Source organism: Schistocerca nitens, chromosome 4 (assembly GCF_023898315.1).
Source record: "Schistocerca nitens isolate TAMUIC-IGC-003100 chromosome 4, iqSchNite1.1, whole genome shotgun sequence".
In the NCBI taxonomy this organism is placed as follows: domain Eukaryota; kingdom Metazoa; phylum Arthropoda; class Insecta; order Orthoptera; family Acrididae; genus Schistocerca; species Schistocerca nitens.
In genome coordinates, this window is record NC_064617.1 from 469,730,537 (window position 1) to 469,874,715 (window position 144,179).

At 42.2% G+C, this 144,179-nt stretch overlaps 1 protein-coding gene and 2 non-coding genes across 3 annotated transcripts; all 3 read right to left on the reverse strand.

Annotated features, from left to right (window-relative positions):
• Nucleotides 1-20,713: 20,713 nt before the first annotated feature.
• On the reverse strand, nucleotides 20,714-120,135 carry LOC126252373 (protein glass-like). Its single transcript, XM_049953265.1, has 7 exons — nucleotides 119,987-120,135; nucleotides 91,040-91,147; nucleotides 77,947-78,223; nucleotides 59,383-59,571; nucleotides 36,031-36,225; nucleotides 21,028-21,460; nucleotides 20,714-20,946 (listed from the first exon to the last, which is right to left on the reverse strand). Exons 1-7 carry the CDS (start codon nucleotides 120,133-120,135, stop codon nucleotides 20,714-20,716), a joined length of 1,584 nt encoding a protein of 527 aa, XP_049809222.1.
• On the reverse strand, nucleotides 96,808-96,882 carry Trnap-cgg (transfer RNA proline (anticodon CGG)). Its single transcript has one exon. It is a non-coding gene; the product is annotated as a tRNA-Pro (tRNA).
• On the reverse strand, nucleotides 98,312-98,386 carry Trnap-cgg (transfer RNA proline (anticodon CGG)). Its single transcript has one exon. It is a non-coding gene; the product is annotated as a tRNA-Pro (tRNA).
• Nucleotides 120,136-144,179: the final 24,044 nt, after the last annotated feature.

A 144,179-nucleotide genomic window follows, 5' to 3' on the forward strand; every position in this document is an offset into this window, starting at 1 on the left:
TGCCTTTTCAAAGTCTACAAACAGCATGCAAAGTGGTGACTGGTATTCATATGAATGTTCTGTTATTATTCTCAAGGTGTTTATCTGGTCAATGCAAGAGCGACCTTCCATGAATCCTGCTTGTTCCCTTCTTATTTTCTTTCCTACATATGCTTTTATCCTATTTAGGATTATTCGTGAAAGGATCTTACTTGGGATTGACAGCAGGGTGATGCCTCTCCAGAGATCACAAACGGATAGGTCTCCTTTCTTGGGGAGTTTGATGAGCAAGCCGCTGTTCCAGTCATTTGGTCATTTGGTACTTGTTCATTCATCCATATGGCTGTCAGCAGTGGATGTAAAATTTCTGCTGTTATAGAGGGATCTGCTTTAAGTAACTCTGGGTTGATGTTGTCCAGGCCAGGAGCTTCTCCGTTTTTTATTTGTTGGGCAGCTTTGGCGATTAAGGTATATGATTTCAGGTAATTAGGAGGTAGATGATACTTATAGGAGAGTCAGAATGGATACAGCAGGAGAAGAGGAGTGAATGGTGTTCTAGAACAAGCAGTGGTAAAATTCTGAGGGTTCAGAGGTTCAGGCTACGTTGGCAAAGCTGTGGATGAATCACATAAAGCTTCTGTTGGTGAACGGATGTGATTTAGGATAGCGTCCTTAACTAGTAATCGAACGGTCGCAGACTCGATCCCATCTACTGCTTAATTTCTGAATATAGCTCATCAACAACGGTGGCAAAAGACCTCTACTCTAAGGAGTGACCCCCGTTCTACCAGCGGCCTTCTCAAAGAATACAGAGGAGCGAAGTTTGAAGCACCCTCTTCCTCTTACGATGGGAGCCGCCCCAAAAAGTCGGATGAGTCAGCAATGATCAACGGCGTGAGGATGCAGAATCCATGGAAATCACTTCATTAATGACATACTATGTGTATCCATAGGACACGTGGCCTGTAGTTGAAAAATTATAATAATTATCTCTCCATTGACAAACGATTTCGAATCAGTTCCTAATTCAGATCTCCAGGACTGCGGAAGGGGAGGTGACTACGCCAAAAAGATAGCGTAACTGACGAAACAGTAACTTTCTAGCAATCAGATGTAGGGAAGTAAGAAAATCTCAGAACGGAAATGTATATTTTTCAATCGTAAATTAATAGCCTCTCACTGAAAAAATGGCGCTGATTTTCTTCAGTCACCATTTTTTGCAATCAGGGACTATATATTCACAACTGGAAAACTGTCATACGGCTGCGTAACCACCATCCACTACGATGAAAAGTGGATATGTAAATAGTCTAGATACAGTGAGGGTCATTGAAGTGCAATAGAAGGAGGATAAGGATTTCTAGTGAGACGACTATAAGATACATTCAACAGAATCAGAACGTGGTGCAACAAGAGTAGGATTAGTTATGAATAGAAGAATAGGGAAGAGACCTTGAGAACAACTCGATGGCAGGATTATTCTCATAAGATTGGACAGTTAATCGACGCAAACAGCAATACTTCGCTGACGTCACAGACAGAAGATGAAGAGATAGGGAAAGGTTGAGGGCACTGAACCAATAATTCAGTATCTGGAAGCATGACTTACAAAAAATCAAGACACGTTCATAGGATTTGTCGACACAGAAAAAGTTTACGACAGTTTAAAATGGTGTGAGATTTTCCAAAATCTCAGGAAAGCAAGTGAACGTTATAAAAAAAGACATGTAATGTACAGCATGTACAAGAAAGAAGAGGAAATATGTCCTCCAGGGAGACAGATAACAAAGTTCTCGAATTGGAAACGGCATAAGACATTCAAGAAGCGATGACGGAAATGAAAGAAAGATTCAGCAGTAGGGTTAAAATTCAGGGTGGAATGGTATCAATGACATTCGCTGATGACATACCAACCCCCAGTGACTGTGAGCAGTAATTGCAGGACCAACTGAATGGAACGAAAAAATTTAACGAACACACGCTGTAGATTGCGAGTGAACCAAAGAAGACGAAAGTTATGAGCAGTAGCAGAAATGAGATGAACTATAAAAATTCAGTGCTGCGTAGTAGTCGACGTGAAGGATTTTGTTACTTTGGAAGCAAAATAACGCAGGATGGACGAAGTTAGGAGGACATAAAAATAAGCCCATAGGCAAAGAGGGTATTCCTGGCCAAGAAAATTCTACTAGCATCAGATGTAGGCCTTAATTTGACGAAGAAATTTCTGAGAACTACGTTGGGAGCACAGCATTGTGTGGAAGTGAATCATGGTCTGTGGGGACAGTGGAAAAGAAGAGAATCGAAGCGTGTGCTATAGATGGATGTTTAATATTATGTGGACTGATTAGAAATAAGACGGTCCTCTATAATCGGCGGGGACAGGACTATGTGAAGAACTGTGACAAGAAGAAGGGACAAAGTGATTATACATGTGACAAGACATCAAAGAATAACTTGAGGGAGCTGTAGAGAACCTATTAGGGAAGAAAGAGATTGTAATATAGCCAAGAAATAATAGAGGACGTTGGGTGCAAGTGCTAAGAAGAAATAGTCGTAGGAGATGAATTCGTGGCTGACCGCATCAAACAGGTCAGAAGAAGAAAAAGTAGAGGGAAGTGGAAACTTGCAACTCCTGTAACCATCATGTTAATAGTTTCAGTAATTATGTCTTTTATGGGTTTTTAGTTGATTGTTTAGCAAAGAAGAAAGCTAGTTTCACTGAAAGCTGAAGTATTAGGATAGATTAGATGTTTTCTAGAGTGGGAGGAAATGAATATATGATAGAGATCTCATGGATAGTATCGGTGGAGGTGTTGAAGTGCATGTTGGAAAGGAGCTTGGAGTTTTGCTACAGTCATAATATGAAAGGGTATGGGAGTATGAAAAGGTGAGGAAGGGGGGACTGGATACAAGGAAAAATGAGAAGGGGAACGATGAGGTGAGAAGTGGGATAGGTGACGTGGAAGTTCAGTTGGTAGGATGGTTAAATATTGCTACAGATCTCATTATCTGGAAGAGAGGTGCGATTCAAATGTCGTAAAAGAATGTGGAGTGTCTTAGGTGTAGGGTGGGTGGAATGGAAGCGCACCAGGATTGGATATTAGAGGTGAGACGATAAAACTGACAGAACCCAGTTCTCGGATCTTGTAGGTTTTTCAGAGATGTCAATTTGAATGAGAAGAAGTGGAAATTTTGATGAGATGATTATTTCGCGTTTTGAATCTAATCTCACTAGGTATTATAGTACTTTTTATTGATATAAACACATTTCTACCACAATGGTCGACCTATCTTTGTGAACAACTTTCCAGTCGCAGTTTCGAAGTTCATTGCCGTTAATATCTGGTTTCAGCCAGCTTTCTGTCCCTAGTATTATTACCGTTTGTAAGCGAGACTAGTTCTGGGACATTTCCATAGACGCTTCTACAGTTAGCTAGTACTACGATTGTATTAAATTTTCCCTCTATGATCTTCTATGACGACAGCTAATCTCGCTGAAGTAATAATGCATCTTATAGGGCCTTTGGAGGGATTTATATATCCAATAAAATCTATATGGGCACGCCACACTTATTGTGCTAACCTGGTAGCCGCTTCCTACGTGTAGAGTGCGTCTGACCTGTTAAGGCGGTCCTACCTTTCTCCACCCTATGGTGGTGTCCGAGAAATTTGCATCCGATAACGTGGCCCAATCATATGAGCCTCCGTTAGACCTTCCAATCTGCTCCAAACCAGGGGACCACAATTTGTGCAAAACGATAGCTCTACTCCCGCTACGTGGGCGAGGCTAGCTGCCACCAAATTTGTCAGATGGCTGGAGGAGCCGAGCATGACCTCTGAACCCAGGCGAGAGGCGTATTCGTGCCGACATGAGCCATGATTTACAGCCGTGTGCACACAGTGCACTCACTGATTGCAGTCAGAGCCTCATCTCGGACAAGACCCCCTGGCAAGCAAACAGATGGACACTGGCCTTCTTTCCCAACCTGCCCACTATTTCCCTGAGCTCTCAATGATAAGCCTTCCCACTCTGTGCGCTTGTCTAGACTTCTCAGGAACACAGGCGAGGTACCCTGTTCTGGCTCAGAGGTATTTCCAACACTGGGCAATAACTCAACTTGTTTTTGAGTCATAACAGGACATATGTGCCGCTGGTACCCACTTTCGACTCCCACTCATTCACTGTCGGGCGTATGTCGACTATCAGGGTTGGGCGAAGCAAGGCAATCATAGATGCAACACTTGCAGGTATGCATGATAGTGAAGGGGTGTAGTCCCAAATTTCTGCCTGTTAGTGATTTTAGTCTATTCTGGGCTTCTGTTGAATGCTCAGCACACGGTTTTCCATGTTAGTTTCCATTCGAGTGTTAGTTCCAAATATTTTAATGCTAACGCGGTACCAAGATCATAAATGGTAAGATAGAAGTCATTGGGGCAGAAACCGCAGGTGGTTCATTCTCGAGTTTTTGCCTGGGTTTGGAAGAATTTGTCTTGAAGAGGCATTTGCTACATGAGGATAAACTGATTAAAGTAGATTTGGAGGCACCTTCAGTATTTTTGGAATTTAGGGTGGAGGGCTAGGAAAGTGATGTCGTCAAGATATGAAGGAAGTGGACCAGTGGAGCTGATTTGGGCACATCAACAATGTAGAGGATATAAAGAAGAAGAAAGGTGATAGAGCCATAGGGATAGAAAATATGTAAATTCTTATTGTTAATAGTGACAAAGGATGAGCGATTAGATAAGAAGGATGCGATAAGGTGGACGCAGTTAATTGGAAGCGCATAAGTCTGGAGTTTGGAAAGGTGACCACAATGCTATTTACGATCGTACACTTCCTCCAGATCAAGGGATGAGATACAAAAATAACAGACTTCTGATTGCAGAGCTAGTGGGATAGTAGATGAGTTACAAGACTTGGTTGTTGGAAAAGAAACAATAGAAGCACACAGGTTAACATAAAGGAGTTGGAGTTGGGCCAGGTATTGATTGATGTACTAGGAGAAGATTGACTCAAAGACATAGCTAAAAACTGATCGGGGTGGTAAGAGAAAGTAAGAGGTTTGGTCGGTTTGACAAAAAGAAGGATTTCGAAATTTTTCCTTATTTAGGGCGGTAAATTGAGGAGAGGAACGCACTTGTGGTCTGGACGTTGCGTTTTTGATTAGTAATCAAAACGTCATTGGTTCTGGGTTCGAAACCCGCCATCGCTTAAATTTCTATTAACAACCAACATTAGCAGCCGAAGACTTCCGAGATAAGAGATCACCCTCTTTCTGCCAACGGCGGAGCAGCAGAAAGAGGTTCAGGGCACTCTCTTGTCATTGGTGTGGGAAACTGACCCTAAAGGAGGAAGAATAGGCAACGATCACCAGCATGAAGATGTAGAAGGAACTGGAATCACTGCATTAAAGACACATAACGTGTATTCACAGGACTTGTGGCCTGTAATTGAAGAAGTGTTATGATGATCTCTCCATTTGCAAAAGATTCCTGATTAGTCCTCCATTCGGATCTCCGGAAGGGGACTGCCAAGGGGAAGGTTACCACGAGAAAAAGATTGAATAATGAATGGAACGATAACGCTCTACGAGTCGAGGCATGTCACAAGCTTGAACGTGGTAGGGAAGCTAGAAACTCTACAAGGGAAATGCAAAGGCTCAATCTAGATATAGTAAGGGTCAGTGAAGTGAAACGGAAAGAAGACCAAAATGAGTATAGGATAATATCAACAGCAGCAGAAAATGGTATAATGGGAGTAGGATTCGTTATGAACAGGGAGGTAGGGCAGAAACTGAGTTAAGTGAACAGTTCACTGACAGGGTTGCTCTGATCAGAATGGGCAGCAAACCAACACCGACAACGATTGTACAGGTACACATGCCGACGTCACAAGCGGAAGATAAAGAGAGATACAGGATATTGAAAAGATAATACAGTACGTAAAAGGATATGAAAATCTACAAGCAATTGTCATGGGGTACTGGAACGCAGTCGTAGGAGTAGGAGTAGAAGAAAAGGTTACAGGAGGAGAATATGGCCTTGGGACAAAGAAAGAGAGAGGAGAAAGATAACTGAGTTCTGTAATAAATTTCAGGTAGTAATAGCGAATACTCTGTTCAAGAATCAGAAGAGGAGGAGGTATACTTGGAAACGGACAGGTGATACGAGTAGATTTCAGTTAGATTACATCAGGGTCAAGCAGAGATTCCGAAATCAGGTATTCGATTGTAAGGCGTACCCAGGAGCAGACAAAGACTCAGATCACAATTTAGTAGTGGTGAAGAGTAGGTTGAAGTTTAAGAGATTAGTCAGGAAGAATAATTTGCAACGAACTTGGATACAGAAGTACTAAGGAATGACAAGTCACGCTTGAAGTTCTCTAAGACTATAGATACAGCAATAAGGAATAGCTCCGTAAGGAGTACAGTTCATGAGAAATGGACATTTCTAAAAACGACAGAAAAACATTGGCACAAAGAAGGTAACTGGGAAGAAACTACGGGTAACAGAAGAAATACTTCAGTTGATCGATGAAAGAAGGAAGTACAAAAATGTTCAGGGAAATGCAGGAATACAGAATTACAAGTCACTGAGGAATGAAATGAACAGGAAGTGCAGGGAAGCTAAGACGCAATGGCTGTATGAAAAATGTGAAGAAATCGAAGAAGAAACGATTGCTGGAAGAACTGATTCAACATATAGGATATTCAAAACAACCTTTGGTGAAATTAAAACCAAGGGTGGTAACATTAAGACTACAACGGGAATTCCATTGTTAAATGTAAAGGAGAGATCGGATAGTTGGAAAGATACATTGAAGACCGCTATGAGGGGGAAGATTTCTCTGATTTGATAGAAGAAGTATGTAGAAAATATAGGGGATCCAGTATTAGAATCAGCATTTAAGAGAGTTTTGGATGGCTTCAGATCAAATAAGACAGAAGGGATAGATCACATTCCATCAGAATTTCTAAAATCAGTGGGGGAAGTGGCAACAAAACGAATATTCAAGTTTGTGTATAGAATGTATGAGTCTGGCGACATACCATCTGCCTTTCAGAAAAATATCATCCACCCAATTCCGAAGACTGTAAGAGCTGACAATCGCGAGGATTATCGCACCATCAGCTTAACAGCTCATGCATCCAAGTTGATGACAAGAATAATATACAGAAAAATGGAAAATAAAATTGAGGATATGTTAGACGACGATCACTTTGGCTTTAGGGAAGGTAAAGACTCCAGAGTGGCAATACTGACGTTGCGGTTGGTAACGGAAACAAGACTAAAGAAAAATCAAGACACGTTCATAGGTTTTGCTGACCAGGAGAAAGCTTTCGACAATGTAAAGTAGTGCACGATGTTCGAAATCCTAAGAAAAATAAACGTGAGCTATAGGGAGAGGCTGGTGATATACATTATGTTCAAGCGCCAAGAGAGAATAATAAGAATGGACACCAAGAACGAAGTGCTCGGGTTACAAAGAGTGCAAGACAAGGATGTAATCTTTCGCCCCTACTGTTCAGTCTCTATGTAGAAGAAGCAGTGACGGGAATAAAAGAAAGGTGCAGGAGTGGAATTTAAATCCGTGGTTGAGGGATATCAGTGACAAGATTCGCTAATGCTACCCTGAGTGAAAATGAAGAAGAATTACATGATCAGCTGAATGGAATGAATAGTCTAATGAGTACAGAGTATGGATTGAAAGCAAATCGAAGAAAGATGAAAGTAAGGAAAACTAGCAGAAATGAGAACACTGAGAAACTTAACATCAGGATTGATGGTCATGAAGTAGATGAAGTTAATGAATTTTTCCACGTAGGCAGCAAAATAACGCATGACGGACGAAGGGAGGAGAACATTAAAAGCAGACTAGCACTGGCAAAAAGGGTATTCCTGGCCAAGAGAAATCCACTAGTATCCAACATAGGCCTTAATTGAGGAAGAAATTTCTGAGAATGTACATTTTGAGCACAGCATTGTATGGTAGTGAAACATGAACTGTAGGAAAATCGGAACAGAAGAGAATCTAAGCATTTGAGATGTGGTGCTACAGACGACTGTTGAAAATTAGATGGATTGATAACGTAAGGAATGAGGAGGTTCTGCGCATAATCGGAGAGGGAAGGAATATGTGGAGAACACTGACATTGAGAAGGGACAGAATGATAGAACATCTGTTAAAACATCAGGGAATGACTTCCATGTCTAGAGGGAGCTGTAGAGGGTAAAAACTGTAGAGGAAGACAGAGAGTGAAGTACATCCAGCAAATAATTGAGGACGTAGGTTGGAAGTGCTACTCTGAGATGAAGAGGTTGACACAGGAGTGGAATTCGTGGTGGGTCGCATCAAACCAGACTGAAGACTGAAGACTCAAAAAAAAAAAAAAAGTTGTGGAGAGGTTTGTGTTGTAAAGTGAACGCATATTGTAGTGCCTTACATTTCTTTTTTTATTGCAAGAGACAGGTGTTACAGAGCTGTAGTTAGTTTATTCTCCGACGTAGACCCGCTCACTTAACCGAAAATGGTCAACTTAAGGTTGGATAATAAAATTAACTGGCTTCTTCGTAAGAGTGGTGAACGTCTGATGCAGTACTAGAAAAACCGAAAAGCACTGAAGTATCCCTTAGACTACGAGTTGACCCGTAGAATGCTGATGTCACTTAATGTCTAAACACCGGCCATGAAAACACGCAATTTGCGAAATTAACAGCCATATAAGTTTCCTGAACATTATACATCGGCTTCCATTCCATATAAGTTTAAGAGATTAAATAATCGTCTTGATCACTATATGATATCCGTAGTTCCGAGGAAGTCCTTATGCACACCATGGCGAGACGCAGTCTGGAAAGCTAGTAAGGATGCTGCAGGGGAGGCTATGCTGAGAAATATCTGTTAAGAATAAAAGCGACACGTTGTACCGTTTCCGAGTTATTTAGCATTGAAATTACCCAGTCAAGTTGTAAAGAGCACAAGTTCAATCAGCCTGCCAGAGACAGTGTTGCCAAACGTGTTCTTCTTTTGGTTTCCTCGTACCCAACAAACGTAGCTTTTGCTCACCTACCTTATATTCCGAATAAGGCACGTTTTAACAACTAAGGAGCGTCTGAAAAAGTGGTAACTCACGCACCCACAGATGTCTGTGCTTTACAACATTCTAGCGTGTGCAAGTGCTTCAATTTGCGCTGGCAACGATCTGATTGGCTAACTTCAATTCCAAATAACTCGGAATCAGCGCATCGTATCGGATTGTCTCCGTAACAATTATTTTCTCAGCACAGCCTTTTAACACTGTTTCCGAATACTCGGTATATTGTATACAACAGCTGATTGACTTCGGTCCTTATACTGGAGGAACGTTAGCACAGAAACGATGCCCAAAATGGTAGTGCAACTTGTTCGTTATCACATTACACTGGGGTAACAAAAGTCATGGGTTAGCGATACATACATATACAGATGTCGGTATTATCGCAGACACAAGGTATAAAAGGGCAGTGCATTGGCGGAGCTGTCATTTGTACTTATGTGATTCATATGAAAAGGCTCCCGACGTAATTGTTGTCGCACGACGAGAATTAACAGACTTTGAACACGGAATAGTAGTTTGAGCTACACGCAATAGATACTACATTTCGCGAATCATCAGGGAATTCCATGTTCCGAATCCACAGTGTTAAGAGTGTGCCGAGAATATCAAATTGATTGTAGACATCACCTCTCACCACGATCAAAGCAGTGACCGACGGCCTTGTTCAAAATGGCTCTGAGCACTATGGGACTTAACAGCTATGGTCATCAGTCCCCTAGAACTTAGAACTACTTAAACCTAACTAACCTAAGGACATCACACAACACCCAGCCATCACGAGGCAGAGAAAATCCCTGACCCCGCCGGGAATCGAACCCGGGAACCCGGGCGTGGGAAGCCAGAACGCTACCGCACGACCACGAGATGCGGGCGACGGCCTTGTCTTCAAATGTGTGTGAAATCTTATGGGACTTAACTGCTAAGGTCATCAGTCCCTAAGCTTACACTCTACTTAACCTAAATTATCCTAAGGACAAACACACACACCCATGCCCGAGGGAAGACTCGAACCTCCGCCGGGACCAGCCGCACACTCCGGGACTGCAGCGCCTGAGACCGCTCGGCTAATCCCGCGCGTCTACCGACGGCCTTCACTTAAAGGTCGAGAGCAGCAGTGCTTGCGTAGAGGTGTTAGTGTTAACAGACAAGAAACACTCACTCTTTGAAATAAATGCAGAAATCAATGTGCGACCTACAACGAACGTATCCGTTTTGACAATGACGGGAAATTTGGCGTGGATGGGCTATGTCAACAGAGGATTTACGCGAGTGCCTTTGCTAACAGCACGACGTCGCCTGCAGCGCCTCCCCTGGCTCTTGACCATATCGATTGGGCCCTAGAAGACTGGACAAACGTGGCGCAGTCAGAAGAGTCCTAATTTCCGTTGGTAAGAGCTGATGATATCGTTCGAATGTGGCGCAGACCCCACGATGCCATGGACCCAAGTTATCAACAAGCACTGTGCAAGCTGGTGATAGCTCCACAATGGTGTGGGCTGTGTTTACATGGAATGGCTGGGTCTTCTGGTCCAACTGAATCGATCAATGCCTGGAAATTATTACGTTCGGCTACTATGCAGCCATTCATGGATTTCATGTTCTCAAACATCGAAGGAATTTTTATGGATGACAATGCAACATGTCACTGGGCTACAATTGGCCGCAATAGATTTGAAGAACATTCTGGACATTTCTGAGCTAGTGATTTGGCTGTCCACATCACCCGTATGAATCCCATCGAACATTTGCAGGACATAATCGGGAGGTTAGTTCGTTCAAAGAATCTGGCGCTGCTAACACTTTCACAATTATGGCGGCTATAGAGACAGCATGCCTCAATATGTCTGCAGGGGATTCTAACGACTTCTTGAGTCCATGCCACGTCGACTTGCTGCACTACGCCAGCAAAAGGAGGTCGGGCACGTTATTAGGAGGTATCCTGTGACTTGTGTCACCTCAGTATGTATCGCGGAAACCACATTCCATAAATAAATATCAAAGTATGAACCTGTTTGGAGACTTTTTTGCAGGAAATTTTAGCACACCAAATTCCTGTAATACTTTGTTGTACTCTGACTGTTTTCTCCCCACAAGTACAGTTTCCCTCAAAACATTACCGAGAAAGATATTAGTGAATCAACATATGCAGTATTAACTAACTCATTATACTCGGAATGTAGTGATGTTTAGTTTGTGGGGTTCCCAATTTAGTTTATATCTAATTCCTGGGACCAAAAACATAGAGTGCAATTTGGTTTTCACTATCTGAATAATTTACGGATGTAGATTCTGGCTTCTATGACTAGTCAGCAACTATTATTGTCAAAATTCATGCTATTGCTCCACTCAGTACGACATGGTATTCTAACTATGTGTAGCTCGAAAATAATTCGTATCGCCTGACTGTGACGGCACCTGCTAAGCGTCGTTGATTTTCATCTGCGCTGGAGTTCGACGTTGCGCGATGCTCTGTGGATGTTTGAAACTAAGCTTCTCAACATTAATCTTGGTGCATCTATTAGAGTGTTGTCGAATTTGCAGGATGGGTTAAGTGATGAAGAGCTGCACTCCACTGAATTGCGTTTTGGACTGTTAACGGTGGTTACTGTCTGTTCTGTTCAAGTAACTTCTTGAATGGAGACTAGTTTTTCGACGTGTAACCACTTCTCAGATCTTTCTCTTGGATTTTTCTGAGTAATACTGAGTTTGTCTTCCATCTTTTCGCGTTGTTCTTAAAGATCTTTAGGTCGGTGCTAACAGGAGGTTACTGTGATTGCGAACGTAATTAACGATGCAATGAGATCACTTGTTTGAATCATCATTGTAGGTGTCGTCAGTGAATGGTACATTACTCCTTTGTAAGGTGGTGTATATTGAGCGAGAGCGAGAGCTAACTCTACTGACTGCTGTGCTAGCTGACTTAAAATTTGTGATCATAGAAGTGCACAGAATGTGTAATAAACTACTTCTAAGGAATTATCTTATGTACAGGGTGTACACACTTTCAATTGGCGGCCGGGATGGCCGAGCGGTTCTAGGCGCTACAGTCTGGAACCGAGCTGCTGCTACGGTCGCAGGTTCGAATCCTGCCTCGGGCATGAATGTGTTTGATGTCCTTAGGTTAGTTAGGTTTAAGTAGTTCTAAGTTCTAGGGGACTGATGACCACAGAAGTTAAGTCCCATAGTGCTCAGAGCCATTTGAACCATTTTTGAACCCTTTCAATTACTTATTGCATACGAACCAAACATTGTACCGATATCAGACATATGTCATTTTGAATAGAGACCCTGAAAGTTTTTTTTTCATGTATACCGCCACAGCGTTGTTTGGTAATTTGCCGATAGTCAGCGCTAGTCGCAAACATGGCGAGTGCAGGTGCGGAGCAAGCTTTTTGTGTTTTGGGGTTCGACAAAAACTTCGACATGTTGCAGCAATGGCTGATGGCTCGAATGCAATCGGACTCTCCGTTCATCTTTCAGCAGGAAGGGGCTCCACCCCATTTTCATCGTGAAGTTCGTGGGTATCTGAACACGGAGCTGCCGCATCGATGGATTGGCCGTGCTACAGAAGGGAACACCTGTTTCATGAAATAGCCTCCCCGATCACCAGATCTCACTCCGTGTCGCATTTTTCTGTGGGGACACATTAAAGATCTGGTGTATGTACCGCCTCTACCATGGAATGTAGCAGAGCTCAGGCAGAGAATACGGGAAGCGACTGCCACGATGCCATGCCGGACGGGTATGGCAAGAATTCCATTACCTTATTGACGTCTGCCGCGACAATCATAGTTCGCATATCGAATGTTTGTAAAAAAAAAAACTTTCAAAGTTTCACTTCAAAATGGAATATGTATGCAACCTGTACAATGTTTAGTTCTTGTACAATAAATAATTGAAAGTGTTCCCAGACTTTATGAACACCCTGTACTTACTTTATGTATTTACTTTAAGCATTTGTACTAAGCAATTTTCTGGCGTCAGTTAACTGATTGAAGTGTGGCTCACTCAGGGTTCGAAGGATTCTTATGTCATTCATATTAGTTATTTTACGAAGAGTATTTTAAGGTGTTTCACTGACACGTGTGTTAAGCTTTATCTCCAAGTTGGGAGTCACCTTTCAAACAATGTGTATATATACTCGTAATATGTCTGAGAGGTTTGTATGTTTGGGTTGGGACTGAAAGCTTATATCGTGGCGAAAGTCTAATGTAGCCTCTTTTTCAGATAAGCACAGAATCCATTGTGTATAATTTTTCAGTGGTTAATCAGCAAGGACCACATATATAGGCTACCTATAGACTGAGAAGCAACGTTCATGCCCAAAAAGTGAAAGGTTTGTGAGGTTTGTAGGTTTGACACTGAAAGCTTATATCGTGGGGGAAATCTAATGTAGCCTGTTTTTGAAATGAGCAGAGAGTCCATTGTGTATAATTTTTCAGTGGTTAGTCAGCAAGGACCATATATATAGGCTACCTACAAACTGGGAAGCTACGTTCATGCCCAAAAAGTGAATGTGACTGTTCACTGTTTTTGAAGCATCTGTCTATCATTATTATTGTTCTGGCATTAAAGTGTTAAAATTTTCATTCTCTGAAATTGTATTCTTTATTAATAAATGTTAATTAGTCATTCCGCATTTATTTACCCAGTAATCAATCGTTCCTACTACCAACCCTCAATATGATTTTCTGGTGGTACCTGTCTGCATAAAGGCGGAATTCGTTCTTAATCACTATACGCTGCCAGACTGTAACTCTTATTGACTCGTTGACGTAGCACCGTTCGATCATTTGCTGGTGATGAGAGCCGCATATGATGCGTCGCAATCGGCACTGTCTTGCTATGCTATCTCGTTGCAGTGGCAAAATTGAGGAGCTGATGTCCCCTCTGGTCTAGAGATGTTTGAAAACAAGGACGATCGCTGATCCAAAGCGTTACGGATACTCCTCGGTTCCTTCCTGCATCTACTTTGTGCACGTCTACCCTCTCGAGTTTAGCTAATCGTATCATAAGCGAGCATTCCTCTGAAATATATTCCACGACAGATGTATCAGATACAGATCTTTTGCAGCTGCTGAGTTTTTTAGTGGGTTTCCTTATATCATATTTGTAACAGAGGATGTTAGTGGCATAAGTACGGATATTACGATTATTGTACCTTAAAATGTACCCGCCTCGGCGTTTTAGTTGTTTTTTCTCTGAATCTAGCAGTCTTCTGCAAACACATCGCATAATTACATGATGTTTTCTGCACGAACGTAACTGTGCTGTGAAGTGGACTACGTACGCCTGTCGACATACACAATCCGTTTTGCGTCCAAGAGTCCACACTTCAGTATGTGACTTGCTCTACAGAGGATACAGAAACATTAATGGCTTGCTTGTGCCACGTGCACTTGGAGATAGCACCCAATCTAAAACAACTAATCGTAATCTCTATAACTATTAGTCTGCAAATGAAGTAAATAGCATTGTAACGTTTTGAAGTACACTGTCCTCGGCCATCAATAGAAATGTCTGCATTGATAAACATATCACACTGTATAACAACGTTTGTAATATCTTCTAGGATATGAGACTGTCGCAATTTAGTGACGGATTGTTTAAGCTCTGTAAAAATATTCTTATTTTCAGCACCACTTGTCAAAAGATATTATTCTCATTTCTGGGAACTATGCCTGTATCCTAAACGTTCAGAAATATTTTAACAATTATTTCTAGAGAATTCCATTTAAATTCCTGTCAGTAGTCAGTTCCAGTCGAGTTACCCAACTGTGTCTCAAAAAGTAAGTCGTTTCCTTGACTTATTTTAAAGCCTTAATGTCTAACATAGTCGGAGAACCATTATGGTTCAAAACACGTTGTCATTCTGTAGAGTATGAGAGTGATGCTAGAGTCAACACAAAATAACCTATTTTTCTAATAATCGTTACGTGATATTGTGCTAGTTTCTTTTGTATTTATCATATCAGATACGTTACTTCAATTACAATTTCTGAAAAATATTGCTGGTAGCAGACTTAGAACACGTTCGTCTTTTTTACTGCGAGTTAACAGTACAATTAACTTGAAGACATCTGAGCACCCACAGGGCTGCTGTGATGTAACATTTAGAAGGCACCAAATATACCTCTCCCTCAAAATACAAATGTGTAGATTATCGTCTTGGAGAGTGCCTCTGTTCCAACATACTATGCAACTATATTCTTCTTAAAACACTACTCATTCTCAGGTTACACGCTATCAATATCTCGTGTCGAAATGATTACGCTGTCTCTATTCCGCGATTATTCTGTAAAATCTGTACTTTTTTCTTTTCTGTCTCTCTTCCTTGAGCAATTCTAAATCGTCTTATAAATTCCACCTTTTAGATGAGCTATCTTACCGTAACACGATAGCATTGTGTTTGTTTGATTAGGTAGGTGTAGCACTGAAAATAAATGTCAATTGTACTATTGAAAATGCTTATAACACATGTAGGTAGTAAGGTATGGTATTAAATGAATTTTATATTTTTGTTTTACATTTGTATATTTTATAAAAGATCAAATTATACATATAAGAGATATGAGTATGACTAGATTATACACTGATGATACTGTTAATCGTATTTAATTACAACATTCTTTGGCAAGACTCAACCGTCTTTGGTTCGAATTAAGTACAATCGTTTGATAGTTGTAATGGACAACAACGAGAGTGTGTGTGACGTACATGAATTTTCCAGCAGGCTTGCATTGCCCTATAAAAATATATTCTAAATTTATATAATCGAATTATAGCTCAAAACTGTGAATTTCGATGTACATGCCAAACAACAACATACATGTAACGTTTCTAATGTCCATAATACGTGCACTATATCTGACACAAGCATCGTACAAAGATTTATTCTCAATGCGATGTAACAACAGGAATAACATCTATTTACCTTGAATACCTATGGCTTAATGTAATTAAACATTTATCAAAACTGCATATAATAAGATTCAAAATACAATTCGTAGCCTACAATAGAAACTGTTTATTTTCTGTTATCAACGTGCCTAAACAAGTCACACATTTTTTCACTTTGGTAATTTTCATTTGGTGTTGTTTGTCTTTCTTCATCCTTAGTCCACCCTCAAAAAATATAAAAAGAATTCTATATACAGCACAATCCTATATAGTAAGTCTTTGGAATAACTTAAAATTCAGATACTGAATTATACTTTACTGCCCTGGCATAATATCACATATTATTCGAGAATTTACATATTTGTACATGTGCAGATAGATATAACACACTATAATACTTCGCAGTCGCTACAAGGGATCTTAATTTCTAAATTTATAACGTTAATAACGTCAGCGTCTGTGATTCGATATCCAAATTAATAACATTAAAAATGTCATTGTCTGAGATTCGATGTTTATGTAAAGCGCCTTCTTGTACTCCTTTTGAGAATCTTTGATTTGCATATTAAATAACATGTGTATAATTCTTATTTACTTATGAACATTTACAGCTTGCCAATTTCGTTAGTATTCAATTAAGAAACCATTTCCACCTTCTTTGCTTGCTATAAATAATGTGAGGCGAAAGTGTAGTGTGCATTGTTAATTACGTACTTCTAAACATAATCTAGTGTCAAAACAATGTTGAAGAGCAGGGTGATTAAAAATTTCATTTAAGGTACAGTTGATAGTTCTCTGGAGTAAGTAGCTGAAGTTTATCTGGAAATGAAGATGACGTATTGAATCTCCTTTTGCTGCGAACTAACTCTGACTTTTCAAATCCTTACTAGGAATTGAGACGCAGTGCGGTTGTCATTATCCTTCCCACAACCGGAAAATGGTTATAGTTTGAACAGGCAGAAATTAGTTCTTAACAATTATATTTGCGATAAAACTTTGAACATAAAGTTGCCAAATTTATAGTTGACTGCATCCTGTATTAATATGTAGCTTCTATGGATTTAAACAGTCAGACAACAGGTTGTCTTTAGTAAAACCTGCTGCTTTAGGTTTCTGCAGTTATTTTTTTTCCCTTGTCAGACAGCGAAAGAGGCCCTAATTTGCTACAGGTATATTTTCAAGGGGCTACTGTAATAAAAGTACTTTTGGTGGGTACATGGAACAATTGATGGTGTGAGTAAAGCGGTTGAAGCAAACAGACTTGGCTTACTGATCCATAAAAAGAGAAGTAGCAATTGTTGACGAAGGCGTGACTGACACCACTTCAAAAGCAGCTGCTAGGCAATGGTTATGAAAAATTGTGGGTAATTATCTATTTCAGGAAGTGAATGGATAATAGAAACGTACGCGATATTACCAACTGATCCAATCTTCCAGCAATCAGACCTCCTCAGATCTACTCGCAGTGGATTTCACATCTAGTAGGAGACGCTTTGTGCACTTGTCACCTATTCATAATGAACATAATACACTTTAATTCCGTTGTGAATAGACGTAATGCTATATGCTCTGAAATGCAAATGGCTGTCAGTGTAAGTACTTCAGAGTTCCTTTTATTCTAAAGAGAAATTGGAAAGAGGGTGACAAATATATTACGTTATCAAGTTAAAATTTAAGATTTTTGATTTTGGCATTTTGTTCGATAATATGAATTCATTCTTCCTGCTATAAATATAGAAATAGCCTCTGATTATATCACGTTAGATTTACTAAGTGTAACCACCGAGTCATCACTCTAAGGTCGACATTTATCATAACTTTGCACCCCACAAGACTAAGACGCTTCAGAGACAACATGCCAGTAAACAGAGTGCAAATGAAGAAAATGCCGTTTTTATATTACCGATGCAGCTAATACTATGAAAAATAAATTCTCTTAGTATTTTATAACATGTACCACCGTTTCATATTTCTGCATTATTCCTGTTTCCAGATGATTCACACTCTGCTTGATTTTCCTGTAGCAGCAGCATTCGAACCACGAGAAGGCCTAGGAAATAAAATTCTACAAGATCCAATAACAGCCACAATTATGTTTAGAGCAGTGACAGATACTTGGTTAACTGGCATCAGAGAAAGACCTTTTAACAGTTACAGTGCATACAGAATTTAGCTAGGTCACTGAAGAAAAATATTATTAGAAAGCTGCTACATTATCTTAAGACCGCAATAGTTATTAATCATTTCGCGAGCACAACTGTTCATAATCATGTTCCGAGTTCTCAATATAAGATTAATGCACATCTTGGCGGATAGCAACAACATATCTGTGATATGAAGTATATAAATCAAAAGAGTTAGTTATTTTCAATTACATCAAGAACATCTGTATTATACCTTTACTTTTTCATTTGAATTAGACGCTTACAAAAAGGGTTTTCTTTCGGACCTGCTCAAACTATGCATAATCAAAGATAATTCCAATGAACTCACCGCAGTTCTTCAAAAGCGGCATATGTGCAAAATTCCGTTCACATTACTGAAAAACTGAATTTAATTCTTTAATTTATGAACTTCTTATATGTATGATCGAGAGAGGAATTAATCAAAAGATGAATACTGTCCTGAAAGCATTGGTGAAAGCTCAATCGACCTATCCGTTATCATTCCACGGCGACTTAGTTCATCAGATAAAGCATAATCATGTTGGGATTGTGTGAAAGGCGTATTTGTAGTTTCATTTCAGATGCCGAAGGTGCAAGCTGGACATCAGCGATGTTAGCATGTGTACGATAATGTGAACTTTAACTTCTGATGTTTGCTTGTTGTAACACACAGCGTATAAGCCATTTCTTTTCTTCTGTTGTTTGTCCTGTAGAGAAGCTCCGTTATTTATGGTGTTGTAGTGTATTTTACAGAATTTTGAATTTGAAGAATTCGAGTTTATAGTCCATTAGAGCCACGCTATTAAAGTCAATATGAAATCGCATACATCTAATGCAACATCTGTATGGTATTCACTAACATTGCATCGCAGATCGTGAGTTCTCCAGCAAAATTCAAGTACAGTCCGTTATCAGTTTCAGAATAATCTGTCGGTAAAGTTTACGCCTACCTTGTAAGTTTGGATAGGATCTCCAGGTAAATGCGACATTTTTAATGTGCAATTGTAGATTCTACCAGAATACATGCAATAAGATTAGATGGAAGAGGAACGAGGCTGTTCTGCTGCAAAAAAGAAATGGATTTTTGGTACCAACTAATTAAATTATTAAGTCAGCAATATTCAGATTAAATACTCCATACCCTTATTGGGACAGCACTTATTTGTTATGTGGTAACTAAGACATTAATTTTTGCGGTAATTTGAGATCTCTTTGGTTTGTTGGGAGATTGTATCAACAGTTTTTCACAAGTCATCAACGTTTGTAGTATTATGAAACACTTTAAAAATGGATTACAAACAGTGTCGACCGAAAAAACATTTATTTCGATGGTAACCGGGTGTGGTCAGTATTTGACCACCCTCAGACTCTCGTACCACGTTGGTTGACGGTGGCGGTGAATGGAGCGGGTGTTGGGATTGCACGAATGTCAACAGTTGAACAGTTGACGTTCGTGGAGTCACAACAACCCCTACATTGATCGTCACCACCTACCACCATGATATGAGGGTCTGAGGATGGTCAAATGCTGACCCAAACATGATACCATCGAATAAATGTTTTTGGAGTCGAAACTGTTGGAAACCCATTTTCAAAGTACTTTAAGCCAAATCGCTAATTGTTCAAGAGAAATGTTCTCAAATATTACTTATTGTGAGCCAGACGTGAAATCTGTGTGTGTGTGTGTGTGTGTGTATGTGTGTGTGTGTGTGTGTGTGTGTGAGAGAGAGAGAGAGAGAGAGATATGCTTTCCTTCTGTTTGTTGTAGTATCCGAGGTCGTAATGCGAAATATTGCAGTAGTTTGGCTTAAATTACTGTATGAACTATCACAATGAATCCCTGTATAGGTGACTATTCCATCACTCTTTGTCTCTGAATCGAGCGGTGAGGAACATCAAAAGGGAATCAGAATTTCACATATACTCCTCATCTATAGCTTATTGATGGTAGTTTTACATCAGTACAACCGATTTTAGCATATATGAACTTATTCTTTAGTGATCGCCTCACTAGTTTGGAAACTGCAGAAGTCGGAGTGTTTCATCATCAGGTGTTTCTCCTCCTGCCACTGTTAACTGGAGAAATCACATCAGATTGTGCCCAATCACGCTGTAGCAGCAATATGTGACCGCGTTATTTTGCTCCGGTTTCTTTACGGTGAAATAAATAATGAAGCAATTCCTGGTTCGTCGCAGGTTCCAAACTCCTCCTTGAGAAGGTAACTCGGCTATCACAGCTCTAATATTTGCTGGGTAAATCGCTGAACACACGATGGCCGCCCTGCATAAGGAAATCGCAGTTTTCGCTCACCAGGCCGCCTCTTTCCCTGCCACAGTCAACGCGCGGAGCTTGTCTCTTCCGCTACCCGCAACCCAGCACTGGCGCTCGTGAAGAGATGTGCAGTAAGTTGAAACCGGTAGAATAGTCGTCTTTAGTGTCGACCTTACTTTCTGATCAATAATTTTTTTTTTCTTTTCTTGTATAGGTGTTCTCTTCCTTTCATTAGAAGAGGTGCATATGGGTGGCAGTATAAGAGTACTTGAGGCTGTGTGTAGTGAATGCAGGTGAATTTACACATTTTCGTCCATAGACACTTCCACCAGGTATTCGGGCAACGCTGCACGGAATCGGTCGTCAGTGTCGTCGAAGAACTGGGAGCGTGGAGGAGGCGGCTGCGGCGTGTACAGCAGCTCCTCGTCGGCTCTGGAACACAGTACGCACTTGCAAGGACGGCGCAGCGTCGCGGGGGCGGCAGACGACATGGGGGCCGGAGGCGGGGGCGTGGCAGCGCCCAGGGCCAAGCCTCACCAGGAGGCCAACCGTCAGGCGGGCACGCCGCCCCCGCCGACGGCGGCCGCGATACCGCCCCCGCCGCCGGCCCCGCCGCCGCCGCCCCCGCCGTGGACCCTCATGTGGCGGTTGAGGTTGCCGGACTGCGAGAAGCGCAGCAGGCACAGCTTGCACTGGTAAGGCTTCTCCCCGGAGTGTATCCGCAGGTGCTTGGTGAGCGTGCTCGAGTCGGAGAAGGCCTTGCGGCACAGGCGGCAGCGGTACGGCCGCTCGCCAGAGTGCGTGCGCATGTGCGTGGTGACGGACGAAGACTGCGAGAAGCGGCGGTCGCAGATGGCGCAGCGGAACGGCTTCTCGCCCGAGTGCGTGCGCACGTGCGCCGTCAGGTTGGCCGCCTGGCTGAACGACTTGTGGCAGTCGCCGCAGCGGTACGGCTTCTCCCCGGAGTGCGTGCGCAGGTGCGTCTTCAGCGTGCTCGGCCGCGCGTACGTCTTGCCGCAGATACGGCACAGGTTCGGCCGCTGCGACTGAAAGCACGACAGAAAGCCACAAACGTGGCAGAATCAACACATTTGTCGGTAAAAAAGACCTAATTCCATTAATACAAGCAAGTTTCCGCAAAGGACATTCCACCGTGGACTCAGTATTTACAATTGCCAGCAATGCCACCCAGACATTAAATTTTGGACTTTGCGCACTGCCGTTAATGTTAGATATACACTACTGGCCATTAAAATTGCTACACCACGAAGAGGACGTGCTACAGACGCGAAATTTAACCGGCAAGAAGAAGATGCTGTGATATGCAAATGATTAGCTTTTCAGAGCATTCACACAAGGTTGGCGCCGGCGGCGACACCTACAACGTGCTGACATGAGGAAAGATTCCAACCCATTTCTCACACACAAACAGCAGTTGATCGGCGTTGCCTGGTGAAACGTTGTTGTGATGCCTCGTGAAGGAGGAGAAATGCGTACCACCACGTTTCCGACTTTGTTAAAGTCGGATTGTAGCCTATCGCGACTGCGGTTTATCGTATCGCGACATTGCTGCTCGCGTTGGTCGAGATCCAATGACTGTTAGCAGAATATTGAATCGGTGGGTTCAGGAGGGTAATACGGAACGCCGTGCTGGATCCCAACGGCCTCGTATCACTAGCAGTCGAGATGACAGGCATCTTATCCGCAGGGATGTAACGCATCGTGCAGCCACGTCTCGATCCCTGAGTCAACAGACGGGGACGTTTGCAAGACAACAACCATCTGCACGAACAGTTCGACGATGTTTGCAGCAGTGTGGACTATCAGCTCGGAGACCATGGCTGCGGTTACCCTTGACGCTGCATCACAGACAGGAGCGCCTGCGATGGTGTACTCAACGACGAACCTGGGTGCACGAATGGCAAAACTTCATTTTTTCGGATGAATCCAGGTTCTGTTTACAGCACCATGATGGTCGCATCCGTGTTTGGCGATATCGCGGATACCGCACGTTGGAAGCGTGTATTCGTCATCGCCATACTGGCGTATCACTCGGCGTGATGGTATTGGGTGCCATTGGTTACACGTCTCGGTCACCTCTTGTCCGCATTGACGGCACTTTGAACAGTGGACGTTACATTTCAGATGTGCTACGACCGTGGCTCTACCCTTCATTCGATCCCTGTGAAACCCTACATTTCAGCAGGATAATGCACGACCGCATGTTGCAGGTCCTGTACGGGCCTTTCTGGATACAGAAAATGTTCGACTGCTGCCCTGGCCAGCACATTCTCCAGATCTCTCACCAATTCAAAAGTCTGGAAAATGGTGGCCGAGCAACTGGCTCGTCACAATACGCCAGTCACTACTCTTGATGAACTGTGGTGTCGTGTTGAAGTTGCATGGGCTGCTGTACCTGTACACGCCATCCAAGCTCTGTTTGACTCAATGCCCGGGCGTATCAAGGCCGTTATTACGGCCAGAGGTGGTTGTACTGGGTACTGATTCCTCAGGATCTAAGTACCCAAATTGCGTGAAAATGTAATCACACGTCAGTTCTAGTATAATATATCTGTCCAATGAATACCCGTTTATCATCTGCATTTCTTCTTGGTGTAGCAATTTTAATGGCCAGTACTGTAGAATGCTCATTTGATAAATTGGTAAATATGGGCTTTCCAAGTAAACTACTCAAACTAATAGCAAACTGCTTAGGCGACAGGCCAACTATGGGTTACATACACTCAGGTGACAAGTAGGAGGATAGCGATATGAATATATACAGGTGGCGGTAGTACTGCGTACACAAAGTATAAGAGGGAACTGCATTGACGAAGCTGTTCTTTGTATTCAAGATGATTGTTGTGAAACTGTTTCCAACGTTATAATGTCTGCACGACGGGAATTAACCGACTCTGAATGCGGAATGATGGTTGGAGCTAGACGCATTGGACATTCCATTTCAGAAATCGTTAGAGAATTCAGTATTCTGAAATCCACAGTTTCAAGAGTGTGCCGACAATACCAGATCTGAAGCATTACATCTCACCACGGGCATCGCAGTGGCTGACGGCCTTCACTTAACGACCGAGAGCAGTGGCGATTGCCTAGAGTTGTCAATGCTGGCAAACAAGAGACACTCACAGCGTAAAATAACCGCAGAAATCAATGTGGTACATACGACGAACGTTTCCGTTATTACAATACGCGTAACGTGGCATTAGTAGGCTATGACAGCGGGCAACCGAAACGAATGCCTTTGCTAGCAGCACAACATCGCCTCCAGCATCTGTCCTTAACCGCGGTCGTATCGGCTGGATCCTAGGCGACTGGAAAACCATGGCCCGTTCAGATGAATATCAACTGGTAAAAGTTGATGGTACGGTTCTAGTGTGGCACAGACTCCACGAAGGCAAAGACCCCACGAAGCCATGCACCGAAGTTGTTAACAAGGCACTGTGCAAACTGACGGTGGCTCCATAGTGGTGTGGGCAATGATTAGACGGGCCGGCCGAAGTGGCCGTGCGGTTCTGGCGCTGCAGTCTGGAACCGCAAGACCGCTACGGTCGCAGGTTCGAATCCTGCCTCGGGCATGGATGTGTGTGATGTCCTTAGGTTAGTTAGGTTTAACTAGTTCTAAGTTCTAGGGGACTAATGACCTCAGCAGTTGAGTCCCATAGTGCTCAGAGCCATTTTTTGTTTCGACGGGGTCCAACTGAACCTATCATTGACTGTAAATGGTTATCTTCGGCAACTTGGAGACCACTTGCAGCCATTCATCGACTTCATGTTCCCGAACAATTTTTATTGATGACGATATGTCATGCCACAATTATGCGTGACTGGTTTGAAGGACATTCTAGACATTTCGAACGAATGGCTTGGCCACCCAGATAGCCCGACATGAATCCCATCGAACATTCATGGGACATAATCAAGAGGTCAGTTCGTGCACTAAATACTACGCCGGCAACACTTTTGGAATTATGGACGCCTATAGAGACAGTATGGCTCAACATGTCTGCAGAATCCGTGCCTTCAAAGTCCATGCCACGTCGAGTTGCTGCACTACGCTATTATATTAGGAGATATCCCATGACTTTTGCTACCTCAGTGTATACAGCAGATACATTACCAATAAAATGGAAGGAATATCTGGCTTTGTACGCAGATGACACTGCCTGCTGGTGTCATACACCCACGGCAGAAAGTCTACACCGACTTACCTCTCAGTATATTAAACTTAAGAAACCTTGTGTAGCTAAATGGAGAATACGTCCCAACTCTAAAAAAGCCAGTTTATAGTTTTCCATCACAAAAACTTAACTCAGTATAGGCCACAAAATACAAAGATATGGGGAAAGCAAATAGCATAAAAAAACTCCGTAATATGTCTTGGGCGACAGTTAAACAGAAAAGCCATTACTATATTATTTATGAAATCAATGAAAATATTAGGAATTTTAAAACTGATAAAATGATTATTTAATGGTGCAACGACCCAGCACTAATTTACCCCTACTGCAGTTTTATAAGACCAGCCCTGGAATATGTTGCACCAATATGGATGAAAAGGGCCATGCAACAAAAATTTTGAGCATGGGAAGAACAATGTTACGAATAGCTGTAAGAACTAGTCCAAGCACCAATAGAGAAGAACTGCATAATTTAGCCGGTATACGGCAATTGGAGGAAATACTGATACAATTGACAGCAAACTACGTAATATCTACATTAACAACACAATAAGATAACAACTCAGCTATAAAAACCAATGAAACTTAATTTTCCGAGACGTAAACCACCTTATCCACCAAATACTATTGCACGAGCGATACAAATAATATACCGGAGAGTACATAAGTTCAAGGGAATCCAGCAAGAAGAAGATATACTCCAGTATCTACAGTACCATAATAAACAAGAAGATTAATTGAGAATATAATTCAACAACAAATCTACTGAGCTACGAATGCAGTTTCAGTGTTCAAATATCCATCTACCAGCCGACAGGAAAAATAAATAAAAAGTGCCACCACAAAACAAATAACTACGCTTGACTCAAACGAATTGATCGTCTGCTCGAGCAAGAAAGTCGTAAACATCACACGATTTTTTTTCTGGTACAACTTACCTCCTATTCTACACTGTCAAGGAGTGCTTTCTGTCATGACTAGTTGAAAAAGCGTACTTTTTGCAGGCGGACGAGTACTTGCATTCCGTCAGAGAGATTTCACCGTAGTTACAAGCTACTGGATCCAAAGTTCGAGGATTTTTCTGATTCATCTACGTCCTTCAATCTTTTATCGTAAGGAAAATGTCATCAGTCAAAAGTACATACAGCCGACACTGTGGCACAGTACAAGTCAGAATGGGTCAGGGAGGATTCATCTCAAAATGAATTACAGCGACTGTTCTTCTTCATCTTATCAGCTGCCAACCAGCAATCGAATTCTCGGTTTCTTCCTTGACAAAACGAAAAAAGCAGCACGTTGAAGAGAAATTTCTAGATATAACAGTATACCTCACTTTTGAAACTTGCTAGTAAGATTAAACCTGTGTGCTGGACAAGGACTCGAACCTTCCCTTTCGCCGGAAACGGCCCTACCGAATTGTTTTTTCTTTAAACTTGAAGGTTAAAGTCTTCTGTGGAACTAAAAGTTCTTCCTTTCTTAAAACAGAGACATAATTTCTACTCGTAGAAAAGGCGTTCTTCTTGAAATTAAAATTTGTCTCGTATGAGCAAATAAATCCTGGCTCCTCTGCCATTGTGGATCTGCTATAGCAGGATAGCGAGGAAAACAGGTAATAAAAGCTTGTCAATACTTCTTTAAAAAAATGGAGACTTAACCAAAACCTCTGTTCAGTAGCATGGTTCATTATGGTAGTACAGCGGTCAAATGTCAGTCAAAGTTATCTTTGTTTTTCGTACAGTGTAGCAGATCGTTGTGCTCCGTTGTGTGGTAATAGGAGCAATCTTCAATACTCATTTCAGTTTCCTTGCTGATTAAGTACTAGCTATCACTGGTTAGCATCCAGATAAATTCATTGCGTTGCATTTTGGATAAAAGGACTTGTCCAGAAATAGAATGTTTTCTGAATTGTACGTGGATCGTGAAGTACGTATTATGTCAGTTTTTGTGTCGCCCCTTGCCATTTTTCAGCTTTCTGATAGCATATTAGGCGGTGAGGTATCTTATCCTCTAAGTTTCAGTGAGCACACATCGACGAGGCGCTAAGCCCTCTGCATTTTGCTGTTTGTGGAACTATTATGGTGGATACCCCTGTGCCAAAGAGATCGTGAATTTGATCAGTGGGTAATGAATATTTGACCACGTCTTTTCCAGACCTTGCAGTTATTCTCAGTTTTAAATTTTTCGTATATAGTGACTCTTGAAATTTTCAAGGCTTTAAGAGTATTTCGTGAAATTTCGAGATTGCAGCCGGATGACGTCGACTTATTGCCATGATATTTCGCTTGACAACTAGTCAGTCATGTTCAGCTGAGTGTTTAGCACTGGAAATTGCTAATCCACATCGGTAACTTTGTACCAAGAAAATGACGAGGAAACGCATACGCAAAGGCAGCCGCTACATGAACGACCTCTGTCGAAACTGACACCCTCTTCGAATATTGCTGGAACTATGGCGCGCAGATGAATGGGTAATGTTGGTATTACAAGAGTGCTCTCCGTCGGAATTTGGGCTTGCGGAGTTACAATTCAGATGTCAGAGTAGCAAAATTAACTGTCGCTAGATGTGTCACTAGTCATAGAGTTTCCTCTCCGTAGATATTAAAGAAATCACCGGGTCCCTCCGTTATCCGGCTGAAAGCCGCTATCACGATTAATAAGATCTTCCGACAAATGTATTTCCTCTGATTCAGTAATAACTGAACCCCAGAAGGATCTCGTCAAGGCCAAGTTTTCCGTGAATAATAAATTCCGCAGAATAATCCACGGAATGTCCTGTGGAGGTTCAAAGCTCAGCTATGGCTGACTTACTGGGCTGCTAAAGGCGAGTAGGGCGACCATGTCAGCAAACCTTTCACGCCCTGTGCGCGTTGTCTGACCAATGTGGGCTTTGCCACACTGGCAAGGTTTTTAGATTCCAGCTCTCCCCAACCCGAGATCGTCCTTTGCCGAAACGAGAAGAGCACAAGTCCTTGTAGGTGAGAAGATTGCTTTGACATGATGTTTCCTTAATATTACGCCTAATTTCGACGAAATATTGTCAGTATTTGGGAGGAACGCACTGGAGTTGTACCGTTCTTTCCCCTCTTGATTTTGTGGCTGCTCATGGTTCTTCCTCCTCAAAGTTGTGCAGATCTGATGTGGAGAACATCCATTCTCCTGAAGACAGATTGTAGGTGTTCCAGCTCCTTTGCAAGGCTGTTTGGATCAGATATAACATGTGCCTGGTGCGCCAATGTTCGAAGGACGCTCATAGTTCCTGATGCGTGGTTGCAGCTAGACGCCTGCGACTACAGATCTGTATGTGTGGGCTTCCAGTAAACGGAATGCCCCAATAATACATCCATCTTGCGACTGACCAAGACATCCAGAAACTGCAGACACTTGCCCTTCTCCACTTCCAGCGTAAAATTGATATTATCGTGGCTTAGTTCAGGTGCCGCAGAAAGCGGAACAGTTCTTCTTCGCCATGGGAACACACTACAAAATTATCATCTAAATATCGCCAGAAGACTTTTGGCTTACGTACTGCCGATTCACGTGTTTTGTTCTCAAACCTTCCAGAAAATGTTTAAGAAAACATCGTGTCAAAATAATCTTCCATTGACCTACAGAGACTTGTGCTCTTGAAGGTTCGGCAAACGACGATCTGGGGTCGTGGAGAGCTGGAATCTACGAACACCTCAGCAGTATGGCAAAGCCTACATTCGTCAAAGAACGCGCATATTGCTTTGAACATGATCTCCATTCTCGTCTTTCACAGCCACTAGGTGAGCCACAGCAGAGCACTGTAGCTCCATAGGACATCCCATGGGTTATCCTGCCACGCAGATCTTGTCCTCGGCGAGATCTTTCTGGGATTCAGTTATTAAGAAATCGGTGGAAATACATTTGGCGGAAAATATTAATCGTGATGGCGGCTGTCAACTGGATAAGGCAAGAGACCCCGTGATTTCTTTAATAGCTACAGAAAGGAATCATTTTATGACCAGTGACACGTTTTACGACAGTTAATTTTCTTAATTTGACATCTGGATTTTCAATCTGCAAGTCCACATTACGACAGAGTGCGCGGATGTTGTACCACCATTGCGCATGCGCCTGGGCGTCTTAGATGGAACAGTATTCAGAGAGGGTGCAAAAGTCCGCAAAGATCGTTCATGTGGCGAGACTGTCTTTCCGCGTGCATCTCCGCGGTGCGCGACAATTTTTTGGTATAAAGTTAGAGATATTGACCAGCCATTCCCAGCGCTAAAAACTAATCTGAAGAAGGCTGAATGACTGTTAGTCGAAATACCGAGCCTAGAAGTCGATGCCATCCGCCTGTAATCCCGAAACTTTATCGAACTGCTCGATTGTTGTTGGCATTTTTCCGACTTGTTGGATTGCCTGCAATTGATTGTTTTATATAACTTAACGGAAGCCGAGGGTAGACGTCTAAGACGGGGTCTGGCCACTAAGCTATCGACGTACGACTCATCTCTTGCTCTCAAGATCGATTTCTGGAGTACTTTCCAAAGTACACGGAAGTCCTGGTTCAAATGGTTCCAATGGCTCTGAGCGCTATGGGACGTAACTTATGAGGTCATCAGTCCCTTAGAATTTAGAACTACTTAAACCTAACTAACCTAAGGACATTACACACAGCCATGCCCGAGGCAGGATTCGAACCTGCGACCGTAGCGGTCGCGCGGTTCCAGACTATAGTGCGTAGAACCGCTCGGCCACTCCGGCCGGCAGGAAAGTTCTCCTGCATATCTTGTGACACTAGCATTCCTGGAAGAACATTTATAGCGGAAACAGGGTGTAGCGTAAACGTGGGTGTTGTTTCCAGAATGAAATGACTAAAATTTTTATCTGCCAAGAAATTTCAAATCAGTGCACACTCCGCTACAGAGTGAGAATTCACTCTCTGAATACCTCACTTTTCACTTTGCTAACAATCTGCATGAAAGGCTAGAGAGTTCTTCGAAACTAGAGTGTATTAAGTTAACATAAAAACTTTCTGAGTATGTAGACGAGTCCCATTGTAAAATAAGTATCACTGAACAAAACTGACGTTTCGCCCTCGGTTGCAGTGACCTCACAGAGGCTCTCGTACTTACATTACAATGCAGAAGACATTAGTCTGAGACATGACATAAATGACGGCACGGATCAGAAGCCTGTAGAACCATCAGATTACTGAGCCCTGGGAATGGTGGCACTAACTTTTTTCCCATATTTAAAGTATTTTTCTTTTTGTAACAGATGAAAGCTACAGTAGATTAAATTCAACGTAAAATTTGCGGTGCGTGAGCCTATATGGAAGTAAACAGCTGTTTTCTCCATGTGAAATCTCATAGAATTTATGAAATTTCTTCTTTAACTAACTGTGTTTTGTTGTTGTTTTTGACTTATGTTTCTCGCGTATCCATTAGACAATCATAATTTATCATCCAACGGAAATAGCTACAATTTACTTGCAATTGCCCAAGACCCAAAGTAGTTGAGGAGTAACCTCTAGGGGACTGCGTCTCCGTATCGGTTTGTTTTGAGAACAAAACTGGACTGAAGCAAGGTGATGCTTGATCCCAACTTATCTTCAACATTGTCATGGAAAACGTAGTAAGAGAAACAAAACGAGAAACGGATAAAAACGAAATATACTGGCCTATGCAGATGACATAGTTTCAATATAAAATAAGAGTGGTGAAATCTTAACACTGTTCAAGAAGTTAAATGAAACAACCATGAAATTAAGTTTAAAAATGAGAAAAAACAGAATATGTGATCATACTAAAGCAAAATAGGACTACAGGACGACGTGACGATCTTCAGGTAGAAAACTAAACTCTCAAGAATACACCTGACTTCAAATTAATATAAATGATTGCAATAGAAGAAAGTCGAATACCAAACAAGACTACAGAACGCAAACAAAGTTTACTTCAAAAACTTCTGTCCTCCTGAGCCATAGTGGCTTTCTCACAGTGTATCGATATCACTATTCTTATGATCTTTGACTAACATATTGCTGTTGGAGCGCAGCGCCCTCTGGTGTGGCGGCTCCGAGCTTGGTGGCCTGTTCGGTGGGCAGTATGAGCTGAGGAACGGAGCTGTAAGGAGATTTCCGTGGGGCTCTTCACCGTGGTGTTTGCCTTAGGCAAGTGAATGTATTGGGGTCATGTTATCCCGTGTAAGCTATTGGGTACCGACGTGGCTTGTGCTGTGGTTTATCAGAAGGGCACTGAGCTGTCAGGGAAGTGATCACTGTTATTTTGATCTGTCTTGCTTCTGTTTGTTGGATATGGACGCCCGTGTCTCCAAGGTATTTGAAGGACAATGAGATTCCAAGATCTGTTAGACGTTTCAGACTGAGTGATTCGTTGATATTATAATGTTTTATGTGTTGACCTTATGTAACCGTGGTGCTTGTGAACCTTTAGCCAGTGTAAACCGAAGTGTTCCAGAAGAAACCTTATTTGCAAAATTGGTGATGTGCATTAACGTATGCGTTACCTTGTCTGCCGCCAATTAATTCTCCTGATTTTTAAAGTAAACCATTGATTATGTAGTTTTCAATTGGAGGCGCAATGAAATGTTTCGTATTACCAACTATCACGGATGTTTAATTGTTCATGTCAGTATATTGGTTTTGGTATTTTACTGGCCTATTTATAATTTGCTTTTGTTGCTCTGGTTTCCTTGAAGCTAATGCTAAAGTTCTATGCTGTCTAAGATATTATACAGTGAATCTGTTCTATTTAAGTGGCTCAGATAAATTTGATCTCTCAGAACCGCTATGGACCAATGTGTATAAGTTTTGAATGTCAAGCGAGTGTCTTTGTGACAGCTCCAATGGCTTGCTAAGGACAAAATTCTGATATTACTATTTTATTGTTGAAATTATTTTTACAAATATTTCTAGCTGGTTCCTATAATCATGGTTTATGGTAGGAGCTCAGATTAATTAATTCTATTCTAAGAGTTATTTATTTGATGCACTGTCGTGTGTTGGAATTCTAATTAAAATTATTTGTGCTGCAAGATCGGGCCCCACTTACTCACGGCCCGTCGGCTTGCTTAGCTGGGTGTTTGTCTCATTTGACGCGCATACACTCGGAAGTTCTCCCCGCTGTCCGTCTTTCGAGCTGTTTCCTCCAACCACAGTCGCACTACTTAAAGTAACTGTTCAAGTTACTTTTGTACTTGGAATAATTCTGAACTGGTATCCGTTGGCGTGTGGCCTTCACCTTAAGCATATTTTGATATGTGTTGGGATCCCAACATGTACCTCAATATGCTGTAACTTAATTATTCTTGTGTTACTGGAAAAGTGTTAAATCTTCAACAGATGTATGTTTCTGGGGTCAAAATTATGTTTCTCAGATATTGGTGTTAAATTGCTTTTCATTGTTTTAATTTTTTTTATTAGTCAAGTTTAAATCATGTTTTATTTTTGCATTTGGTAATTAAGGCCCTTCTGATCTATTCTGGTAGTGTTGTTTAGATTTACGTTCGTCTTCATTACAACTTTACCCTTTATTTCTAGGGGTAAAAAATGTAAATGAGCGTATGGCATCTTTCGCCGGGAGGCTCCATCTGGGGAAATCGGCCGCCAAGTGCAAGTCTTATTTCTGTCGACGCCACTTTGGGCGACTTGACCGCTGGTGATGAGGACAACACAACACCCAGTCCCCGAGCGGTGAAAATCTCCAACCCGACCGGGAAACGAACCGCAGCCCGCTTGCATGGGAGATGAGCACGTTACTACCCAGCTAAGCAGGCAGACTATGCAAAGCTGTCTCGCCTTAATGAATATTAAGTCATACTGGCTTAACGTTAATTTTAAATTTTCTGTAAATTATTTAAATTGGGATTGATTTTTAAATGAGTCTCATTACGTGGGCGTTTAATTATTTTAGAAAAGGCTTAACTGGCTGTTAAGTGATTGAAACTGTGTAAAATAAGTTTGTGTTCTACCAGTGAATGAAGTGTGTAAAATCCCCACTGGTCCAACCATTTCCGGTTTTGCTATCTGTCTGAATTAAGAGGACGTAATTATTATATTTCACCTCTAAACTCTTACCCAGGAAACCAAGCCGAAGCTCTACAACACAGTCACCAGGCCATTACTGCTACACAGAGTCGAAGTGTGGAGCCTGACCACAAAGACCAGCACCCATCTCTGTCTTCGGAAGTATACAGAAAAGTATTTGGGAAAAAAATTGACCAACAAGTACAAACGTTGGCCTTGAAGATCGAACGAACGAAGAACTAGCAAAACTAACCGACCAACCCTCGGAAGTGAACATCGCCAAAGCGAGACTTTTTCAATGGGCAGGCCAATGTGTCATAATGGACCATGGGGAATAGCCCGTCAGATATATGAGAGGATAGAAAACTCAAGTCCCCCTGGAAGACCAAGAAGCAGATGGCAAGACTAGTTGACCTCAGACTGCAGAGTGCTGGATATCACTGGACGGGAGGTAGGCCTTGTTCCATTTAATCTTAATATTATCAATTGAATCTTAATTTGCATATGCAGTGAGTGGCCAGAAGTCTTGAGGAGGCACCGGATGTGACGTCAGTCGTCGGATCGTGACTGCTGTGCTAATCATTTTTCTCCGCACATCCCTGATTAAAAAAAACATCCCTGAGGCCGCACATTCAAGTCGGCGGCGATCTGAGTCACAATAATGGTCGTTCGGCCAGTGCGGTTTTGTGGAAAGGATGTGACGACCTTCTGTCTAACACTTTGCGACGTTTAACGAGTGTGGAAAAAATTTTATTTGTGGTATTGAAGACCTGCCCGAGACACTGTTGACCGCGGAAACTCGAGTTCTTGTGTAATCACCGGTCTGTTAATATTCATGTGTCTTGCATCGATAGTCCCAGTGCAACATCACTTAAATACCGACGTGCTGTCAGGTGCAATACACGATTGTCTGTAACAGAATGTTGAGATATCGCGCCACACGCCAGCATTCCAGCATCATACCAGGTACATCTTCAATGGGACAACCCACCTCACGACTTTTGCCCACTTAGTTTAGTAACAATAACCAAATTTAATTCAAATAGTTACCAAGAAAAAGGGTTGCGAGAGGACAAATTTCTCCATCACCTGACGGTACCAACTGAACCGAGAAGGCACGTCAGTTGTTGGAAAGGAACTGGGGGGAAGCGGAAATTCTGCAGGACTGCGCCTGCCCAATCATCGTGCAATCTCATACACCTCTGAAAAACTATACTTTTTCTCTTTGACGTGACTCTGGAGTACAGGGTGGGGATAGCCTGTTGGTGCGAAATTGGTGCTGACGCTGAGGACAATGAACTCGTGTTCATGTGTCGGAAACCAAACACCAGCGGGATTAACATTCAGAGTGAAAGGCTATCAGTGATAAGATTCGGTGATGAAATTGCTATTCTCAGTGAAAATGAGGAAGAGATGTACTGAGGGTAATTCGAATATAGGATGAAAGTAAGGAGTAGAGGAAATATGAGACTAGGGATAAACCTAATATCAAAATAGGCTCCAAGAAACAGACGAGGCAAAGCAGTTGTACTGCATAGCATGGAAGAGCAAGAAGAGAATAAAAAGCACGCTAGCACAGCTAAAGAGAGCATTCCTGGCCAAAAGAAGTCTACTAATAGGAAATATCGACATTAATAGGAATAAGTTTCTGAAAATATACGTTTGGAGCAGAACGTTTTGTGGGGGTTAATAACAGACTATGGGAATACCGGAGAAAATGAGAATCGAAGCATTTGGGATGTGGTTCTGTAGAAGGATGTTGAAGATTAGGTGGGCTGATAAAATGAGAAACGAGGAGATTCTCCGCAGAATTGGAGAGGAGAGGAACATGTGGAGGACACTGCAAAGAGGAAGGGACAGGGTGAGAGGACAAGCGATAGCTTCCATGATACTTTAGGTAAAAATCGTATGCAAAGACAGAGAATGGAGTATGTGAAAGAAATCATCGAGGACGATGGGCGCAAGTGTTTCTCCGAGATGAGGAGGTTGGCACAGGAGAGGAATTCATGGTGGGCCGCATCAAACCAGTCAGAAGACTGCTGACCAAAAGAAAAAAATATTTCTTTTTCAATTTCTATCTTTGATAAGCAGCGAATGTTAATGATCAATACTAGTCCCCTCTTTTCCCGCAATTTGAGTAAAAAATATTTGTACATTGAACAAAACGTAAATCCTTGGTGCACAATATATTTTTTCAATTATCGGTTCTCAATTTTAGCTCTTCCCGGTCCATCTGCTCATTTACATTCCCTTTATTAACCTCTAATCATCAATGTAAAAACTGGCTGTTTATTTTTCACTCCAGCTTGAGGATCTAGTACGTTGCTCTAGTTGCTTTACGTAACGGAAACTCTTCCGTTGTGAATTTGTTAGACGGGCTGCAGGTCAGGTTAAAAGTCAGCGTGCCAATAAGCTACTGCAGTGCAAATGCAATTGGCACATGACAATGTTACTTCAGTTTTTTATTGTTATTATAAGGTAGTGACGAACCATTCTTTCTCCACCACTATCGCCCTGGATATGTCTGAATCATTCACCATCTAGAGGTCTTAATGGACAAAAGAGTGCAGCGAGGCGATAGTAGGTTTCAGGACGCATATCAGTTATAGGTATTTCTAACCGGTGCAGCTTTGTAGTCGTTCGCAATGTTAATGAAAAGTGTATGGACGAGGGCATGGTGAAAAATAGTGCCTCCGAATTTTTTACGTGAAAATTCTAAGGACCCTTTAAATAAAACAAATGTTATTAACATTCTGCATTTTTATTATTCATGTCTACGTATTTATTTCTCAACATAGTCACCTTGGCGACAAACACATTTCTCCCAATAAGAGACCAGTTTGTTAACACAGTCACTGTAGAATGTTTGAGTTTGTTGACGGAGTCACAACCTCACCTCTGGTTGCACCGCTTCATCACTATCAAACTGCAGTCGTCAAAGTAATTTTCTAAGTTTTGGAACCAGATGAAATTGGATGGGGCGAAGTCGGAACTGTGTAGAAGATGATCGATGACAGTGAACTCAAGGTGTCAGATAGTTGTATATATCACAACGCTCGTGTGTTGTCTGGCATTTTCATGCTGAAGAAGAGGGTGCTCTATGTGTGGACGAACTCTTAGAATTCGAAAGTCGATTACAGGACGCTGTTTCTCAGGCACCTACACAGTTAAGTTACACACCACCATTTTCACGCTACAATACGGTGCGCTCTGGCGGCAGAGGGGTTCAATATGCAGACAAGAAAAATAAAGATGTAGAAAATAAAGATGTAAAACAAAGATGTAAAAAGGTTTACAAGTTTTAACATAAAAAATTCTGAGGCGATACTTTTCAGCACGACCTCACAATAGGCAGGTACATGCATGGCTTTGTATTCTCACTATAGGCTGCTTGCCCTCTTACCTCATCCAGAACGTGGGTCGGCGGAGCTGGCGGAGGGGATACAGAGGCGGACAGCGTCATGGTGGCGGCCATCTTGCCCGGCGGGGGCGGGAAGCGTCGAGGGGAGGCGCGCGCGGCCACGCCCACCGACGCCCGCGACGCCGGCGACGCCATGTCGGCCGTCAGCACCGGCAGCGTCGGCGCCGCTCCCACCACCTCGCAACACACGACGCCCTCACTGTAGCAGCTCTCTGGGTCAGATGTGACGTGACAACACACTCTAAGGACTTCCACCTTCTACGTGGAATACAGGCTGGCGCTAATATCACCGCACACTTGGAAAACAAAAATCACCGTTTTACAAGTGAGAAAGCCCATTGATTCTCCTACCATTTCAAACACAAATAATATCAGACAACACACCATTAGCTCTCTGAAGAACTCCGTATTATTGGCAACAGGGTGACGAAATCATCGCTTTACACTAAGCATGTGATAAACTTGAGATTTCGTATTTAAGAAAAGGAATTTATGTATTTTACAACGTTTCATTCTTTCTTTCCACGTCTACGAGTTACGATCGAAAAGTACCGGGACTTTTTTTCTTAATTCCGTGGGCTTTTTACATCCGATTTCCACTTCTTTTTATCTTGTTGGTACACATGCCCCTGGTGTATTTTTGCATTTTAAGCTGTTTTGAATATTTAGTTTATTGTTGACAGTCGAAAAGATTATACGTTTTTTCAAGTGCTCGATGAATTTTTACTTTCAAAATGATGGCTCAAAGAATTTGAGTTAAATATTGCTTTAAAAATGAAATGAAGTGTAGCACCGCATTCGAAATGTTGACCGTGGCCTTTGGTGAATCTACTATGAGCAAGACAAGAGCCGGCCGTTGTGGCCGAGCGGTTCTAGGTGCTTCAGTTCGGAACCACGCGCCCGCTACGGTCGCAGGTTCCAATCCCGCCTCGGGCTTGGATGTGTGTGATGTCCTTAGGTTAGTTAGGTTTAAGTAGTTTCTAAGTCTATGGGACTGATGACCTCAGATGTTAAGTCCCATAGTGCTTAGAGCCACTTGAAAGCAAGACAAGAGTTTACGAGTGGTATAAAAGTTAGGAAGAGGGTCGAGAAGACGTGAATACGACGACGGCCCTGGACGCCGTAGCACATCAGTTGCTGACGAGAAATATGGAAGAAGTAAGAAAACTGGTCTGGAAAATTGCCCCATCACCATCAGAAGGATACTGATGATGTCGGCAATTCCTGTGGCTCATGCTAATCAATTTTTCGCATGTTTTGGGCGTGAAACGTGTTGCAGCAAAGTTTGTTCCGAAATTGTTCAATGTCGACCAAAGACGACGTTGCATAGACATCGCTCAGGAATTGCTAAATGACGTCGACAACGGTCCACAACTTATAAAGATGGTTCTAACAATTGACGAAAACTAGGTACATGGGTGTGAGGTCGAAACCAGTGACCAGTAGTCCCAATTGAAACTGTCTGAAGAGCCGAGACGGAAAAAAATTGACAAGTTCGATTACATATGAAGGCTTTTCTTACTGTTTTCTTCGATTACAGTGAGACAGTGCATCATGAGTTCCTGTCTTATGGTCGTAAGGTCAGCGAGGAGGACTACCTGGAAGTTATGCGCCGTTTGCGTGAAACTATCTGGAGAAAACGACCAGCACTGTGACAAAACCATGCGTCAAAATTGCATCAAAATAATGATCCCACTCATGCCTCGATGCTTGTTCGTGATTTTTTGGCAAAAAACAAAACCGTTATGAAGCCTCAGCCAGCATATTTGCTGGACATGGCCCCCTGCGACTTCTTTCTATTCCCGAGGCTGAAGAAAACTATGAAAAGACGTCCGTTTTGGCCGGCCGCGGCGGTCTAGCGTTTCTAGGCGCTCAGTCCGGAACCGCGCGATTGCTACGGTCGCAGGTTCGAGTCCTGCCTCGGGCATGGATGTGTGTGATGTCCTTAGGTTAGTTAGGTTTAAGTAGTTCTAAGTTCTAGGGGACTGATGACCACAGATGTTAAGTCCCATAGTGCTCAGAGCCATTTGAACCATTTTGAACGTCCGTTTTGCCACTATTGATGAGATAAAAACAGAATTGCTTATGGCAATGAATACCACAACGAAATGTGTGTTGTCGTCAGTCTGGAACATTATTACACATATGAAGATACAGACCAGTTCTAGTATCAAAACTGGTGAAGACGTCCTTAGTGTGCGACTCTGTCTTTCGAAAACGTTGCGGGTTTTTTTGTTTCCCTTATTGAACAGGCCAAGCTCGTTGGAGTAATATGAAGTGAACTTACTGCTGATTTTATAGTGGTAAGATGTTGTTTAACTCCTTAGATGAAAACACCATCATGGTTTAATCTTCTATATACTTGCAATGGGATCACCAGCAATACAGAACGGCTTGTTTATACAGCAAGATGATGCTGCTTCCCAAACATAACTGTCTGTTTCACAAACTGCTTAACGCAACGCACTTTGTAGGTTTCGCAAGTGTCGTCAAATAGAGTTATGCAGATTTATCTGTGACGATAGTCTAAACATTACTTTATCCGTTTAGTAGATAATTTATGATGAGTTCTGAACTGATCTCGAACTTTGTATTTCAGCGTTATAATTTCTTATTTCGACTAACAAATGCAGACTGCGTAGTTTTACGTGGTCTTTGTGTACAATCCGTCGGATCCCGAAATACCGGAATATTTGCATTTTATTTCGATTCTGTACCACTGGGCAGCAAATAGATAACTTACTTTCTTTATTAGGTGCTGTCCTTGGTTGCCCAATATGCCCTACGTCGATAATAGTGAGAAGGTTGGAAACATTTGGTGCATTATGTAGTATTAGTTGATAAACAACAGTTAAAGAGAGTGACTTAGTACTCATCATCAGTGGCACACGTTTGTTGTCCTCTAGTAGAAAATTTTTGATAAGCTTTCCTTTTGCTGTGTTACTATCCATTACTGTATTGAAGTCTTCATATCTGTGTCAAAATTGCTGTCATCAGCTGAATGATATACAACGGACGAAACATTTCAAACCTTCTTGCTATAGAAGGTATCTCCTCCTCAACACCGTTAAGGTTTTCACGATAACTTCCAAAACTAGTTCTAATCTGTACTGCCAGCTTCACTTTTGTATTCACTTAACATGTAAAGCAACAGCCAGAGATTAGAATTATCTGCAAAATTATTTGAATGTGAATTATGAATCCAGTGCGTAACAGTAGTGGAAGGTTATTTCAAGCCTTAAACTGTTATTAAGATTTTAAACACGTTATCAATCGTTTTTTGTTTATAGTTTGTTCCATCTGCAACATATTTTAGCCCTTGCTCACGGCTGTTTCCCTTATGGAACTATTTATCGAGATCCTCGTGTTTTGTACGGTTGTAACGCTTAAGAATGTGACTTGGTGGATCAGTTGTAATGTTCCACGCTATGAACTCAGAAGTCTTGGTTTCGAAACCTGGGTAGTCGTTGAGCTTTTATTTGTCGCTTATCATTTATTTTACGTCTGAAATTGTTAATGTGGAAAATTCCGAGTTTCACCACGGATCGGAGATCGAAGGAAGTCAGCAGCCTAGTAAGGCATACTTGTGTTCAAACAAACCTTCGGGTTCCAGAATGAAATTTTCACTCTGCAGAGGTGTGTGAGCTCACGTCAAACTTCTGTATGCCGGACAGAGACTCGAACTCGGGACCTTTGCCTTTCGCTGGCAAGTGCTCTACCTATTGAGCTACCCACGCACTCAAGTGAACAGTCGGCACTCAGTCGGTAGAGCTCTTACCCGCGAAAGCCAAAGACCCCGAGTTCGAGTCTCGGTCCGGCACACAGTTTTATCTGCCAGGAAGTTTCATATCAGCGCACACTCCGCTGCAGAGTGAAAATCTCCTTCTGCAAATATCCCCCAGACTATGGCTAAGCCATGTCTCCGCAATATCGTTTCTAGTTTTCCAAGGTTCGCAGGAGAGCTTCTGTGAAATTTGTAAGGTAGGAGACGAGTTACTGACGGAAGTAAAGCTGTGACGATGGGTCGTGAGTCGTGCTTGGGTAGCTCAGTACAGTCTGCCTTCGGCGGTGCTACGGCACGGACGTCTGTTTACGTCCCTGCGGGAGACGTTCGCGCTCGCGCAGTTGTTTACCTCTTCGGCGTACTCGCGCGTTTAGACGACTCGATATAGAATGGCACATGCATACCGAAAGTCGACTCTCAACATTAGTTTTTCGAATAAATATGCGAGACCGAAAGCCTGCGAAATCGAAAGGTTCCTACGAGACGAAGTTAAACTTGACTACAACGAACTTATCGGAATACACCTCTCCATAGTGAGCAGTGTCGTTTACGTCAAGCTGATTAACGATGCAGTATATGACAGAATCATCCGAGATACTAAACATGGACTCAAATTTCGTCACTCTGATGGACATGTTGGAGAAGTAACTATTGATCACGCAGGACTGGGCTTACGAAACATACGTATTTTCGAACTTCCCTTCGAGATTCCGTCTGACTTGGTCATTGACGCCTTACGCCCATATGGAAGAGTGCTTAGCCACGTTGAGGAAAAATGGTCCAACTTCACGACTTGCCCCGTTCTCAATGGGGTGCGTCAAATCAGAATAAAACTGACACAACATGTACCCTCGTACTTGTTCATCGGCGGATGTAAAGCTATAGTCATCTACGATGGACAACCCAAAACATGCTCAGGCTGCGGGAAAGAGGGCCACGTCCGTTCCGAATGTATGCATCGGAGGATAGTGCAAGTTCCAACCGGCGAACCCGTGCCTCAGTCCACGTTGACGCCGCTGACACTAACGTATGCGGACGCATTTCGAACAGATCCCATCCCGAAAAATGATCAGCTACAGAATCCTGACAGTTTACGGCAACCGACTGCAGCAGAGACCGCCTCCAGTGACGAAACGACGCACACTTCTACCGCTCCGGAGACGACGACACACTTAACTGGACGGAAAGGATCGGTAGGAGGTATGGAAATTGATCCTGCGGTTGTGCCGATAGTTGCTTTCGTCCCTGAGCACCGGGAGTCATTTCCGCACTCGGATACGGAGGCGCACACGCGCAAACAACGATCGCCGAAGCGCCACAAGAAACGACGACTAGCGCCGTCGGATACCTGCTTACTGCAATCCACGTCAGACGGACTTGGGTGTAACGTCGATACAGTGCATCCGGATGCGCAACGAGAGGTTCTACCTCCCACACAGCAGTACGACGCGAAGCATGCTAGACAGGTGTTGAATACAGACACACCGGACGGAAAGCCGACGGAAGAAGTCGCTCCACCCACCGGAGCAACGCCACCGCCTTCGGTCAGCCACGCCGGAGAAACACGGCGGTAGCTGGACCACCAGCACAGGAACTGGGCCGACGAATCAGATACTGACGCACAGACCGAAGACGCACCCGCAATGGCGAGTGCTGCGTCCACCGGATGTTAACCACGCAGAAGATGCAGACTGCCGCACAGACAGCATGTCGCCGAGCAGCGGCACACAAATTAACATAAGCGTTCATGTGCGCTTTACGCACTGAGGAACAGCGGCAGGCATATCGAACTGCCTCTATCAATATTAACACGATCAGAACGCCTGTCAAATAGCAATTATTACGAGAAATGTTGCATGCGTCGGACGTCGACATCGTTCTTCTGCAGGAAGTATGTGTTGAGAGCTTCCCCGACCTATACGAGTACGATACATACATTACACCTACTACCGACGGCGGAAGCGGAACAGCGATACTTCTACGTAGCGGCATAGTAGCCGAGGACGTGGTGTACCTGCCGTCAGCGCGTGGACTGGCGCTCACAGTGCTGGGAGTACGGGTCGTTAACATTTACGCACCGTCGGGGTCCGACAGACGGCGCGATCGATCCCGATTTTACGCAGAGGAGATTGCAACACTATTTTTAGGTCGGTATGAACATGTCTTATTTGGAGACGACTTCAACTGCGTGCTCGCACCAAGAGATCAACACCCACGTTACACTTAATGCCCGGAGCTGCGGCAACTCATACAGGACATGAATCTCATTGATACATGGGAGACGATACATGGCGACAGACGTGGATACACCTACGTCACGAGTCACTCTGCAAGTCGTCTCGATCGCATTTACGTAACACGTCGTCTCGAACCTGCGACCCTCGATGCGGAATTGTGGCCTGTCGCCCTTTCAGATCACATAGCATATATATGCACGGTCTCCCTGACTCGTCAACAAGTGTGGAGGAGTCGCAGTGTTTGGAAACTGAATACAGCACACCTCAGGGAACCTGAGTGCAGACGCTTAATCGAAGACACTTGGCACGTGTGTGAACGACGCCTCCCGACATATCCGACGACATTGCAGTGGTGGCTGGAATGCGTTAAGCCTGCATTGCGCCGAGCGTTAATTGCATACGGAAGAGAGCAGATGATGTGGAGGCGACACACGACGGAATTTTATTTCACGATGCTCCGCGAACTTTCTGTATAAGCACCTTCACAGGAGCGTCGTGCCGGTATAAAACGAGCACAGGCCCAAATAATTTCCATAACGCGCCGCCGTCTGGAGGGTGTCGCAATCCGTGCAAGGGCCTTTGAACGAGTCCGCGGAGAATCACCGTCGATGTATCACATTATCAGAGAAAAACAACGTAGCCGCAGAACCTTAATACAGACGGTCGTACTGCCAGATGGTCGCCGTATGACAACGCAAAAAGACATTGCCAACGCTTTTGTGGAACACTACGGTCATCTCTATGACGAAGCGGAACACGATCAGGCAGCCTTTCATGAGGTCCGACGAACGCTCTCCGCGTGTCTCGACGAGACGGCCAACCTGGAGTTAACAGGAGAAGTCACAGTTGACGACGTAATTGAGTTTTATCGTACTCCGTTGGAGTTTTATCGTACATTTAAAGATCTCATGACTCCACGATGAACTGCCATGTACTGCGAATTAATGTCTCCCAACGTGCCTCTTCCACCCTCCTTCGTGGAAGAAATGATCATCCCCATCCACAAACCATCCAGCGGCACAGGGATACAGGCCTACCGGCCACTGACCCTTCTTAATTGTGACTACAAGATCTACACCAGGATACTTGCAGCACGCTCTAAACGCGTAATACGCCAAGTGATACCACTCGACCAAACCCAGCTAGGAGGAGATAACAATATACAAACGGCACTCAGCGACTACCGCGATGTTATCGCACTGGCAGCAACATGTCGTCTCCGGGGTGCATTGGTATCGATAGACTTCGATCGCGCATTTGACAGGCTGAGCCATGCTTATCTCACGGACGTGATGACGCAAATGAAGTTTCCGGGAAGTATTGTCACAGTCGTCATGAGACTACTCCACGGCGCCGCATCCAAAGTGCTCATCAGTGGACGCTTGGTGGGGCCCATCACCATCTCACGATCGGTCAGACAAGGATGTCCGCTGTCAACAATGTTATATGCCATCGCTGTCGAGCCGCTGCTCTGCGGGCTCCGGAATCGACTCCAAGGAATGACCATAAGGCACAACAAGTTTATATGCGGAACATTCGCGGATGATCTAGTGTTTTAGCACGGTCAGGCGACGAGGCAAGAGTGGCCTTGCATTGGATTAATTTGTATTGTATGGCTACGGGTAGCCGCCTGAACATGGCAAAGTCGGGAGCGATGAACATCGGGAGAGGACTCCCGACAGGAAGTGTAGCACCATTACAGCCGATCAACAAGATGAAATGCCTAGGAATTATCTTCACTACAGACGTGCGACGCACGGCGGCACTGAGCTACAGACATCTTCTGGAAACAATTCGTGCGAGTGTCCGAAGTCACAGGTTAAGGGCACTGGATATGATACAACGGGGCACCTTTACCAACACTTATCTAGCTTCTCGCATCCCCCACCTGGCACAAGTTCTTCCTATGCCGGTGGTGTTGGTCCGCCGAATCCTGGCGGCACTAGGATATTTTGTGAGCACAGGTCTGCTTTTTAAGGTCGGATACGAAACCCTCACGCTTCCTCGTAGTCGTGGAGGTCTTGGACTAGCCCACGTACGCGACCGAGCAGTGGCTATTTATGTAACCACAATGATAAAGATGTGGACACGACACCAGACAAGTCTGACGGACACCTTGATAGACGAACTCGCTCCATCTTCACGTTCGGCTCCAGTAGCGGTGTCTCACATCTCACCATCGCTTGCCCATATGCGAACCTTTTTTGTGGAACACAGTTATGTACATATGGAACTACCGACAACCAGGACGGCAACGGCACGTGATATATATCACACCTTGACTCGACGACGGCCGAATAATGCCGTAGAGCGCCGCCAACCAACAGTTACGTGGTCAGTGGTATGGCGTACAGTGCACCACCCACACCTTGATACTGGAACGCGCGCACTGCGGTATCAGGTTGTAAATGGGAAATACGTCACTCGTTCCAGGTTGCATACAATTCATATGGCGGACCATACAATTCATATGGCGGACGAGCCACTGTGTCCGCAGTGCAATGTTATAGACACAGAGGAGCATCGCCTGATATGCGGACCTTCGGCGGACGTATGGTGTTTGGTCAAAAAAATGATCGCCTTCCTCCTTCGGGTGGGGCCGCAAGCAATAGAACCACGGATACTACTTCTCCCAGATAGGACATATTATCCCCGAACAAATACAAATGCAGTGACCTGGATTCGAGGTTTGACTGTGCGTTATCTTTTCCGAGACGGCAGTAAGAATGTGCTCGACTTTTGGGCCTTACTACAAGTCATCACTCACAGCTTATGAGACATCCGAGATATCGAACATATTACGCAAATTTTTTAGGGAGTGCCTTGCTTGATCCCCCACCCAGTTGGGGTGTCCCGGGTAGGAGAATGTAATTATTGATTATAAGTATCAGAACACTGTTTAAATCTGCCAGGTAATTTCACTTTCAACACTTGGGAAATGGAAGATGAACGTTTTTCTTAAATGTTGTTGTGACGTCATATAATATTTAATGCTTTGCTTCCCCGTGTGCTAGAATTGTAAGATTCGTTAGTAAATTTGTATTTCGGAGGTTATACCGGTATGATTGACCTATGTTGCCCATGAAAGCTAAAAATTCCAGTTTCATACGTTAGCGACTGACATTTTCGTCTAGTTGGGTGCTGTGGCTGATGATCTTACGAAAGCTTGTTGCCTGTGTCAGAGTTGTTAGTGTTCTTGAAGTGACACACGTAGGAGTGCAATGTGGAAAGTACCGTACTTGGCACAGAGGTGGCGCTGAAGTATGAAGTGTCGGCTCGGTCAGTAAAATAGCTTGGTTGACATTGATTTTTAAAGCAGTCTTGCGTTATTAAACTGATGAAATCCGTCACGTCAAATAACTTTTTGCTCTAGCGAATTTGTCGCCAACAGAAGATAGTGAAGTACTGTAAGGAATGTGACTTCTCATTTTCAGTCTTGGTGATTGAATACAAATATGATCGAACTTCTCTTGAAAATTGCTCTCCTTATAGATATCCCTACACGGCAGACATTTTTTGCCGGTTCACAAATTAATGCTGTTCTTTTCTTGAAAAATATATCTCCTCTTATAGAAAAATAGATTTCTTTTTTTCGATTCTAGAGAATATGCACTAATGTTACCCTCGAGGAAAGTGTAAAAAAGTAAATTAATTTTACAATTAAGCACAAATTTTTGTGTAATATTTTACAGAAATTAAACGGGACCCTCTGAAGATGACACATTTGCGTCAAAGCACGTTTGGGTAAAGAACAGAAAAAAGAGATACACTGTGTTTTCCCAAAAGTGAATTTAAAAAAAAAGTAAATGCAATATGTAGAGTAGATCGTCGGTTAATGCTGTTTCAAACAATTGTTTCAAGAGGCACATAAGAGAAAGGAGTTCGGTACATTTTGTATGAAGAGTAGATATGAGAAATCTTTGTACAAGGTGGGTGTCGCAAGTATACAATGCCGATCAGTACTAAACGTTAAGACCAAACTCTTAACAATGATTGGTCTATTTTAAAATGAGGTCTACCACCAGTCTTTGCTTGTGTGCAAAAGGGACTCCTTAATTGCTTCAAAATGGTTCAAATGGCTCTAAGCACTATGGGACTTAACATCTTAGGTCATCAGTTCCCTAGACTTAGAACTACTTAAACCTAAATAACCTAAGAACATCACACACATCCATGCCCGAGGCAGGATTCGAACCTGCGACCGCAGCGGTCGCGCGGTTCCAGACTGAAGCGCCTAGAACCGCTCGGCCACATCGGCCAGGACTCCTTACTTAATTATCTTGCATAAAGTTAAACAATAAATGTCAAAAAGCACACAGAGCTCCTCAAATCTCCTGGACGGAGACGTTATAAGAAGTCTAGACTACGAAATAAACAATTACCGCCTTCATTAGGACAATGGAAGTTGCGATGGCATGGAGGAACTGAGCAGAATAATTAAAATAATTGTATCCTATAATCAAGATATGAATCTTGTGATTCCCAAATATTAACTTTCATTTTCACATAAAACATAGTTTTTCATGGAGGATTGGCAAACTTTTCTGTCTGACTTCAAGTCCATTACTTACGGGACTGGCGGTGACAACTAAATTATAGGAATTATTTTGTACAAAATATGTAATAATTAGTCCTTCTGTCAATACGAACCGTACCGTCTAGTAAGAACGATAAACAGAATCCCCTGAAAATGGACGCTTAACATCTGGAAAGCACTATACGTTAATACGGGACACTTTCCGTTGAAGATCAGTCCTTTATAGACAAGAGGCGATGGATAAGTAATGAAACACTTTTTCTTAAAGTAGGTTGGTTTTATTCATGGTTCCAATACACCATATTATTTCCCAATCTTCTGGCTACAAAACATTATTTTTCAACACAATCTCCGTTCAATGCGACGACCTTACGCGAGCTTATTTAGGGGGTCTGTATGTACCCGTGGTACCACTCTACTAGTCGAAGTACAACGTCGGGTAGATGAGTGTGTCAGCACAACCAACAGAGACGTTGGAGATCCAATAGATTTGCGCGACCTTGCTGCGATGGAGCCAGACGCCTCGTCCAACGAATCATCGTGCTTTTTCTCACTGCCAGGTCTCCGTATACCTTCTACAAGCACCTATGTATATCTACGATGCTCTGATTTTCGGTAAATTAAAACTCAGTGACCCCTCTCTGCTTGGAACGCACCTCTGTTGCAGACACCATTTTGAAGGCTACGTATCACGCCGCCACCAATCGGAACTTCATGAAACTTGGGGGGCTGAAGCAGGAATAGTTCGCGATGTCTCACAACAAATTCCGCATTTTTTCAACCGAAACTGGCCGAGAAAAAAAATCCAAATACCTAACTTGATAATATGACACAGATGCCATTTCAAGTAGAATGGAAGATATGGACTTACTAGATACCATATTTTCCTTTATGGGGTGAAAGAAGAGAAAAAGGGTTTTGCAAAAGGAAATTTTAACTGAGGAATGAGTTGTTTCTACGAACATGTGTATTCTTTTCGTAGCATTGTTTTAAAATTCTCTGCAATTTTATTGTTTTCTTTCTGGAAACAGTATATGGCAGCATCATACCAGACAGAAGACAGGTGACCTAAAATAAAATGTAGTACACTGTGAAACCAAGGTCTTTGAAGTATTATCTTGTAAGTTTCAGAAAGGATGGAAATCATAGCCAAAAAAATCAGTGACTGGGCTACTCAGAAAGACAATGCGAGTTGAAACTTCCTGGTAGATAAAAACTGTGTGTCGAACGCGGATGTTTCCGTCTAGCAGGAAACGTTCCGATTAAGCTGCCCATGGCCACCAGTCGAACAGACCACACGATTCCAGTTCTGCAAATAGCTCTCTATTCTTGAGTTACACCTGGATAGCTCAGTCGGAAAGAGCCTTTCCTGCGAAACGCATGCATCTGTTTTCCAGGCTCGGTAGAGCTCATAGGTTTTATGCTGCCAGGAAACTTAAAAGGTTCTGGAGTATGAGAGATTTGTGTACTGTCGACAACCAGATTGTTAGCGATTGAGCACAATATTAGTTAAAGATGAAGCAAGGACTCATTTGTTGGATATATTCCAATCTGCGAATCAAATGCTTCGATGCATACATTTTTACAATGTTTATGGATATATTTTTTTCGTGATCCGATTTTGATAAAATAAAGCCTATAAGATGCCCAAAGCTATGCTCAAGTTACCTACGACAACCCCGTGAAAATTCGTCTAGTAGTTTTGGAGATAAGCGTATTCAAACAGACAGGCAGAATAAAAAGTCTTAGTGAAATTTTAAATCACGATATCTTTTTTTCCGAGATGCAATTTTGATGAACTAAATCCCGTACGGTGATCCATACTGTGCTGATGTTACCTGCGGAAACCCCGTGAGTAAAAGTCGTCTAGCAGTTTTGGAGATTCGCGTGTTCAAAGACAAACAGACAGACACGACGGTCTTACAGATTTGTTATGAGTAAGACAGTTAATGATATACACGTAGTATTGTGATGTTCATCTTAAAAATAGAGGAAGCAGTAATTTTCTCACCATTGTGCACACGTTATAAACGTCGAATTTTTGAAATTACATGGTTGTTTTAAAGTCTCTGAAACAAAAAGAACTTGATTTACATTCGTAATACGCTCTGTCTCATCTTACCGTTTGGCAATAATCCACTCGCAACGCATCATTTTCCACATTTTACCGAAGATATCTGGTGACGTACACCGGAATATATTTTGATGCAATCTTCTCGGGATGTGATTTCTTCTCTCTCTCTCGATAACAGCAGTTTTGAAGCTTTTTCATCAAATTCTTTACCTGACGATAAATACAGACACCGCAGAATTACAGTAATTACCGAGGGCCCGCTCAAAGGTCAAAATGAAGCTAACGGAATACGAAGTCTTGCACACTTCGGTTGCAATCTCTTTTTGGAAGGTTGTTTGCGAAGTACTCGTGGTCGCTTAAAGTAAAAACTTTTTTTAAAATTTATTTTCAATCCCAAATTTACCTTAGCCTTTCCTTTTCATGCCTTTTATGAGAATATTAATAAATACAACATACTGAATATTATAGAGGTTTATTTGCAAGTAAGTAACATTTCTACACATGGACTTGACCCTATGATTTCCTGCACTCTTTCCGCTGCACCAATCACTGCCTGGAGACTGTGAACATAAGTGACTGGCGCCTCGTCCGGCTAGCACCAAAAATGCTATTTTTTCTAAGCTCTTGGTCATCTGAAACTGCCAGTTTCGTCACTTTCATTTTTGACCAAACTCTGCATATTCCATAAATTTAGGTGAAATCTGTGATGGCGAATAGGTGCACCCCAATTGTGAGTTGAAGCACCATGGAATGATATTGTGGTGTGCGTACTGTAAGACCTTCGGTACACACACCATCAGATTATTTGACTTGTCGCTCTAACGAAGTAGGCGAGTTTCAGCAATATGTCTCGTGCTCTTATCGTGGCGTGTTTATCTTCTGCCGTTAGGTCAGACGATAGAAATGCCACTTGGACGCTTAGAATAGCAGATTGACGGTGACCAAAATTGACAATCTGAAGTTCCTTTGGTCTTGGTACATTAATCTTATTCTCACATATCTCTGATACTTGACAAAGTGTGTATTTCTCTTCATGGCTATGTACAGGAATATAATCTTATTAGGCGCAAACTGAAACTTGATTACAGACAAATGCAGACTAATGCAGACTGACTAATCAGAGGTCTGTACACTCGTTTAATACCTCACGCATTCAGGTATCACTGCGCTAGTGTGATCCGCGAGGAGAAAAGGTTCTACGTTAGCAGCAATCTCATTGGCTGCGTTACATATTAATACGCGGATCGGCGGAAGCAGAATTTGGTCCGTCTCTAAGACAGCACCATCTCATAGTGCGGAGGCGGACGAGCGCTGCGCCTGCGCTGTTGTGTTTAGCGGGGCGCGCTCTAATGGGAAAGTTGTGTACGCGCTGACTACGCGGAACTACGTACACAACAGATATACCCATATCTATCATCGCAATTCGGTTTGACCCGATGTCCAGTCGAATGAGAACCATTGCTGCTGTCCGAGGTGGCAGTCCTATGTACTGTGTCTCGCATCCTGTATGCCACTAAAACATCTGAAAATTCAACCATGTATATTTCCATTGTACTGTTTAAGCACATTATGTAAATTAACGTAAAGTTCCATCCTTCCTGACGTTACAGTTTAACTGCTAGTGGCCTGTATATTCTATAACAGAATTTTTTTCTCTGTTTCATATAATTAAAACGTTGTTGAAGTCTTAGGCGATTTTATCCGCTGTGAGTAGTACATCCTGTTGGGGAAATGAAATAACAGCAAAGAGAAAAAAGAAGATACCGGAGCAGCAGCGTTAGTCTGTTTCTGTCATCAGTCTGTCATTCCCATGATATGTAGGAGCCATTCTCTCACTTGTTTCCCCCCTTCTAATTTGTTTGATGCGGCCCGCCACGAATTCCTCTCCGGTGCCAACATCTTCATCTCAAAGTAGCACTTACAACGTACATCATCAATTATTTGTTGAACGTATTCCAATTTCTGACTTCCTCTACAGTATTTACCCTCTATAGTTCCCTCTAGTACCATGGACGTTATTACGTGATGTTGTGATGTTTTAGCAGATGCCCTACCATCCTGTTTCTTCGTGTTACTGTTTCCCATATATTCCTTTACTCGCCGATTGTCCTGAGAACCTCCTCTTTTCTTATCTTACCAGTCCACCTAATTTTCAACATTCTTCTGTACCACAACATCTCAAACGTTTCGATTCTCTCCAGCTCCGGTTTTCCCGCAATCCATGTTTCACCACCGCACAATGCTGTGTTCCAAACATACATTCTCAGAAATTTCTTCGTCAGTTTAAGTCCTACGTTTGACACTAGTAGACTTCTCTTGGCCAGGAATGCCCTTTTTGCCAGTGATAGTCTGCTTTTTATAACCACCTTGCTCCATCCGTCATGGGTATTTCTGCTGCTTCTCATTACTTTCGTCTTTCTTTTATTTACTTCCAGTCCACATTCTGCACTCAGTAGACTATCCATTCCATTCAGCACATCCTGTAATTCTTCTTCATTTTCACTGAGGATAACAATGTCATCAGCGAATCTTACTTTTGATGTCCTTTTACCATGACTTTTAGTTACACTCTCTAAACTTTTTTTTATTTCCATCATTGCTTCTTAGATTTATAGATTGAGCAGTATCTCCGAAAGACTACATCCCTGTCTTATATCCTTTTTACTCCGAGCACTTCGTTTTTGGTCTTCCACACTTATTATCATTTTTAGTTCTTGTACATGTTGTATGTTGCCCGTCTTTCCTTATAGCTTATCCCTATTTTTCTCAGAATTTCCTACATCTTGCGCCATTTCACGCTGGCAAACGCTTTTTCCAGGTCGACAAATCCCATGAACGTGTCTCGATTTTTCTTTACTCGTGCTTGCATTATCAACCGCAACGTCAGAACTGCCTCTCTGGTGTCTTTACCTTTCCTAAAGCCAAACCGACCGTCATATAACCCATGCTCAATTTCCTTTTACATCCTTATGTATATTATTCTTGTCAGCATCTTGCATGAATGCGTTATTAAACTGATAATACGATAATTATTGCACTTGTCGGCTCTTGCAACCTTTGAAACTGTGTGGATGATGATTTTTCCGAAAGTCAGATGGTATACTGCACAACCTTATACATTCTACACACCCACGTGAATAGTCGGTTTGTTACCACTTTCTCCAGTGACCTTACAAGTTCTGATGGAATGTTACCTATCCCTTTTCCCATATTGAATCTTAAGTTTTCTAAAACACTCAGTCCCCTATCTCTTCAATAGCGACTCCTGTTTCTTCTTCCACCACGTCACCAGACAAGACTTCCCCCTCGTAGAGGCCTTCAATGTACACTTTCCACCTATCTGCTCTCTCCTCTGTATTCATTAGTGGAATTCCCCAATTCACTCTTGCTTTTATTTTCACCGAATGTTGTTTTGCCTTTCTACAGTATATGTTTTGTCTGTCCTTCCGATAATCATTTCTTTATCATTTCTTCACAGTTTTCATGCAGCCATTTCGCCTTAGCTTCCCTACACTTTCCTTTTATATCATTCTTAAGTGAATTTTCCTTAACATTTTTGTTCTTCCATCTTTCGTCGGTTAACTGTCCGCCTCCGGTAGCTGCGTGGTCAACGCTACAGAATGTCCATCCTAAGGACCCGGGTTCGATTCCCGGTTGGGTCGGAGATTTTCTCCGCTCAGGGACCGGGTGTTGTGTTGTCCTAATCATCATCATTTCATCCCCATCGACGCGCAAGTCGCCGAAGTGGCATCAAATCGAAAGACTTGCACCCGGCGAACTGTCTACCCGACGGGAGGCCCTAGTCACACGACATTTACATTTATTTTATCGGTTAACTGAAGTATATCATCTGTTGCCCTCAGTTTCTTTGCAGTTACTTTTTTTATACCTATGTTCTTCTTTCCAGTTTCTGTTATTGCCCTGTTTAGAGATTTGCATTTCTCTTCAACTGAACTGTCTAATTTGCTATTCCTTATCGCAGTATCTATAGCCTCAGAGAACTTCAAGCGTCTCTCGACATTCCTTACTACATCCATATTCCATTTCCCTCCGCACTGATTCTTCCTGATCAGTCCCTTGAACTTCAGCCTATCCTTCATCACTATTAAATTGTCATCTGAGTCTATATTTGCTCCTCCGTACGCCTTACAGTCCAGTATCTGATTTCGGAATCTCTACCTGTAATCTAATTGAAATATTTCCCTATCTCCCGGGCTTTTCCAAGTACTCTTCTTGAACAAAGTGTTCGCTATTACTAGCTACAATTGATTGCAGAACTCAATTAGTTTTTCTACTCTCTCTTTCCTACTAACAAGTCCATATTCAACCATGACCCTTTGGTGTGCTTCTCTCCCTACAGTCGCATTCTTATCCCTCATGTCTATTAGATTTTCATCTCCCTATACGTACAGTATTACCTGTTCAGTATCCTCATATACTTTCTCTATCTCCTCATCTTTGACTTGCGACGTCGGCATGCATACCTGAAATATCCTTGCCGATGTTGGTTTCCTGTCGATTCTGATGAGAACAACCCTATTACTGAACTCTGCATAGCAATTCACTCTCTACCCTACCTTGCTATTCATAACAAATTCTATTCCTGTTATACCTTTTCCTCCTGCTGTCCTGCTCTTGATATTATCTTATACTCACCAGACTAGAATACCTTGTCTTCTTTCCATTTCACTTCACTGACTCACACTATATTTAGATCGAGCCTTTGCTTATCCCTGTATAGATTTTCTAGCTCCCCACCACGTTCATACTTCTGACATTTCACGCGCCAACTCGAAGACCGTTATCTTCTGTTTATAATTCAGTTTATTTCTCATGGTCTCCTCTCCATTGGCAGTCCCCTCCCGGAGGCCCGAAAGTGGGATGGACTATAATCTTTTGCCAATGGAGAGATCATCATGGCACTTTTTGGATTGCAGACCACATTTCCTGTGTATACAAATTATGTGTCTTTACTTCAGTGGTTTCCTTTGCCTTCTGCATTCTCATGTTGTTGAGGGTTGCTACTTCTTCCGCCTTTAGGGGCAGTTTCCCACCCCAGGGGCAAGAGAATGCCCTGAACCTCTGTCCGTTCCTTCGCTCATTTTGACCATGCCATTGGCTGAATTACTGTGACTTCTTATGCCAGAAGTCTTCGGCCGCCGCTGCTGAAGGGCTTCATTCAAAATTTAAGCGGTGGTGGGGTTCGAACCCCGGAACGAGGACATTTTGATTACTAATCGTAGACGCTACCTCTTTTTTTCCCAACAGCATACGCAAATGTTTTATTGTCCTCCGAGCCGAATACTTTATTTACAATGTATAACAGGATTTTCCCCTTTTTCCTAAGTTCCTGGCTATACCTAAGAATGCAAAAAAAAGGAAAAGCTAATGCCACCGCCACGTTTCCCTAAATTTAATAATGAGGCGCAGCCCCCTCCCCCCTCCAAAAAAAATAATGCACCTCTTCAGGCGTTGGCCCCCATCAGTAAGATCCCAAGACGTCTACCAAAGACAGAAAATGACATAAGGAAGGTCTTTTTATTATTTTATATTTATTTTTTACTTATTTGTGTTAATCAGACTCCGCCGCACCAGCGCATCCTCGCAAAGACTAGCGATCGCCTTGAACAGCAGAGGGAGAAACCCTGCATGCTGACAACGCATCAATAGACCGTAGATGCACGGCTTGTATGAATAACCATTGAGGGGATCGAACCTGTAAAATGGAAGAAGGTACATATGTCAGCTGCTCCTAGCATGTATGATTCAGCTGCGAGATGAGTTGTGGAAAACACTCCTGAGAAAGTTCTTAAAGTATTGTTGATATTTATCGTTCTTGACAACTTCACAATGTCGGTCATTCAGATTTTGACAGAAATCGAGAACTGGTTTGTCACCAGCCCCGAACAGGTAGTGGACAGCATGCCCGCTAATCCAAGCCGCTGAGTGAGTCTTCGCCACCGGAAATAGTCCGTGTATAGGAAGAGAAGCATTTGTGCGATGACGTTGTCAGGAGTCGTGCCCATGATGAACGTTAGCATCTAACGGACCAAAGGTCAAACTTCGCTCGCCTCGCCGCAAATAAGTCTATGGCCATCATCGTCTTGCACGCCACGTGTGGCACATAATGGCGAAGCCGCCAGATCCATCCGGTAAAGATGCGACTAGCGTACCAGATTGCCACGTACCAGGTGGACGCAAGAGTAGGGACGAGGGGTTGTTTTCGTTTAACCACATTCGGCGGAAGCTGCGATTGCAGCTAGGCATACGCCATCTTGGACGTCCGTAGACGTCGTGCGAGAAGCATGGACCAGATGTAGCTGTGTTCAAGAAATAAATTGCTCAAGCAGAAAACGGGCGCTGAGACGTCTGTCAGCGACACTGGGGCCACGAGTGAAGCCAGTGAGACAAGTCGGAGAACGCCACATCTTGACAGGCGTACCTAGAAAGAGGGTTGTAGCTCGATGGTGGACATGGTGAAGATCGAGGCCTCCTTTGATCCTCGGGAGGGTGAAGGACTCATAGCTGAGTTTAAATAACATGACTGACAAAGGAACCCAATGCGGCTAATATGCATCTGGCTATTGACGGTGGGATGGGAAAATTCTGGGCCACTTGCGATATTCGCGACGCGACATAAACGTTTGCATACCATACCCTTTCCAGCATATCCAAGTTTCGGAGCCGATGGTCAAGGAGCTCCGCCCGGATTCGACGTAATAAGCGCCTACTGTTGTCACAGGTCACATCAAGTCACCGTAAAATTGACATCTTATCACATCGTAGACCCTCAGGGGAGCGGTGCATTCATCGGGCGGTCCACATCCTATAGGCAGCGCACGAGATTTGCGGATGTTAATGACGCTACCTGAAGCAGCGCCGTAAGACACCACTCACCCCGGGGGCCGTAAAGTAGCGGTCCCACGGAGAAAGCGTACAGAAACGCAAAAAGAAGGCATCCTTGCCGCACCGATCGTTTTATCAGGACAAGCGGCGTAACACGACCACTGTACAGGATCCACGATGTTGCGCCCAGTAGCAGGCGCATCATTACCTCCAGGAAGCTGTCTAGGAATAACGCATACCGCATCACTGCTGCCAGATAGGGGTGATCAATTCTATCGAAAGCCTAGCTAAGATCTAGAGAGGCCAAACTCCCGCCATGCGCTGTGTCCGCGTAAGAGCGATCGTGTCACGGTATTGACTCAAGGCAGTCCAGATGTAGTGATCGCCTCCTAAAGACGCCTGATCGTGGGAGACCACGAAACTGGCGACACTTCAGAAACGTGCCACCAAAAGCCGCGTAAAGATCTCCGAATCAGAGTTAATGAGCGGCAGGGAGCGACATTACTGTTGCAGGTTCCACCGTTTGGTTTATGAACAGGAACGAGCAGCCCTTCGACGAAGGTACCAGGAAACTGTACCGCAATGGATATTAGGTCACGTCATACGTCAGTCCAGGCCGGCTTCAGTAACTGGCAGTAGGTCCTGTAGAACTCGAACAGGATGCTGTTGGATCTTGGCGACCTGTGGGGCACGAAGGCAAGTATATCTGCAGTGATCTCCTCCTCCTCCATCAAGTCCTCAAATAATTCCATTTGCTCGTCCCGTGGTAATGTGCCATATGTAAGGCAAGACATCTCCTCTACCGTGTCCAGGGAATGATGGTGGTCTGCGAGCAGTTGACTGTAGTGCACCTGGAGAGCATATCCGATCTCACACTGTGTAGTGACGCAGCAGCCGTCGACCAAAGACTGTGGATCAGAGCCGGTCGCCGACGCCGGTGTTCAGAAAAAAAAAAAAAAAAAAAAGCTCCGTCTTTAGGCCACAAGTGGCCCTTCCGGGACCGTCCGGCCGCCGTGTCATCTTCCGAGGAGGATGCGGATAAGGAGGGGCGTGTGGTCAGCACACCGCACTCCCGACCGTTAGGACGGTATTCTTTGACCGAAGCCGCCACTAATCGGTCGAGTAGCTCCTCAATTGGCATCACGAGGCTGAGTGCACCCCGAAAAATGGCAACAGCACATGGCGGCAGGATGGTGACCCATCCAAGCGCCGGCCACGCCCGACAGCGCTTAACTTCGGTGATCTCACGGGAACCGGTGTAGCCACTGCGGCAAGGCCGTTGCCTGGAGTTCAGAAATGGACCCCTAAATCATGAGTGTATCTCCTCCAGAGTTCTTCAAGTATTTGCTATTGATTCTGGCTGGACTTGTTACTGTACTTTGTCGATGGCTTGTCTGTTCCTCAACTATCTTTTATCCTATCAGTGATTACGATGTGCTCTTTAGGCAGGACAATAAGTGTACTATTCATTCAAAGAGGTCTTCGTCGACTCCCGTGAGCAGCACTTCATCGGACTTGTGCCTGACTGAGCATGTGTGGAATATGTGTCGTAAAATTGAAATTTCGCGACACATTTGTATTCCCTCCCGCCGAGCTAATCGCTCCCAAGGAGGTGAAAATAAAAGAGAGATGGCGTTATATATGCTGCGCACATACATCAGTTGAAGCCTGTCCACCATGTTGGGGAGTTTTAGAAAACTGTTTCTCCATTAAAGCCCTATGTTAAACCAATCCCCTTAGAATTAATGAGTTGAACTGACAGTCAATCCTGAAACACAATATACTTTCGTGGATGAATACCCATTGTCAGACAGTTGGAAACCGAATATTTTATCTCCAGTTCTCACTCGTCGAGCATGGTTTACTTCGCAGCTAAGCAGCCGGACGCTTTATTTCTGTTTTAAGTGAGATCAAAGAGCAGCACTCCAATACAAACAGGAGGCAGCGCCACGCCGAGTCTCGCTGTGACAGCGTGACATGGAAACTGGCTGTCTTGTGGTACGACTTGAAAGCAGAAACAATTTCAAGGCAGCTCCGGATCCCATGGGCAGAAGTGGCGGACAAACTTTGCGTGCAGTACCGGGTCGTGCAGAGCGTGACGCAAGGTCCTGTTTACCTCCCGCACTCACTGGCTCTGAGAGCCACCAGGCAGGTCAATCTGGGCAGACGGCTGGAGTCGGCTGCGGGCAGTTGATAGCATTTGGACTTCGAGTCCGGTGCGGTGGCTCCGACGTCGGACTGTCATGGCGCATCGGCCGTGCTTGTCTTTGTTATCGCCATGGCTGGTGTTAGGTGGCTTGTTTCCTCTGAAACTGTCACCTAGCACATTTTTAGAATATTTTTAAACTCATTTACCGTGATCAAGTAGTCTATCACTGACGCTGAATCGTGATTAATTGCTTCCAGTGACTGTTCAGTGTTTTGGTACAGCGAAGGGACTGCACAGTTGGGAACTTAGGGGCTGGCTGTCAAATGATAAGAATCCTTTTAAGGGGATCTGGCTACCATAAAAAGTTCAGAATCCGAAGTGGAGTCGCATCCTCAGAGAGTGGTATTCAGTTCTCTCATGCCACGCTCTGCGGGCGGGATATGCGACAGCCTCTTTCTGTGGGAAAAGCACAGTACTGCTCGTAGAAACGTTTCGGCACGATAATAGCCGTCTATTCAGGTGTCGCCTCCCAGAGCTCAGCGTGTGAATCATCGTTGTCTCAGAAGCGACGTCACGAAATATCGTTTGGTTTAAATTTTCATAATCCAGCATCCCACCGGCCATAGGAGGCTCACATCTGAAGATGACTCTAACCCGAAACCGGTCATAATACACATATCACTGCGATCTAGGCAGTTATTTTAACCAAAAGGCCACAAGTTAAATACACCCGGCTGTGGCAGCGTCGACGTGAGACATAAAATGGAGAAAGTTGGCTGTCGACACTTGCACCTGATGAGTGAAACATGTAAATAAAGGAAACTTTTATGCGAGTTGTGGCTGACACACTACTTCTCTTAAATTTATATTCTTCTACGTTACTAAATTTCCCTCTTTCAAAACGCTTCCCCTGCTATTTTATACTCTCTCTACTTCGGCTATCGTCAGTTATCCCGCTGCCCCTGTAGCAAAACTCATTGACTACCTTTAGTGTACCATTTTACAATTTATATATATCAGTAATAGCTGTTTTAACTGTTTTAATTTTGTTATATTCCTCTTGTGATCTCTTTTTAAGACATTATCCACTCCATTCGAATGCTCTTGAAATCCCCTGATCATCCCTAACTGAATTACAATAATATCAACAAATTAATGGACCTAACATTGCACACTCCAAACCGAAAAACGCGTTTTGCTTTTCCAGATGGCAAAAACTTCTTGATTAGTTCCCTCCTGGATATCCAATTGACTATTTCCGCTTGGGATTAATTAATCCAAGAGAGTTCTATCGTCGTTAAGCCATACAGTGGAGCTGCATGTCCACAGGAAATATAACGGTTTTAGGTTCCCCTTCTTTTCAGCCGTTTGCAATACAGCATAGCAAGGTCGTGTTAGCTGATGTTACAGGGCCAGATCACTCAAAAGGCAACGATCCCTCTACAGGAACCACATGTTTATCTGGCGTCTTCACAGTTGCCCCACTAATGTGGTTGCAGTTACAGTACGACTGATGTGTCGTAAAGACACGTGAGCCTTCCTACCTCAACTGGATCCTCGTTCGTGGGGCCGCGAGATGTGGGGTGGGGGTATGCGGTCTGCTTACGTGAATGAGTCTGCTGCTGCAGGACGGTAGTTGCTAATGCCCCACTAGTAGCACGAAACTGGCAAGTGTGTGCCTGTACGAGGTACGTATGCGTGTGGTACCTGGTGCGTGGGCTGGGTGGGTGCAGCGGCGGGGACCTGCGGCTGCTGCTGCTGGGCCGGCGGTCGGAAGTCGGCCGTGAAGGAGTAGGTGGCGCCGCCGCCGTAGCCTTGCGGACTCAGCAGCGCCTGCGCTTGCGCGGTCTGCATCGGGTACACCGGCGACGCCGTCGGCCCGGGCGCCCACTGCATCTGCAACCCGCGCAGCAAACACACCTGCAGCTTCCGCCACAATCGAACGCACGCCACTCCAGCTAATAAATTAAGCCACTTGTTGATATTCGTCTCCCGAATAAAATTGTCCGCAATAACAACCCACCTGTTTACTATCCAGCAGTCAAATAAATCATTTGTCCTCATTCAATTACAGTTTTTTTTAAATTCCCCACAAATTTCCACAGATTATCTACGATTATAGGTCTACGCTAGAAAATAGTTGTTGCCATATCATGTGTTATCATTACTGCTTCAAGAATTTCAAGCGTCAGATGAAATATTTGTTGTAATTTTCTTCTTTTTTATGAACGTCACGTACTCGGTAGCACATTGAACTTACGCTATATTCCACAAAGTTATTTAAGTGAACTGGAATAGTAATAGTCCTATAACACTTCCTAGGAGAAGGCACGAAATTATTTTTGCGGCTAAATATTTCTCTGTGTTCTGTTTACCAGGGACTCTTTAATCCGATTACACAACTGGTCTGATATCCGGTACTCATATTTTGCTCATTAGGTGGCAATGTAGATCTGTATCGAATGCTGCTGGTAGTCAAGGAACACAGCATCAACCTGGGGCGATTTGAATTGGAACGACCACTAAAACCTAATCGGTGGTAAAGAACGTGTCAGAATGAGATTAATGTGAAGAATCCCGAAGAGCTGTGATCCAACCACAAAGGAGGTAGCCTACAAAAACCTCGTTGAACCACTACCCGAGTACCACTGTCAGTCTGGGATCGTTACCTGATAGGATTGACAGAGGAAATATAGAAAACATAAAGAAGAGCAGTACATTCCGCCCATTACAGCTTCATTTGGTAACACGTACTCAAGAAATTCGTGCAACAACAAGCGACGGGCTTCGCCGTTTCATAGATTCTCGTTTCCAGCCGCAGCGCGACAACAATGTACCCTTTGTCAAAACGACTTACATCAGTCGATTCGCTATAATGCCGGCCCATTCGCCTCTCTCCCGCTTCCATTCTTTCCTAACTGCGTCTCGCACCCGCAACACAGCCAAGAGGCATTCAGCCTCGTCGTGGACAGTGTTCATAATCTTTTGGATAATCAACCTATTTTTACTCCCGTTATTAATAAGGTAGCATTTATTAATATTACTTTTTCGTATTATTTATGTTACCGGCAAAACAAGAAGACAAACCGTTTTCTGTGAAACTGGAGCAGAACCCGGCCTCCTATCAGATGCGGAACAAGCAATGCTGTTTCCAGCAGTGACCAGGCGGGGTAATGAGCCCTGGCGGGGATCAACAGTGAAAGGCAGCTGTTTTTTTGTAAACAAAGGGTGCTTCAGCTAAAAACCTTAAAAGTTTAATACAATGATTAGAAAAATAATTGTAAGTCTTACTTAGGACCGATGTGTGTGATGGAGGACACCGGTGCACTCAGTAACTGTGATTGGACACTGGATCGTCTGTATTTTCCTCTAATTTGGGTTGGGTTTGATGTTTGTCCGTCGCACAGCTTACCACTACAATTACTCCAGTGTAGCCGAATGCGCCAGGAGTTATTATCGGTCACGACATATGGTTTATTACAAGTGCAGCTGAATAGCCGGCAGGAGTGGCCGAGCGGTTCTAGGCGCTACTGTCTGGAACCGCGCGACCGCTACGGTCGCAGGTTCTAATCCTGCCTCGGGCGTGGATGTGTGTGATGTCCTTAGTTTAGTTAGGCTTAAATAGTTCTAAGTTCTATGGGACTGATGACCTCAGCAGTTAAGTCCTATAGCGCTCAGAGCCATTTGAACTTTTTTTTTTTTTTTTTTTTTTTTTTTTTTTTTTTTTTTTTTTTTTTGCAGCTGAATAAGGCAATAGCCATGTACGTCATTGTACTTCGGAAGTGCACGCCCTGTAGAAACGGACTGTATTGTAATTCTTCGTTTTCTTGTTATTATCACATGTAAATAAATAGCGGTGTTCCTCGACATTTAGTAATGTGTGGACTCAATTATTTAGGTGAACTTTACCACTTCTTTAACATTTAATATTTTTCGACAGTAATACCTTCTAATGACAGAGTCGCTTGTTTCCTTCTAAAGAAAGCATTAACGAACATAAAAGTTGAGGGAGACAATCATAAACTGGGATGGTAGAAAGGACAAGCTAGATAAACATTTGCCACTGTGGCGAGCTGGGTGAATGCAGCGTACCGTAAAGGCTAGCGTCGGCAGCTGCCGTGCTGCGCGTCACCATTTCTGACCCGAACACCAGAAATTAATTGTTTTTTACTATTCATGAGTTTTGGGAATCTCTTATAAAACTTCTTCTGTTTGTGTATCCTGGAATATTCGATGTCTTTATGAGTACCAGCGTTCTGAAGTACTCCATGTTTGTATAAATACCTGCTCTCTAAGGTCTGGAGGTCAGTTCCGTTCTGGCTGTGTAAGTTGGTGTTTTCAGTGCTAAGTGTTATATTTCACTGACGAGCCTGCTTTCGGATTTGGACTAGATTCTGGTTATGACGCGACAATATTAATACACGGTAGGTGTAAACTTACATATCATTCAATCTTGGTTTAAGATGATTTGCTGTTTCTGACCCTTCTTTCTTTCTTCCTCAATTGTGTTTTACGTTGAAGACAATGTGAATCATTTCGTGCAATTAAGAAGATCCAAGGAAGATGCATATTGCTTAAATTTTCCACTGGGAAAAGTAAAATGCATCTGTGGCTGTGACAATGGTAGTTTCCTCACGTTAAATGATAGATTGTGCCCAAACTGTCTCAGAATCTGTTTTTAATACGCAGGTCCCAGTAGTGAGCATAGTCAGTTCTTAAACGCTACATGAAAACTGCCGACAATATTCACTTCTTCCTATGACTACATTGATAATTACTTCTTCTCCTTCGGTTCCCAGATGACGACATACGAAAATTGTGCAAATGCTTTGACAAAGAGGATCAGGTCATTATAGTAGGTGGAGCAGGAAATATCCAGGCTAAGAACAGTAAGTACGGCATTAGGGGTGAGCTGGATAAAATAAGAGTAGCAACTATACGCACATATGCGAGTTTCACGGAGGTCTTACAGCGCCATGATCCTGCTGTGAGCCGTTTTAACTCTGAGCCGAGCAGGTTACTGCTGACCGAAGTGAATTATCATATATTGCTACAATTGAGAGACGGGGTTATACTCGACATGGCCTGCACCTGAATAGGAAAGGGAAAGATAGGTTGGCTGAACTTCTTGCAGGAAATGTACTGGGTTCACCATCACACAATGCAAGATCCCTGTGGTTACTGGTGTCAGAGGGGCACCTTTTTTAGGTCCGAATCAAGTTTCAGGCACCCTGTTTTGAAAGAAGTCACTATAACAGAAGACCTCCAAATGAACGCACAGAAAAGTGAGGTTAGCTTATTTCACCAAACTGAGTAACAAGGTAGAAGAGCTTCTTGACTGCTTGCAAAATTCAGAGGGAAAGATAGATATCCTGTGTCTGTCTGAGCACCACATAACCACAGGGTTAAATAAGTTACATATAAAATATTACAGTCTAGCAGCTTACTCATGCAGAACTAATATTAAGACAGAACACAAATTTAAAACCATTGACACAAGTAGATTTTGTAGAGATCAGCACATAGAAGTGTGTGCATGTGAATTAATGCTGGAAAACAGATCACTTTTAATTGTAACTGTATATAGATCCGCACTAGGAAATTTCGAATTATTTATGAGGAACCTTATTGTGCTGTCTGTCACACATCAGCAAGCAGTTAGTAGTCTGTGGTGTAGATTTTCTAAAGGATTCTGGTAGGACAAATGATATGGAAACCTTATTTGGATCCTACAATTTGCTCTCAGTAGTTAACATTCCAACATGGGTGGATACAGATAATAGGTCCCTAACTGATAATGTTTTCTTTGATAAGGCACAAAGAAAGAAAATAACTGTTTACCCAGTAAAAAATGCTCTCTCTGATCAGTTAGTCAGGATAAATGACATAGTGCCTTACAGCGTGAATCATTAATGACTACAGGGCAAATGTTTTTAAGAGTAGTTTACAAGAAACAACCTAGAATGAAATTTATGAAGACCTAAATGCCAATATAAAATTTAATATATTCCATGATAAATTCACATCAGTATTTGAAAATAGTTTTCCGCATAATATAATCAGAAGGGCATTAATCAGCCATGTAAATAACTACAGGTCACTAAGGGAATTAAAGGATCTTGTGAAACGAAAAAGGAAATGCCTCTTTCGGGAGAACAAGTACAGACCCTGCAGTAGTTGTGCACTACAAAAACTGCTTACTATTACTAAGAAACGTTATTAAAAATCGTTAAACATTCACATAATGTCAGAAATCAGTACGCCTGACAACAGAGTTAATGCAATAAGGAATATAGTGAAGCAAGAGACAGGACAACCAACTGCAGAAGAGGATAACGTTTCTATTGAACTGAATGGGAGGGTTATAAATGACAGACACAGATAGCAAATGTGTTTAATAATCATTTCTTAAATACAGTAGAAAGCATATGGACCAATTGTTCAAGAGAAAGATCACATCAATAGGCTGAAGAAGTAACTCTCATAAAATTACATCATATGAATGTACCACCAACTTGTACTTTTGAAATTAAGAGTCATACATTTTCTCAAGAATACAAGAATAAAAGCTCATCTGTTTTGATGATGTTTCCAATAGAGTACTAAAGTTGTGTTACCATATAATAAGTCTGGTATTGTCTAAAATATGTGATGCATCACTAACTCAAGGCATTTTTCCAGACAGACTAAAATATGCCATTGTTAAACCCCTCTTTAAGAAAGGTGACAAGAGAGACGCCAGTATCTACCGACCTGTTTCACTGCTGACATCATTTTCCAAAAGTTTTAAGAAGGTGATGTATTCTAGAATAGTATCTTACCTTGGCAACAATAATATCCTTAGCAAATAACAGTTTGCGTTGAAGAAGGGTTGCTCTACTGAGAATGCCATTCACATGTTCACACGCCAGATATTACAAGCATTAAATAACAAAATAGCACCGGTAGGTAGTTTCTGTGACCCATCCAAGGCATTCGATTGTGTGAATCATAGTCTACTCCTAGATAAATTGAAGTGTTATAAGATTGATGGTATAGCCAACCAATGGATCATGTCATATCTAACCAAAAGAATGCAGAAAGTTTTACTTAGTAGTAAGTCAACCAACAGAATCCAGGCACTAATTCTGACTGGGGAGAAATCCTATATTGGGTTCCCCAAACCTCAATCTTAGGTCAACTACTGTTTCTCATATATGTAAATGATCTACCATCTAATGTACAACAATCAGAAATAGTTCTCTTTGCAGATGACATCAGTATTGTAATCACTCCCAGTATACAAACAGAAATAGAAAAAATGGTGAATGAAGTTCACAAAAGTATCATTGGCTCATTTCCTGTGAATGGTCTCACTCTGAATTTCAGAATGACATGTCATGTTTAGTTCTGCACGTTCAGGGGTACTGCACCAGTGATGAGTGTAACACATGGTGATAAAATAATAAATTGGGTGGAAAGTTCAAAATTCTTAGGTGTCCATATTGATGAGAATTTAAAGTGAAAAAAAAACACATTTTGGAACTCCTAAAACAAATTCATTCAGCCACATTTGCACTTTTAATCATAGCAAATTTTGGACAGAAAGAAATCAGTAAGTTGAAATATTTTGCTTATTTTCTTTCGGTAATGTCATACAGAATAATGTTCTGGGGAACTCATCTTTAAGAAAGAAGGTTTTCATTGCCCATATCCGTGCTTTAAGAATAATATGTGGTGCTCACCCGCAAGTATCTTGTAGACATACGTTTAAGAAGTTCAGTATTCTGACTACTGCTTCACAGCATATTTATTCCCTCATGAAGTTTTTTGTACATAATCCACTACAATTCAAAAGGAACAATGAGGTACATAATTACAATACTAGAAGAAATAATGACATTCATTCTTCAACATTAAGGTTGTCTTAAGCACAGAAAGTGGGTGCACAACGCAGCAACAAACATTTTTGAAAATAAATTGAAAAGGTTTCTCCTTGGCAACTGCTTCTGTTCTGTAGAAGAATTTCTGTGTTTATTATTTGTAAACGGTGGTGGGCAGGAATTGCTAACTCAATCTGTATATCTTGTCTTCGTTTCCGGAAATAATAATAATAAGAATAATAATAATATGGTGATTTTTAGAGTACAAATAGATGTACAAATTAATTTGCAATATGAATGTAAATTAAATCGTTCCACATCATGACGATTTATTGTGCAAAATGAAACATGGAACATGAAAGTAACTAACAAACTAACTAATGCAGTGTGGATGACCTGTTATTTCTGCAGCCTTTGGGGCTTTCTTTGGACGGCTCACCACAGGGAGTAAATTCTTGGTGCTGAAAGTTGCCTCTGAGCAGGTATAAAACAGGAAAAAGGCAGTCTCCCATGTCCACAGAGCAGGAGCATGCAAGAGGTTGGACCGCTTTCCGTAAAAACTGCATTGATCGAGACACTAAAAGAAATCCTTTTGGCTACGTATGATCTGAATACCAGGTGCAAACACAGATTTTCACACCATGGGACCAGCTGTAAGACGCTACTGTGCCACGTAGGAATATTTGTTCAGATATGAGCAGGAGTTTCTGTGATTGGACCAAAGTATTATTTCAGCGGAAGACGAGATTTCCCACACGTGCCTACATGGAAGGCTTTTGGCTGGCCATAGCTGGAAATCTGTCATGTAGGGGGACATATTTTCTGCTTTTTTCCCACGCCTTACCATTATTAGTTAACCACGACAAAATCCGTGAGAGTATGAAATTGTTAAACTGGTTTATTAAGTTATTATTGATCGGAACTGACAAGGTCTACTGCAATAGGCCTGTGAGATTCCGATGATGGCAGAATGAGCTGTTTCACAATGTCAGAACACACTTGAGGCAGGAAATCGAAGAGTACACTTGCTTCAGGGACGCTGAAGAATATACTTGCGGGAGCGAGATCATATCTCCTACTTAGAGAGATGTACGGAGGCCAAGCAGGACTCAAAATTTCCTGCATATGTCTTTCATACTCGCACTATATGTCATCGATGCTGCGACCGAGGTGAGAGGGACGTGAATCTAGTCAGTTTCCATCAGGGTTTTATTGCGCTGATTTAACATTCACAGACAGCTAGCTGCAATCATCATGCAATTCTGTGAAACTGTTGGTGTTCGCTTTTTCTTTTCCCGCGACCATTCTTTAAATCACTAGCCTTTCTTGTACTCATTGGCAATATCCACGATGTAGTTTCATATTACCCTTACGTGTCTATCCACCTTTGCCAAGGCTATAGTTGGCATTTGCAATCTCTTCTTCATTTATTAAATGTTTAAATGCTTGCTTCAATGGGAAAATCATATTATAACATGTCTCATGGGCGTAAACCAATTTGCTTTTCTGGTTTGCTGAGTGTCTTTACTAATTTATCTGTGCGAGGTGTAGTATCCGTATTTCCGTGTTTAATTGAATCACCTCAGTAATTTTCTTTTACTAAGGTGTTATCTCTTGCACAACATTGTTTCTCTTAATTTTGCATGTCACTGCAAGGAGCCTGCCTTCCCTGTAGGTCACCAAGGCTCTACATCTACATACTTGTAGATATCCGGCAAGCGACCGCGCGATGTGCTGTGGAGGCTACCACATACCACCTAGAGTCATTTACTTTCCCGTTCCACTTGCAAATAGAAGGAGGAAAGAACGACTGTCTAAAAGCAAACGAACCCAAATTTCTCACTTCTTATCTTCGTGGTCTTTACACAAAATGTACATTGGCGATAGTAGAATCGTTGCGCAGTCAGCCTCAAATGCCCTGTCTCGTGAAAAGAACATCTCCCCTCCAGAGATTCCCATTTAAGATCACGAAGCATCTTCATAACATTTTCATGCTCATCAAACCTACAGGTAACAAATCTAGAAGCACAGCTCTCAACTGCTTCGATGTCCTCCGTTAATCCGATCTGAAGGGGGCTACTGCTGTCTACAGTGATTCACCAAAGAAACTGGTATAGGCATGCGTATTCAAATACAGATATATGTAAACAGGCAGAACACGGCGCTGCAGTCGGCAACGCCTATATAAGACAACAAGTGTCTGGCACTGTTGTTAGCTCGGTTACTGCTGCTACAATGACAGGTTATCAAGATTCAAGTGAGTTTGAACGTGGTGTTTCAGTCGGCGCACGAGCGATGGAAAAAAGTTTTGGAAATTTGTGGTAAGGTGTAAGCTTTCACACCACTTAATCTAACTTAAACTAACTTACGCTAAGGACGACACACATCCATGCCCGAGGAAAGACTCGAATCTCCGACTGGGGAAGCCGCGCGGACCGTGACAAGACGCCTCAGACCACCCGGCTATCCCGCGCGGCATGAGCGATGGGACACAGCATCTCTGAGGTGGCGATGAAGTGGGAATTACCCCGTACGACCATTCCTCGAGTGTACCGTGAATATCAGGAATCCGGTAAAACATCAAATCTCCGACTGGAAGCAGGTCCTGCACGAACGTGACAAACGATAACTAAAAGGTATCTTTCAACGCGACGGAAGTGCAACCTTCCTCAAATTGCTGCAGATTTCAGTGTTGGGCCATCAACAAGTATCAGCGTGTGAATCATTCAACGAGATGGGCTTTCGAAGCTGTAGGTCCACTAGTGTACCCTTGACGACTGCTTTACGCTTCGCCTCACACATCAGCACCGACATAGGACTGTTGATGGCAGGAAACATGCTGCCTGGTCGGACGAGTCTCGTTTCAAATTGTATCGAGCGGATGGACGTGTACGGATATGGAGACAGCCTTATGAATCCATCCACTTTGCATGTCAGCAGGAGACGTTTGGTGAAGGCTGTGCAATGGTGTGGGGCGTTTGCATTTGGAGTGATATGAGATCCCTGATGCGTTTAGAGACGACTCTGACAGGTCACACATACGTAAGCATCCTGTCTGATCACCTGCATCCATTCACGTCCATTGTGCATCACGACGGACTTGGGCAATTCCAGCAGAACAATGCGACACCCAAAACGTACAGAATTGGCTCGAGGAACACTCTTTTGAGTTTAAACACTTCCGTTGTTTTGAGTTTAAACACTTCCGTTTCCCATATCTGGGGTGCCTTACAATGTGCTGTTCAGAAGAGACCTCCATCCCCTCGTACTCTTACGGATTTAAGGACAGCCCTGCAGGATTCATTGTGATAGTTCCCTCCAGCACTACTTCAGACTTTAGTCGAGTCCATGAGACGTCGAGCTGTGGCACTTCTGCGTGCCCGCGGGCGCCCTTTACGATATTAGGCAGGTGTACCAGTTCCTTTGGCTCTTCAGTGCAATTAAAGAGATGTAGATACCAGCTTCACTTTACCAAACGAAACGTAATTTCTGCTGCTAACATAGTGTTTTTAAATGACGAATTCAATGGCATTTCACTCTTTGAAATCCGATTACTACTTTAGATGTAGTTATAATACTTAAAATATCGGATGTGTTTATTTTGAACGAGTAATCGATTGCTGTCTCATGTGAAAAGTCGTGATTATAATGAAGGTAGTACATCACGTTTTGCTCTGTCGCGATACCAGCATAAAACAGGCACAGACGAAATGTAATAGAGAGGAAACGTAGCTTTTATTACATGTCGGTATCGAGTAGTTGGTTTGAAAAAATAAGTCTTCCCTAAACCAAGGTAGAGTTATAGGCCCTTGCTGTTTCTTATCTATATAAGCGATTTAGGAGACAATCTGAGCAGCCGTCTTAGGTTGTTTCCAGAGGTTGCTGCCGTTTATCGTGTAGTAAAGTCATAAGACTATCAAAACAAATTGCGAAAATTGGCAATCGACTTTAAATAATTCAAAGCGTGATGTCATCCACATGAGTGCCAAAAAGGAATCCATTAAACTACGGTTACGTGGTAAATCAATCAATTCTAAAGGCCGTAAATTTAACTAAGTACTCAGGAATTACAGTTACGAACAACAGACATTCGAAAGAACACACAAATTATTTGTGGGGAAGACTTCGTTTCATTGGCAGTACTGCTGCGGGATATGGGATCCTTAGCAGATAGGGTTGATGGAGTACATCGAGAAATGTCAAACAAGGGCAGTGCGTTTTGTATTATCGAGAAATAGGGGAGAGAGTATTACGGACATGATATAGGATTTGGGGTGGACATCATTCAAACAAAGGCGTTTCTCGTAGTGGTGGGATCTTCTCACGAACTGTCTCCCTCGAATTCGAAAATATTTTTTTGATACCCGCCTACATAGGGAGAAAAGACCATCATAATAAAATACGGCGAAATCAGAGCTCGCACGGAAAGATATAGGTCTTCGTTTCTTCCCCGATCTGTTCGAGAGTGGAAAAGTAGAGAATTGTTGTGAAGGTGGTACGGTGAACCCTCTGCCAGGCACTTAGGGTGATTTACAGAGTATCTATCTAGATGTAGATGCAGAGAGAAACAATTTTTTTTACTTCTTTATATAAAATAAGAAAAGAAACACAAAGAGAGCAGATGAGTTGTACGGACCTTTGTTGTGCAACGAGAATGACAGTTCAGCGAATTTGCATATGACTCTTGCTGGGAAGACAATATACTACGCAAACCTGCAAAGAGCGGAGCGAACGAAATTGCTCTTCTGACAGCCGAGCATATTTTACGCGCAGACAACTTCCATCCACGTCACGTGTCACTTCATCAGCATATTACCCAGCGGGACTGCAGAAGATGCTTTGAATTCCGTCGCCCGGTTGTCGTGCGACGTGAGAACAATAGGTTTTTTCCAAAGAATTCTCTTTACTGGTGAATCTACCTTTGCAAATCTTGAAAGCTGAATGCAAGAAGTTCGTTTTATTGAACGGCTGAGAATGCGCAGTGGCTGGGTCAGGTTGAACATCAGAGGCAATACAGACTGAACTTTCAGTGTGGGGCTATTGAAGACCACGACGTAGCGGAGAAGTGAGACACGTTTTCCCGAACTGAAGCTGTCATTTACATGGAAAAATATGAATAGTGGTCTCGTGATTTGAAGGGTATGACAGACAAGACAAGGAAACAGAAGAACAAAATAAAATAACTTTACTTCACAACTCCTACTAACCATTCACGTTTGCCTTAAATAAATGTAGTTCCTAGTTTTCTACATTAAGAATACATCAAAAGATGGAAGGTTGTAGATATCTGTTCAAGAGGGTGAGGTTCGTTTCTTAAAAGTAGGAGCGAAAATGAGGCAAGTTATCGATTCAACAAAGTTTTTAGAAACTTACGGAGCAGCAGACAGTGAAATTCTTTTGTCATTTACTGCTAAGACTCGCACTTTCAGTTCTCGTTTAATATTTGCTGGTACATCCCCTGGGTTTGTCTCTCGCGCTTATTTTCCAGTGTTTAATTTATATTTTCAAGGCACGATTTTATCTACCTTCCTTTCCACAATTTTATCCTATTTTTAACTGGCTTGAACTTTAATAATTGGAATCTTCGATATAACTTGAAACACCGGTTTCATTTTCACACTTCTTTCTACCACGGATACGGAGTCGTTATGAACGTTTGCGTCCGTTAAGTGAACGTGTATGCAATGTTTCATCAGATATTTGACATCTTTTACGAAGTTACCATGCAGATGGCGGCATTCTGTATGGGAAAGTTATAATAGTACCAGTGAGCGGTCTAGTTATATTTATTAAGTCTTTAGTCTTAGAGTTTTGTCTGACTCCCCGACATATTGTACCGGCGGCCATCTTGCAAACGTTGCTATGGCAGCAGCACACGTCACAAGCAGTGTAACTTCGTGAAAGCTGCTGTATTGATCACCCCAACAGTTTCCGACTAAGCCACCACTCGTAAATACCGTCGCGCGCCAATTCTTCGACTCATCTACGAAACATATCTACCTCTTTGTGCTACGTTCTTTGGGAATGATACGTGCCATTAATATAACAAGGTCAATTTAAAGAAAAATTGTTTCAGACTAACGGAATTCATTCCCACAGTGTCCTTTGAATGAAAATTCTCTCAAACTGGCAAAATCCATTCCTATTGTGGATTTTGTACGAAAATGAAATTCAACAATGCTAAACTTCGCTGGAATTCTTAGTCCGTTCAGCTGTCAAAGTGGAAGATTTCGACAATATCACCCAACACAAAAATTCGAATAACTTTAAATTTGAAACAAGAGTTTTCAGAATGTATGCACATTTTCGCTGGTGGTTCGAAGACCATAGCTCACGGGAAAATTGGACGTGCAGAATATAACCCTGCAGAAAATTTACAGTTGACCATTGTCTGCTTATGAACCAACAACGCGTTATGTGGAAGACATCACAACTAGAAAACCGCAGTTAAATATAACAAATCCAACACCGAACATTATGGTGAATTTAACCGATTCCATGAAGGTAGCGGAGAGTCTCAAAACCCCAAATGGCACTAAAACGCCTCGTCTGTAAATAAAGACATCATTACGAAAATTAAGTAAAAATAAAGAGGATTCCGGGAAACATCAGCATTTCTCATAGCGAAACATCAGCACATGCTCGTTTTAATTTCTGAAGCGAAAAACTGGAAGATGAAATAGAACTCTGCCATGAAAATAATTACAGCGGAGTGCTTTAAGAAATGTCGCCATTATTATCGTTTACTTTTTTGGGTATAATCAGGCAACAAATGACAACGATTAAGTCAATGCAATAAAATAGTGGTAAATTTTCAAGTCATCTGTTCTCCATAGGACTGAAGAAACAATAAATATGCCATTTTTGCAACGAGGGAAGAGATTTAACGTCTCAAATTCATGTACTTGTCACAATAGATCATTTTTTTTGTTTCCTTTGCATTTGTTTCCTCTTGTCACATTACTCATAGTCTGTCTATCGTCCTATGGCAAGTGACCCTCTGTTTCAGAATACTGTATTTTTATTTATTTATTATTCAATTCTCTTTCGTAGAGGTATCATTTGTTAATCATTTATCCCTATGTATATTTTTCGTAAATTGACTGCTTCGCGAGATACATATTAATAATAGTTGCCTGACAAATGCCAATGCTAATAAAAAATTGAAAAACTCATTTCTTCTCATTATTACATATACGATGGGTACTGGTAATTAATGTTGAGGCTCCTCCAATGAAACATGTATTCTTCTGGTATGGAGCTTAAGTAACAACATGAGGAATCCTTCAAAACAACCTCAGAATATACCTCTGCTCCTACATTCGAATATAATGTGAACAAATTATTTATTATATAGGTGTTAGTATATTATTAATTTTGCGTCATTAATGTGACGACTATAGATTAATAGAACGACTGAACAGTTTGAAAACCAAGCAGCATAAGATTACTTACGGAATATCACAGTCTGCTCCTCTGATGTCTTATTTTATACAGAACGTCTTTTAGTCGCCATAGCTGAAGTTCAGTCCCACGTTAAGTACACATTTAGTTTCATGGTATCATCAGACATTTATAAATAAGATCAGTGTGCTCTCTACGTTTATAAATAAGGCGCTAATAGCCCAAAACCATTGGGTCTGAGTACTAGTTTTTTATTCGAAAATGGTTACCGTTCGTGCAAACTGTCATCTGCAATAGTTAAAACTTTGACATTTACTTCATCGGTGTACACTGCGTCTGTAGACCAAATGTGCCCCCCCCCCCCATATATAATTTTATCATCTTAAAGAGCCCGCCACCAATAGCAGCAATAAATCCAGTCAGGGTACACTCTCTTTGCTTGCCACACAACCTGCAATTGAGCAACGCGTGGAAGCAATGGTAATCACAGACCTTTCCTCTTTTCTTCTTGATTTTTCCAATATCAGTCTAGACAACTAAAGGGGTGTTACATCGAGCCACACTACCAACAATTTATTTATACCTTCTCTGCTCTGTTAGACAAAATGTTAAATTGCGAAATGATATAGGGCATTCTTACGAACACAATTTTGATACTTATATTGTTTGAACACTCTTTTCATTTTTACAAAATTTGAGCTCCCCTTTATTTTAGTTTACTGCATATATTCAACTCACACAACTCACGATTTTCGCTGAGTAATTCTCTATTTATACTGAAATGATATTTTCACAAACGATTATTTTAATGTGGTCCCTATTAATTCGCAGTTTTGTCTACTGCAAACCGCACTAAATTTCTCGTCATTTTTACAACGGCTTTCTATAATGAAATTAAAATTAAATTTTTTATTTGTCACTAATAACTTGAGACAGGCTACTTTACTTATTAATGAATGAACGTTATTCGAGTAGCAAAGATATCTTGTAAGTTGAATGGTCAGAATCAGTTATGTGCATCGTGTTTACGGGTTCAAATGGTTCAAATGGCTCTGAGCACTATGGGACTTAACAGCTATGGTCATCAGTCCCCTAGAACTTAGAACTACTTAAACCTAACTAACCTAAGGACATCACACAACACCCAGTCATCACGAGGCAGAGAAAATCCCTGACCCCGCCGGGAATCGAAAACGGGAACCCAGGCGCGGGAAGCGAGAACGCTATCGCACGACCATGAGCTGCGGACCGTGTTTACGGGACATTGTGATATATTCTTGAATGGTTCTTGAGGAGAGAAAGCCGATTATCGAATAAAAAATACAGGATGATATTTATAAACAGAGTGCCACTGCTCACATCTTCGTAACAAAAGAACGTTTGTTTCATACGTATTTTCTTTTGATTGTGGACGGAAGGTTATTTCGGCTCGTCGTGATAATTTTTTTTTTCCTTTGTTGAATTTCAATTCCGCCCGAAGGGGGCGGGCTGGCAGCAGCTTAGTATGCCGCTCTTCAGCCTACAGACTTTGTTAGAAAGATGAAGAGAATAAATAATAAAAATAGGCGATAAAATCGGAGACCTAAAGAGTAACATGGCGAAAAGAAATCGTGGAACTTAAAACAAAGAACAGAGGGAGGATGACACTAAGAAAATACATACAAAGCAGACAGGTAAAACAATAGACAGACAATTAAAAAAAACACGGCGACAGTCTGGTTTCTGTTCGCAAAAGACATAAAATTCACACCCAGCGACAGCATGGTTTCTGTTCGCAACACGAGAAAGACGAACAACACTGAACAGTCACTGGAACACTGCACTAAAAAGTTGGCAAATGTGACATACCACAGCCGAGAGCAGGTGGGGGGGAAACTGGACAGATGATGGGAAAATAAAAAAGGGGGGGGGGACGTCGTGATAAATGGCATGCACGGTATACTACGTTAGAGGATTCTGTGGTACAGCGGGAAGATACCTTTTCATGTATATTTCATTTCGTTAACTTTGCCTAAGTGTCTGAAGATGACCGCCTAAAAAGCTTCGAAATCGATTCCAAATAAAGTACCCTACTCTATGTGAAAATTGCAACACCCAGGAGGAATGGTCTGAATCACTCCATAATCGAAGGATATGATGAACAGGGGAACCATAACAAGTGATTAAGACTGTAGAGAGATGGCGTGCAAGTAGGCGCAGCGGCGCTTTCTTTAGGTTTGTTTATAAATAAATAAATCTTCCGCTACCAGTCACGATTTTCTTTATTTTACTATTCACACGACGCGTTTCGAGAAATGATTCCCATTTTCAAGTGCCTTTTTATGATGTGTGTTAAGCCATTTCTTTTGATGTTGTCAGTGTGTGTGAGTCTGCTTCATTTTGTTGACTTTTACTGTAATACATAAGAAACGCGATTTTTAGTTGGGTATCAATTCTTTCTGTGAGGTTAGTGGCTAAAGTTTGAGAACAATTTGTACTTACAATTTTCTAATGGTCCATTTGTGTAGAGAGTCACACACACTTAACATCACACACAACTTGTACATTTTACACATCGAAAATATCTTATATAAACAAAACAGTTACAAAGATCTTCTTATAGGTAGTTCACAGAGATAACATTATAGGTCTTCCACAGATTATGATATGCTTTTGTACAGAGGTTAATTTATCTTTACAATTTGGCTCATGAATTACTTATACTGATTTTACAATTGTGCTTATTTCTATGTTTTACTATTTCTTCAGATGTTTCGATAATATACTTAAATAAGTATAGTAAAACATAGAAATAAGCGCAATTGTAAAATCAGTATAAGTAATTCATGAGCCAAATTGTAAAGATAAATTAACCTCTGTACAAAAGCATATCATAATCTGTGGAAGACCTATAATGTTATCTCTGTGAACTACCTATAAGAAGATCTTTGTAACTGTTTTGTTTATATAAGATATTTTCGATGTGTAAAATGTACAAGTTGTGTGTGATGTTAAGTGTGTGTGACTCTCTACACAAATGGACCATTAGAAAATTGTAAGTACAAATTGTTCTCAAACTTTAGCCACTAACCTCACAGAAAGAATTGATACCCAACTAAAAATCGCGTTTCTTATGTATTACAGTAAAAGTCAACAAAATGAAGCAGACTCACACACACTGACAACATCAAAAGAAATGGCTTAACACACATCATAAAAACGCACTTGAAAGTGGGAATCATTTCTCGAAACGCGTCGTGTGAATAGTAAAATAAAGAAAATCGTGACTGGTAGCGGAAGATTTATTTATTTATAAACAAACCTATTGTATCTACAGTCGCAGGCTTTCAAAAACCATTTATAATGGATCAAATCAGGCGCTTTCTTTTGTGTGACCAGCCAGGTCAGCGTTACGCCAAGCTCATTCGGTGTAGAGCCATCAAACCAAGTGAAAACGTCCAAGCATGTGCCGGAGTGCCTTCTACATCTACATCTACATCTACATGATTACTCTGCAATTCACATTTAAGTGCTTGGCAGAGGGTTCATCGAACCACAATCATACTATCTCTACCATTCCACTCCCGAACAGCGCGCTGGAAAAATGAACACCTAAACCTTTCTGTTCGAGCTCTGATTTCTCATATTTTATTTTGATGATCATTCCTACCTATGTAGGTTGAGCTCAACAAAATATTTTCGCATTCGGAAGAGAAAGTTGGTGACTGAATTTTCGTAAATACCAAAGGGTGCAGTATCTGCATGTGGTTGAGTTCGAACGAGGCAGAATGACTGGTCCCCGGGAAACGGGTTTTTCGTACCGTGACAGTGTTGTTCTAACGCGGCACGCTGGTGCAACCGTGACGCATGTGTGGAATCAGTGGTTAGGAAGAGGTGATAGACAGCGATGGGCAGGTACTGGACAACGTAACGTGATCACCGCGATGGATGACCGCCGCTTCGACCGCGCAATCGTAAACAACAAAACAGCTACGTCCAGAATATTAGCCTAACGTTGGCGCACTGAAACACGTATCGACATGTCTGCGTTGATGGTTCAACGCCGTATGTTGAGGCTGGTGTTGAGACAAACAAGCCACTGCGTCGGCTTCCAAAGAACAAAAACCGGTAACCCTTCAGGCGATCCTGGGCACGTCAATGCCATCGCTGGCGTGCTAAGTGTCAAACTGTATTGCTTTTGAACGAATACTCTTCAACTTATCTTACATTGGTAACTACATACTTACTAGACGCTGCCGTGGAGAACACAGTCGGACAGGCTGCTTTTTGAGCGGCATAGCGGACACAAGCCAAGTTGATGGTTTCGGATTCCTTTGGCTAAAACACGCGAACTCTCCTCCTCTGTATTGAGGACAATCTGAACAGCATCTGCTACATTGGGGACGTTTTAAAGGCCGAGACACTACTCCTCCACACGGCATATTCCAGCAGGACAATGTCTGGCCGCATAACTCAAGGAATGTGCAAACCTTCTTAGAAAAACGACTGGTACAGCTACTTCCCTGGGCTGCGCGTTCGCCTGACATGTCGCCCATCAAACATGTGTGCAGTATGATTGATCAGTAATCTCTTCGTTTTAGTCCTCCTACAAACACTGCCGTTGGAACGTGGATGGACCTACAAACTGCGTGCCAGTGCGTTCCTCAGCAGCACATCCAGCCATTCTTTGATTCCGTGCCACGATCTCTAGCGGCTCTGACTGCATTATGTGCCGACTTCATTCCATACCGAATTGTCATCCTAAAGTGCACGTATAGTTCTGCAATTCTGATCATTTGTGCATTCACAAGTACGTGATCTGTGAAATAAATTCTATTTTAATCATTGTCTCCTTCTTGGTGTTCCAGTTTTCACCAGCAGTGATGTGAACGACCAACACAACTGAACTAAATGAAAACATGCCGTGTGCTCCTAAATAAATGTAATTTCACTGTATACCCCCTTCATTAGCTGTCATGTAAGCAACACAGCTAGGTAGTGTTTGCACACGAGGCTGCGGTCTCACCTGTGAACAGCCCATGTTGTCGGGCGGCGGGTAGCCGTGCATGGTCATGTTCATGGAGACGTTGACGCTCATGCTGGGGAACATGTTGTGCTGCTGCGGCGCCGGCGTGGCCTGGCAGAAGCCGTTCTGCTCGCAGAACTGAGAGCCGCCGTAGCCGCCGCCGGGCGACAGCATCTGGCGGCAGGAAAAGCTTGCATCGGACGGTGAAAACAGGCAGCACCTGTCAAACGCTTCCTGAGGACAGAGCACACGGCGCGCGCCTCTCGTTACTGTCTCGCTGCAACAACAGGAAGAACTCACATCTAGCACTCACTGATTCACACATTAAAATTTTAAAAATAGGTGACGCTCGTAATGAGGTCGGGGTCATCTTATTACGAGCAGCTTAGAAACAAACTTTTCACTACTGACAGAAAATACTTAACCACCAAAGGCAGCTACGGTGACTCAAACATAACTGCTGAGTTATCCTTCTCGTGCGTGATGGTAATTCAAATCAGCTGCGTCAGTTAACTAATATACATTAATGTGCCTGTTTATGGTACAAGCAGGCTTTCAATAACTACGGGAGAGTGTTGTACCTAGTAGATAGAGTATATAAGAAAACACGATGTTTTTTGGTCGATATATCAGTCTAGTGACTAATTTTAGAACCACAAGAAAGAAAGCGCACATGGGACCACCATAAGAGGTTTCCACATTTTGTTAAACATGAGATTGTTCGTTGTGCAGAATTTCTAAAATTTAGCTTTCTACACATTTAATTGCTGTACAATATAGTAAGTGGACTAGTACGTGAATAAGTGTAAAAAAATCGAATTTTTAATTTTTGTCTTAAGAAATTCTCTAGTTTTCTGAACAAAAAATAGTTTATTCCGAGGAGACTGTACTGAAGAAAGCCCCAAAATTAAAGGAATTTAAAAGTTTTTGCACCCTACGACAGCCCCATGTCGCGCTGACTGCTCTGCTACAAAAAAAATTTTGTTCTCACTTGCTTGTTTTTTACGACTTTTTAGTCTCTAATGTCTTAGTGACACAAGATTATTCAAGAAGTAATTACACGGTAGGACTCAAAAGCCAAATGAGAACACCGAGCGAGGTGGCGCAGTGGTTAGCACACTGGACTCGCATTCGAGAGGACGACGGTTCAATCCCGCGTCAGGCCATCCTGATTAAAGTTTTCCGTGATTTCCCTAAATCGCTTGGCCGACTCCCCCCCCCCCCCCCCCCCCCCCCGCTTCCCTAATCCGATGAGACCGATGACCTCGCCGTTTCGTCACTTCCCCCAAATCAACTCAACCCAAATCAGAACTCGGATAACTGTTTATGGGAACGCACACATAAAACTGTTCTGGTAGGACTAAGTAATTTGGAAGTAGATGAGCTGGATGCTCTGCTATGTTTCAGTGATGATCAGTGTCAACGTTTAAGGTTATGGAACTGATGGGAGTGCTTGGTGGACTAAATATGCAAGGAACTTCAATTGCCATTGACCGCTGAAGACTCTTAAAAGCAGAGAAATTAGAGTTGGAAGCCATCGGAGAAGCAAGAATAAGAAGAACATCAGTAACAAGATGAATATAGACCCCGAGTGCGTTATTGTTGTGTTGAAAAGGCAGAGAAACAAGCTCTAACTTGTATTCCTGGAAGTTCACTTTTTCTATGTACTCGTAAACAATGGTGAAAAACTACTAAAGAGTGAGGGCTGAAATTTTGTATACTGTTTTAAAACACTTAACTAAAAGCAGACTATTCTTATGACTTAAACTTGAAGATTAAAGACTATGAGCTAATTACTGAAATTTTGGTAATCATCATTAAAAATTTGTTTGAACCATAATGTATGACAGCAACATATTTTTAAAAGTCTGTTTTAAACATAATAGTGTAAACAACTTACAGAAAAAAGTCGAGCTTCTACTTAGTTTTTATTCCTAGATTTCTGCGTCTGTGCTGTACATAAATAATTAACATGTTTTATTTCACTTGCAGCATAAAATACACTCCTGGAAATTGAAATAAGAACACCGTGAATTCATTGTCCCAGGAAGGGGAAACTTTATTGACACATTCCTGGGGTCAGATACATCACATGATCACACTGACAGAACCACAGGCACATAGACACAGGCAACAGAGCATGCACAATGTCGGCACTAGTACAGTGTATATCCACCTTTCGCAGCAATGCAGGCTGCTATTCTCCCATGGAGACGATCGTAGAGATGCTGGATGTAGTCCTGTGGAACGGCTTGCCATGCCATTTCCACCTGGCGCCTCAGTTGGACCAGCGTTCGTGCTGGACGTGCAGACCGCGTGAGACGACGCTTCATCCAGTCCCAAACATGCTCAATGGGGGACAGATCCGGAGATCTTGCTGGCCAGGGTAGTTGACGTACACCTTCTTGAGCACGTTGGGTGGCACGGGATACATGCGGACGTGCATTGTCCTGTTGGAACAGCAAGTTCCCTTGCCGGTCTAGGAATGGTAGAACGATGGGTTCGATGACGGTTTGGATGTACCGTGCACTATTCAGTGTCCCCTCGACGATCACCTGTGGTGTACGGCCAGTGTAGGAGGTCGCTCCCCACACCATGATGCCGGGTGTTGGCCCTGTGTGCCTCGGTCGTATGCAGTCCTGATTGTGGCGCTCACCTGCACGGCGCCAAACACGCATACGACCATCATTGGCACCAAGGCAGAAGCGACTCTCATCGCTGAAGACGACACATCTCCATTCGTCCCTCCATTCACGCCTGTCGCGACACCACTGGAGGCGGGCTGCACGATGTTGGGGCGTGAGCGGAAGACGGCCTAACGGTGTGCGGGACCGTAGCCCAGCTTCATGGAGACGGTTGCGAATGGTCCTCGCCGGGAAGTGGCGGTGCGGTCCCCTACGGCACTGCGTAGGATCCTACGGTCTTGGCGTGCATCCGTGCGTCGCTGCGGTCCGGTCCCATGTCGACGGGCACGTGCACCTTCCACCGACCACTGGCGACAACATCGATGTACTGTGGAGACCTCACGCCCCACGTGTTGAGCAATTCGGCGGTACGTCCACCCGGCCTCCCGCATGCCCACTATACGCCCTCGCTCAAAGTCCGTCAACTGCACATACGGTTCACGTCCACGCTGTCGCGGCATGCTACCAGTGTTAAAGACTGCGATGGAGCTCCGTATGCCACGGCAAACTGGCTGACACTGACGGCGGCGATGCACAAATGCTGCGCAGCTAGCGCCATTCGACGGCCAACACCGCGGTTCCTGGTGTGTCCGCTGTGCCGTGCGTGTGATCGTTGCTTGTACAGCCCTCTCGCAGTGTCCGGAGCAAGTATGGTGGGTCTGACACACCGGTGTCAATGTGTTCTTTTTTCCATTTCCAGGAGTGTATAATTCAGAAAAATGTGTGGGACCAAAAGCTGTGGGTCATACATCAAATTGTTCACAAAAGGTCTCTTAAAAGACGGTAAGCATTACACAGGCTTACGAATCTTATTCTTTGAACTACATTATCCGTGAAACTGACAAATTTTTCAAGAACCAGTCCCCTTAAAGCTACTTGGAATACATTCATAACTCTTCAGGTACAAAATTTTATGTTGACTAAGCTGCTGTAAGTTATTAGAAGTAATTACTTAACACATGGACAGTTACGCCATACTTTGTGTCTAGCAACCCTTGTGCCTGCGGACAGAAAAAAGTCTTTTACCACGGAACATGTGAAGCTTGCAAAAGTAGTGCGTTTCTTTAATGTCTCAACAATTTCATCTTTTTTAAAATGTAAATTTTATGTCAGTTTACCATAGTTTCCATTTCAAAAAGTACTAAAATTCTGACTGATAATTGGTGTGTAGTAGAGCAGCAATGTAACACATAGACTACAAAACCTAGTACTGACTATATTTTCTCGATTACAACGCTTTTAAATTTCAATCGAATGTTCGTCCCTGGGTACATAACCATTTTGTACTTCGGTAAATGTTTTCCCATTAAAATAAAAGACATGAATTTTCCGGAGTAATATTTGTTATCCCCGAGTACGACTGCAGAACAAAAGGGAATGCCACCATTAGAAAATACATTAAACTTCTGTTATAAGGCCGGCTAGAGGCGAAAGTCTGAAAAGTGTATCTTCAAGCTGTGGGACACGACGTACTAAAACTATGTCATTAATAACTCCAGAAAATTTGTATGTTACTTCGCAAGAGCAATTAATGCAAGAAAATATGGATATACCTCTATGGATTGGAAAGTAAACAAATGCACAATAACGTGCATTTCAACGAAAATACTTGCTTAAATTTTTATGCTATTTGTGAATATTTGTAACAATAGAAAAAGGATATTGACAGTAAGATTTATATAACAAACGCACAAATAAATTATACCAGTGTTCCAATTAATCACAGATATCATAACAACCGCAAAACCGAAGTTGCAAGTTAAGCCATGCTGCTCCTAGTGCTTCCCAGTATTGTTAAAAACTGAGTAGTATGTGAGTCACACAGTGAACAAGGTTATCGATGTTCTGTATCGAACTGTTACGGTAGCATCGGGCCTTTTGCTTCCTCGAGCTATTACACAGATCATTTTCCCGTCAGTTACCATCTGAAGAGACTTTAGCGTATGGCAGCAATTGAATGGGACCTTTTGGTATTCTACAGCTACATCTGTATTTAAATACACACTCGAAAACTACCGTGTAGTGTATGGCGGGAGTACCATGCGTAACTGCTAGTCATTTTCTTTCCTATTCCATTCGAAAATGGCACGATGGAAATTGTCTGTATGCCTCCGTACGACCCCTAATTCCTCTTATCTTGCCTTCGAGTTCTTACGCGAAATGTGCGCTGCAGCCAGCAGAATCATTCTTCAGTCAGCTGCAAATGCCTGTTCTCAAAATTTTCTCAACAGTTGTTCAAGAACGTATTCTTGCAACTTGGCTATTCACATCAATAAAATCTTTCTGGCAGAAGACGGAAGCAGTTCCATATTCTCCTGGGTTCTGCCGAACAGAGCAAAACAATCTAAGAACACCAAGAAACAATTTTCTGTTGGCCACGACAAGAAAGACGCTGGGCAGGCAAAAGGCTGACTGGACGCGGCGGAAGGACCATACAAAGCATTGCGAACGCCTCACCAGACAAACATTCTGTAAGCTTTTAATTTGCAGGAAACTGCATGAACCCTCTATTGTGGTCCATTTTCTCAAATTTAATATAAATTCTATTTGCGCAGTAGAATTTACCACTGTGCACTTCATTTTATTTGCTCCGTGTGTTTTACGCTTTTTGTTATTATAATACGCACATCTGACGACGAATAAAAGTATAATATCATAATACTATCTTGTAATTCTTTAAATCTTATGTTCTATATGCAAAAATAAAAATGTCGGAGTCATGCCAAGAGTTCACCGAAGTTGCAGCTTCAAAAATACAGGGATCTCAAAATAAAAGTGATTCGAAAAGTATTTTCCGCATGTCGTAGCAAAAAAAACACGGAAATCTACATCATCTACATGACTACTCTGCAATTCACATTTAAGTGCTTGGCAGAGGGTTCGTCGAACCACAATCATACTATCTCTCTACCATTCCACTCCCGAACAGCGCGCGGGAAAAACGAACACCTAAACCTTTCTGTTGGAGCTCTGATTTCTCTTATTTTATTTTGATGATCATTCCTACCTATGTAGGTTGGGCTCAACAAAATATTTTCGCATTCGGAAGAGAAAGTTGGTGACTGAAATTTCGTAAATAGATCTCGCCGCGACCAAAAACGTCTTTGCTGTAATGACTTCCATCCCAATTCGCGTATCATATATGCCACACTCTCTCCCTTACTACAATACAAAACGAGCTGCCCTTTTTTGCACCCTTTCGATGTCCTCCGTCAATCCCACCTGGTAAGGATCCCACACCGCGCAGCAATATTCTAACAGAGGACGAACGAGTGTAGTGTAAGCTGTCTCTTTAGTGGACTTGTTGCATCTTCTAAGTGTACTGCCAATGAAACGCAACCTTTGGCTCGCCTTCCCCACAATATTATCTATGTGGTCTTTCCAACTGAAGTTGTTCGTAATTTTAACACCCAGGTACTTAGTTGAATTGACAGCCTTGAGAATTGTACTGTTTATCGAGTAATCGAATTCCAACGGATTTCTTTCGGAACTCATGTGGGTCACCTCACACTTTTCGTTATTTAGTGTCAACTTCCACCTGCCACACCATACAGAAATCTTTTCTAAATCACTTTGCAACTGATACTGGTCTTCGGATGACCTTACTAGACGGTAAATTACAGCATCATCTGCGAACAACCTAAGAGAACTGCTCAGATTGTCACCCAGGTCATTTATATAGATCAGGAACAGTAGAGGTCCCAGGACGCTTCCCTGGGGAAGAAATCGAGATAACCATTGCTTAGAATCACAACACCTCGGACACCACATGTAGGGGATACTTATTTCTCAACAAAACCGTAAAAATCTTCCGGGGCGGCTCCATTTAGCAAACCTTACTAGTACACCCGTAATGCAATCATTCGCTACGTCAGTTCGCCATATTTTCTTCCAACATGTTTCTATCGACTAATGCCGACACCATTCATGTAATTTGCCATTAATTACTGAAAAGCCCGATGCCGAGCATATCGTTTATCATTATTTCGTAAGATGTCATGGGGTGATCTGAATTTTTCCTTCCTGCTGGTGGTCTGTGATTAATTTTTATTTAATGTTACGTTATTTATAACATCATGTGCAGTACCACACTCCCATGGAATTCCTTCCCTTAGGAGGATTAAGAAGTAAATGAGTACGTCCTACCTCAGAAGTGGCCTCCAATAGAAATGTTTCGAGAGTCCAAATTCTTCATTTCACGCTCGGGAATATCATCGCTTCTATTGTCGTTTTTACATACTTATTTCACTACACCTCTTGTTTAAAAGAGCTTAAATAGGTCAGCCATGGGCTAGGGTTGGCGTCTTTCACTACTAATCAGAACGTCCCGGCTTCCCAACTCCCCGCTGATTAAATTGTAAATCAAAATCATCAGCAATGGTGGCCGAAGATTTCCAGCGTAAAGAGTCACCATCGTTCTGAAAATGGCCTTGACAATGAGGACGGAGCAGCGGACAGAGATTCAGTGCACTGTATTGCCCTTGACGTGGGAATCTGCCCCTAAAAGAAGGAAGAATCACCAATGACCAATGGAATGAGGATGTAGAGCGCAATTGCAACCACTGAATTAAAGGCACATAATGTGTATACACAGGACACGTGCCTGTAATTGAAAAAGTGTCATGATGATCTATTCATCCGCAAAAGATTCCTGACTAGTCCTCCGTTCGGATCTCCGGGAGTGGACTGCCAAAGGGGAGGTGACCATGAGAGAAGGACAAAATAAGCAACGAAAGCATAACGTTCTACGAGTCGGGGCATGGAATGTCAGAAAGAAATCTCAAAAGGGAAATGCTAAGACTCAGTGTAGATACGGTAGGGTCACTGAAGTGAAATTAAATGGAGACAAGGATTTCTAGTCAGATGAATATAGGCTAATATCAACAGCAGCGAAAAATTGTGTAACGGGAGTAGTTATGAATGAGAACGAAGGCCAAAGAGTTACTGTGAACAATTCAATGATATGTTTGTTCCCATCATAACTGACAGCAAACCATCACCGGCAACAATAGCTCAGGTATACATGCCACCGTCGCAAGCAGACGGTGAAGAGATAGAGAATGTATATGAGTCTATTGAACGGGAAATTAAGTGCGTAACGGGAGATAAAAATCTAATAGTTATGGAGAACTGGAAAGAGGTTTCAAGGGAAGGATTAAAAGCAATGGTTACGGAAGAAAATAGACTTGATAGTAGGAACGAGAAAAGAAAGAGACTAAATCAGTTCCATAACAAATACTTCGTTACTTAATCGCAAGAGGAAGAGATATATCTGGAAAAGGCCGAAATATAAGGGAAAATTTCAGTTAGGATACATCGCGGTCAGAGATTTCGGAATCAGATGTATTGTGAGGGGTACCCAGGTGCAAATATAGACTCACATCACAATTTAGTAATTATGAAGAGTAGGCTTAAGTTTAAGAACTACTCAGCAAGAATAAATGTTCAGGGAAATTCAGGAATACAGAACTACGAGCCGCTTAGGACTGAAATACATAGGAATTGTAGGGAAGCTAAGGCTAAGCGCCTGCATTAAAGATGTGAAGAAATCGCAAATGAATGCTTGTTGGAAGGACTGACTCAGCACATAGAAAAGTCAAAACAAACCTCGGTGAAATTAAAAGCAAAGATAGTAACCCAAGGAGCACAACGGGAATTCCAGTGTCAAATGCAGAAGAGAGAGCGGGAAGGTGGGAAGAGTAAACTGAAGACCTCTATGAGCGAAAGAACTTGACTTATGACGAGACAGAAGGAATAACAGGAGTCGACAGCGAGGAGATAGGTGATCCAGTATTAAAACCAGAATTTTACAGTGCTTTGACTGACTTAAGACCAAATAAGGCAGAATGGATGGATAACACCCGATCGGAATTTCTAAAGTCACTGGGAGCAGTGGCAACAAAACGACTGTTCACGTTGGTGTGCAGACTGTAAGAGACTGGAGATCTACCAACAGGCTTTCAGAAAAACATAATCCACACAATTTCGAAGCTCGCAAAAGGCAAAAAGTGCGAAAATTATCGCACTATAAACCTAACAGCTCATGCATCAAAGTTTATGACAAGAATAATATACAGAAGAATCGATGTGTCATATGACAATCAGTTTGTTTTTAAGGAAGTTAAAGGCACCAGAGAGGCATTACTTACATTGCGGTTGATAATGGAAGCAAGACTAAAGAAAACTCAAGACACGTTCATAGGATTTGTCGACCTGGAAAAAGCGTTCGACAGCCTAAAATGGTGTAAGATGTTCTAAATTATGAGAAAAATAGAGGTAAGCTATATGGGAAGAAGGGCAATATGCAATATGTATAAGAGCCAAGAGGGAACAATACGACTGGATGACCAAGAATAAAGTGCTCGGATTAAAAAGGGCGTAGGACAGGCATGTAGTCTACCGCTCTTACTGCTCGAAGAAACAATGACGGAAATAAAAGAAAGGTCCAAGAGTAGAATTGAAATTCAAGGTGAACGGATATCAGTGATCAGATTTGCCGATGACGTCGCTATCCCCAATGAAAGTGAAGAAAAATTGCAGGTTCCTCTGAAGGAATGAACAATCTAACAAATACAAAATACGGATTGAGAGTAAATCGAAGAAAGGCGAAAGTACTGAGAAGTAGCAGAAATGAGAACAATGAGAAAAATCAAGCCTGGTGATCACGAAGTAGACGAAGTTACCTATGCAGCAAAATAACCCACGACTGACCGAGCAAGGAGGAAATAAAAAGCAGACTAGCAAGGGCGAAGAGGGTATTCCTGGCCAAGAGATGTCTACTAATATCAAACATAGGCCTTAATCTGAGGAAAAAATTTCTGAGAATGCACGTTTCGAGCACAGCATCGTAAGGTTGTGAAACACGGACTGTGAAAAAACCGGAACAGAAGAGAATCGAAGCATTTGAGATGTGACGCTACAGAAGAACGTTGAAAATTAGGTGGACTGTCAAGGTAAGGAATGAAGAGGTTCTCCGCCCAATCGGCGAGGGAAGCGAATACATGCAAAACACTGAAGTAAAGGAGGCACAGGATGATAAAGTTAAGACGTCAGAGAATAACTTCCATAGCACTAGAGGGAGCTGTAGAGGATAAAAACTGTAGAGGAAGACAGATACTGGAATACATACAGAAAATATTGCAAGGGTTGGAAGTGCTACTCTCAGATGAAGAGGTTGGCACATGAGAGGAATTCGTGATGGGCAGCATCAGTCCAGTCAGGAAACTGATGACCCAAAAAGAAGGTTACACAGAAGTGTTTATCAAAGACTGCGACAGCCGGCCGGGGTGGCCAGGCGGTTCTACGCGCTACAGTCTGGAACCGCGTGATCGCTGCGGTCGCAGGTTCGAATCCTGTCTCGGGCATGGATGTTTGTGATGTTCTTAGGTTAGTTAGGTTTAAGTAGTTCTAAGTTCTAGGGGACTGATGACCTCAGAAGTTAAGTCCCATAGTGCTCAGAGCCATTTGAACCAAAGACTGCGACAGTTGTCACGACTGCACTCTCAGTTTTTGGAACGTCTAGTTGTTGTTGATAGTTGTAGAGCCTCTTCAGGTAAGAATATGTCGAATTGTAGAATGGAAAATCAATGCACATTCTTCGTGGCAGTTATTTTTATCTCAGGCCGGTAAGGGAATAAAAATGTCGATTGCATGGAAGAAACGCAAGGAGTCTCCATCCTTAAGGTGCCAAGGGATAATTTTGGTTAAGCTCTTGAATCACTTGAATCATTTCTGATTCTATAACACAAGTCACAAAACGACACAGTCTGGATTCAGCAACGAGCAATGAATTAGTTTCATCAATGCATATCACATACCGTATATGTCATTGGGAGCCTGAAAACATTTCGTGCGGGGTGGTTGTGAGAATAAAAGAAGTTCCAGTTCATTTTGTAGCTGGCAATCCACTGCATTCCAAGCACCACAGCTGGCCCAACCAGACCTCGGCGCTGTGTCCCACGTTGCCCTTGGCGAAAACCTAGTAATAACACCGTTTTGAAATTTGACTAGATCACGACCCTTAGCCATGGCAGACGTAAGTGGAATGCGGGATGACCTTCGTGTAGCTTCCCTCGGATACGTCTTTGGCCAATGTCTTCAATTGAAGTTTACCATAAGCCAATTTCTGTTGTCAATATCTATACGCTTTGCGATGTGGTTCCGCAAGTGAGCGTAATTACTCCCCTGAGTGTGAAAATACATTTTCTGAGGGTTAAAAATAAATTATTTAAAAATTTCCTAATAACCTAATACTTTGCAAGATCATAAATAACAACTTCTAGTCTACTGTAGGATAAATGCCTGCTTTAGACTTTACCACTTAAAAGTGTCTATGTCGCCTCTCCCTGTTTTCTATAGCAACGTCACTGTCCCTCAGGACGTCATCTCGCTCGTTTCATATGTCTTGCAATTCATCAACGACATTCCTTGGTCCATGTTCGCTCTATTGGTCTGGCTACATGTATCAGATTCGTCCATTTCATTACCTATGAGATCATAAGTATGTCTTCGACTGCAGTCAGTTCCCAAGACATTTGTTTTTAATAGTAACTTCGAAAATGAATCTCACCATTTTTTACTGAGAACGAATATTTTTGTGTGGTTTTCGCCTTAAACGTTCATGTCTTACTGTCACCAGTCAAAACTACTGATACATACTGATAGTAAACCTTTTCGGGTACACTGGAAGTTCGGTTTCCAAAATCCTGTGCACTTTGCTAAAAGTGTTCCAGTACATTTTTATTATTAATTTTTGTCTATCCATACAATCATAATATTGAATACACAATGTTGTAACTGCTGTAGTTATTGTGGTCTTCAGTCCAAAGGCATAACTGATGCAGCTAATGAAAGATTTTTGGCACACTGTAATAATGAAAATATGAGCGAGGAAATGAATGAACCTGGAGTATGACTTACGATATGTATCGGGCGCTTGTTGTGGACCACGAAAGAGAATATGGAAAGACGATTTACAACTTGCATAGAAACCAGACCGCAGTTATAGGATTCGTAGGGCACTAATGGCAAACAGCAGTGGAAGAGGGAGTAAGATAAGGTTGTACCCCACCCCTCACGTCATTCAATCTGTACACAGAGCAAGCAATAAAGGAAACCAGTTAGAAATTCTGAAAGTAAAATGAATTTTAGAGTGAAGAAATTAAAACTTGGAAGTTTACCGATGACACTGTAATTGGGTCAGAGTCGCCAAAGGACCAGGGAGACGAACTGAAGCGAATTTATTGTGTCTTGAAGTATCAAGTAAAACAAGGGTAATGGAAAGCAAGCGAAATAAATCAGGTGATGCGGAGGGAATTAGATTAGGACAAGAGACACTAAAAGTAATAGATGATTTTTGTTATTTGGGCAGTAAATTATCTGATGGATGAAGTTAGCTGGCCGGGGTAGCCGATCGGCTCTAGGCGCTACAGTCTGGAACCGCGCGGCCGCTACGGTCGCAGGTTCGAATACTGCCTCTGACATGGATGTGTGTGATGTCTTTAGGTTAGATAGGTTTAAGTAGTTCTAAGTTCTAGGGGACTGATGACCTTAGAAGTTAAGTCACATAGTGCTCAGAGCCATTTGAACCATTTGATGAAGTTGGTAGGACATAAAATACAGATTAACAATAGCGAAAAATGCGTTTCTGAAAGTGGTATAATTGTTGACATCCAATATGAAATCAAGTGCTACTAAATCTTTTCTGAAAGTATATGTCTGGTGTACAGCATTGTACGGACTTGAAACGTGGACGATAAGCATTCCCGAATGGAATAGCTTGTAGACTGTTGTATTACGGAAGAATTATGAAGATTAGATGACTAGGTAGGATAAGTAATGGCATACAGAATCGAAAAGATATTTCTGGCACTACCTCATTAAAAAGCGGATCGGTTGATAGGACACATCTCGAGGCGTAAGGAAATCGTTTTATTTGATAGTGGAAGTAAAAATTTCAGACAGAAACCAAAACTTGACTATAGTAAAGGTTTCATGTGGATGTAGGTCACACACGTTACGCAGAGATGAAGAAGCTAGCACAGATATAATGCCTCATACAAGTCTCTGGACTGAAGAGTACATCAATAACAACAGGCAGAATTAATGAGGACCTGTAATAATATTTCTAGAAAACTGTAAGTGTTTTCGTCACATTAAATTTAGGTGTTTTTCTTTCTTAATTCGTTTGGGGACATTGGTTGAAATGTGACCACTTTCAGGGGAATCGCTCTCAGAATTGTTGGGGGTACCACAGATCAAAGAGGCGCTAATAGTAGTGAGACTAGCCAGTGTACTTGAGCAATAGATCACACAGGCGACTTACCTGGTGTGGGTGTACGGTGTAGGAGAGACTGGCGCCCTGGTAGGCGGCGGCGGCGGCGGCGGCGGAGGCGGTGGAGGTGGGCGGCGCGGGCAGCCCCGGCGACAGCGGGCCGCCGCCCACCTGGCCCGGGTGCACCACGGCGTGCTTCAGCGACAGCAGCACGTCCGCCATGTCGTGCGGCTGCTTTTCCGTCCTGCGGAACCACAACGCTCTCAGTAGGGGTCGCGAGTATTCCTCCTACATCTATATTAGCATCTATATAACCCGAAAGCAGCCTTACAGTGTGTGGTGGAGGATACACCTTGAACGACTAATCTCATTGGACAAGAAATTAGTCACCCTCAAGTAACCTCATCCTAGTACCGTGTATCTCCGTCTCTATCCTTGATAACGGCCTCAACCAGCGACGAAATGTACTGTTCGTCTTGTATCTTTTCAATGACTTATATCTCGCTAGATGTGGTGGAAAATCCGGAAAGCGTTCTGCATTTGGTATGACTTCCTAGACTGGGTATTTACTGAAATAAGAAGTAATTAAACAGCATCGTAATTTTCAGTTTTAAACCGCAAACTTTTTCTGATGTTAACACCAAAAACATAAATATATCTTCAAATAGTAAATAATTAACTAAGAAAATTGACTTTAAAATTCATATTTGGAGGAGGAGATGCCAAATTCACAATCTAGTCAAATTACTTCTTTTTTACCAACAAAAATAGCAAAAACGTATTTCTGTCGAAGATTGTGCAGCGTACTACACAGCGTAAAGATTTGTCTACCAATTAATAAATAGAGACATTTCAAAATTTACCGAGCCTACGATCTTATTTGCGACGCACCTAAGGGAATTAAACTTTTCTACGTAAATTCGATGACCTAGGAACAAACAACGCAACTTTTCACCTAGGAACAAACTCCACAACTTTTCACCTTTGAAGAAAACAACGCAACTAAAAATAAGCATTAATATTTCAGTTTGGCCCCACTCAGCTACCTTGGAGTAATAGAGTTGGTAATTCCAGTAAGATTGGGCTCTAGACATCTGTTTCGCGTGATACAAATTAAGTGCTCTTCTAATAATATTTTTCGTTTCAGTGTTGCATTTTGTTACATTAGTGAACAGTGTTCGCTACCGTGAACATTTAGCCGAAATTATGAAAGTAGTATCAGTCAAACATTTTGAGATGGGTTATCTATGAGTGTCTTTAGTAGACATTAAACAGGAATCTGTGAATGAAGATGAGGTTGAAGCATATCAAGCAACATCAGAAACTGTTGCACTTGATCACTCATGTGTAGAGCAAGTACTGTTACGCCAGGATGGATCAGAACAAGCAAAAAAGGTCAAATTGAGGGTACTAGGGAACTAAGTTTTCAAGACGTATTGGAGCAAACGTGTAAATAAATTATATGGTTTCAGGCTCGAGTGGCTCATTTCCAAATAACTTAGCAAAATTAATAGCGAACTTTCAATAATAGACAAAAAGAGTTCTCAAACACACAAATTTCGGAAGTCCAGAAAGAGTTAGTTGACGAAGTAGCTGTGATTAATAACCAGGTAGAAAATCTCAATAAGACAGTGGAAAATTTAGAGAAGAGGGTATCTGCAACAGAATCGAAATTGGTTAAAATGAAAGTGACTGAAGTAGAAAACTATAAAAGGGAGTACTCACTGTAGAAATTAAATGTAGGGGTGACACTGAAACTGTTTGTAATCAAATTTGAACGGTAAAACAGAAGAGGTAAACAAAGATGTAACTGAGAAAGATCAACACTGAAACTCTAATGAATCCATATTAAGAGAGAATGTTTCTAATGTTCAAAACCAAGTATAATTGTTACAAGAGTGTGCTTATTCAAAAACTTACTCCAGTTCTTACAGCAAACAATGACAACATCTGAAGTCAGTGAGGCACTGTTTAACTACTGTTTTCTTATGATTCTTAATCTCATCGAACATTCTGGTAATGATTCGTTATGTAAAATAAATGCACTCGTGAATCGGAGAGAGAAATCTCTTTACATCATTAGCCAAGGTGGTAATGTAACTCAAGAAAAATTCCTAGAAGCGAATTGTGTATACTTAGAAGAAATAATTAATAACTTGTCCTGTGCAAATGAAAGAGATCACATAAGCAAGAACTATAAGTAGAGAAGAAGTGAAGCTGAAAATTTCAAGAAATTAATTGAGAAGAAGGTGTCTCTAGCTAATGGACTAGATGAAGTACAAAGAAAAACTTTGAAATCATTAATATGGAAGAATTGGCATGTATTTAGCAATGCTCCTTGTATCATGAAAAATTCTGAGTGTGTGCTAAAATTAAGGCCTCATAAACCATTATTCCTTAGACCATACAGAATACCTATTGCAAAAAGACCTGCTGTTGCCATAGAATTGAGAAAACTTAAGAGCTTTGGCATTATAGAAGCAAGTAACAGTGAATACAACAATCCAGTAGTTGCAGCTACTAAGTGTGATGATGGAGTCACACTGATGTTAGACCCCAGACATCTAAATAAGAGTATCCAATTATAAAATGGTCCTCATGAAAACATCAATGAATTACTTAATAAATTTTGGTGTATAAAATTAATGACTGTAGGGTTTTACCGAATACCTTTAGCCCCTAAGTTAAGAAAGGACACAGTTTTCATACACAATGTAAAATGTTACCAGTATCAAGCTGTTCGACATGGGCTGACTGTTTCACTAGACAGGTTTACTACAGTCTAGGATTATGTGTCAGGACAAGAGTTGTCTAAATTAACCATTTACCTAGATGATATCCTTGCATGTAGTCAGAACTGGGAAGACTATTACTGGCTCATAAAAGAGATCTTTCATAGACTTAAACAAGGAGGAACTTTGAGCTAGAAAAGTGTAACATGAAATTTCTGGAACAGTATATACCTCTGGAAGATATTCTACCTGATTCAAAAGAAGGTAACGTTATTTCTGAATTTTCTGCTCCTAGAAACTGAAAACAGTTAAAGTCCTTTTTCGGATTAAGTGGTTTCTACCTAACAAACGTAAACGGACAATATAGGAATGTTCCATGTTTAAGAAATGTTTCAAGAAGGAACGACATCTGGAAGTGGGATTGGAATTGTGAAGAATCTTCTGACAAAATAAAACAAACTTTAAATAATTGTGATTTTCTGTCAAGACATAGCTTTGTTTACCTTTCTGTTTATGTTGCTACTTGTCCGATAACGGACTGGGGGCCAGTCTATTCCAGTTAAGTGTAGAGAATGGAGGACCACAACATTACTCTATCATCTTTTCCAGTATAATGTTACTGAAACACGAGAGAATGTACACATTGATGGAAAAGGAATTACTTGCTGTACTGGGGGCCAGTCTATTCCAGTTAAGTGTAGAGAATGGAGGACCACAACATTATTCTATCATCTTTTCCAGTATAATGTTACTGAAACACGAGAGAATGTACACATTCATGGAAAAGGAATTACTTGCTGTACACTGGATCTTTAGTAAGTTGAAAAGCTATTTGATATGGCATAAGGTGACAGTCTATTCTGACCACAAGGCAACAAGTTATATACAAGAATGCAGACTATATAATAATTGCTTAACGAGGTGAGCCATGTTCCTCCAACAGTTCGATTATGATACAAAATATGTTAAAGGTTCTGAAAACAAGGTAGCCAATGCCCTCTCAGAATCACCTGTAAGAGCAGATCAGAGTTTACTTGAGACTGAAGATGAAAAGGAATTTATGTGTATGTATAAGACACGTGTAAGCACGTGTAAGAGACAAAAAATCCAGTAAAGCAATCTGTAATTGCACTCACAGAAACTAAAATCATGACACTAACAGCAGGTGAAGACAAAGTAGTTCGTTTTATAAAATTCACAAAATATCTTCTTTAGAAGAACTCACCTAGACTGACTCTTGGAAGCTTTGTTTGCCAGGGTAGTTAACCGAAAACAGTTTTTAATCTACACCCATGAAAGTTTTGGTCATTGTGTCATAAGAAAGTGTTTATGAAAGCTGCAAGAGAATGTGTACTTTTGGAGCATTATCAAATAGATAACAAAGTACATTGATAATGTTATAAATGTCAGAGAGTCAAAGTGAGGAACCAAACTTGTCAGTGGCTAATGTAAAATATAATTCCTGTCAAACACACGAGCCTCGTCGTCTTACATCTATATGACCCATTCCAGAGTTCAAAAGGTGAATTCAGTTTCATCCTATTTATAGCAGATGTGTTCTCAAAATTTATTAAAACTTATTCCATAAGGAAAGCGACCAGCTAAGCCATTGTGTCAAAAAGTGAAGTACATTACACAGATAGCAAAACAAAAGATTTTCCTATCTGACAATGGCTCACCATTTATCTACAAGACTTGTAAATTCTTCACTGACAGGATATCCTCATCTCAGTCTACAACACTATATTGTAATCCAGCAGAGAAGTACATGAGAGAAATAGAGAAGTTGCGTGAAATCTACTGTAACAGAAACATCCATCTTGAACTGAACATGTTTGAGACTTTGAAGATGTGATAGAAAATCTAGAACATTCTTCTATAGATTCCTGTCCATTAGAGATAATGTGTCACAGGAACTCTAAAATATTTTAATGAACTTATTATTTTTATGTTTGTACATCTATGTTTGCCTAAAAAAGGAAGAAATAGCCAAAAATATTATGAAGGTTAGAAGGAAAAGACTAGAGAATTAAGTAAAGATGAGTCACGTAAAGGTTGATGATCACATAAGGGATCAAAGGCAGTTACAATTAAAGAAATTCTTTCATATATATACCGGACCTTTTGAAGCTATAGAAAACCCTAATCAAAATGCTTGTTGTTGTCCTATCGAACATCCGAAAACTGCTTGTTTTGAGAAATACTGTAGCATTGAAACCCTACCTAAAAAAATCTGAAGATTGTTCTCTGAAATTTTATACTTGACAAGTGGAATAAGAAAAATCTTTCAACAGACATATTAACTCGGGGCAGGATGGGGGGAGGGTCACTTATCGGTGGGGATACCACGTGCCTGGCAATGGACCCTAACTGCACAATGTAGTTCATCTATTGTTATTATCAGACACGGTACCGAAATTTTGACATTTGAATTTAAAGCGTCTTGTACTTACAATATTGTGAACAGAAACTTCAAATTTACCATTTTATTCGTACTCTGTTCAGTAAATGAAAAGCTTAATGTTGAGAATAATTATTGTTTCTGAAGGTAACTTGTTACTCAACAAACGTAAGTTTCTTACACCGCTGTGGTTTACATATACTATGCTTGAAAAAATGTCATTAGCAAAATCGGTGCCGAGGCAAGTGTGATGCAGCACCTTGCCATTGATGACAGGGGTAAACTATGCCCACAGGGATGTGTACGTGCAAGTAGATGTGCAAATGTTGAGTAACTGACCGCTCAAATGAACCAAGGGGTACCAACTGCGTTTCCTCAAAGACCATCCACCGAATACTGATGCGTATGGACGCCTCCGCAGGAGGTGCTTGGTTCATGCACCTATGCTGAGTGTTGTTTAGCGGTGATGAAAACTGGAATTTCCACGGCAATATCGCAACTCGACTTCCACTGAGTGGGGACAGGTGGCCTTTCCAGATAAATCACATTTTATGTTCCTTTCGACAGATGACTGTTGGCAAGTAATGCGTGAAGCGTCTGAAAGCAAACACATTTCAACACTTACAACATTCTTTGGAAGAGCCTGGGTCTGAGGAGGAGGTAACTTTATGCTCAGGGCAATGGTCTGAGGCAGTGCCTGGGTGATCTCGTCATTCTGGAAGGCACAGTGGATCAACACAAGTATGAAACTTCCTGGCAGATTAAAACTGTGTGCCCGACCGAGACTCGAACTCGGGACCTTTGCCTTCCGCGGGCAAGTGCTCTACCAACTGAGCTACCGAAGCACGACTCACGCCCGGTACTCACAGCTTTACTTCTGCCAGTACCTCGTCTCCTACCTTCCAAACTTTACAGAAGCTCTCCTGCGAACCATGCAGAACTAGCACTCCTGAAAGAAAGGATATTGCGGAGACATGGCTTAGCCACAGCCTGGGGGTTGTTTCCAGAATGAGATTTTCACTCTGCAGCGGAGTGTGCGCTGATATGAAACTTCCTGGCAGATTAAAACTGTGTGCCCGACCGAGACTCGAACTCGGGACCTTTGCCTTTCGCGGGCAAGTGCTCTACCAACTGAGCTACCGAACCACGACTCACGCCCGGTACTCACAGCTTTACTTCTGCCAGTACCTCGTCTCCTACCTTCCAAACTTTACAGAAGCTCTCCTGCGAACCATGCAGAACTAGCACTCCTGAAAGAAAGGATATTGCGGAGACATGGCTTAGCCACAGCCTGGGGGTTGTTTCCAGAATGAGATTTTCACTCTGCAGCGGAGTGTGCGCTGATATGAAACTTCCTGGCAGATTAAAACTGTGTGCCCGACCGAGACTCGAACTCGGGACCTTTGCCTTTCGCGGGCAAGTGCTCTACCAACTGAGCTACCGAAGCACGACTCACGCCCGGTACTCACAGCTTTACTTCTGCCAGTACCTCGTCTCCTACCTTCCAAACTTTACAGAAGCTCTCCTGCGAACCATGCAGAACTAGCACTCCTGAAAGAAAGGATATTGCGGAGACATGGCTTAGCCACAGCCTGGGGGTTGTTTCCAGAATGAGATTTTCACTCTGCAGCGGAGTGTGCGCTGATATGAAACTTCCTGGCAGATTAAAACTGTGTGCCCGACCGAGACTAGAACTCGGGACCTTTGCCTTCCGCGGGCAAGTGCTCTACCAACTGAGCTACCGAACCACGACTCACGCCCGGTACTCACAGCTTTACTTCTGCCAGTACCTCGTCTCCTACCTTCCAAACTTTACAGAAGCTCTCCTGCGAACCATGCAGAACTGGCACTCCTGAAAGAAAGGATATTGCGGAGACATGGCTTAGCCACAGCCTGGGGGTTGTTTCCAGAATGAGATATTCACTCTGCAGCGGAGTGTGCGCTGATATGAAACTTCCTGGCACATTAAAACTGTGTGCCCGACCGAGACTCGAACTCGGGACCTTTGCCTTTCGCGGGCAAGTGCTCTACCAACTGAGCTACCGAACCACGACTCACGCCCGGTACTCACAGCTTTACTTCTGCCAGTACCTCGTCTCCTACCTTCCAAACTTTACAGAAGCTCTCCTGCGAACCATGCAGAACTAGCACTCCTGAAAGAAAGGATATTGCGGAGACATGGCTTAGCCACAGCCTGGGGGTTGTTTCCAGAATGAGATTTTCACTCTGCAGCGGAGTGTGCGCTGATATGAAACTTCCTGGCAGATTAAAACTGTGTGCCCGACCGAGACTCGAACTCGGGACCTTTGCCTTCCGCGGGCAAGTGCTCTACCAACTGAGCTACCGAACCACGACTCACGCCCGGTACTCACAGCTTTACTTCTGCCAGTACCTCGTCTCCTACCTTCCAAACTTTACAGAAGCTCTCCTGCGAACCATGCAGAACTAGCACTCCTGAAAGAAAGGATATTGCGGAGACATGGCTTAGCCACAGCCTGGGGGTTGTTTCCAGAATGAGATTTTCACTCTGCAGCGGAGTGTGCGCTGATATGAAACTTCCTGGCAGATTAAAACTGTGTGCCCGACCGAGACTCGAACTCGGGATCTTTGCCTTTCGCGGGCAAGTGCTCTACCAACTGAGCTACCGAAGCACGACTCACGCCCGGTACTCACAGCTTTACTTCTGCCAGTACCTCGTCTCCTACCTTCCAAACTTTACAGAAGCTCTCCTGCGAACCATGCAGAACTAGCACTCCTGAAAGAAAGGATATTGTGGAGACATGGCTTAGCCACAGCCTGGGGGTTGTTTCCAGAATGAGATTTTCACTCTGCAGCGGAGTGTGCGCTGATATGAAACTTCCTGGCAGATTAAAACTGTGTGCCCGACCGAGACTCGAACTCGGGACCTTTGCCTTTCGCGGGCAAGTGCTCTACCAACTGAGCTACCGAACCACGACTCACGCCCGGTACTCACAGCTTTACTTCTGCCAGTACCTCGTCTCCTACCTTCCAAACTTTACAGAAGCTCTCCTGCGAACCATGCAGAACTAGCACTCCTGAAAGAAAGGATATTGCGGAGACATGGCTTAGCCACAGCCTGGGGGTTGTTTCCAGAATGAGATTTTCACTCTGCAGCGGAGTGTGCGCTGATATGAAACTTCCTGGCAGATTAAAACTGTGTGCCCGACCGAGACTCGAACTCGGGACCTTTGCCTTTCGCGGGCAAGTGCTCTACCAACTGAGCTACCGAACCACGACTCACGCCCGGTACTCACAGCTTTACTTCTGCCAGTACCTCGTCTCCTACCTTCCAAACTTTACAGAAGCTCTCCTGCGAACCAAGCAGAACTAGCACTCCTGAAAGAAAGGATATTGCGGAGACATGGCTTAGCCACAGCCTGGGGGTTGTTTCCAGAATGAGATTTTCACTCTGCAGCGGAGTGTGCGCTGATATGAAACTTCCTGGCAGATTAAAACTGTGTGCCCGACCGAGACTCGAACTCGGGACCTTTGCCTTCCGCGGGCAAGTGCTCTACCAACTGAGCTGCCGAAGCACGACTCACGCCCGGTACTCACAGCTTTACTTCTGCCAGTACCTCGTCTCCTACCTTCCAAACTTTACAGAAGCTCTCCTGCGAACCATGCAGAACTAGCACTCCTGAAAGAAAGGATATTGCGGAGACATGGCTTAGCCACAGCCTGGGGGTTGTTTCCAGAATGAGATTTTCACTCTGCAGCGGAGTGTGCGCTGATATGAAACTTCCTGGCAGATTAAAACTGTGTGCCCGACCGAGACTCGAACTCGGGACCTTTGCTTTTCGCGGGCAAGTGCTCTACCAACTGAGCTACCGAACCACGACTCACGCCCGGTACTCACAGCTTTACTTCTGCCAGTACCTCGTCTACTACCTTCCAAACTTTACAGAAGCTCTCCTGCGAACCATGCAGAAGTATGGTTCAAATGGCTCTGAGCACTATGGGACTCAACTGCTGTGGTCATCAGTCCCCTACAACTTAGAACTACTTAAACCTAACCAACCTAAGGACATCACACACATTCATGCCCGAGGCAGGATTCGAACCTGCGACCGTAGCAGTCGCACGGTTCCGGACTGCGCGCCTAGAACCGCGAGACCATCGCGGCCGGTAACACAAGTATGTCTCTGTACCTTGGTGACTACGTCCATCCCTACACGCAGTTTGTTTTTCCCTCCCACGATGATATCAGCAGGACAATGCAAAACGTCACACAGTTCGCACAGTGTGTGTGTGTGTGTGTGTGTGTGTGTTTCTAAGAGCACCAGGACGAGTTTAAAGTAATCCTCCGGCCACCAAACTCCCCGAATTTAAACACAATAGAGAAACTGTGGATCCACACATCTCGCAGCGGTCTGCACCGCAAAGGTAGCTATTCAGGCTTTTGACGTTAATGTGACTGGAGAGCGTATTTCCCTTATGGTGTCAGGTGCCTGCAATGACTGCAGACAGCATTCAGTCTTGCGACAGGTATTTATTACGACTTTTTGGATCAGCTTATGTCGTGAAACAATTACTTGGACTACGAGTATCCTTTCCTATGACAGCCACGTATCAGTTGACGCTACAAGATGTGCTCCATTAGATTAAAATTATCACCCATTCTTATACAAGTCTCGGATCTCCTTCTCAACTAAGCATGAACTCCTACACACAAACCTGGCATCCCTATGATTTGATCACATACAAGTATACAATGACGATGCTAGTCAAATAGAGCAATTTCTTCGAAAGTTCCAATAACCAGAAATCTGAGGAAAATGGGGTGAACGAAGAGTCATGTAAAGGCCATGGACTGCCTCAACCAAACCATCGCTCCTTAACCGTTTGTTTGGATACTATTGCACGAGGTGTAGTAAATGGGATGGTGCCCCAGCCTGCGTAAACCATATCTGTTGTTTTCCTGTAAGAATATTGTTTCTCAATAGCTCAGGTAATTTGTTGCGCAGGAAACGATGGATAAATACAACCAGTCTGATACATAATGTGGCTATATGAGTCACCTACAATTCTTGCCCATGCATGGACGCTGAAGTGTACCTGGTGCCTGGCTTCCACGTGGACTTGCATCTGTCCATACTTGTTCATTGCAGTAATTAATTACATCCCGAGTCATTCTTAGATCAAGTACAAGCTGTGAAGTGCAGATCTTCAGTGTTCCAGCTTATAATCAACTGAGAGAACTAACCTGGTTTGGTGGTTTTGTTGCCCGAGAATCTGAATACGGCTTGAGCAATGTGGATGAGGTAATGCACGTGCAGAACTGGCAACGCAACAGCGTAAGTTATGCATTCAGCTATTATAGTTCTTTGTATACTTGTTTTGGTATCGCCTTCTAATCTCCGGCATCGTGGTGTGAACTGTATAAGGTACTCCGCTAAGCCATCTCATTGTTGCCTATGTTCCCTTGTCTCCAAATTGCTGAAACAACAACCTGCTGAATATATTTTCAGATTGAAAACGGCGTTAGGGATGCTGTACGCCGCACTTGAAGCAAAATTCCTGTGGATTAACGGAGGTCGCTAAATCATAGAATAATAACATATTTGCAGTTTCTCTGTGTAACAACAAAACTCCACTTCACTGCTTATATTGATCTCACTCCATGCCATCGCTAACATTGTTCTGATGCTAACCCTACCTCAGACTGAAGAAAAATATAATAGCCAACATTGTATTCAATATTATTTATTCATGGTGATCGGTTTTAACAGTTAAAACGTGTTCTGTAACGCAATTCGACATCTAACAAGCATCAGTGGAATGCTAAGTGCACTATGTAATCAAAGGTATCCGGGCACCCCAAAAACATACGTTTTCATATTAGGTGATTTGTGCTGCCAACTACCGCCAGGTACTCCATACGGGCGACCTCAGTAGCCATTAGACATCGTGAGAGAGCAGAATGGGACGATTCGCAGAACTCACGGACTTCGAACGTAGTCAGGTGATTAGGTGTCACTTTTGTGTCATACGTCTGTACGCGAGATTTCCACACTCCTAAACTTCCCTTGCTCCACTGTTTCCGATGTGATAATGAAGTGGAAACGTGAATGAACACACACAGCACAAAAGCGTACAGGCCGACCTCGTCTGTTGACTGACAGAGACCGCCGACAGTTGAAGAGGGTCGTAGAGTGTAATAGGAAGACATCTATCTAGACCATCACACAGCAATTCCAAACTGCATCAGGATCCACTGCAAGTACTATGACAGGCGGGAGGTGAGAAAACTTGGATTTCATGGTCGAGTGGCTGCTCATAAGCCACAAATTAGAATTCTATGGTGTCACGGGCAGTGCTGCAAAATGGTTCAAGTCATACCTCACTAACAGGAAACAAAGGGTGTCAGTGCAAGGGACTAGTGAATTAAGTCATCAGTCATCATCAGAATGGGAAGAAATTACATGTGGTGTCCCACAAGGATCCATCTTAGGGCCATTGCTTTTTCTTGTGTACATTAATGATCTCTCATCAGTTACACTGCCAGAAGCAGAGTTCGTTTTGTTTGCACATGACACAAGTATTGCAATAAATAGTATGTCAAGTGTAGTTCTAGAAAGATCTGCTAATGATATTTTCATGGATATTAATAAATGGTTTAAAGCCAACTTACTGACATTAAACTTCGAAAAGACTCACTATATGCAATTCAGAACCTGTAAGAGGTTTCCACCCAGCATATGCATAAAATACGAAGAAGAGCAGATAGAAGAGGTTGACAGTCTTAAATTCCTGGGATTACAACTTGATAATAAATTCAGTTGGGAAGAGCACACCACAGAACTGCAGACACGCCTTAACAAATCTGTATTTGCAATTCGAGTGTTAGCAGACATGGGCGACATAAAAATGAAAAAGCTTGCATACTTTGCCTACTTTCATTCCATAATGTCATATGGTATAATATTTTGGGGTAACTCTTCAAGTCAAACAAAAGTTTTCAGAGTCCAAAAGCATGTAATACGTATTATTTGTGGAGTAAATTCACGGACATCCTGTAGAAACCTCTTCAAAGAACTGGGTATACTAACTACTGCCTCTCAGTATATTTACTCATTAATGAAATTTGTCCTAAATAATATATCTCTTTTTCCAACAAACAGCTCAGTTCATACATACAATACCAGGAACAAAAATGATCTGCACAAGGACTTAAAAGCACTTACTTTAGTTCAAAAAGGGGTCCACTACTCAGGAACACCCATCTTCAATAATTTGCCAGTAAACATAAAAAATTTAGTTACAAATAAAGATCAGTCTAAAAGGAGCCTGAAAGACTTACTAGTGGCCAACTCCTTCTACTCCATTGACGAATTTTTTAATAGAAACAAATGACGTATTGTATATATTCGTACTATTAGTATTGTTATTTCAGCTTTAAAAAAAAATTGACATGTTCCACATCCACGAGGATCTCCTCAGCACGTATCTATAGAACGGAAACTAATCTAATCTAAAAAAACATCACTCCGCTAAATGCCAGACTACGCCTCGCTTGGTGTAAGGAGCTTTGAACAGTTGAAAAATGTTGTGTGGAATGATAAATCACGTTCTTGCTTGATGCAGCACCTTTTTGCTTCCCACTGTTGAAGAGCAATTCGAGGATGGCGATTGCATCTTTCAACACCATCGAGCACCTGTTTATAATACACGGCCAGTGGCGGAGTGGTTACACAACAATAATATTCCTGTAATGGACTGGCCTGCCCAGAGTCCTAGCCTGAATCCTATAAAACACCTCTGGGATGTTTCGGAACGCGGACTTCGTGCCAGGCCTCACCGACCGACATCGATACCTCTCCTCGGTGCAGCACTCCATGAAGAATGGGGTGCCATTCCCCGAAAAACCTTCCAGCACTTGATTGAGCGTGTGCCTGCGAGAGTGGAAGCTGTCGTCAAGGCTAACGGTGGGCCAACACTATACTGAATTCCATCGTTACCGATGGAGGAAGCCACGAAAGTCATTTTCGACCAGGTGTCCGCATACGTTTGATCATATAGTGTATGTGGATATCCGTAGTTACAAAAGATACTTTCCAACTGTACGTATTGTTGTTATTCGCGACAAACCTGTTTTTACGCTTATTTTTAACGTATGTGGAATGTGCTAAATACGTATCCACTATTATGTCAACATGGCATGTGTGACACAGTTGTAATGGAACAGGACGTATAACAAAACATTTTTTGAAAGCAGAAGATAACAGACTTAACTGTTGAAAATAAATGAATTGGTCTTTTTTAAAAGGGCATGTCGAGATACGCAAATTTGTGCGAAACTGAAGAAAACTATTTTAGAAGCAAATTGTCTGAAAATATATCATACTGAATATTATAACTGATAGATTTAGTGAAGATTTACTGATTTTGTGGTACCTTCTTTCTGTACATAATACCCAATAGTAGTTTTAAAAATGGAAAAATTCACCCTTTTAAAACACATGGACTTAAGGACATGCAGAGGCATAATGGAAGATTGATAATTAACAATATTACAACATTCTGTTACAGAGTAAATCATTCAAAATCACACACAAAGAAGAAAACTTTAATGAAAGTGCAAAATATTCCAGTGTGTTAGAAAAAGCACGCAATTTTATTGGAATTTACTATTTTTCAATCACTGTTAACAGCATTATTAGCTGTATGTCTTACGTTCAGGTGCAATATGCTTCACCTTCTTCAAGCCTTGCATTTTTTTTTTCCTTTTTGCTGCAGTTGGAACCGATATTTCTAAGCTGGTATGAAGAATTTGTGGTTTACAAATCCGTTTATCTTACTGGACCCTTTGATATACCACATCTATCGTGCGAGTAAACAAGTTGGAACTGTGTGCTGATTGCCTAGTTAATTCTCTCAGTTCTACACTTGCTCACTGTTTCTTCAAAGATGTGGTTTCCTTATAGTGTTTCGTCTACAAGTTCGAGAATTTGAGATAGTTGGACTTCTCCTATTACGAACGTGCCTACTTTGTCAGCACTATGAACAATGCGTTCTATAATCGGAGGGATAGGGAAAATTCCGTCGTACCGACGAAGCCGTTTTGAGATAATCCAAAAATCTCTGTCACAAGTAAGAAAGCTGTGACGTCGCACAGGATAATATTGCTGTATTTTTTGGAAACGGCCAGAATCTGTAAGTGATGATAAGAATCGGCACAAGACTGATTCTTGTTCTGTCCAAAACATTTATCACAGAACAGCCTAAGCTCTATGATGCTTTTAGGTGCAGACTTTAGACAATCGGACAGAAAGGAACAGACTTCATTAGGGCCCTTTTTATCATCTCCTTCATGGTAAACGTAATATGAGCTAGACCCTTTTTTATATCACGAATGCAAAAAACATTAAGATTCCTTAAAAAATAGTTGTTGTATTGGCACTTTCGACAGCCTGATAAGGACAACAAATTCATCTCTTTATTTGCCTCCTCCGATTCTTCATACTCGAGAGTGGAGTAAAATTTCCTACTTCTATGATGCTGTACCATCAATTCTGCAACTGCTGTTCTAGTTCTAAGTTTCAATTTCAGGTCTTCACAGGCAAAGCAGGTATATCCACCTGTGGTAGCCCAAATCGATAACTGAAATTGTTCCCATAGAAGTTCCAGTAAAAGTCATAAGTTACGGTACGCTCTGGCTACTTCTCTAAGAATAATTTCTGCATCGTTTACACATTTATATGTAGTAAGATAATATTCTTTTCTGGCAGTGTAATAACTTTCCCCTAAGGGGAATGACTGAAGAGATTCGCGTGCTGCCTCATGAACACAGATTCGAGGCTATGTGTAACTCCACTACCACTCCTGTCTACTGAGGGTCTCCCAGACGGCTTAAGCTTTCTTATTCTTCGTACTACTTTCTCACTGATGTCTAAAACTGAGAGGAAAGCTTTGGTGCAAACCTCTTCACGTCTTCCACAAACCAGGGCAAAAAAACTAGCACAATGCATCACCACAGGATTATCCTTTCTTTTCGATCGCCTCTGCTTGACCTTTTGAGAATCTATTAATCCTTGAAGAAATAGGTCTTGCTCGTTCTTGTTAGGAATGTTGTAAAAATTTATAAAAATATCTAAGCAGTTTTCCTCTGCAATTGCTTCCGAACAGTTCTTCTTACATCTGAAGCAAAAAAATAAAATAAAAAATAAAAAATGAAATAAAATTTCAGAATTATGAAAGATTTTTAATCACAGATGTTTTATTTTTTATTTTATTTTTTGTTGATGATATTCGAAGTTATGTTCGTGATAAACAGAAAATGTTAGGCTGTTTATTTTTTGTTAATTTTTGGGACAATAATTTCAATATGAAAGGAACATAACAGATATGTGCTAAATACACTGCAAGCTTACCCTCAACAGAATTCAGGTTTTTTAGCTATAGTTGGGTTCCCCCTATGATTAACATAGGCTTCACCCTTTAATCGAACTGCTTTTATTTATTTATTTTTTTCAAGGAACACACCGACATTTGACACTTAACAGGTTGACCTACAATATATGTTAAAATCGTAAAACCCAATACTTGAAAATGGTATAAAAATCTGAAACCTGGATTGTACTTAAATAAACAATGAAACAGTCAAATGGCGGTGTGTTCCTTTAAAAACTATTGTATGACTATTGCTCAGCAACATCAAACTGGTTGCCTTTAATTTGTTATTTTTGTAACTAGAAGGGGTTCTTCGTCTCTTTCTTTATCTACTTTCAGCTTCAGATAACTTGTAGAACTTCCATCACCCGATATTCAGGTAGTAAAATTTTATAAATGAACAAGAAATAATTACACTTCCTCCATAAAATAACAAATTCTATTCGCTCTTCAGCTGTTTCCATGCTCAGCTGTTTATTTTTAAAATGGCATATGTGAGTGGCAACAGTTTCTTAAAAGGTAAGTATGAAATTCGTTTTCTTGTTATAAGCCGATCAATAGCTTTACTGGCGTCCTTGTAAACACAAACGATAGACCTACTTCTGTATTAGGTAAGACACGAGAATCATTGAAAGGTAAAACTGATGACTTACACCTTTTTGAAAAAGATCGTTTCTAAATAGTGTAGAATGTGATCCTGGCTATGAAACTTTTCTCCAAATTAAATACAGTCAATCCTTCCTTACTCTAGCTAAGAGAAATTTCAATCTCAAACTAATGCCTACAGGATGGCTAATATTGAAGGCAACTATACGTGCTGTAACTGGCATAACTGAGAACAGCCTCCCAGCCAGACGACTATGTGCAGAGATAAATACGACCAGTAAGAAACGAGCAATGAGTACTGAATGTCTACAGGAAGTCAGCCTGCACCACCGAGGGAAAGATTTCTCGGCAGAAATAAAATGGCCCAAACCTAAAGAAGCATTAATTTCTTGAGTTTGTAGGATTTCTTCTAGTTTTTTCCATTAACATCTCGTGCAAGAAAATTGCAGAGGTCCAAGCTGAGACCTCTACAAGTGTCAGGATAACGGAGTGTAGAGTGTGATGGAGCTGAGCTGGCGCTTAGGGCACAACATTAGTGAAATAAGAAATTACTCATTAATGTTTACGATGGTAATTTTCTCCTCTTTGTAGGTGCCCAGTTCGGCGTGAATGCAGCGTTACGGTCCCGGAATTTGCTGATGCTGTCGCATCGAACTCTGGCTGGCGTCAACCTCTGCGTGTGGGTCACGGAATCAAGGCGTCGTGCAGGTAGCAGACGTAAGAGGCAAACGGCATAGTCCGTTACGACAGCCGAAGCTGACCAGGACAGAGACTGCGAATTATCAGAGCACTGTCCGCTCCGACAGCTGAGTGGTCAGCACGGCAGAATGCCCTGCAAAAGGGACCGGGTTCGATTTCCGGCTGGCTCGAAGATTTTCTCCGCTCAGGGACTGCGTGTTGTGTTCTCCTCATCGTCATCTCACGCCTATCGACACGCAAGTAGCCGAAGTGGCGTCAACTAAAAAGACTTGCACAAGGCGACCGGTCTACCCGGGGGGGAGGCCCTAGCCACACATTTCATTTCATCAGAGCACTCTCGTTGACGTCGAGGGGCTTGAGCCCAGGTAATATCTCAAAAGCTATGCATGGCGTGAAGGTGATCCACAGCATAGCCCTTGTTCCACGGAAGCCTGGGGATGTCGATAACTACTTACAGGTACCAGTCTGGGACAACAGGAGTTTCCATGCTTCTTGATCGCTGTAACAAGTTTACAGTGCGTCAAGCACCATCAGTTCGTCTCAGAAAGCCGGAGGTAAAAGCCTTCAAGTCTTCTCATCAGTGTTTTCGAGGTTGGAAGCCCACGGTGACAGTGTATAGTAGACTAGACGGATAACAGTCAGTGAGGTTGAAGTCACATTGGTGAACGGTGGCAGCGCGTCACAGTTTCGCTCTCAGAGCTGGTGACTGAACACAAAGGCTTGGAAGTCTGGGTATTTGTTACTAATGGTCTGAGGCAGTGATGTTACGTCCGACTGGTGACGAACGAATGTGGCCTACTTTTCCGGGCTCATCAGTAGTCTTCATCACTCTTTATTTCATAAGAATGGCTGTCAGAGCTTCAGATTGTTGTCAAACTTTTCCTCACTCTTACAAAATCAAGCTGACCTGTTATAATGCGTGATGTCTTCTGCTCGATTTGGTCGTGTTGCTGTATTCGAAGTCGAGCTTCTCGCTCGGGAGAAATGAGAATTCTTGTAGGTTTCTTCCGGTTTCCGCAACGTCAGCTTTGTGCCTGTTTGTCATTTTGACTGCATTGACCAGGTCTGCTCTGGCTTGGTGCTGGCTGGAGATTCTTAGAGAAAATTTTACATTTGTCTATAACAATTTTTTGCAGTGTAACAATATGTATACAGGGTGAACTCCACCGACATACTTTCAGAGGTTGTCTAGGGATAATTCTGAGTATGCTGGAATAAGAGACACACGGCTCGTTATAGAGTAATAACGTAATTGTGATTTATTCGTCTTGTTACTTCAGTCACCCTTGTTTCTGTGAAAACATGTTCACAACAGTTAAGTGCAGTAACCAAAATTTACAACACAGAGCAATGCAACAATCCTCAGACGCAACACGTACACTGCGACGTTGTTGACGTCTACGCCCGCCCAACTCAGCATAGTAGCGCTGTGCTAATCTTCCACTGCATTCAGTGAACCCATACACAATGTGTATATCGGCCAGCCTTTCATCAATAAACTTACCTACCGCACTCTTGTGTCTCGCTGTCAACGAACAACTAACACAACCGGGAAACAAAAGCCAACACAGAATCGAGCAGTACTGAATGCGGTCGTGAATCAACAAAATTAGGAAGTCATTACTATTGTCAGCAGCAGGTTTTGTCAGCGAATTTGTAATCCAGACAGACAGCGACAGCGTCGACATTTGCACCGCTAGCCGCTATTTTCAGTGCATTAAAGGTACAAAGCTTATTGGGTAATAAAACAACGAAAATAAATCTTTAATGAGCCTGTGAAGACTGTGGTTCCCGTCATCTGCATCTACATCCACGAGATTACTCTGCTATTCACAATAAAGTACCTGACAGAGGGTTCAATGAACCACCTTCAAGTGTCTCTCTATCGTTCCACTCTCGAACGGCGAGCGGGAATAAACGAGCACTTAAAGTTTTCTGTGTGAGCCATGATTTCTCTTATTTTATCGTGATGATCATTTCTCCCTATGTAAGTGGGTGCCAACAGAATGTTTTCGAAATCGGAGGAGAGATCTGGTGATTAAAATTTCATTTACACCAAAATACGTAGAAGGTATCAATGAACAACAACTTACAGACTATCGGCGGAATTCTGGGTCATCCGGTACATAAGGTGGACTCTGTAAAACGAAAACCGCTGAAAGGATCGTTATCTCGTTACCTACGAAAGTGGTGTTAATGATATGTAAGGGCCCTGCAACGAACTTGTGACTTCACACTAGTCGGCTTGTCCTACACACTTCGCGAACGCTCGGCTCGGTGTAGGGCCCATAGGAAATCAATATTTAATTGAAAATGTACCCACTAAAGGTCATAATTTTGTCGTGTGCTTTCGAGAACTTGCATCTTTTAAACACGCAGTCCAGAAATATGAAACCCGTCTGAAATAGTTACTGGCCCCCCGCCGGAAAGGGCTGCTGGCTCTCGTAAGACCTGCAGTGTCACGTGCTGTGACGTACGTGCCACGGCATATCTTTCCCGTGGGCCTCGTTACGAAAGGAGGTACGGTCACTTTGTCAACAATGAGGCCCCAGACCTGTCGCTAGAGGCACGCGGGCGCACACCTAGTGATGACAGAGCGAGCATGCTCACTCATCGACGGTATTCTGCACTCATCGCGCTGAAAACGGTGAATTATTATTTGATGAATTTCCTCTCCCCCACTTCAGGAAACGCACTGCATGCTTTTGCACTTCTTTTGAAGCCTCCACTCTGTTCTCAGTACGACTGAGAGCAAAGTACGGACGACGCGTGGGCGAGCTAGCGCGTAGGTGTGCACCCGTGTCCTTCTAGCGGCGAGTTTTGGACCTCAGAGCTCTTATAAACGACCTCACCACATTTCGGCGGTTTATTGTTGGCCTCCGGCTCGTTTAATTTTTGAATGCACGTTATATATGAAAGGGCTTTCTGAAAAGTAATGCCTCCAGATTTTTTTATGTGAAAGCTTTTTAAATAAAACAAGCGTTTTTAACATTCTACACACTTGTTCTTCATGTCTACATATCTATTTCTAAACATAGTCACAATGGTGACGAACATATTTCTCCCAATGAGAGACCAGTTAGCGTCACTGTAGAATGTTTGACTTTGTTGACGGAACCACAACCACACCTCCGCTTGTACTGCTTTATTACTATCGGACTGAAGTTAAGTTTCGGAAACAGATAAAAATCAGATGGGGCCAAGTCGGAACTGTAAGGAAGATAATCGATGACAGTGAATTAAATGCGTCCGAGTTTTCCAAATGTCGCACCGCTTGTGTGTGGTGTGGCATTGACATGCTGAAAGAGACTGTGCTCCATTTGTGTGGATGAACTCTTCAAACTCGTTCTTCTAGTTTTCTGAGGGTTTCTCACGCATCGCCATTGTTGCTTTACACACCGCCGTGTTACACGCTGAAATTCGGAGCTCCCTAGCCGCAGAGAATTGCAACTTGCGTCAGCGAAGCGAGTAAGTCGAGTAAGTACTATGCATAACGTGTAATACCTCAACCGATTATGAGAACAAAATAAAAATTTCTGAGGTGTTACTTTTCAGCACGCTTCGTATATCTACAGTCAGAAATCTGGAAACCCAATTGCCATATTGGCAACTAATGTATCATAAGAAGTCTTTCATGAAGTTACTGACATCGCACATGGACGTTCTAACCAATACCAAGAGTCATTTTGTCAAATAACGTATTTCAATAAAATGGTATTAAACACTTCTTCCTCAATAATTACAATAATTCGCAGAATCAGCCGATAGCACTACATCCTAATGCCGATGTCCTGCCCAGATTTCACATTTAATCCTGAAAAACAGTGTGCTCTCAAGTAGACAGCGCTTTCTGAAACCACCTACAGGAGTTCCCTCTCACTGCATCCGTAATTGAGATAGCTGCGGACCTTATTCTAAAACACGTTGCTAAATACATTCACCAAGGTTGGCCGGAACGTCTCGCTTCCCACTCGCCTCCAGGCCTCTAAAAATACAGAATCCAGACGGTACAGGGAGAAATGATTCTGCTGTGTGATCATCCGGCCGACATGACGTCAGCGTGTCATGAACCTCCTGCACACTGGTAACAATGGACGACACTCGTGAAGCCGCTGTCAAGGTGCACGCTTACTGGCGCACCAACACGCAGGACATCAGGAACATCTGCGCGTCGATTTAGTGAGCACTCTGGCAACGTTTCCATGCCTGACCAACGGCGCAGCGTCCATGCGAGTGCATCCTTGTGGACTTCTGCGGCCTCTTCCTCATATCGATGCGGCTCATTGTAATAGATTCCATTCCTATGTTTCCTTATGTACTTTGCAGTCAAATGTCACAGGAAGATAGACAACAAGCACCTTGCAGGAAAAAATCACAAGCAAAGGGCACTAGAAACAATCGTCTCTGTCAGTGTCCTTCATTTGACGTTTCAGGGTATCTGCTTTCTGAGTGGCATAACGCACCTGACAACGGCACGGTTCGTGCGCGACTTTGAGCTGTAGATTTGAAGATGCTACCAGCCAAACCCAACATCGATGCCCTGTCCCATTACCTGGGCCACTACAGGAGTATGTCTATTACACGGGCGCACTCTGTTTAGCTTCTCCATGGCCACCCACGGTACAGACACCCCCCCCCCCCCTGTGATCTCCCGAATCTTATGACTACGCCAGCCTAACCGTCGTCCCCAGTACGCACTGAGCACACAGGTTTGAGCTCTGACGAGTATAATGGTCCTAGTATGAAGCCATCTGTGAATGATAAATCTCAACAGTGAACGCCAGTGGTGACATGCTGGTATAACAAGCTGACTAATTTTGCCTAATTTTATTAGTTTGCACTTAGAGACTACCACCGCCTTCTCCAGACTTATCCGTGTTCAGCACTATCGGCGCTGGCCCAATAGAATAAGAACCTTCTCCACCTCAAGCACCACTGACTTCCAGAGTAGATTCGGAATCTGGAACACCCGCTCCATCCGACTTTAGCATCAGCACCATGCCTCCACCCAAAGCAGAGGACACAGTGACACCAAATGTCAAAATGGACAGTGGATCTGTAACTGGCTTGCCCATCGACACCTCCACACTACTAGCACAACGATCGTGACATGACACTGACAATTACAGCATTATGTGTATATGAATGGGGTGATACGCAATATCTCTGACTTCAAGCCGGAAATAAAACCCGACCGCAACGCGTATTCAAGACACTTCGAAGTATGTGTGTTAAAGTCTCTGCCTCACTTACAGTGTAATTACGTGACCTGGCTGTTCACAAGATTTCAGTTGGGCTATGTTTTGGATTTACGGTCACCGATTACTGACAGGTTTTCTCGACCCTGGGTAATCTAAATTATTCTTTTGATGTGTTCGACAATTTACGACGATCCAGTACGGACTGGAACTGTGATCAAATCGTTACAGTACACCCATATCTTCCGTGTAATAAAGAGGTATTGCACCGTAGCAGGTGTAATAGTTTGTGATGTGTGTGTGTGTGTGTGTGTGTGTGTGTGTGTGTGTGTGTGTGTGTGTGTGTGGGTGGGTGGGTGTGGGTGTGGGTGTGTCTTTGTTGGTGGTAGAAGTAGTCTACGAATATCTAGATCAGACCAATCTCATTGTAGCTTTGCTGCAAGTGCTGTCGCGTCTTTTATCCATCGCGATAGCGCATGAGATATAAAGAGACTAAGAACCCTTGAAAAAGCTGTAAGATGTGCTGACGAGGGAATTATTAAAAGAAACAGACCAAAAACGCCATACTATAACGTAAAATGTGAGATGAACAAAGAAACCACATAGTGAAGGAATATAAAACGAAAAGAACGACATGGCAAAATAAATATCTGTGGTGTAGAAGAACAGTGGTAGAAGAATTCCAAGTATTACAAGATATGGAAAAAGAAGAGTTAATAGCAGAGCATGATAATAAAACAGTAGTTGATAGCGAAACTAACAAAGAATTATTGTTTTTTTACGATTGATCAGTTAGTACGCAAACGTTTGCGTGTGAGTGGTCGTAATAGGAATTTTGCAATCTCATTATCTTCACAATCCAGAAACGTAAAATAGCAATAAGTCTCTAAGATCTACACCTATCTACAGCTTCATCCTACTCCGCAAGGTGGAGTATACTTCCAGTACCACTAACTGATCCCCCCTTCTCTGTTCCACTTGGAAATGGTAAGTGGGAAGAACGATTATCGGCAAGCCTCTGTATTAGTTCTAATTCCTCGAATTTTCTCGTAGTGGTCATTTAGTGAGATATATGTTGGAGGAAGTAAATTGTTGAGCGACTCTTCCTGGAACGTTCAAATGTGTGTGAAATCATATGGGACTTAACTGCTAAGGTCATAAGTCCCTAAGCTTACACACTACTTAACCTAAATCATCCTAAGGACAAACACACACATCCATGTTCGAGGGAGGACTCGAACCTCCGCCGGGACCAGCCGCACAGTCCATGACTGCAGCGCCTTAGACCGCTCGGCTTCCCGGAAAGTGCTCTCTCTTAAATTTTAATGGTAAACTTCTCCATGAAGAGAAACGCCTCTCTTGTAACGTCTGCTTGTGGGGTTATTTGAGACCTCTATAACGTTCTTGTGCCGACTAAACAATCCTGCGACGAAACGCGCCACTCTTTGTTGAATCTTCTATCTAGTAAGGGTCGCAGAATGACGAACAATACTCAAGGATCGGTCGAACAAGCGTCTTGTAAACCACTTCCTTCGTGGATGCGTTATATTTCCTTCAGAATCTTCCTACGAATCTCAGTTTGGCGTCTGCTCTTCCTACTATTTGTTGTATGTGGTCATTCCATTTAAGTTCACTCTGAATAGTTAATCCTAGATATTTTACGGTGGATACTGTTTCCATTAATTTGGCATCAATAGTGTACTTGTACAGTAGTCTATTTCTTTTCCTACATCTGCGCAATACATCACATTTGTCTGTGTTCAGGGTTAATTGCCAGTACCTGCATCATTCATTATTCCTCTATAGGTCATTCTGCTAATGGTTAATGTCTTCTGGCGTTGCTACTTTCTTAAAGACAACCGCATAATCTGTGAATAGTCTTAGAGTTTCCAATACTTTCTACTAGATCATTTACATGCATACATACATTGTGCACAGTAACGGTCGTATCACACGTTCTTGAGGTACTCCCGAAATTACCTGTACATAAACTCGATTTTGTTCCGTTAACAGCGACGTGTTGAGTTCTTTCTGTAGGGAATTTATTCGTAAATCTGGTCCAGTACTCGGTAAGCTCGTATTTCTTTCATTAAATGGTAGTCAGGGAAGGAATCAAATGCATTCCTGAAGTCAAGAAACACGGAATCAATCTGAGCGCCGTTGTCTACGGCGCTACGAATTTCATGGAGGAACAGAGCGAACTGAATTTCGCAACATCTCTGTTCGCGTTATCCATGTTGGTTTTTACAGAGCAGATTTGCGTTCCAAAATAAGTCGTAATTCTTGAGTGTAAGACATGTTCCATAATTGAACATTATAGGCCTACAATTACGTGTATCTGTCCTACAACCCTTCTTGAAACTGGAAATGAACTGCGATTTTCCCAGCCGCTAGATACCTTCGTACCCCAAGCGGTCTACGATTAACTTCTGATAGAAGAGAAGTATGTTGTTTCGCATAATCTTTGTAGAATCTTACAGATATCTCATCCGAACCTGATGCCTTTCCACTGCTAAGCGACTTTTGTTGCTTTTCTAGATAGAAGAATAAATATCTGTTTGATTAATTTTTAACGGTAGTTGTTGAAATTCTAAAACCGAAAAGATTACAGATTATGATGCATCCTTTTCACAGATGTTAGAAATGGAAAGCAGTAAATTATCTGCCAATTAATAGAAGAATGTACCAGTTAAAAGAAGAAAAATACACAAGAGACATGCGGATATTTAAACTAAAATAATATCAGCCTCACAAGTTCATTAGCCAAGAAACAAATTTGACAGCAAAAAGTGTAATCAGTCCGAACTTTTAGATAAACAAGCCATATTGAATATATTGCTTCAGAAAAAACGTAAGTGGGGCTACTGACGACAGGATTCGTATATGACATCTTCTTCTGCTAATCCATTTTAATAATTTTCTGTCTGTATTGTTGAGCAATGTACGTTCGGTACTAGTTTTTACCGAAAGTAAAAAGATAGATGTTAAAATTAGTGTACTATGATGACCAATATTAGGTAAGCATTAATACACAAAGCTACAGCATTTTTTCAGCATCAGAGTAACAAAAATGAAGAAAATGGAAACAGTTGCACATTTTTAGAAAAGTGAAAACAGTATTCGTTAGATGAAGACTATTGTGCGTTGAAAATCAGTTAACAGAACATTGAAGAGTAAGCAAAATCTAGAAGAGGACTAGGACTTGCTAGACAATGCTTTACAGAAATAATTCAGGGATGGTAGTAATGCTTTCTTATAGGAGACGATTCTGTAAATAATTAGGAGGACACTTTTCTCGATAGAACAAGAGGGATAGACAAAATATCTAACAGAAGTGAGTCTGATGAAATCTCTTTACAAAAGACAGGCATTTTTAAGACTGAATAATATTGGTGTTTTTAAGACGGTATAATAGTTTTCTTCTACCTCGATTATTTGAGTTAGATTTTACTTTTGATCTCGATGAGCAATCCACAAGTTGTAAATCTGCTGTCGTAAACAGGAACGGTTGGTACTTTTAACACGTAACTTGAAGTTCAAAAGTTTACAAATTAGAAGCTCCACCACGCAGTTGTAGATAGCCTGTAGTCTGATGCAGAAATAAAACCAAAGAAAAGTCCGGAAAATACTACAGAAAACCACACCTAATTTTTTTCTTTCTTAATTTACTGCCTGAGTTACGGTCAGACTATTGAAATCAAAGCACCAGATATTATCTAACTTACTGACGAAAAGCAACTGTTACCGATTCATTCAGTTATGTATTATATTATACTTCCTCTGCTCCATGCTTAAGTCCTTAATTTATGTGTTACCTCATTCCTCTTTTGTCTCTTGCGTTTAACTAGCCGTTAGCTTTTACTACCACAGTGATGTTTGTCACGCTATTCGTGAATATTCTCCGTCATAAAAGGAACATTACGAAATGAATCGTATGTAGTAATTATAGTGCCTTAAAATTTTTTAAACTACTTCTCTCACTTCTCCGAAGGAAAATTTCACGTAATGTTCCGTGAAACTTCAACCATATTAGTCGTTGATTTTCACCTTACTGAGACACAATCAGAGGGTAAATAATTACTGTAAACGACTGACATATGTGCTACACGGACTCTCTGGAGCTCATCAAGAGACAACTTGCAGGTAGAAAAATTGTATTTTTAATGTTTTCCGAGATTGTTGTAAATGATACTCTAAAAAATATTAATTTTAACGTCTCTACCTTCAGATTACCAGGTAATATTCAAATGTCTCGCGATTAAGAGCTATTGCAGACTAATAATATTACATATTAGTTCATTTCTCTCTCGTCTCTTGCGCTGTTGCGTATTAGACCTTCAACGTGTTTAACAGTACAGTGGTTTAATATACCGCTCATAAATTCGTGTTTCATTTTCGATACAAAACTGTAACAGGAAGACTGAAACACTTTCTTAGTAAGGAAGTCAGAACACCACAAGACCTCACCAGACATGGTATAGTGGTATATTCTTGCACTGTTGCAACTTCCCGGATAAAGCATAGAGGAAACTACAGCTTAACCAGCTTAACAATGTCAACTGAATTATAATTAGCTTCAGTTATGAAACCTGTTGAATAATGACCAGGTATCTTCCGTTCTTTTAGGTCTTACAGATATATTTTCGGACTCTTTCCCTGTAGCGTTCACGCGATTCAGCATCTCCTCTTGAATGAATCTGTATTGTTAACCACAAATCCTATGATGGGGTGTATGTACTGCGTTTACAGGGTCAGACATGAGAGGCTTTTGAAAAGTATCTACTTGTTAGGGTTATACGTCTCCTTTGTAATGAATGTGAGTGTCTCATAATAACTACTTTTAAATACACTATAAAAAGATGTTAAAAAGCAACGTTAACTCGGTTTTAATTGTCATGTCAGTATGAGTCACGATTATTTTATGGAAAAGGCACTGTGTTATAGCACATGATGTTAAATGCTTCGACTTTCAGTAAATGTTATCACCTCCCTGAAGAACTATTTACTGATTATTTCCTTACCTTGTGATACTGTGTTGCAAATTGCAATTGTTTTGAATAACTTGAAAATCTCTTTTGTGTAACCTACGTATGATATTACTCGCGGTAGCATACGTTCAACTATTTATATAATATTTCACCTCTTTCTGCACGAACTTACGTCAGAAATAGGCATAAAATATTCTGAACAGCTGTATTGTTTAACAGTAAACCATACAAATAACTACACTGAGAAAAGGAATGGACAATGAACTGAACCCTGCCACCATATCCCTTTTTATGAAATCTTCACAGGATGTAAATTAATTTTCTGCTCTTTTCCATTATCCGACAACTGATTGTCTCCTAGACACTGGTATTCCGTCGGGATGAAGATTTTACTGGTTTTATTTACTACTTCAATGGTGTTGCAAATTGTGAAAGTGTACAGTAGGGTCCAAACAACTACTGAAAATTTTAGAAAAGAAAGGTAGTATCGAAAATGAACGACGTTTCGCGGAAAAGAGTGACTGTAGTATTATTTACTTATTTTTATATGAAACACCATCACAAAATATGACTGCAATGATACCCGGTTTCAGCCATACACTGCCATTCTTCAGGTTCTATGCGTTATCGGCGGCATTTGGCGAGAGACGTGTTCACATCACTGTTTGGCGTGAACTGTTCACAAAATGCCGCTGATGTTCAGAATCGGAAGGTAGTTAACATAGGGCCGAAACCGTTTATGATTTTGATTATAATATGTGACTGTGAGTAAAATATAAATAAAAGCCTCTCTCAAGATATATAACACTGTTTCTTATGTGTGACACCGTTTATAAACATTAAAGTGATACCTTACATGTAACAATGAGTATACGACGAACGAACTACTTTGAAATTGTATGACTATAGTACCGTAATATGTTTCGACTTTATACTATTTGATAGACAGTTCTAAATAATCTCGTCTAGACATTTGTTCACATACGGCTGAAATACGAATAGTTGTGTATGTGTGGTTTGTGGATACCTATTGCGAGGTATCGTTTCTCGTTGCTTGTTATTATATGTGGTTTCTTATTATCTATTATACTGCTTTTCTCGCACCTACTGTTACTCCATTCATATAATATTTTAGTTTGTGTCTGTAAAGGACAATGCGATATATAACTGTGTATGGCATGTGGCTTCTGTTTTACAGTACTTATGAAGATGATGTTTCCACGTCCATTGTGAGTAATCACACTATAATTTAGTGAAAACACTACATCCCGTGCAGTTGCAAACACTTTTATATTTCGACTTCCATTTAATTGTGGTGAACTATTAGGTTTGTAGGTATAGTTGAGAACAAGCTCACGCTATAAACTAGGCCCTAGTGATTAACAAAATACGCATTTCAACCAGCCTCCTGGAAACAATGTTGTTTTTCAAATTTATAGAGTCAGTGGTGCGCCCCCAGAAGGAACCAAAGGATCATTGCGTTCTGAAATTCTCAGTTTAGCATGTCCTCACACGAAAAGAATAAATTTTGATTTATACTGATGAAACTTTCCTAGAGATCCACTGCAAAACGCCTTATGTGAAATGGCAATTACCTGTTATCGTTCAGTAGGTGGCCTAAACTAAAGCCTTTGGAAACACTCGTAAAGTTTAGTTGCAGCCACTCCAGACAGATTCGAATTAACTGTCTGTTTGTTGACACGGGAGGAAAACTTCCTGTTTTGTAAATAGTAATGAAACTTTCCAAAATTTTCCCTCTGTCTCTTAATTTTTGAACTTAAGCATAAATATAGTGAGAATCGAATTATCAGTTACTGAAGGGAGACGTTTGGTGTAAATATTGTTGCAGGACAGTTCCAGTAAAGGACGTAAGGTGCCTTACCTGAGGGTGGTTATGAGTCACCGAGCCAGTTACAAGGCGATTGCCCGTATTTCATTCCTAAACACCTCTGTATCGTCCTTAAAGATCTTATTGTCTACTACCAAAGAGGTTCTAAAAACAATATAGTTGGTTGAGAGCTATGCGGTGGACAGTAGGGCGGTACTCACTTGTAGGCGGCGGGGCTGAAGGGCAGCAGACTGGGCAGCGGGTCGAGGTCGAGCGCGGGCAGCGAGAAGGAGCCCATGTCGTCGAGCCCCCAGGCCGCCGCCTCCGACAGGCCGAACTGCGGGTTGTTGGGCACGTAGCAGCCGTCCATCGCGCCGGCCCTCTGCGCAACCACACGCACACATGTACACACAGCATCGCTTCCGGGCCGCCATCTCGCACACTGCGCGGCGACCCCTTCTCTTCAGACACGATTCTCCATTTTAAGAATATTTTAGCCAATGAAGTATTTTCCTAGGCTCGGAAGCATAGTCATAACAGGCCAATACTTTTTTAATGAAATCATTGCCGCCATTTAACTCTAAGGTTTTATTGTTTGTTTGGTTCACTATCGTGATTTTCGTCTGTAGAGCCAGTTTCAAGTGCAAAGGTAAAAGAAAGGCAGCAAATATCTGGCATATCGGAATGTTATATCGTCGTCTAAATATTGTGGACGAACACGAATCACATGGTTGGTATCTGTGATAACATATGTGCTGCAATATTTCTACGACGAAGTGTCGCGCAGGCGTTTCCGGTGTTTACTGCCTTGCTTTCACCCCTGAAACTGGCTCTACAGCCGAAATCACGATAGTGAGCTTAATGAAAATAATCAAAACTTACAGTTAAATGGCGGAAATGACTTCATTCAAAAAAATGTAGGCAGTGACCAATTCGCAACGAATACGTTTCATAACTGAAGGTGAAGTAATCTGGTTTATAAGGCCACCTCGTGCTCCTCTTCAAATTTCTTCTTCAACAGTAAAGGTTTCGACCTCTCTGCTGAGATTCTTTTCAGGACTCTTCCGGAAACAACGGAAAGTTCCAGGAGAGGGCTCAAAATGTCGACAGATACAGAAGAAATTTGAAGAATGAACATGATGCGGCCTTTCAACCCAGAATATTTTACCTTCAATGACACGGCCGCGGAAGCCTCTCAATTTACATTAATGGTAGACACTTGAAGCCACTAATACCAACAGCGTACAAAACGCTTGTTTAGCTCCCTGACAAAACGATTTGCTCGTCTTTACAACTGATTTCATTTCGATTTATTAAGCATTTGATACAGCATCTGTGGAATATTACTGCAGTTCTATACTATATCATGTCCTTTATAAGTGGTTCCCATCAGCTCCTCTATTCTTCAGTTACACATTAACAATAGATTTTTTAAGTTTCAGAACAGAAATCATAGTGACAGGGGTTCAGTTACCAATGTCCGTAGACAACATATCATTTGAAGAGGAAAGCAGCAACGAGAGGTAGTCATCACGTACTATTTATCATGCCGAAAACACAAATTATGTAATTAATTCTGAGTGTATATCTTGGTACGTGTTTGCAGTCCAGCTACACACTGAAATTCACGCAGCACGGTACCACAGCATACCGGTATAGAAGCCAAACCAAAATGGTGCATCTCATCTCTACTTTATCTATGACCACACTGGAATCGCTCTGCCCACTAAGCACTCAATCATACGCTACGTGATCAAAAGTATCCGGACTCCTCGCTGAAAATGACTTACAAGTTCGTGGCGCCCTCCGTCGATTATGCTGGAATTCAGTACGGTGTTGTCCCACCCTTAGCTTTGATGACAACTTCCACTCTCGCAAGCATACGTTCAGTCAGGTGCTGGAAGGTTTCTTGGGGAATGGCAGTGCATTCTTCATGGAGTCGGTGAGACATGGCACGAAGTCGGCGTTCCAAAACATACCAAAGGTGTTCTATAGGATTCAGGTCGGGACTCTGTGCAAGTCAGTCCATTGCAGGTACATTATTGTCGTGTAACCACTCCGCCACAGGCCGTGCATTACGAACAGGTGCTCGATCGTGTTGAAAGATGCAATCGCCATCCCCGAATTGCTCTTCAACAGTGGGGAGCAAAAAGGTGCTTAAAACATCAATGTAGGCCTGTGCTGTGATAGTGCACGCAAAACAACAAGAGTGCAAGCCCCTTCCATGAAAACCACTACCACACCATAACACCACTGTTTCCGAACTTTACTGTTGGCACTACACACGTTGGCAGACGACGTTCACCGACCATTCGCCATACCCATACTCTGCCATCGGATGGCCACAATGTGTACCGTGATTCGTCACTCCACACAAAGTTTTTCCACTGTTCAATCGTCCAATGTTTACGCTTCTTACACCAAGCGAGGCGTCGTTTGGCATTTACCGGCGTGATGTGTGGCTTATGAACAGCCGCTCGACCATGAAATCCAAGTTTTCTCACCTCCCTCACAGTGCTTGCAGTGGATCCTGGCGCAGTTTGGAATTCCTGTGTGATGGTGTGGATAGATGTCTGCCTATTACATATGACGACCCTCTTCAACTGTCAGCGGTCTCCGTCAGACAACAGACGAGGTTGGCCTGTTCGCTTTTGTGCTGTACGAGTCCCTGCGGAAACAGTGGACCAAGGGATGTTAGGCGTGTGGAAACCTCGCGTACGGACGCATGACACAAGTGACACCCAGTCACTTGACCACGTTCGAAGTCCGTGAGTTTTACGGAGCTGCCCCATTCTGATGTCTCAGCATGTCTAATGACTACTGAGGTCGCTGATATGGAGTATCTGGCAGTACGTGGCAGCACAAAGGACCTAATATGAAAAACATATGTTTTTGGGGGTGTCCGGATACTTTTGATCACATAGTGTATGACGGCGCATAGTTTCCACACACTTCCACGAATTCACCTTGCATTTTTGATGCGTTATTCCTCTTCAAATGCAGAAAATAAATTGTTGCACGAAACTGCATCTTTTCAACGTGAGCGCCATTTTGTTTTGACACTTCCAACAGCAATCTACGGTATTGTGACGTAGGAATTTCGATACGTACTGGCATTGCAAACGTGTACCCGAACTCAAACAAAACAAAAATTAATTACGTACCTTTGTTTTTTCGTGGTGATAATGAAAACATTACGATTATATCTTGCAAAACTTACAACAACTGTTAAATGGAGAGGAAATCTACTTTCCACGTTACTTGCGTTAAGAAGTTACGAAGGAAAGAAAGAACTGCAGAGATAGAGAAAGAACAATTACGAATAAAATCAAAGCTGGGGAACAAGCTGTGAAATAAATGTACGAATCATGTCCTGTTGGAAAAAGCTAAACAACAGAAGCATTATTACACAAATGAAAGTTTTCATGAACGGTCGGTTTTTTCCGATGTTGGATACTGACACTGAAAAACTGAAAAAATGATTATCGATTCGTCTGGATCGCCAAGTTATGATAAAATATTGAGCCGTTATAAACCACAAAAAGTACGAACTGGTAACAGTTGAAACGTTATGATACAGAGTGATGTTAAGAATTAAGAGCAGAAAAAAAACCTGTCACTGGATGAGGCAGTACATGTGAAAAGGTAAGCAGAATGGAATATGTCAAGAAAAAGTCAAAGATTAAAGATGCGACAGATATGTAGATATTAGAAAATAGATAAACACAGACGATGTCACGCCCGTCAGAAATGTTAGCTTATAAAACAGGTGCGAAAATAGTGCTGTAACGTGGGATAAAGAGAGCTAACGAGAACTTGTTGTCTAAATGGCAAGGCACAAAAAATAACTGCAGTCTAAAATAATCGTCCAAAATAACCACTTAAAATATGTTTTGTTAAAACTAAAAGAAAAACAATGGTAAAATAAGTAAAGCATTTTATCTTTTAGACAAATACACGTTAGACTGCTAACAAAAAACAGTAAACAGGAACAGTTTGCTTAGCCTATCAGTTTATAAGAAAAAAAATTTATATGTTAAATAAGATAATTTTTGGATATTTGCTGATTTTTGCAATCCTGCAGTAAATGACGAAACAGCATATTACTTGCATCACAGATAGGATACCTAAACTTTAAATTAGAAATTATGCATGAGACTTACCCAGTACTATATTCTCACATATTACCTCTAATATTTCAGAATTGTACCTAAGTAATTTTTCGTGTATTTTCATTTATTACACATTCTATGACAAAAACTGTGCTCTATATAAATAAATACCGGTAACTATTGTCCATACACATTTACGCGTTGTCAAGGGATCTTTTTCGCACTCTCTCCACACAAGACATAATTGATACAAGTTTTACAAAATTAAATCTGAAATTAGTATTCGCAAGGGACTGTTTAATGGCTCATATCTACTACAATTCCCCATGGGAAGCAAATTATAGTACTTCCAAGCACAGCATAAGATATAACAAAATATACAACAACGAAGTTTACATTTTAACTGGGATCAACTAAATTTCGGTTTCAGTGTTTAGTAAATCATTATCTATCAGATATTTTCTAAAGCTTGCTGTGCTGTGTGGTGTTGTACTGTACGATATTATGATTGGTACTGATAGGTGAAGTAACTCATACAAAAAAAAACATCGCTGCGCACCCGGCTGCGCAACACGTAGGTCATAAAAATGATTACATGAAAACGTACGTAACCAGTTTCGACTGACTGAACTAACATCTTATAGTTTAAAATATTATTTCCTCGCTGTCTCATGGTTTGGTTCCTTCCTAATATATACCTTTCAGAGCTACAGTAGAATATTTGGGTGCCACGACCTAGAGTTGCTACAAAGGTCAATAATGTAACATTCTTGGCGGCTAGTTTAAGTGGTATATAACGTGGAAGAAACAATGGAAAGGGGAAGAAACAAAAGAAAAGTAAACTAAACTCTAGAAAAAGCTTTGTATGGATAGGAGTATACATGTGCTGCTATCCATACAAACATTTCCAAAGTTGCTTTCGAACAAGTATGTGTACGATGTGTATGGGTCACAATCATTCCTTAGTAACCTACGTAGCAACATATTTCGTACTAAATCCGTAGAACAATCAGCAGATTTCGATAATCAGAAATAATGCACAACCTCACTGATAAGGAAACAAAGAAATATTCTTCACAAACTGCTGCGACAACTAGCGATAACGTTATAAGTGTTCTTATTGCTTTCCTGTATATATTCAAATAATGTTTCTGAAAGTACACCGTATTTATAAAGAATAATTCCCAATATTCATCAGGCACAGAAGAAACATTGCTAAGAACATCAGTTAACGGTTGCTAATTCTAGTTTTTAGTGCCAGTGGTAAGTGATCACATCGGCTCAATCTTGTTCGAGAACGCACGCTATTCTCTCTGAAGCCTCAGTGAAGCTATAGGAGTTATCTGGTGAAATACTGGTCGCGTTTAGCAACATTATTTGGCTGTTAATCTGAAACTTATATTTCACGAATCCGTAGGATGAGCGCCTCAGGTGTTATTTTATCGAAATGTTCACTCCCTCCCAAGGTTATGTCAAACGTAAAGAGACATATTGGATTTAAAGAGGCTATGTTACGGTGTAGTTACTAACCTTGTATTTGGATATCAAACGCATATCTGTAGATTGTAATCGAGGGAGCACAGAAGGCAACTGAAGTGGTGAAACGGTGCGCGGGAGAGCACTAGGATCAGATCTGCTGCAAAGGCAAACGGGCAGCTTTTTGATTCGTTATGAGAGTGGGGGCAGGGAGTTGGCGGGAAGGGGGGCGGCAGGGTGGTCGAGGGAGCGGCGTCTACCCAGGGCGGCTAATTGGTGCTGCCACAGGTTGCACGCCGACGGCCGACAGGGGCTTCTTATTAATTATTTGAGCGCATGGTACGCCGCTTGGCGGGCTTCTACCGGGAGATTCCGTGCTGGACGGATCCACCGACCTGCATCTGGACGAGCGAGGGGTCCACGACGAGGCCCTTCACACGGGTGGCTGTGCGCCTGGCGTGTAGGCACCCCCGCCATCCATTCGTTGCTCCTCAAGAACCCACATCTGAGAGACAAATCACTCGCGACTGTCACTTGCAATCGGTAGCTCGCTTCGGCCCCACCAGATACGAGCGATTTACCAAGCAGCTTATGCTTTTACGCCCGGTATTTACGTCCTTGGAGATTGTTGTTATAATGAGATTAGGCCATAGTCTAAAAGGTAGTCTCTTTAAGCTGGAGCCATCATCAGGGGCTATCAAGATACCACATTTTTTTATCTTAAACAAGTTCAGCATACTCGTAACGGCGCAACTGTCGTGTCGAGAAACCATACCCAACCAGCCTAAGATGGAAACATCACCAACTTCATCCCATATTTCCATGGGAAAAAAAGTGTACTAACAAGATATCAGTCCCGTCCGATATCGATCCCTCCCGAAAATTTGACCCATGATTCAAATGGTACACAGTTATGACCTCCTGAAAGTACAGATTTTGAATTATCTCGCGCACCAGTTATCAGTCTCTCCGCTCCGCTATAACTGCCTAATGCCCAGGTAAAGTGACAATCATAACCCTCTCATTCGTGGGATTTTGAAGGCTAGGGAAGAAAACATGGGAAGTGGATACATTGGCCCAATTTGTTTTAAAAAATCTTGTTCGAGAACATTCAAGTTATTCTATTACAAAAATAGCAGTACGAGAAGGTAATATATATAAACGTCACGCACATGTTCAAAATTATTTTATCAGTATTCTCGTATTGTTATTCTACGCCTCAATATCACAGTGAATAAACCTAAGCAACTGAAAAACTGATATGAAATAAAGTTAATAGTTTTCCATTTGCAATTTAATCATGCCAATCACGCTGAAGAGTAGCGCTTCACATGCTGCTGGATCTCTTTGCCTATTTATCTGCAGCATATTACACTTTTTTATGTTCACGGTCAGCTACCAGTCCGTACAACGATCATCGATCCTAAGCAAGGATTCCTGCATCTCTCTTCACCCTTCTGGCTTTGGCGCTTCCTCCAAACAGCAGTATTATCGAAAAGCCTGTTCATGCTTCTTACATGATCCACTCGCTCATTTACAGACGTTGTAAATAGTAATGGCCCTATAAGACTGCCATGGAGTACTCCAGAAGTTGTCTTAACACATATTATTGACGATCAGAGTAGTAACAATATTCAGCACAAACCTCTCAATAGAAATTTTCCGACTGTGCGTTGTTGTGTTGCACTATTATCATTGAACGCCATGGTTACACGTATGAATGTTTTTTGTTTAAACTGACAATGATATCGAAATATCATGCTCGGATATATAAACAACAATAGCCTCAATCTTCCAAAGGATTTGAGAAGTTACAGTCAATGAAAATTTGGGAAGAAAAATAACGATAATACTGTGAGGACAATGAAATCGAAACTTATGTTCGGAAGGTTTTTCTTTCCATCATAGCAACTAACAAAAGACAGAAAATCATAAAAGCATTCCAAACTTTTTTCCAATATTTTTGTAGTTTGAGAGATGAATCAAAAATTATATACCATAATTAATACATAAAATAGTGACATTCAGTACGTTATGCTAGATGAGGCGACTAAAACAACGAGAGATATAAAGAAAATTGAGACGGACAGAGTTGATAGCTATTCAGCAGAATTTTAAAACTAGATACAAGTCCAATAGAAACTTTCGTAATTTTTACTGAACTTCGGTAATATCATAATTGAAAAAGGTACATTCTATTTTTCAAGAAAGGAGTCTGACGAGACATACAAAACGTAGAACTGTCTGACTCTTCTTCTTAATACATAATGGTATTCGTTAAGATTACCAGCAACTGCGTAGTAAAACGATAGAATTTTAGTCAATTGATAATGTAAAGAGAATCTGGCATGTCAGTACTACTACTTCTATTAGATTTCATCACGCTAATGAGAAATTCATTACTGCAAGGAGATGCCATACCAACAAAACTCTTCTCGACAAGCCAAGAAGATGTCCAGATTTTCAAAAGACTGAGTGTTCAAAAATGGCTCTGAGCACTAGGGGACTTAACTTCTGAGGTCATCAGTCCCCTAGAACTTAGAACTACTTAAACCTAACTAACCTAAAGACATACACACATCCATGCCCGAGGCAGGATTCGAACCTGCGACCGTAGTGGTCGCGCAGTTCCAGACTGTAGCGACTAGAACCTCTCGGCCACTCCTGCCGGCACTGAGTATACAATGGAACATATGTGAAGCAACATTTGCTTTTCGTATGAGGCAGCACCTTTTGCTTCTAGGACAGGTGAACACCAATGAATGGAAAAATACAGCTAGTTTTACTGTAGGCTTGACTGATATCTATAGTACCCTTACAATAATGTAAAACCAGCACTCTGAAATGAAAATAATACAAATTAATAAAGAAGTTACATAATTAGATGATTGGGAGGACTATTTATTTTTGGTCTTAAGGCAGCTGAAGACAAAACTTGGGTGGACAGCAAAAGCAACAAACAGAAGAGCAGCAATTTTCTTGTAGATTATAAGAAGTTTTCGGAACTATAAGGGGCAATCGAATGAAAACACGTCAAGCAGAAAAAAGTTAGTAAACTGTTTATAATTTCAAACTTAATTGCCATGACTGTTAGCACATTTATCCCATTGTGAGACACGATGAACAGTGCAGTCATGGAAAAATGTTTGCCTTTGCCTACGAAACATTGATCGTACCAAGGCGTGCATCTATTCATACGAAGCAAATCGTTGCCACAATTATCTTTCTTCATGTCTTCAAAGATATGTATCTGATATGGACTGATGTGTAACGGCTACCGAGAAAAACTTCTGCAGCACAGTAGAAACAAGCTTGGGAACATGTGGGTGGACATTATCCTGCAACAGAATAAGGCCGTCCGTCAACATAACTGCTCGTTTGAATTCAATAGCGCGCACGTCAGTACATGGAGACTTAGAGAAAACTGAAGCTAAGAAAGTTTAAAATCAGTGTTTATTACCAGTTATGACTGTGAAAAGTGGACTTTTATTTGTAAACATTAAAAAAAGATAGAAAAAGAGAACTACTGATAGATGGAGAAATACATGGTGAAATTGCTGGGAGAAACAGGAAAATAAACAAATGAGTCAGGAAACAGACTGCAGTGATAGATGTAATTATGACTGGAGAGAAAAAAAATTGCAGATGGGCGTGCTATTTGGGAAGCGGATGGTACATGGCACAATAAAAATTTTTCACTGTTTTCCACAAGAGCAGAAAACGCCAAGAAGGCGGCCTAATGAATCTAAATATGTATAAATACCTGCATACGGTACTCACATCGATGTATACAGCAGAAGAACATGACAGAGATGGAAATTATGTGAATGACAATTAATGAGATTAACCAGATGTTAATACACATGTGGAATGTTATATGAGTCCATTTTTTAGTTAAATTGCAACATGTGAAGAAAGAGAGACGTGGAAGGTGGACTTATTTGGGTTAATGAAGTGGTGTACCTGAAGACAGTGACAGGATCCTGAGACTTCTCCCCAAATCGTTATACAGCATCGGCAACTATACGGTACAGTCACATTAATGTGACAACAGCCTATCTTTAACGGCAAGTGCAATAACCACTCACAGATGGCCGGTGGCAGCACTAGCAGTGGAGGATATATAAATCGTGACGGGGAAATACGGAAAACAGTGCAGTCGTTGTCGTAATGCGCAAACTAAGCCATTTATCTGACGTCCATAAGGACATAATCAAAAATGGTTCAAATGGCTCTGAGCACTATGGAACTTAACATCTGAGGTCATCAGTCCCCTATAACTTGGAACTACTTAAACCTAACTAACCTAAGGACATCACAGACATCCATGCCCGAGGCAGGATTGGAACCTGCGACCGTAGCGGTCGCGCGGTTCCAGACTGAAGCACCTAGAACCGCTCGGCCACAACGGCCGGCCCAGGACATAATCATTGGCTTTCGGGCCAAAGGTGTAAGCATTTCCGAAAGGGCTAAGTTTATAAACTGTTCACGTGCCGCCGTGATTACAGCAGACTACGCATAGCGAACTGAAACTGTTCAAATCAGCTGCCGAGCCAACGGTGGTGCACCATCCGCCATAAACAACAGAGCTGAACGACGGCTGTGGTGATCTGTACGGGCGAATAGACGGGCAACTGTTGAGCAACTGACTGCCCAGATGAATCAAGGGGCTATCAACAGTTTCTCCAGAACGACTGTTCCGTGAATGTTGCCGCATATGGGCCTCCACAGCTGGTGCCTGCTTCATGTATCCAGGCTGTCAACACCGAAACTGTATGTCTACTGAATGGCGACAGATAGCCTCTACGGGTGAATCACATGTTATGCTCCAACGGACAGATGTCCGTCTGCGCTACAAAAGGTGGCTATTCAGGCTTACGACAGGAGGTCACAATAATTTGAATGGACCATGCAGAATCAGAGAATGAAGTTGATGTTTCATGAATACTAATCGGAGATACACAATGTGTTGTGATGCTAACAAAAGGTCAGTTGATTGTGAGGAAATCAATCCCAACGCCACTGTACGGGTGTACTGCATTTCATCACGAGAAGGTGATGATAAAAAGATTAATAATATAGTAAAACGGACTATCATCTTATTCTCTTAAGGAAAAGTAGAGTGGTTCGTAGAAAGTGTAGGCTTCTAGGCTGCTAAATGGCTCTGAGCACTGTGGGACTTCACATCTGAGATCATCAATCCCCTAGACTTAGAACTACTTAAACCTAACTAACCTAAGGACATCACACAGATCCATGCCCGAGGCAGGATTCGAATCTGCGACCGTAGCAGCAGCGCGGTTCCGGACTGAAGCGCCTAGAACCGCTCGGCCACAACGGCCGGCTAGGCTACTAAAGTAAGAACAAATTGTAGTAGATATCCTTCTGTAACTCCATAAATAAATCTGAATAAATGGGAAAGTTTGGAAAACACAAGAGGATAATGATCATTGTATTGTAGATCATTGGAACTTCAACACCATGAAGGTGGCATGTGTCGAACGTAAATTGACATGAAAAGTAGTGTAGAGCCGGCCGGAGTGGCCGTGCGGTTCTAGGCGCTACAGTCTGGAGCCGCGTGGCCGCTACGGTCGCAGGTTCGAATCCTGCCTCGGGCATGGATGTGTGTGATGTCCTTAGGTTAGTTAGGTTTAAGTAGTTCTAAGTTCTAGGGATCTGCTGACCACAGCAATTAAGTCCCATAGTGTTCAGAGCCATTTGAACCATTTGAAGTATTGTAGATCTGGGTAGCAAATGACAAGTTTCGATGCAACCGCCGTAAGTGAGTAAGAATAATGCAATCTGCATTACCGATATATGTGAGAAGATTTGAAAGCTGTTTTTGCATCCAGAAATTGATTTGAACGTGTCTGTGAGGAGATAATTGTACGCCCCGTATAGAAATGAGACACGGGCACCAACACACGTCGGAATTCGACAGTAGCAGGTTCTCGGCCTGTAGAGACTTTGGTTTACCTTCCTGCAATGTTTCTGCTTGTGTGCCGAAAACTGGCACGCTCCATTCATCAGTAACGGTATCTGTCATCGATGTCCAGCCAGGCCAGAGGCATTTTTGAAGCCAGAGATGTAATAGGTGACGGTCTTTCCCAATTTCTGTAGACAGCCAGCGCTGGTTTACATCTGGTCAACTGCATGACTTCCACCGACACTCCTGCTTCTTGTCCAGCAGACTACACCAGCGGATACTAGTAAAAAAACCGGACCCTGTATAGTCTTCAGAACTTCTAGCAATACGCGCAATTACTTTAAACATCAATCGATTTTTTGTGCATCTATCTTAGAATATTCTCCACTGTAGTACACTCGTGATTGTATTGTGTCATAAATCTGGTAATAATAATACAAATTTGTTTACTCATAGCTCAAAATGATGTATTCAGTGCGCTAGTAAGTTTCGTTATGATGAATATGCATTCTCAGTCCTGTCTAAGTCTACAGCGGTGGCATGCTGCAATAAAATCTTCACGGTTCACTTCGAATAAAATACTCGAGCTTCAGATAGCTGACACCGCTATCGTCACCACAAGTTAAAATCACTGACAGAGCACTCATCTTTTTTTATCGTCGATATCACTGGTCTCCAGTGCTTATTTAATTTCTTACTTGCATTACTTTATATCAGTGGAATAGCTCTGTATTTTGGGAGATAGACAGATGAGACGCAAATGACATAAAAATTTCATAAAGGAAAATTCTACCATAGTAAGTATAGGAAAGCATTACTGTAATTATCGTAACACTACCAAATAAGTGAGACGTAGAAAACGAGAGGGTTTTCTGAGGATGATCAGAATTAGACAAAGGCGTCCATATTCAAGCATAAATCTAATGTGAACACGACTGTACTGAAAGTTACTTTACACTGAGGTGACAAAAGTCGTGCGCTACCTCCCAACATCTTGTCGGACCTCCTTTTGCCCGCGCAGTGCAGCAACTCGACGTCGCAAGTCGTTTGAGGTCCCCTGCAGAAATACCGAGCCGTGCTGCCTCTATAGTCGTCCATAACTGAAAATTGTTGCCGATGCATGATTTTGTGCACGAAGTAAGCTCTCGATTAGGTCCCTTAAATGTTATATAGGATTCATATTGAGAGATCTGGGGGCCCAAACCATTCGCTCGAACTGTTCACAATGTTCTTCAAACTAATCACGAACAACTGTTGCGCTGTGAGGTGGTGCGTCGTTGTTTGGGGACATGAATGACATCAATGGCTACAAATGGAGCAGCCGGACATAACCATTTCCAGTCAGCGATCGGTTCATTTGGACCAGAAGACCCAGTCGACTCCACTTAAACATAGCCAACACCATTATAGTGCCACCACCAGGTTGCACAATGCCTTGTTGATAACCTGGGTCCATGACTTCGTGGGGTCTGGTCACACTCCAACCCTACCATCATCTCTTACCACCGTCACTGGGACTCACCTGACCAGGCGACGGTTTATAGTCCTCTAGGGCCCGACCGATATGGTCACGAGCCCATGGAAAGCTATTAGCAAACACACTCGCTTCGGTCTTCTGCTGCCCATTAACGCCAAATTTCGTCTCACTGTCCTAAAGGATACGTTCTTAATACGTCCCACATTGATGTATGTGGTTATTTCATTCAGTGTTGCTTGTCTGTTAACACTGACAACTCTACGCAAACGTCTCTGCTCTCGATCGTTGAGTGACAGGTAATTCCTGAAATTTGGTATTCTTGGCACGCTCTTGACACTATAGATCTCGGAATACTGAATTTCCTAACGATTTCCGAAATACAATCTCACATGCGTTTTTAAGCTCGAATTAACATTCCACATTCAAAGAGTGGTAATTCCGGCACGTCTTGCGACCGTAATAAATATACCTATTCAAAAAAGCAGATAAATATTCCCTTGAGAATCTCCACTCAGTCCAAATTAGCAATGTAAGTGTAGACCAGATGTGGCTTGAATTTAAAGAAATAGTATCGAGAGCAGTTGAGAGATATATATCAAATAAATTAACAAACGACGGAGCTGATCCCCCATGGTACACAAAATGGGCAGAACACTGTTACAGAAACAATGAAAAAGGATGCCAAATTTAAACAATGCAAAACCTCCAAAATTCGCTGTCTTTTACAGAAGCTCGAAATGTGGAGCGGACGTCAATGCGAGATGCCTAAAATAGTTTCCACAGAAACTGTCTCGAAACCTGGCAGAAAATCCGAAGAGATTCTGATGAATTCTTCGCGGGTTGTTAGCTGAGTGGTGGCGTCGTCTTGTCGCAACGTTTCAATGGGTTTCGTACCCATCATCTTCTGGCGCAGAGTCGGGATGCCTGCCTGCTCTCATCTTTTACTTTCCCCTCTTTGGGGAAGTGTGAGGGGGAGTTTGTAGCCTTTTGGCTTTTACTCCCCTGTGTACGTGTGTGTGTTTGATTATTTCTGTAGTTTTTTGGTGTCTGTGATATGTGATGACTGTTCTGTTTGTGTCTGGTATTTGCCTTAGGTTGGCGAGATGTTTGGTGTTATATGGGAAGGAACAGGATATGGGATTGGATATTGGGATTTTCTCTTCGACTTAGTCGTCGAAGATCGTCATGGTGTCGGGATGCTGTGTTCTGCATATCTATGTAGCTGCTGTCCGTCGTCCTCTTCTGTAGGCCAAGGGGGTACCGCGTCGGTGGTTCGTCGGTGGTGGTGGTGGGGGGGGGGGGGGGGGGAGGACGCCACTGCCTTCAGATCGGAGCGTTCCAGACGTATTTTATCAATTGTGGGATTACACATTGCACTGAGCTGAAAACCGCTATTCCTGTTTACTAAATTGTTGTGCAGACGTATCTCCACTGCCTCTTTGAAGATCTAGTCCCAGAAGCCATTGGCGCTGCACAACTTCTTCGTTTTTTCGAATTCGAAGGTGTGTCCCTCGATAATGCTATGTTCTGCTACCGCATGTAATACGATGAACCCTTATCTCTGTTGTAAACTTCAAAAAATCTGAAATGTCCGATAAGCGATGACATCACGTGGGTTGAAATTTTCTAGCCCTTTTACTTTATCAACTTTTGGTCCACATACAGGAGTAACGGTGACCCAGCCGTTACCATGTTCATTCGTATCCTTGTTAGCGCGAGTGAAGTTCAAAACTCCACCGCAAAAAACCGATGGCCCATGCAAGAGATTCTGCCATACGTACAGTATGCGAGTGGCAAGATACAGTCACTGCTTTCTGCGTGCGATAGCAATGAAAATATTATCGCGGCAGCGCTGCAAAAGCAAAGTTACTAAACACAGCTTTCCGAAATTCCTTCACCAAAGAATACGGAGTAAATATTACAGAATTCGAATAAAGAACAGCTGCCAACATGAGTAACTTAGGATCAGATATTTCCGGAGTAGAGAAGCAACTTAAATCACTTAACAAAAGCAAGTCTTCTAGTCCAGACTGTATACCAATTAGGTTCCTCTCAGCTTATGCTGATGCAATAGATCCACACTTGACAATCATATACAACCGCTCGCTCGACGAAAGATCCGTACCGAAAGACTGGAATGTTGCGCAAGTCACACAAACATTCAAGAAAGATCGTAGGAGTAATCCACTTAATTACAGGCCCGAATCATTAACGTCGATATGGAGCATAATGTTGTAGCATATATTGTGTTCGAACATTATAAATTACCTTGAAGAGAACGGTCTATTAAAAATGGAAATGTGCGTTTGGCGTCATTGGCCGGGAGGCCCCTTGCGGGGCAGGTCCGGCCGCCTTGGTGCAGGTCTTATTACATTCGACGCCACATTGGGCGACCTACGTGTCGGTGGGGATGAAATGATGATGAAGACAGAACAACACCCAGTCCCTGAGCGGAGAAAATCCCCGACCCAGCCGGGAATCGAACACGGGCCCGTAGGACGGCAATCCGTCCCTCTGACCACTCAGCTGTCGCGGCGGAGAACGGCCTATTGACTAACAGTCAACACGGATTTACAAAACACCGTTCTTAAGAAACATAACTAGCTCTACACACACGAAGTGTTGAGTGCTATTGACAAGGGATTTCAAATTGTTTCCGTATTTCTAGGTTTCCTGAAAACTTTTGACACTGTACTGCACAAGTGAAATTACGTGCTTATAGAATATTGTCTCAGTTCGTAGTAACTGACCGAAAGTCATCGAGTAAAACAGAAGTCATTTCTGGGGTTCCCAAGGTAGTGTTATAGACCCTCTGTTGTTTGTTATCTATATAAATGATTTAAGAGACAATCTGAGCAGCCGTCTTAGGTTGTTTGCGGATGATGCTGTCGTTTACCTCTCATAAAGTCGTCAGATGGTCAAAACAAATCGCAACACAATTTAGAAAAGATATCTGTATGGTGCGAAAATTGGTAATTGAGCCTAAATAAAGAAACCTGTGGGGTCATCCACATGAGTGCTAAAAGGAATCCGTTAAACTTGGGTTACACGATAAATCAGTCAAATCTAAAGGCCGTAAATTCAGCTAAATACCCAGTAATTACAATTACGAACAACTTAAATTGGAAAGAACACATAGAAAATGGGGAAGACAAACCAAAGACTGCGTTTTATTGGCAGAACACTTAGAAAATATAACAGACCTACTAAATAGACTGCCTACACTACGCTTGTCCGTCCTCTTTTGGAGTACTGCTGTGAGATGTGGAATCCTTACGAGAGAGCATTAACGGAGTACATCGAGAAAGTTCAAAGAAGAGCAGTACGTTTTGTATTATCGAGAAATAGAAAAGAGAATGTCACGGACGTAATACAGGATTTAGAGAGAATATCATTAAAACACAATCTTCTTACGAAATTTCAAAAACCAACTTTTCCCTCCAAATGAGAAAATATTTTGCCGCTAATCTACATATGAAGAAACAACTATCATAATAAAATAACGGAAATCAGAGCTCGCACGCAAAGATAAAGGTGTTCGTTTTTTTCCGTGCGCTGTTCGAGATTGTAATAATAGAGAATTATTGTGAAGGTAGTTCGATGAAGCCTCTGCCAGGCATTTAAGTGTGATTTGCGGAGTATCTATGTAGATGTAGGTATAGAAAACCACGTCGGAAACTTTTTCACATGAATTGCCTGAGTACAAATGACAGATCCGCCAATACACTGCCGTTTTATACCTTGTGTACGCGATACTTCCGCCATCTGCATATGTGCATTTCATTAACCCATGACTTTGGTCACCTCGGTGTGTTGTATCCACAGGTGCGCAAAAGAACTACGTACGGAATTTTGGAGGCAACTGCGAGAGGTGAATCGAAAGAGGCATTACACAGCCGCCTCCAGACGATCGGGTTTTGTTCTTGCCGTCCTTTACGAATAACAGCACAATCCATCAGTTTCATGGTGGACTAAGGGGAATGCGGGTAAGGAAGAACATAGAATGGAACCTGGGTTATTAGAGATCGGTTTCACTCCTGCGCCGAGTGCAGTAAACTTTTCACACCTGATGATCGACATAGAAAAGTATGCACGACGGCCAGCTACCGATGTAATCTTAAAGATGCATTCCCATGGGTTCAGCAAGGATGAGGGTGAGTTATCTTTTTGACCGGTATCATGCACGGATGTCGGACTTCTCATCGCTACTGAGGATAATTTGAGGAGTGTGCTGCATCGTTATTGCATTCTTCAAATTTCTTCCGAGCTCTACAGTCAATATTTGGATGGTGGATTCGTCATTCTAGAAAACAATACACCAGAAACCGCGACCACCTGATGTACACCTCCTCCAAATTGCAGGAATCAAACGAACGGAGCGGAATGGGGTATATATTGCCATGAACCCGACTAATCATTCTTGGGCTGGCTGACATTTGTCACACACAATAGACAAACGCAGGAGGCGAGGAGTGGCAGGGAGAGGGGGGGGGGGATAGGGGAGGTAGTACACTTGAGCCACAATACTGTTTCCAGCATGCCAAAGGAGACCCAATCGTGACAAGAGTGCGTCGTGATACAGGATATTAATCAGCACCTGCTTGTGTTTTCCAAGATATGTAGAGATGCACAATTCTCAAACGATTGTCGTTATTTCAATTATTTCACAGTAAAATTCCTCCTTTTGTTTCCGTAAGGCTTGTTCTTTTACTCTCTGCTCTACTTCAATCTACGCCAGTACACGTCCTCAAATATACAGGTGGTGTCAAAATCATTTCCAGATTAGTTACTTTCGCAAAGGCACAATCCTCGTCGAAAAATAGTCACGAGGCAGTATTGTACGTCAATAATTCGTTAGCACTGCGAGGAACTCCATTTGTTTCTTGTCATACTTCCTGTGTAGGCAGCTACAGTCTCGTCACAGCGACGGCCAAACAAGAGTCAATATGCCTCACGGTGTGAATTTTTAGGATACTAGAGTCAGTAATCAATTGTCAGTGTTACTTCTAACTGAACACTATACACAGTCTCTTCTTTTGAATAAAACAGTCTCGGTTACAAAATTGTATTTGTTAATAACAACTACTCATTTCGCCCTTGTAAGGCATCATCAGATAATCTGGGGACAATAGAAGAAAACAGTAAACAGAAAGAGACATGAAAAATGTAGAACTACCACCCGGAGCTGCTGCAAACATACTTCCCTCCACCACACACCGTCAGGTGGCTTGCGGAGTATGGATGTAGATGTAGATGTAGTTGTATTTATACAACGATTTTCACTCGTCAGTCATGGTTCATGAAGGTATTCACAGCATTATGTGTGACGAAATATAAAATCATTATCATCAGGTGATAAGACCATGAATAGTACACTGTTATCATATCGTAATAAACATTACGTCGTTAATTTATAAAAACTGAGCTAAGGAGTGTACTCAATCATGTTAAACCGTAATCGGCGTTAATGCTGTAGTGTAATAGTCCAAGACCTTCCGACTTTTGTGAGGCATACGACGCTCAGGTTGTTTCTTCGGCCAAGCCATAAGACTCCTTTGCGCATTTACGGATGCTTTAGTAACGTTGCTGTATTTACGTTTATCTTGATACTATGAGCATTCTTGGATGCGCACAGATGCTGTGTGTGTTTAACAGTTATTAGCAAGTTTCCGTTAGTTCTTCACAGTTTTGTAAGTGCAATGTGATTTGTTCCCTCTTTAATGTGATATCGCATATATTTTAATAATTTTTAAATTGTTGGCCTTAAGCAATGTAATTACTGTACTCTCTTACGTTTGAATCTTTGTGCCATCGAGCCCATTTCCTTTGTATTTGCACGCGTGGCTCTGTGCTGTGAAGCCTACTTTCCTACACGTAAGGTACTTAATTCTTCTAGTATTTTATCTATTGTAGAATAGCATTTCTCCTACCACCCACTATTAATCTTAGTTAATTTTACTTTCAGTTTAGATCCTTTATGTATTTGAGAAGACAATTGAGTACTCCATGCTATATCCTGACGCTTCTTATTCAGTGGCAATTGACGGACGAAGCTTATAGCTTATCCTACCACGTTGTTATGTTAGTATGTGCATGTATTACTGTCCCTCGTATGCATGGCTGGATGTCTCATTCTATTTTCTGTTTTGTCATATTAATTTTCTGTTCTCTTTTTCCCAGAAAGTGCTCTTGCTCGCAAAAGGCAAAGATCCCGAGTTCGAGTCTCGGTCCGGCACACAGTTTTAATCTGCCAGGAAGTTTCATATCAGCGCACACTCCGCTGCAGAGTGAAAATCTCATTCTGGAAACCAATATTATCTATACACAGTCATAAATTCTCCAGGACGTTCTAGAATGTAATACCAAGTCCTTCACTACACAGATTGTCCCACGGCTTTAGGGTCCAAATTATATGGAGAGTCCTAAACTGAGTTTTTTCAGATAAAGGACTACTGGTAGGAAATGAATATTTCCGTTCTCAACTTATACCCTTTAATAACTCACAGCAGCTGTTCAAAATAACGACCGCTAGTTTCAAATAAAGCGTTATAATGGTGCATAAAAATGCCTCACTCTTAAAAATATCCTACTAACTGCTCAGTTAGTTGCTCTCCAGTTCCTGTTGGAGTTTCGTATACTAACGACTTCAAGTAAACCAACAGGAAAGAATGCACAGCAGCAATATCCGGCAATCGCGCTGGTCATGGGACAGGACCTCTCATTCTAGTCCAACAGTGAGAAATCCTTGGTCAACTTTCCGTCTCTTAAAAGAAACAGTTTTTCGTAATTTTGCATGTGTGGCGCGAAATTTCTTCCTAACTGAATGACACTTGTTTCGAATTTCCCTCGATTCACTCGTATGACTATTCAGCTACAAAATCGTGTTCAATTAAACGGTACATGCATGTCAAGAAATGCCTGTAACGACTATTGCTTAATGGTCGACAATACGTGGTTAAATATAAACAGTGATACGCTCGATCGTAGATCAGTCACTAGCGATTTTTTGTTGTTTTTTAAGATAACACTACCACCTTAGATGCAGAAGGTAGTTGTTTATTACCAGACGCAAGCAGTTTAGAATCACGCAGTGGTCATTCACGAGCTCCTACTGCACGCATTATTTATTTCAGGCCATTGGCTCCTCACCTCAAAATTATTTAGGTCATCAACAGTCTGTATGTATTTGACGCTGAAGATTTGGAATAGCAGGTATAAATACTCTCATCAGATCCCTGCATTACCACTTTTTGCAACCATCGCGATTTGTTCCTATTTGTGGCAAAGATCATGACCCGTCAGACGATCTAAATTGCAAATGTATGTATCACATCTGTTTGTTTACATCGAACAAAGACACAGAAGGTTAACTTATGGCAAGACCATGTAAACTTATACAGTCCCCATGGAACAACGTAATGGACGCCACGTGGGAGAAGTAGCGTCAATATCCAACACTGCCAGATCTGTGCCTCATGCGTTTTTCATCTTTTTCTCTGAGTCATCAGTCTTCTGACTGCTTTGATGCGGACCGCCACGAATTCCTCAATTCCTCTCCTGTGCCAACCACTTCATCTCAGAGTGGCACTTGCAACCTACGTCTTCAATTAGTTGCTCGATATATTCCAGTCACTGTCTTCCTCTACAGTCTTTGCCCTCTACAGCTCCCCTAGTACTATGGAAGTCATTCCCTGATGTCTTGAAAATTTGTGGTAAGTTCCTATAGGACCAAACTGCTGAGGTCATCGGTCCCTAGGCTTACACACTACTTAGTCTAACTTAAACTAACTTACGCTAAGAACAACACACACACCCATGCCCAGGGGGGACTCGAACCTCCGACGAGAGCAGCCGCGCTAACCGTAGCAAGGCGCCTAAGACAACGCGGCTATCCAGCGCGGCCTGAGGCCTTAAAAGATGTCCTATCATATTGTCCCTTCTCCTTGTCAGTGTTTTCCACATAGTCCATCTAATTTTCAACATTCGCCTGTAGCACAATAACCCAAATGTTTCGATTCTCTTCTGTTCCGGTATTCTCACAGTCCATGTTTCACTACCATACAATACTGTGCTCCGAACGTACATTCTCAGAAATTTCTTCCTCAAATTAAGGCCAATCTTTGATACTAGTAGACTTCTCTTCACCAAGAATTCCCTTTTTCCCAGTACTCGTCTGCTTTTTATTTCCCCTTGCTCCGTCTGCCATTAGCTACTTTGCTACCTAGCTAGTGGAATTCCTTAACTTCATCTACTTCGTGACTATCAATCCTGATTTTAAGTTTATTGTTGTTCTCATTTCTGTTACTTCTCACTACTTTCGACTTTCTTAGATTTACTCTTAGTCTGTTTCCTGTACTCATTAGAGTGTTCATTCCATTCAGCAGATCATAAAACTTTTCTTCACTCTCACTTATAATTGCAATGTTGTCAGGGAATCGTATCATTGACATCCTTTCATCTTGAATTTTAATTTCACACCTGAACCATTCTTTTATTTTCATCATTGCTTCTTCGGTGTATAGATTAAGCAGTAGGGGCGAAAAAGTACATCCCTGTGTTACACCCTCTTTAATACGAGAACTTCGTTGTTGGTCGTTCACTCTTATTATTCCCTCTTTTGTATATACCGTATATTATCCGTCTCTCCCTACAGCTTACCCCTATTTTTCTCAGAATTTTGAACATCTTACACCGTTTGACAAGTCGACAGATCCTATGAACGTGTGTTGATTTTTCTTTAGTCTTGCTTCCATTATCAACCACAACGTCAGAATTGTCTCTCTGGTGCCTTTACCTTTCCTAAAGCCGAAATGATCGTCGTCTAATTTTCCATTCTTCTGTATATTATTCTGGTAAGCAACTTTTATGCATGAGCTGTTAAGCTGATGGTGCGATAATTCTCGCACTTGTCAGCTCTTACAATCTTCGGAATTGTGTGGATGATATTTTCCGGAAGTCAGAGGGTATGTCGCCAGGCTCACACATTCTACACACCAACGTGAATAGTTGCTTCGTTGCCACTTCCCACACTGATTTTAGAAATTCTGATGGAATGTTACTTATCCCTTCTACCTTATTTGATCTTAAGTCCTCCAAAGCTTTCTTAAATTCTGATTTTAGTACTGGATACCCTATCTCCTCTATATCGACTCCTGTTTCTTCTTCTGTCACATCAGACAAATCTTCCCCTCATAAAGGCCTGCAATGTACGCTTTACACCTATCCGGCCTCTCCTCTCTGTTTAACACAGTATTGTCGTTGCACTCTTAATGATAACACCATTGCTCTTAATGTCACCGGAGGTTATTTTTACTTTCCTGTATGCTGAGTCAGTCCTTCCGACAATCATTTCTTTTTCGATTTCTTCACATTTTTCATGCAGACAATACGTCTTAGCTTCCCTGCACGCATTTCTGTATTCCCGAATTTCCCTGAATATTTTTGTACTTCCCTCTTTCATAGATCAACTGAAGTATTTCTTCTGTCACTTACGCTTCCTTCGCAGCTACCTCCTTTGTACCTACACTATGTGATCAAAAGTATCCGCATACCCCCAAAAACATACTTTTTTTATTAGGTGCTTTGTGCTGCCATCTACTGCCAGGTATTCCATGTCAACGAACTCAGTAGTCATTAGACATCTTGAGAGAGCAGAATGGGGCAATCCGCGGAACTCACGGACTTCGAACGTGGTCAGGTGATTGTGTGTCAGTTGTGTCATGCGTCCGTACTCGAGGTTTCCACACTCCTAACATCCATAGGTTCAGTGTTTCCGATGTGGTAGTGAAGTGGAAACGTGAACGGACACGTACAGCACAAAAGCGTACAGGCCGACCTCGTCTGTTGACTGACAGAGACCGCCGACAGTTGAAGAAGGTCGTAATGTGTAATAGGCAGACATCTATCCAGACCATCACACAGGAATTCCAAACTGCATCAGGATCCACTGCAAGCACTATGATAGTTAGGCGGAAGGTGAGAAAACTTGGATTTCATGGTCGAGCGGCTGCTCATAAGCCACATATCACACCGGTAAATGCCAAACGACGCCTCGCTTGTTGTAAAAAGCGTAAACATTGGACGACTGAACAGTGGAAAAACGTTGTGTGGAGTGATGAATCACGGTACACAATGTGGCAATCCGATGTCAGTCTGTGGATATGGCGAATGTCCAGTAAACGTCATCTGCCAGCAAGTGTAGTGCCAACAGTAAAGCTCGGAGGTGGTGGTGTTATAGTGTGGTCGTGTTTTTCATCGAGGGGGCTTGCAACCCTTGTCGTTTTGCGTGGCAGTATCACAGCACAGGTCTACATTGATGTTTTAAGCACCTTCTTGCTTCCCACTGTTGAAGAGCAATTCGGGAATGGCGATTGCATCTTTCAACACGATCGAGCACCTGTTCATAATGCACGGCCTGTGGCGGAGTGGTTACACGTCAATAACATCCTTGTAATTGACTGGCCTGCACAGAGTCCTGACCTGAATCCTATAGAATGCCTTTGGCATGTTTTGGAACGCCGACTTCGTGCCAGGCCTCAGCGACCGAAATCGATACCTCTTCTCAGCGCACCACTCCGTGAAGAAGGGGCTGCCATTCCACAAGAAACCTTCCAGCACCTGATTGAACGTACGCCTGCGAGAGTGGAAGCTGCCATATAGGCTAAGGAGGGCAAACACCAGAATGAATTTCACCATTTCCGATGGAGGGCGCCACGAACTTGTAATTCATTTTCAGCCAGGTGTGTATGTTTTTCTTCACAATTTCTGTGATTGTACTTTTTAGAGATGTCCATTCCTCTTCAACTGCACTGCCTACTGAACTGTTCCTTATTGCAGTATCTATAGCCTTAGAGAACTTCAAGCGTATCTCGTCATTCCTTAGTACTTCCGTTTCCCTCTTCTTTGCGTATTGATTCTTCCTGACTAATCTCTTAAACTTCAATCTACTCTCTGCTTTGTGATCTGAGCCTATATCTGCTCCTGGGTACGGATTACACTCCAGTATTTGATTACGGAGTTACTGTCTATGATGGAATCTAGCTGAAATTTTCCCGTATCATCCGGTGTTTTCCAAGTATACCTCCTCCTCTTGTGATTCTTGAACAGAGTATTCGTTATTACTAGCTGAAATTTATTACAGAACTCAATTATTCTCTCTCCCCCCTCATTCCTCGTCCCAGTCCCACATTCTCCCGTATCGTTTTCTTCTACTCTTTCCCCTGCAACTGCATCCCAGTCCTTTATGTCTATTAGATTTTCATCTCCCTTTACGTACTGTATTACCCTTTCAATATCCTCATATACTTTTTTTATCTCGTCATCTTCAGCTTGCGACGTCGGCATGTATACTTGAACTCACGTATATGTCGCATTAACAGCGTTGTCCTTAGCCAGATAATTGCCAACCACGGCCATTTCACAAT

What these genes read in the sequence shown, in the direction of transcription:
- LOC126252373 (XM_049953265.1), bottom strand. Translation starts at nt 120,135, where the DNA reads ATGGACGGCTGCTACGTGCCCAACAACCCGCAGTTCGGCCTGTCGGAG. An exon ending in ACAACATGGGCTGTTCACAG is followed by an intron (nt 59,572 to 77,946) that starts GTGAGACCGCAG and finishes CGCGGGTTGCAG; the next exon opens with ATGCAGTGGGCGCCCGGGCC. An exon ending in CGACCCACGTTCTGGATGAG is followed by an intron (nt 21,461 to 36,030) that starts GTAAGAGGGCAA and finishes TCGTGCTTTCAG; the next exon opens with TCGCAGCGGCCGAACCTGTG.